The sequence below is a fragment of the Crotalus tigris genome, unplaced genomic scaffold (genome assembly GCF_016545835.1).
Source record: "Crotalus tigris isolate CLP2741 ecotype Arizona unplaced genomic scaffold, ASM1654583v1 scf7180000017701.1507938, whole genome shotgun sequence".
Taxonomy (NCBI): Eukaryota; Metazoa; Chordata; class Lepidosauria; order Squamata; family Viperidae; genus Crotalus; species Crotalus tigris.
Genome location: NW_024096577.1, coordinates 441,514 through 585,125, shown reverse-complemented (window position 1 = coordinate 585,125; position 143,612 = coordinate 441,514). Strand labels below are relative to the sequence as shown.

The 143,612-nt window shown below is 42.1% G+C and overlaps 4 protein-coding genes across 7 annotated transcripts in view; 2 read left to right on the top strand and 2 right to left on the bottom strand.

Moving 5' to 3' along the window:
- The window catches only part of IFI30 (IFI30 lysosomal thiol reductase), a 15,164-nt gene extending 6,490 nt beyond the window's left edge, over positions 1 to 8,674 (top strand). The window contains exons 4-7 of the mRNA XM_039338489.1: positions 888 to 977; positions 2,607 to 2,759; positions 5,813 to 5,881; positions 8,312 to 8,674. Coding sequence (XP_039194423.1) covers positions 888 to 977; positions 2,607 to 2,759; positions 5,813 to 5,881; positions 8,312 to 8,476 — 477 coding nt within the window. The 3' untranslated portion in view covers positions 8,477 to 8,674. The remainder of the gene's footprint in view (positions 1 to 887; positions 978 to 2,606; positions 2,760 to 5,812; positions 5,882 to 8,311) is intronic.
- Positions 8,675 to 41,816: 33,142 nt separating this feature from the next.
- On the top strand, positions 41,817 to 106,683 carry CPAMD8 (C3 and PZP like alpha-2-macroglobulin domain containing 8). Of its 4 annotated transcripts, none has more exons than XM_039338484.1 (43): positions 41,817 to 42,101; positions 45,236 to 45,387; positions 48,070 to 48,092; positions 50,395 to 50,560; positions 50,666 to 50,718; positions 51,853 to 51,870; positions 53,450 to 53,504; positions 53,690 to 53,803; positions 56,750 to 56,834; positions 58,128 to 58,236; positions 59,700 to 59,927; positions 62,633 to 62,803; positions 63,627 to 63,755; positions 64,946 to 65,105; positions 65,291 to 65,463; positions 65,576 to 65,725; positions 67,341 to 67,505; positions 70,365 to 70,507; positions 72,267 to 72,329; positions 76,445 to 76,673; positions 78,072 to 78,225; positions 79,366 to 79,508; positions 80,065 to 80,116; positions 82,736 to 83,034; positions 83,169 to 83,394; positions 85,863 to 86,039; positions 86,193 to 86,274; positions 86,891 to 87,047; positions 88,445 to 88,519; positions 90,903 to 91,068; positions 92,621 to 92,707; positions 93,299 to 93,435; positions 95,011 to 95,166; positions 95,255 to 95,317; positions 95,948 to 96,186; positions 97,801 to 97,888; positions 99,530 to 99,604; positions 100,387 to 100,492; positions 100,579 to 100,689; positions 101,347 to 101,559; positions 101,679 to 101,756; positions 104,981 to 105,147; positions 105,261 to 106,683. In XM_039338484.1, exons 1-42 carry the CDS (start codon positions 42,016 to 42,018, stop codon positions 105,142 to 105,144), a joined length of 5,520 nt encoding a protein of 1,839 aa, XP_039194418.1. In that variant the 5' UTR covers positions 41,817 to 42,015; the 3' UTR covers positions 105,145 to 105,147; positions 105,261 to 106,683. The 4 variants fall into 4 exon arrangements, with proteins under 4 accessions (XP_039194418.1, XP_039194420.1, XP_039194419.1 ...); XM_039338483.1 differs by having other exon boundaries at positions 41,818 to 42,101; positions 105,257 to 106,683; XM_039338486.1 differs by lacking the exon at positions 95,011 to 95,166 and having other exon boundaries at positions 105,257 to 106,683.
- A 191-nt stretch (positions 106,684 to 106,874) lies between these two features.
- F2RL3 (F2R like thrombin or trypsin receptor 3) lies at positions 106,875 to 111,187 on the bottom strand. The gene is made up of 2 exons (XM_039338487.1): positions 110,229 to 111,187; positions 106,875 to 108,287 (listed from the first exon to the last, which is right to left on the bottom strand). The coding sequence occupies exons 1-2, from the start codon at positions 110,377 to 110,379 to the stop codon at positions 107,215 to 107,217; spliced, it is 1,224 nt and encodes a 407-aa protein (XP_039194421.1). The 5' UTR covers positions 110,380 to 111,187; the 3' UTR covers positions 106,875 to 107,214.
- A 5,401-nt stretch (positions 111,188 to 116,588) lies between these two features.
- SIN3B (SIN3 transcription regulator family member B) lies at positions 116,589 to 141,680 on the bottom strand. The gene is made up of 19 exons (XM_039338482.1): positions 141,543 to 141,680; positions 138,600 to 138,706; positions 138,255 to 138,408; positions 136,953 to 137,219; positions 135,881 to 136,024; positions 135,075 to 135,197; positions 133,503 to 133,592; positions 133,146 to 133,264; positions 131,972 to 132,179; positions 131,720 to 131,836; positions 129,417 to 129,655; positions 128,874 to 129,057; positions 128,048 to 128,795; positions 124,312 to 124,481; positions 121,310 to 121,483; positions 120,864 to 120,956; positions 120,610 to 120,704; positions 118,562 to 118,766; positions 116,589 to 118,459 (listed from the first exon to the last, which is right to left on the bottom strand). Exons 1-19 carry the CDS (start codon positions 141,678 to 141,680, stop codon positions 118,229 to 118,231), a joined length of 3,606 nt encoding a protein of 1,201 aa, XP_039194416.1. The 3' UTR covers positions 116,589 to 118,228.
- Positions 141,681 to 143,612: the final 1,932 nt, after the last annotated feature.

Sequence of the window (143,612 nt, the reverse complement as noted above, 5' to 3'; positions counted from 1 at the left end):
TAAAATATAAGATGTTCCGAGTAGCACTGTTTTTTGTAACATTGGTGGAGTTATTGCAGGAAGCTGCAGTTTCTTGATGTATTTTGCAAAGCTTTTGGACATAGTTCCCAGTGCCCCGATGACAGTGGGTATCACTGTTACACGTTTCATCCATAATTGCGCAGATTCAATATTATTATTATTAGCATTAGCATTAGCATTATGAGCATTAACATTAACATTAGCATTGTTAGCATTATTAGCATTAGCATTAGCATTATTACTTGTTCAGTCCCGTTGTAACTTCAAACGGTCACTAAAAGAACTGTTGTAAGTTGAGGACTACCTGTACTTTATTTGCTCTAAGTGTGTTTCTCAACCTTAGCAACTTTCAGACGTTGGAATTCAACTCCCAGAATTCCCCAGCAACTTAGTTCTAGGAGTTGAAGTTCACACATCTTAAAGTTGTCCAGGTTGAGTTAACAGCATTGGGAGAGGCAATAAACAATGGGGGGGGGAGCAAAAGAGGACGTCATGTCTCATGTCTTACCTTTTCAGAATTATTAGCTTGTTCAAATGTTGGCTCCACCTGTTAACATTAATTAAGGTTTTGACAGTAGGATTTAGAACAGCCTAAACCTGTGGCACGGGCATTCTCCTCTGGATAGTTTTTTCTCCTTTCTGCACCCTGTTCCTCCTCTCTCCTTGTGCTCCACTGCAGGGGTGCTTGAAGGTATGGTCAAAAAAGTCAAGATGGCAACCATGGTGGTGCAATGGAAGCTCCACCCCTTTTATGCCTATTGCACAGACCATCTTGTTGTAGATGAGTGTTGTAGCTGTAAGCTTGACCTTCTGTCTATACTCTTGTGGACTACCCTGCCCTAACCCTTGTGCTCTACCTTCCCCAGACTTGTATTAGCCACCTGTATCCAGAGATGGATTTTATGCTCATCTTCTGCATGGAGTCAAGTAACGATGTCATCGGCAGCTTGCCACTGGTATGCCATGGTTCTTCCTGCAATTCTGATCTGATGAGTGATGACAGGGAGACATTGGAGGGAGGGATTGTAGAAATAAAGCTGAACGCTCGGTTTTAACTTGGCCAAGGGGCTGTGCCCTGCCAGGGCATTTGTTTTATCCATAAGGATGGCCATCACCTATTTAAAAGATCTGAAGCCAGGAATGCTGGGTTCTGTAAAGAGAATAAATAATAAAATTAAATAAATAAAATAAGTAAAAGCTGAATACGACTGAGAAAGCTGAAAAAATCCCAGGAAGCAGGGTGTCCACAGTGCATATGTGAACTCCACTAGGTAGACCAGTCCAGAAAAATCAATTCTGCTGGGAGACTAACACTAATTTTACAGAGATTGTCTATCATAATATAATCTTGCAAATCTTCCACCTCTCCCTGGTGAGAGAGGTAACTGCCTGAGCCTCTTCCAAATATCATCTCATGGCTCAGGACTTTAAAATATTTCATCTCTTTTAGCCTAGGAAATACACAAGATGCCTTGCAAATTTCTGTTGAGATCATCTTCCTTACTTTCTACAGCATGGTCAAAGAGGTTTAGATGGTGGCCATGATAGTACAATTGAAGCTCCCAGATTACAAAATTAACTTCTTTGGGAGCTATATTTCATCCTAGTCCCACTGTTAAGAAAGCTTTTCCGTCCCACTCTTTGAATTCTGCTAATAATCATTTAAATTTTAATTTACATTGGTCCTTGTTTAATGATCGTACAGAATTTGGAACAGAATTTCTGTTACTAAGTGATGCAGTCCTAAAGCATGATGTCATGTGACTATGCCACTTAGCAATGGCAGTCCCAACAGTCCCTGGTTACAGTCATTAAGTGAATCACTGTGGGATGTTAAGCGAGCACCTCCCCTGATTCTGACTTCCGCTTTCCTGCTGGCTTCCCCATTAACTTTGCTTGTGGGAAGCCGTCAAGAAAGGTTGCAGATTGCAAACACATGACCATGGGACGTTGTGAGAGCTGGAACCTTGAGGACTGGTTGTAAGTATCCCTTGCTCAGCACCTTTATAAGTTCAAACGGTTGCTGAAGAAGTGATCATTAACCAAGACCTACCTGAAATATGTTAGATGCAGTCCCCAACTTTTCCTGCTCCACAGACTGGCAGAGGGGATGGTTTCACGCTTGCCACCTAATTCCGTGTATGCGCAAATGGAGCTTCACACGCTCACCTGTCGCTTGCACAGCCTGGTTCCCAACGGGCCATGGACCTTAGTGGACTGTGGACTTGGGAGTTGGAGACCCCTGCCATAAGTGACCAGCGGGTTGAAATCAAACTGTACATTGTGCAAATATACTAATAATATATAATTTATTGTTAAATTTTTATCCTACCTTTTTTTTCCAGGAACTCATAAAGCACTTCTATTCCTTTTTTTTTTTTTTTTTTTTGCTCATTTCTGTAAGCTAGATGGGTCTGAGCGAGAGCCCATCAGCTTCTATTGCAGCAGGACTTACAAAGGCAATCAAATCCATCTTCATCTTTTAGTGGTTGGGATTAGAGGCTCCACAAATCAACAGAACTTGTTTAATAAAACTGCTCATTCTGGCTTCAAAGTAATAAGGATTGCCCATTCTGTTTCTGCAGTGCCTGAAACTGTATGCTCCTAACGCCTCTCTAGCAGATATCAAGGCGTGTGTGAATGGAGACGTAGGTAACAAGCTTATGCATAGGAACGCTGAACTCACCAGGGCTCTGAAACCGCGTCATGAGTATGTGCCATGGATTCTCATCAATGGGGTAAGTGTTAATGGAGGCAGGAGATAATGTGACCCCCTCACATCTTCTTGTATTAATCTTAGAAGAGAATAACTGTAACCCAGGATTGACTTTTGGGGTCCTTGGTGCTCTCGGAGGTTGGTGCTGCAGTGGTGATGTTACCTACCTTGGTAATGAAATGTCTACAAGAAAGCTCAGAGAGCACCAAGGACCCCACTGTGTTAATCTTCTAGAAAGATTATCTCAAGCTTTGCAAAAAAAAAAAGTTGCCACTAAACCATGATGTAAAAGGAGAGAACTACATCTTCTTTCAACATTTTTTTTCTTTTTACAACTTGGTAATCCCTTGATTCGGGGAGGAGTGGGGACGATTGAATGGCGTTTGTTGGACAGGTCCTCTTCCTGACTCCTATGCGGCGTTCACAGTAGATATTTTCTCTTTGCGCTCTGAAAAATATCGCTTCCTAGGCTTGAACTCTTAACCTTCCAAATGGGAGGCAAGCATCTTTATCTCTAGGACACCCTACCCCTCATTTTCTTTGACAAATGAAACTGGGCGCAAACGTTTTGGATGGAACAGTCTCTCCAGTTGTGGTGGCAGTTGATCAAAAGTCACTATGCAAAATTCCAGTACTTAAATTCCTTTCCGTAATAGATTGTCTATAGTAGGAAAAATGATAATGGAAATGATGGAGGGGACCACAAAGATAACAGTTGAGAGATTACAGGTTGTCCTTGTCTTGCAATCGTAATATAGGAGTTTGATTTTCTTTATTAAGATTCCGATGCAACAATGTCTGGGGTCCAGCCAAGGCAAACTAAGAGCCCTGAGCACAGGTCAGGGAAAATTATATAGAAACAGAAAGAAAAGGTGCAAATCAATAGTGCATTTTTAATTACATAGTACAGATAGTCCTCAGCTTATGACTACAATTGAGACCGGAACGTTCATCGTTAAAATAATGTGATTGTTAAGTAGTCAAACGATTGTACAACCTTTTTTGCCCTGGTCGTTAAGCGAATCACCTGCTCATTAAACAAATTTAGCTTTTCCCATAGACTTAGCTTTTTGTAAGCCCCTGGGAAAAATCACAAATGGTGATCACGTGATCTCATGATGCCGCAACTGTCATATACGCATGCTGGTTGCCAACTATCCTGCTCATGATCATGTGACCGTGAGGACAGTGTAACAGTTGGGCCAGGACTTGTTCTAAAGCCATTTTTTTCAGTACTGTTGTATCTTTGAACGGTTGCTAAGTGAATGGTTATAAGATGAGGACTGTCTATTTAGCAATAACACTTAGACGAATATATATCGCTCCATAGTTCTTTACAGACCTCTCTGAGCAATTTACAGAATCAGCACATTGCCCCCAACAATCAGAGTCCTTATTTTACCGAACTCAGAAGGATGGAAGGCTGAGTCAACCTTGAACTCGTCAGGATCGAACTCCTGGCAGTGAGCAGAGTCACCAGGACTCCTTTTAGACCAGGGGTAGGCAACCTTGGCTCTTTTATGGACTCGTGGACTTCAACTTCCAGAATTCCTGAGCCAGCCCTGCTGAGCCCGCCAAAAGTCCCATTCTGCAAACGGTGCTGCACCAGTTGAGTAGTCCTCGACTTACGACCAGTTGAGTAGTCCTCGACTTACGACCGGTTGGGGGGTCGCGGCATTAAAAAAGTTGAGAACCACTGGTTTAGAGGGCCCTGATTCACGCTCTGTCTCTTAATAGATTTTCTCTTCTTTTTACTTGTTTGCTTCAGTGTCAGCTGCGTTGAATTGTAACATCAGGAAGCATTCTGCGTTCCTTGCTTGTTATTTGGTTTACACGGGTGAAAATGCTACATTGATATAAAAACAGAAAGGATTACTTCCTTTTTTTTTTTCTTTACTGGGCTAAGAGACTAATGTTCTAAGTTCTAAACCCCCCACTCAAGTTCAAAGTGTCTTGAAATTGAAATAGGTTGATGTGACCATATTGGATCCGTGTTGATGCTACTTTGATCATTTCCAAATTGCCATGAGATTGAAAATACCCCTTATGCTCAAAATTGGACTCCTTTGAACTTGGAATGTGCTATGAATGACTGTTTTGAGCATTTGAACTCAATTCTTAAACATTTTGCACAGTGCTCATACAGGTAGTCCTCGATTTACGACAGTTCATTTTGTGACCGTTGAAAGTTACAGTGGCACTGAAAAAAGTGACCTATGAATGCTTTTCACACTTGCAACCATTGCCACATTCCCAGGGTCCTGTCGTGGGGATCAAAATTTGGACACTTGGCAACTGGTTCATATTTATGATGGTTGCCATGTCCTGGAGTCATGTGATCAACTTTTACAATCTTGTGACAAGCAAAGTCAACGGGGAAGTCAAACTCACTTAACAACTGTATTACTAGCTTAACAGCCCCAGCGATTCATATAACAACTGTGTCATGGTTTCAATCATTGTAACCCTTGAGATGGAACTCCAGACTTGGCTTAATGTCCTGGTTCCGATAGATGAGACCAGTAAAAGCAGAACTCCAAGGCAAGAGGTTTCCTTAAAGAACATATTTATTGGCGACAAAATATCAACACAGTCAAAAGTGAAACCAAGTCTGGAGTTCCCTCCCAAACATTACAATGTTACAAAGTTGAACTTCCCACTCCAGCACTATGTCATTATCCACATTCCTCAATAGAACACTTTAGGGGACTTTCTAACAGAAGGCTTAGCCTGCTAAGTCAGGCAGCAATGACCTTGGTTCCCACACGACAATTTATTCTTTAGTCTAACCTTAAAACCACTCATCCCCCATCCCAGTACTGTGGCAACCAAAAACGAAGCAAAAATGGCTTCAGCCAGGATCGTTGCAGTGGCAAGAAAGGTTGTAAAATGAGGCAAAACTTACTTAACAAATGTTTCACTTAGCAGCATACATTTTGGGCTCAATTGTGGTTGTAAGTCAAAGACACTACCTGTATTTAAGTCTCTCGATGAAATCTATTTGCAGAGTAACCAGACTCACTGGTCTACTGCCATGGTGAAAATGTCTCCCTCCACTTTGTTTATTTTTCTCAGGTCCACACTGAAAAACTTCAAACTCAAGCACAAGACTCTCTCTTCAATTTGGTGTGCAGCTTGTATAAGGCAAGTATCTCTTTCTTCTGAGAACTATTCCTGCTTGTTTCTCCATTCACCTTGAGTGGATAAAAAGAGGGCTGGGGAGATGTTAATCTAGGAGTTATTCTGGTTTTGCTTATATCACACTTAGTTGCTATTAGCATCGTATTATTACTTAATAAATAAAAAAATGAATGCATTTATTTATCTAAATTTATTGACTGCCCAACTCCAGTAGGCGCTGGGTGGCGAACAAAATTAGGGAAAATATAAAACAATCAAAAACATTAAATAGAGAGCCCATAGTAAAATTCAGCCATTTGTCTGAAATGATATAGGCCAGACATGTCAAACACAAGGCCAGGGGCTGGATGCTGCCCATGAAGTGGTTTCATTTGGCCCACAAAGCCATCGTGGAAACAGTGAGGGAACGGCCCCCGCTGCCTTGGCCCTGGCCCAGGCCGGGAGGGAGCCAATGTACAATTTTGTGGTGGCCATCTATGCCGAAACGAATTCAGTCTTAGCTCCACAAGGCTGTCTGGAAACAGTGAGGAACCAGCCCCAGCCGCGTTGGCCCCGCCCCCTGGGTGCATGCTGGGGAGGTGTCACCCTTTGTGAGGAATGAAGAAATGGACCATCGCTTGGAAGTGGCCAGCAAATGGCCCTCGCCTACTTCACCCATCTGGCTTGATGGTCTGCGGCGGAGGGGTTTCAGCAGGCAGTGAGGCTCCTCCAGTGGACCATGCCTTGGCACTTCCCCCAGTCCCACTCCTTTCTGTCAGAGACCCTCAGATCTGTCCCACTCCTGCCCAGGCCCCCACAGGCACCCTTGAGTTGAACAATGTAGAACTGGCCATGCCCACCCAAAAGGCCACACCCACTCCATCCACACCCACCCAGTAGGCCACACCCACCCTGGACCCCCCGCCCCGCCCGAGGGCAACCACAATGCTGATGCGGCCCTCAATGAAATTGAGTTTGACACCCCTGATATAGGCTCTCCTGCTTGAGCAGAAGGTTGGATTAGATCAGCGTTCTCCAACCTTTCCAGCTTTGCTGGGGGAGGGGGGAGGGAGAGGGAATGGTTAAGTATGAGCAGTGGGCAAACGTGCGCAGCTCTATTTGTGCGAGAGGTGGTCACATGCACCCGTCTCTCACACAAATGGAGCTGTGCCTGCGCACTCACCCACTGTTCGCGCAAGTGGAGCTGCGAGTGTTCACGTTCTCACCTGCCACTTCTGTGGTCCAATTCCAAACAGGCCAAGACCTGGTAGTGGGCTGCAGCCAGGGGATCCCTGGACTCTGCTATTCCATTCTATTCTAAAATAATCTAATAGAAAGCAAAAACCACAAAACAAAACAGGTGCCATTGGACAAATACTAAATGTATGAAACCTATTTTATTCTTTTGTCTGTTTCTTCTTTACCAGAAGAAGAAACGCCACAATTCCAAATGATAAAGACTCCAGCCAACCCTTGGTGTATTTTATGCCATATGGTCGAAAGTCACTCTTCTTCTGGGTGATATAGAAATCTAAAGATCTACTAGATTTAAACCCAGAATGCATGTGCCTATTTATTTAATACTAGTATTAAATAGACAATTTCATTCAGGGTTTAGATCTAACGCTAACTTTGGAGAAAGGGTTTTCTAATTTGCTAAAATGAAATTCTAAGAAGTATTTCAATAGGCAGGGTTTTGCCCCTTGCTTCTGTTTACTGTCTTCTTAAGTCTTTTGGAGGAAAAAAAAAATGAATACACCGTGCAATGAGAAGAAAATGGGAAAATCCCCCCAATCTTGTAGGCTAGATTTCCATAACAGGTTAAATTAGCTTAAAGTGAAGTTGGGCAGCTGGTGGTTGAGCCTTTTGGGAAACTTAAACAGCTTTCTGAGCATGCTGCGGTAAAAGCCACGCTTTGAGTTATGTATTTCTGCACAGATTGTTAAATGAATATTGCAATTTTGTGAACACGGATTTAAGGTATACAGCTTCTATTTTTTAATCCTACTTGCCTCGTAAGATAATTGTTTTGGGAATAAAATTAGACTAGATAATGGTATGTTTGTGTATGTATCTATGTATATGTATATATCTTTGAGCTCATGAATCAAAAATAAGTCTTTTATAATGGAAAATGGGGTAGCAAATGGAGCAGCAGGAAATATTTTTAAAAACTTGTTGCTACTCTTTGACCTGCTGAGGCCTTGAGCTGAAGGACTGCAACCTCCCTCTTGCGACATCTAACTTCTTTGTGCTTCCTGCAGTTAAATTAGAGCAGAAATTAGTCCAGAGTAGTAAATCAGGGGACATAAAAATCTTAGTTAAAAAAAAGAACATGCACATACATAGAGCCAATAACTAAGAGCTGTAATAACTAAGAGTCAGTATTATTTGGTTGAGATAATCCTTCTTTCTCCTTATAACTCTGATTTTTGCCTACTTTTGTGTTTGCAGGGAGATTTGCCAGCTGCCTGCAAAAGGCCAGAGGAACGTTCTTATCTTCCTTTTTCCCCAAATCACACTTTCCTGAGGAACTTCGCACCCAACTTGTCCGATCTTCTAGGGAGAGAGAAGACAGTTCATCAGTCTGCCCGAACAAAAGCAAAGGAAACCTTTTAGGATTTTAATCCTACATGTCACATTATCTGTTGAATTTTCCTGCTACAAGGTGGAGCTTAGGTCTGGAATGTGGTGAAGTCAAGGAACAATTTGCCTCTTTCAAAGAGGCAGAAGCAAAATCAGGGCCAGATGTTTTGGGAAGAAGAGTGGTATCTTGATTTTCTTAGTGCTACAAGAATAAACATTTGGAAAAGTAACTTCTGTCATTCTCTAGCAGGAATCACATATTTTAAGTTACTGGTTTTAACCTCATTCCTACTTCCTACTGATTGTACCCCCGAAATGGAAATGTTGTCTTTAGAGAGAGAGCAAAAAAAGCCTTCAGAAAGACAAAGTTGGTCTGTTCTTGCCAACATCCAATCCCGTTGGTGATCTGAGATATGGGAAGCTGCGTCCTAATTTGGGAAGGTGAGAGCAGCGTCTTCCTAAGGACCAACCTTGGCATCAGCTCTGTTAATATTCCCAAAGAGTCTGTTGGCTGAATAAAGGGGCATCAAGGCAGCCAACGTAATGTGGTTTTCCTTCCGCAAGGGAGCACAAAAACATAATTTGATAGCTGGTCTCTATTCCTGTCTTTGTAATGCGGCTGGTGAGTGGTGCTCTCACGATAGAGCAGTGAGGGCAAACCTTTTAGAGACCAAGTGCCCAAACTGCAACCCAAAACCCATTTATGCATCGTCGGGTGCTGGGTGGGTGTCGCCAGTTGACTGGGTGTGGCACATTGGGTAGTCGTGGCTACGGTGGTAACGGCAGACTGACTGGGACCAAAAAGTTCAATCAATCAATTCCAACTTTGCAAGATCTTTTTTTTTCCCCCGAAGAAGTTGAAATTGACTGATTGAACCTTTTTTTTTTTTTTTGCACATGGCGGCAGAGGCCTAAAACGAAAAGGTTTTATAAAACCCAGCTGAAGGCCTAGGACTGGGGCAACGGTGCGCGTGCCCACAGAGAGGCCTCTGAGTGCCGCCTCTGGCATCCGTGCCATAGGTTCGCCACCACTGATAGAGCGAGTTAAGGGGCAGAGGTTGAGTGATCTCCTGGTCGTGGGAAAAACATCCTTCAGATGCTCTCTCTGAAGCAGGTTAGGGATGGGGGAGGAGGTGAGTTTCAACAAAAGGCTGGAATGACAGGTATAGCCATCTGTTGAAACCTGATCTGCAAAGTGGGTGGAAAGTTTCCTGCTTTGCTTAGAAGCTCCCATTCCTTCTGTGGATAAACTTCGGACGATCCCTCTTGTTTGGTCTCTTATTCCAGTGCTGTCTTTTGCTTGCCTTTTTCAATGGTTCTCATCTTCTCTCTTGCTTTGATACAGGCAATTGCAATGCATGGGCTATTCTTTTAATATGGCTTTAATATGCCCTAAAACATAACGACAACAATTAAGCCCAAAATGTATACGAGACATTTGCTAAGTGAATTTTGCCCCATTTTATGATTTTTAGGACCTGCCACGATTGCTAAGTGAATCACTACACTTGTTAAGTTAGTAACATAGTTGTTAAGTGAATCTGGAATCAATGGTCTCCCCATTGACTTGGCTTGTCAGAATGTTGCAAAAGCTGATTACTGGATCCCAGGATACTGCAACCGTCATAATTATAAACCAGTAGCCAAGAATCCAAATTTTGATCACATGACTGGGGGGATGCTACAGTGGTCCCAAATGTGAAAATGGCCATAAGTAATTTTTGTCAGTGCCATTGTAACTTTGGATGGTCACTAAATGAACTGTTGTAAGTTAAGGAGTACCTGTGCTGTATTAATTGTTAAAATAATTCCAGACTAAAACTTCCAGCCAAAGAGGCAGCCTTGTTTTTATATCTATGTAATGAATAATGATGTTGTATTGTTCTCTCACATTCCCCTGCCTTACTGTCTCACGCTAATGTGTATGCTACCACTCTTGGATTCAGTTGTCTTTTTCACTTGATTGTCTTTCACACTTGTCAGTCACTCATATTCACTGATCTGTCTCTTGTAATAATAATAATAACATCATCATCATCATCATCATTGAGTTGGAAGGAGAACCTATACTATTTCAGACAAATGGTTATCTAGTCTCTTCTTAAAAACTTCCAGTGTTGAAGCATTCACAACTTCTTGAGGCAGATTATTCCACTGATTAATTGTTCTAACTGTCAGGAAATTTCTCCTTAGTTCTAGGTTGCTTCTCTCTTTGGTTAGTTTTCCTCCGTTGCTTCTTGTCCTGCCTTCAGGTGCTTTGGAGAGTAGCTTGACTCCCTCTTCTTTGTGGCAACCCCTGAGATATTGGAACACTGTTATCATGTCCCTCCTCGTCGTCCTCTTCATTAAACTAGACATACCAAATTCCAGCAACTGTTCTTTATATGTTTTAGCCTCCAGTCACCTAATCATCTTGGTTGCTCTTCTCTGTACTCTTTCTAGAGTCTCAACATCTTTTTTACATCGTGGTGACCAAAACTGGATGCAGTATTCCAAGTGGGCCCTTCCAAGGCATTGTAAAGTGGTATTAATACTTCACGTGATCTTGATTCTATCCCTCTGTTAAAGCAGCATGTTTTGCATGAAATCCGTAGAGTTCTATAAATAAAGCCACCACATGTGTTTTGCTGCACAGTCAAATTCCTGATGCCTAATCAAGCATAGTGCCCAAACCAGAATGCCCATTGAAGGAAATCAACAAGTGGAGGGGTTGTGTTGCACCTTCAGCTTATATTATAGACTTATACACTGCTTCATAGTACTTTACAGCCCTCTAAGCAGTTTACGGAGTCAGCCCCCAACAATCTGGGTCCACATTTTATCCAGCTCTGAAGGATGGAAGGCTGAGTCAACTTTGAGCTGATCAGACTGCTGAACTGCTGACAGTCGGCAGTCAGAATTAGCCTGCAGTACTGCATTCTAACCATTGTGCCACCATGGCTCTTTCAGAAGCATCTACAGGGGATGGCAATCAAAAAACAATGTCACACGTCTAGCCCTTTTTAGAGTTACACTTTCACATTGCACACACACCCTGAAGGGGCAGACCTTGCGTGCAGTGCTACAACGCTGCTGCTTTTGTTACATTGCATCTACATCCTGCAGATGCCCCTGGGTGGCTTAAGGAATGCGTAGTGATTCATTCGTTCTCTAAGGCCTACGCATTAAATCATAACGTTTACTTATATGTAATTTAATGCCATCACCTCCTATGATTCTAGGCAGCTCACTATAAAACTGGAAACAGCATCACATATTAAAACATTGCAACACATTCAATAAATTAAAAAAGACCATGTGGTCTCCCAAATAAATAAAATAATGCTCCCTGGCATAAGTGGCTTGTATAAATATGCTGTTGACTGTTTTCTGAAAAGATAAAGAGGGGAAGGGTCACTGGTTGGGGCACCAGACTTTTCCAAAGCAAAGATAATTCCTCTATGATCCATAAAATAATGCAGAGATAGTTGGTGTTTGGGTAACAAAGCTGTGATTGACATTTGGAGGGGGAGGGATGTGGGCTACTAGTGGGTGTGCCAATCAGTTCAAGTAGGAGGGACATGTCATGTCATGGAGTTGGGGCTGGGAACCAACCTTCCTTCCTTCCTTCCTTCCTGAATGGCTTTCAAACTGCCAAATCTAAAGCATTTCCTGGTAGCTTCCACATACTGTATGTTCTGTTTTTTCTCTATGTGCTATAGAGATTCCTGGACACCAAAAAGTTAGACAGGGTTTGGGAAAAAGAAACACGGGAGAATAAAAGGGGGGGGCAATGGGTACCTTGCCCCTTTTCTACTTGCATTGCACCTAAGCAAACTGCAGAGCTTTGATTGTGCAGTTATGACTTCTGTCTTGACTTTTTTGACCCCCACAAAGATGTCCCTGCTAGGTCTTCACTGTAAAATCTTGTGAGAGAAAATGGAGCATGTTACAAGCCTTTTGACTGCTGTTTAGCTTCTGGAAGCATATTTCTGGCCTGATTGATAAGGAGACTTGTAAGGTGCCAGAGATGTTTAATAATAATAATAATAATAATAAAACATTTCTACCAATCCATCAATGGAGAAACTGCAAGGAATCAGTCAGTACCTGACAAGGAAGAAACAGTGCAGTTCTGGAAGCAGATATGGGATAACCCAAAGAAATACAACAAGGATGCGGCTTGGTTAAAAGAGGTGGATGCAAATAAAACAGAAGTTGAAATGAAAGAACTATTAATAACAACAAAAATGGTAGAAAAAAGAGCAAAGAAAATCAAAAATTGGTCAGCACCAGGTGAAGATGAACTGCATGGGTTTTGGTTGAAACATCTAACTGTTATACACCCAATCATTGCCAAACAGTTCAACAATATACTACAAGGAGGAGAAATTGAAAAGTGGCTAACAACTGGGAAAACCTACCTAATAATGAAAAATCCAGCAAAAGGGGCAACACCAGGTAACTACAGGCCAATTACCTGCTTACCACCAACTTTCAAATTACTAACTGGTGTGGTAGCTGATGCAGTACAACAGCATCTAGTTGAAAACAATCTCTTTCCACCTGAGCAGAAAGGAAACCGCCCCAATAGCAGAGGAACAAAAGATCAACTCCTAATAGACAAAATGATCTTGGAAAACTGCAAGAGAAGGAAGACCAACCTGAATGTGGCATGGATTGACTACAAAAAGGCATTTGACTCTCTGCCACATGATTGGATAATAAATTGCCTAGAAATAACAGGAGTCAGTAGAAACATCAGAAAATTTGTGCAAAGATCGATGGCACAATGGAATACACAGTTGCAGATCAATGGTGAGAGGCTGGGAGAGGTTAATATCAAGAGAGGAATATTTCAAGGAGATTCATTATCACCATTACTATTTGTTATTGCACTGTTTCCTCTGTCAACAATACTGAATAACTCAGGACATGGCTATCAAACATCAAAACATCTGCCAGACTATCCCACCTCCTTTATATGGATGATCTGAAGCTGTATGGAAAAACATCATCTGAAAGAGAATCGCTGCTCAACACTGTCCGTATATATAGCCAAGATATTGTAATGGAGTTTGGCTTGGACAAATGTGCCACACTTACTATCAAACAAGGAAAAATAATGAAAACTGAAGGACTCAAGATGCCCCACGAAAATAACATTAAGAGTTTGGATGAGGAAGAGTACTACAAATACTTGGGTATCCTTCAAGCTGACAACATCAAGCACACTGAAGTCAAGAAAAAGATTAGAGGTGAATACATCAAGAGAGTGAAGAAGATCTTAAAGTCCAAACTCAATGTAGGAAATACCATAAAGGCAATCAACACCTGGGCAATCCCAGTCATTAGGTACACAGCTGGAATAGTGGACTGGACTCAAGCAGAACTAAAAGCAATGGATAGGCAGACCAGAAAATAATGACAATGAATCATGCCCTTCATCCACACAGTGACATTGATAGACTTTATCTACCAAGGCAAATAGGTGGGCGTGGAATGCTACAAGTACATCAGATTGTTGAAGAAGAAAAAGTGGCTTTGGAAGAATATCTGAAGAACAATGATGAAGATGCACTGAAATTAGTATATCAAGAAGGCTTACTAACTACTGAAGAGACCAAACTGGCCTACAAGAAAGACCAAATGAAGAACAGAATAGAGGCATGGGAAGACAAAGCACTACATGGCCAATACATTAAAAAAATAGCTGGGAAAGCAGATAATAATAAAACCTGGCAATGGCTAAGAGCAGGAAAATTGAAGAAGAGACCGAGGGACTAATTCTGGCTGCACAAGACCAAGCTTTAAGGACAAATGCATACAAAGTCAAAATTGAGAAGACAGCAACAGACAGTAAGTGCCGCCTATGCAAAGAAGCTGAAGAAACAGTGGACCACTTGGTAGGCTGTTGCAAGAAGATTGCACAGACTGATTACAAGCAGCGGCATGACAAAGTAGCAACAATGGTGCATTGGACGATCTGCAAAAAATATCATTTGCCTGTAAGCAAAAACTGGTGGGATCATAAAATAGAGAAAGTCATAGAAAATGATAAAATTAAACTGCTCTAGGACTTCAGAATTCAAACAGACAAGCACCTGCAACATAACACCCCAGACTTAACAATTGTCGATAAGAAAGACAAAAAAGTCTGGATAGTGGACGTGGCAGTGCCTGGAGACAGCAGAATAGAAGAGAAAGAACTGTAGAAGATAACAAAATACAAAGACCTACAAATAGAAATAGAAAGACTTTGGCAAAAGCAAGCAAGGGTAGTACCAATAGTCATAGGCTCCTTGGGTGCAATCCCAAAACAACTGGAGCACCACTTGAACACCATTGGCATTGACAAATTCGCTATTAGTCAATTGCAAAAGGCGGCCTTATTAGTAACTGCTTCCATCCTGCGACGATACCTGTAATACCATCAAACATCCACATCTGCCTATCCCAGGTCCTGGGTAAGGACTCGATAGGTAGACAAAATGCCAAATCCAGTCTGAACATCTGGCTGACTGTGCGATGATCAACAACAACAACAACAACAACAACAACAACAACAACAATAATAATAATAATATAAAGTTGGAAGGGACCTTGGAGGTCATCTAGTCCAACCCCCTGCTCAGGCAGGAAACCCTATATCATTTCAGGCAAATGGCTGTCCAATCTCTTCTTAAAAACTTCCAGTGTTGGAGCATTCACCGCTTCTGGAGGCAGATTGTTCCACTGGTTAATTGTTCTCACTGTCAGGAAGTTTCTCCTTAGTTCTAGGTTGCTTCTCTCCTTGATTAGTTTCTGTCCGTTGCTTCTTGTCCTGCCTTCAGGCGCTTTGGAAAATAGCTTGACTCCCTCTTCTTTGTGGCAGCCCCTGAGATATTGGAACACTGCTATCATGTCCCCCCTCGTCCTTCTCTTCGTTAAATTAGACATACCCAATTCCAGCAGCCGTCCCTTCTATGCTTTAGCCTCCAGTCCCCTAATCATCTTTGTTGCTCTTCTCTGTACTGGTGGAATGCTTTAATGTACCAAGGCCATTATTCTGTATCCTTACAGGTAGTCCTCATCTTACATCCATAACTGAGGCCAAAATTTCTGTTGCTAAGTGAGAACATTTGTTAAGCGAGTCTTGCCTCGTTTTACGACCTTTCTTGCCACAGTTGTTAAGTGAATGACTGCAGGTGTTAGTCACATGGTTGTTAAGTGAATCTGGCTTCCCCATTGGTGTTGCTTGTTGGAAGGTCACAAAAGGTGATCACATGACCCTGGGACACTGCCAGAGTCATAAATATGAGTCACTTGCCAATTGTTTGAATTTGATCACATGACCATAGGGATGCTGCAATGGATGTAAGTGTGAAAAACGGTCATAAGTCCCTTTTTTCAGTGCTGTTGCAACTTTGAACAGTCAGTATAAATGACTATCTGAGCACTATATGTATGAATCCTATGAATGGAACAAGGACTTTCATCTGGATTTTACTTTCTGAAATCAGGGACATTAACAAGAGTCCTGCCCAGGATCCTCTTTCTAAGACAAATGACAGGAAAAAATGCTAAAAGGGCACTGTTTTCTTTTTTTATTGCTTCAAAATAACAGAAGGGGAATGTACCAGACCGTACATCATGATCAATATGAAGCAAGGGCTAAACTTTGGAAAGAGATTTGTTAAGCCAGTTTCATTTTTAAACAATTTAAGACTGCAGTGCCACTGCTTCTAGATTTTGTGCTTGTGACAGAAAAAAAAAATTAAACTCTGACTTTGGAATTTGCTGACTACATATGTTTATTGTTACAGAAATGGCTAGTATATACTAAGAAAGCAAAAATAAAAAGTTGAGGCTGTGATATTATTACCTTTATTCGACTGTGCTGAAAAGAATTGGAAGTGAATCCCTTCCCCCCCCCTGCTTTTCCCTTTACCTCGCACAATTCTCTTCCCCTTTTCTCCCTTCCCCACCTTCCCACAATCTTTATTTGCACTTGTATTTTATATTTTGATAAGCTTAATAAAATTACATGTGTAAAAAAACCCTTTTCTTTCCATTTGCCTTATGCAGTTTCTTTGTGCTGCCAGAAAGCGGCGGTCGTGGAATGCTTTTGACAAATGAATCTGGCTTTCTGAAGCATTGAGAATTCCTGCAGGAGGAAAGGCAAAGGAGCCGTAGAGACTCTGGAAAGAGTGCAGAGAAGAACAACAAAGATGATTGGGGGATTGGAGGCTAAAACATAGGAAGAAGGGTTGCAGGAACTGGGTATGTCTAGTCCAGTGAAAAGAAGGTCTAGGGAAGACATGATAGCAGTGTTCCAATTCTCAGGGGTTGTCACAAAGAAGAAGGGGTCCATCTATTCTCCAAAGCACCCGAAGACAGGACAAGAAGCAATGGATGGAAACTAATAAAGAAGAGAAGCAACCTAGAAATAATGAGAAAATTCATAAGAGAACAATGAATCAGTGGAACGGCTTGCTTTCAGAAGTTGTGGATGCTCCATCACTGGAGGTTTTTAAGAAGAGATTGGACAGCCATTTGTCTGAAATGGTATTGAGCCAGGGGTTGGGCTTGAAGATCTCCAAGGTCCCTTCCATTATTCTATTAAATTTACTCCCTATCTCACTCACATTTTACAAAATGCAGAAAATCATTCCATTCCAAGGGGTTTTGAGGGCAGGTGTATGTGCCCTTTTCTTCTTTTTAATAAAACAATTAAACATTTAGATAAAAACTAACCCAACCTAATAACAATAATGAGGGGAAAAGAAAGAAAAATGAATCAACGAAAAAAAGAACAAAAAGCGCGAAAGAAAAAAAGGTAAGAAAAAAAGAGAAAAAAGTATAAAGAAGTGGCTTCCGATATTCTTCACAGCAGTTATAAGTACAAATATATTGTAATCTCTTTCTCTAAAGTTACATTTTATTGCTCTTCTTTGTATAAACTATCCTGTCTAATCATCAAAACCGTAAGTCACAAATTCTTTTTTCATTTACCTGCAGAATGTCCGTAAGAGTCTTCCAGGCAGCAAAAAGATATAGATAATATCTTTTCTCTACCCAAAGAAATTAGCTTATCCATTTCACCAAAATTTGTCAACTTCACCAAGTATTCCCCCACTATGGATCTTCCATCTCTGTGCAAGTGGGTAGGTGTAATAATAATAATAGTAGTAGTAGTAGTAGTAATAATAATAACAACAATAATAACAATAATAATAGAAATAGAAAGACTATGGCAAAAGCAAGCAAGGGTAGTACCAATAGTAATAGGTGCCTTGGGTGCAATCCCAAAACAACTGGAGCACCACTTGAACACCATTGGCATTGACAAATTCGCTATTAGTCAATTGCAAAAGGCAGCCTTACTAGGAACTGCTTCCATCCTGCGACGATATCTGTAATAACATCAAACATCCACATCTGCCTATCCCAGGTCCTGGGTAAGGACTCAATAGGTAGACAAAATGCCAAATCTAGTCTGAACATCTGGCTGATGATCCATAATAATGATAATGATGATGATGATGATGATGGTGATAATAATAATAATAATAATAATAATAATAATAATAATAATAATAATAATGTTTACATAGGAACATCAAAGTACTTTTAATGAATTTTAAAGAGTACAAATAACAGAAAAACAAAATTTGGAGGCAACAAAGTCTTTGGAAGCCAGATTTGAAACCATCAATACGATTACTATTAAAGCACAGGTAGTCCTCAACTTAAGAGTGGATTTAAGATTGGAATTCAATTACAATTGAAAATCATGATGGTCATTCAGTGGGTCACCATGTGAGCATGCCCAATTTTACAAGCTTAATAACAACAACAACAATAATAATAATAATAATAATAATAATAAAGTTGGAAGGGACCTTGGAGGTCATCTAGTCCAAACTCCTGCTCAGGCAGGAAAACCTACACCAGTGATGGCGAACCTTTTAGAAACCGAGTGCCCAAAAACTGGCCATGGCCCCAGTCCACCCTCCTGCCCTGCTCCTGCTCTGCCCCCCATCCCCTGCCCCCCTGCCCACAGGACCACTCACTGCCTCCATGGCCCGCCGCAGATCGCCCAGGCAGCCCAGCAGCGCTATGGCGGCCACACCCTCTGCCCGCGCCCTGCAGCATCAACTGCATGATGTGGTGTGAGGGCAGAGTCTTGTCAACGCTGCCTGGCTGCCATGTCCTTGGCTGCGCTGCTCCGTGTCGGCCACGCTCGAGGGCAAATCTCCTTCAGGGGGGCTGCTGGAGAGCAGGGGGTCATGGGGGGAGGCAAGGCTGGGACAATGGCACGTGTGCCCACAGAGAGGACTTCGAGTGCCTCCTCTGGCACCCGTGCCATAGGTTCGCCACCACTGCCCTACACCATTTCGGATAAATGGCTGTCCAGTCTCTACTTAAGAACTTCCAGTGTTGGAGCATTCACTGCTTTTGGAGGCAGGTTGTTCCATTGGTTAATTGTTCTAACTGTCAGGAAATTTCTCCTTAGTTCTAGGTTGCTTCCCTCCTTGATTAGTTTCCATTCGTTGCTTCTTGTCTTGCCTTCAAGCGCTTTGGAGAATAGCTTGACTTCCTCGTCTTTGTGGCAACCCCTGAGATTTTGGAACACTGCTATAATGTCCCCCCTTGTCCTTCTCTTTATTAGAGTAGACATACCAAATTCCAGCAACCTATCTTTATATGTTTTAGCCTCCAGTCGTCTAATCATCTTTGTTGCTCTTCTCTATACTCTTTCTAGACTAGAGTCTCAACATCTTTTTTACTTCGTGGTGATCAAAACTGGATGCAGTATTCCAAGTGTGGCCTTACCAAGGCCTTGTAAAGTGGTATTAATACTTCACGTGATCTTGATTCTATCCCTCTGTTAATGCAGCCTAGCACTGTGTTGGCTTTTTCGGCAGCTGCAGCACACTGCTGGCTCATATTCAAATGGTTGTCCACTAGGACTCTGAGATCCATCTCACAGTTGCTACCAGTGTGCATACCATGAGGTCTTATTTTATTGTGCATTATGACAATTTACTTTTACAGTATTATGAAACTGCCTTAAATAACAAGAAGTCATATGAATGAAATCAGTCCCAAAGCCAACCTTCTAGTTTGAAGGATCTAATCATAAACTATCCCAGTCCTAAATAGATTCCTATGAAAAACTAAAATGGCTAGTCATACTCACCAAAATGCAACCTAGAAGCAGGGTGTCTGCAGAAGGTGGACAACATCAAAAAAGTCAAGATCATATAATTATAGAACTGAAAGGGAACTTGGAGGTCTTCTAGTCCAACCCCTGTCTAGGGCAGGAATCCTCAGATCTTCCCAAATGAATGCCCATCCAACTTCTGCTTGAAAACTTCCAGGGATCTGGCATCCATGACTTCAGGAGGCAGGCTGTTTCACTATCTAATAATATTCACAGTAAGGAAATTCCCTTTTATGTTGAGTTTGGATTCCTCTCTATAAATTTTCCATCCATTATTTTTTTATCTTACCCTTGGGAGGTCTGGAGAATAAATTGTTCTCCCCTGGGGTAGTCCTTCATATTTTGGAAGGTCATCTCATGTCTCTCCTTAGACTTTTTCCCTTTAGGCTAAACGCCAAGTTCTTTCAACTGCCCTTCATAGGATTTATCTTCCAAGCCCCTCATCATCTTGGTTGCTCTGCTCTGCCCTCTTTCTAGTTCCTCAGCATCCTACTTTTATTGTGGCAGCCAGAGCTGGACATAGAACTTTAGGTGTGGTCTGACCAGTGAAATAGAGAGCAGTACTATCACTTTCTGTGACCTTGACATTATATCCCTGTGGATGCAGCCCACGTTTTTTTTTTGGACAGCTTCCAAAATGACATCACATTACACAATTAAAGTCCTGCCTCTTTCATCAACGGGAAATCTGAAAAAAAAAGTTGAGCTGCTTTAATAAATGTCAGAGAATTGCCAAACTGATGTGAACTACGGCACTTGTGTCCTGGTTCTCCTGAACTTCTCAACAGTCTACAATATGTTCAATCATCATCTTTGTTCCGGAATGGAGGTGGGAACCAGGTACCACCAATTCTATACCTGTGCATTTGATTTTTTCTTAGATTTTATCTAGGCAGGAAAAATCAAATGCACAGGTATAGAATAGATGGTGGTGCAGTGGGTAGAATGCAGTATTGGAAGCTGCCCACTACCAAGAGTTCGATCCTAACTGGGCTCAAGGTTGATTCAGCTTTCCAGACTTCTGAGGTCGGTAAAATAATAATAATAATAATAATAATAATAATAATAATAATAATAATAATAATAATAATAATGTTGGAAGGGACCTTGAAAGTCATCTATTCCAACCCCCTGCTCAGGCAGGAAACCCTATACCAGTGGTTCTCAACCTGTGGGTCGGGACCCCATTTGGGGTCGAACGACCATTTCACAGGGGTCGCCAAACAATGCAGTCCGCCATTTTTTTCCCCCTTTTCCTTAGCTGTGCTACTCCCTTTTATTCTATTGGCTTTTGAAAGCCAATAGAATAGACTCTCTTGAATAGAGTCTAATTCTATTGGCTTTCAAAAGCCAGTAGGAATTGTCCAGGCTGTCTCTGCCCTGCTGAGCCCACCAAAAGTCCCATTCGGCAAACGGTGCTGTACCAGTTGAGTAGTCCTCGACTTACGACCGGTTGAGTAGTCCTTGACTTACGACTGGTTGGGGGTCGCGGCATTAAAAAGGTTGAGAACCACTGCCCTGTACCATTTCTGACAAATGGCTGTCCAGTTTCTTCTTAAAAACTTCCAGTGTTGGAGCATTCACCGCTTCTGGAGGCAGGTTGTTCCACTGGTTAATTGTTCTAACTGTCAGGAAATTTCTCCTTAGTTCTAGGTTGCTTCTCTCTTTGGTTACTTTCCCTCCATTGTTTCTTGTCCTGCCTTCAGGCACTTTGGAAAACAGCTTGACTCCCTGTTCTTTGTGGCAACCCTGAGATATTGGAACACTGCTATCATGTCCCCCCTTGTCCTTCTCTTCGTTAAACTAGACATACCCAATTCCAGCAACCGTTCCTTATATGTTTTAGCCTCCAGTCCCTAATCATCTTTGTTGCTCTTCTCTGTACTCTTTCTAGAGTCTCAACATCTTTTTTACATCATGGTGACCAAAACTGGATGCAGTATTCCAAGTGTGGCCTTACCAAGGCATTGTAAAGTGGTATTAATATTTCACGTGATCTTGATTCTATCCCTCTGTTAATGCAGCCTAGCACTGTATTGGCTTTTTTGGCAGCTGCAGCACACTGCTGGCTCATATTTAAATGATTGTCCACTAGGACTCCGAGCTCCCTCTCACAGTTACTACTATTGAGCAAGGTACCCCCTATACTATACCTGTACATTTGGTTTTTCTTGCCTAAATGTAGAACCTTACTTTTCTCACCACTGAATTGCATTTTATTGTAGAGGTCCCAATCTTTTGGGCACCAGGGTCCAGCTCCGTGGAGAGAGGTTTTTCCGCAGACCAGAGGGTGCATAGTTTTGTGTGTTGCCTGCATCCAGTGTATGGGGCTTTGCTTGTTTGTGCGGCCCGGTTGTTGGCATGCTGCAGCCCAGTATTGGACCACGGACTGGGGGTTGGGGACCCCTGTTTTATTGGATAGGGCCCAGTGTTTAAGTCTATCTGGATATTGAACCTATCTTGTCATCTGCAAATTTGATGAGTTCCCCTTCATCTAAAACATGTATGAAGATGTTGAAGAGTATCTGACCTAAGATAGATCCTTCAGGTTTTGAACTAATGCCTTAACATTACACCAAACATTCTTAGCATAACTAGACTCTATTAGAATGGGACATCTGGTCAGTATGTTCATTTGTTTATGTCCCATGGTCTTAGAGTTAACATGAGCCAGTTTGATGTAGTGGTTAATCCCTCAGGTTAGATACTGAGAGATGGTGAGTCATCGTCCCTTGGGCAGAAAACCAGCTGGATGACCTTGAGCCAGTCACTCTCTCTGAGCCGTAGGAAAGAGGCAATGGCAAATCACTTCTAAAATCTTGTCAAGAAAATGACAGGGAGTAGCCCAGGCAATTACTAGAAGTCAAAAACAAATTCAGGGCCACGTTCACATAAAGAGTTATTGTCTACCTTAGCTGGAACAGATGGGACTATGCAGCATCCCCTAACTTCATGCAACTCAGTTCTGGTTGCTGCTTTGCTTCTCTCTGCTACAAATCTCTCCTTATTGCATGCCTGAGGACTTTTTCTCAGCTAAAGCCTCTGCAAAACTTACCCATCACACTAACCCCCCAATTCTGCATTTTTAAGCTAATGGGAGCTTATTGGATTACCTCAGCCTCCTTCCTTCCTAAGAGTAAATGCCACTTTTTTTTTAGAGATCTGGAAACTTACTCTAAAAATGGTAAACATACCTCCGGCTGAGTCGCAAGCGCCAGCCCATTAATGAGCCAGCTCAGCGGCAAAAGATCGAACAGCCCTGGTGAGCGTTAGTGCAATGAACCAATTAAAGGCATTTCGAGTCATTATGTGAACATTTCTGCTCCATTCACATAAATAATTTTCAGGTTGTTTATTCTGCCACATGTAAATATATTCTCCCTCTTACCACCCACCTCTTCTTTTTAATCGTATACTTAAAATGCAGAATGGTGAGTTGTAAAACTGTTCCAGAAATATGCTTGGTTTATTGTTTCAGCATTTCCTCTTCAAAATCAGTGCTCAGGGCATCTTACTTAACAAATTCCTGCTTTTGCAGTGCTTGAATTCTTAGGGAGCAACAAAAGTAGAAGTTCCTTGATTTTACCGGATCACTGCTAATTAACCTCAATATAAAAATTTATAGATTAAGTTTATCCCCTTAAAAAGTTATTTGGAAAGGTCAGACTGTTATCTAATTAGCTTTATTAATTAACATTCTTTTGCCAAAGGGAGCAAAATATTTAATTAAAGACAAACAATACTGGTAGAAACATTGCCTCATCTGAGAAAGGTTTGTACATTTTAGGTAACAAACCTTTAAAAGCAAATGATCCAAAAAATGCAATTTTTAAAGTAATAGGCTAGCACAATACCAATGAATACTACAATGTGCAAATCATTCTGGTTTGTGAAGTATGGTTAGTTCCTTAGGGTAGACTTGGATCTGACACTATGCTAGAAACAAACAATACTCTGGCTTAAACATGTGAACATGTTGCATTTATTTTCCTGTCTGGTTTTGTTTTCCTCAAAGTCACTTCCTAATATTGTTTCTTTCTCAACTGAAGTTTAGCTCTTCCAAAGCATTGAGGAGACCTAAAATAAATTTGGGTTACTTTTCAAATTGTTCTGTGACTAGGGAAAGGTCACCTACAAAGTCTGTGATTAAGGACTTCGGTTTCCCAAGTCAATCCTACTACTTCCCATTCACTTCACTTACAAATATGTGTTTGAATTCCCATTGGAATCAATGGGAACAACAACAAAAGAAATTTAATTAAAGGAAACAAGATATTCACTGAGGTCATGTCAAGCAGGGAGGGATTAAGAAATGTATAATCCATTGCCATGAAATGAATAAATCTTTCCCCAGATGAGGCAACATTTCTACCAATACTAACTTAGCAAAGTGAAAATAAATCCAGATAAAACATAAAAATTTTGGACAGCTGAAAGATCAAGAAAATAGGGATTCAGTCTTCCATTCTGGTCCTCTCAATGGCTTTAAATACCATTAGCCATAAATCTCATCTGAGAATCTTTTTGAGCAGGATGTACATTGAACAATTCTTGATCATGATTGATCGATTCCTTCTAGAACAATGTTTCTCAACTTTATCAACTTCAACCGCCTACCATACTAACTGGAGAATTTGCAGTTCCCTAGCTAGGCATTTGAAGTTCACACATTTTCAAGTTGCCAAGGTTGAAAAACACTGTTCCAGAAGATGGTGATGAGAAAAGTTAAAAAAGCAAAAGAAGTAAAAAGAACTTAATATTGTTTTTAGTGACTGCTTTTAGTATTTCCTTTTTATTTTCTTTTGATTAAAACATGTGCATTATGGATAACAATAACAGAAATAGCGCTTAGACTTATATACCGCTTCACAGTGCTTCACAGCCTTCTCTAAGCAGTTTACAGAGTCAACATATTGCCCCTCCCCCAACAATCTGGGTCCTCATTTTACCAACCTCAGAAGGATGGAAACCTGAGTCAACCTTGAGCTGGTGAGACTTGAACTGCCAAACTGCTGGCAGCCAGCAGTCACCAGAATTAGCCTGCAATACTGCATTCTAACCACTGCACCATCATAAACTATGGTGACCACAATATAAATATTACTATGCTAACTTCAGTCACTGAACAAATGGTTGTAAATTGAGGCTATGTGTATTTGTTTTTTTTTTAATCACTTGCAAAATGGCAGAGATGTTTTGTGCATGTGACAGTTATTCATCTTCAGCAAAAAAAAAACTGTGTTAAACTGGATAACATAGCACAGCTCTGGTCAAAATGGAAGCAAGTTGCACAGTTCTATAGGCAGCCTTGTCTCATTAGGATATCTGTAAGATTCAGCTGACCCCCAAGCTCGGGGGAATTTGGCAACTGTCATGTCTGTGAAGTCTACAAACTGTACAAATCTGGTGTGATGAGGCGCATTCTACCCAATTTCCTTCAAGGTCTCAGGTCAGCCTTCCAACCCCCAGCTCCACCTTCCACAGCTGCATTTACTAGCGACTAATTAAGCGTTTCCATTCCTTTGTAGCCCAACTAGCTGAATTAATCAGCTTTGCCTGCTCAAAGCCAACTTCCTGACTAGAATAACTATTCCACTGCGTTGCCGCTCTTGATTTTAAAGCAATATCATTTTATGAAGGGTGCATTTTCTCCTCTGCTTGTGAGATCTTATGAAAGAGTCTCCATATATTTCTGAAATTTGTATCTAGTTCCTGTTTGGTGTATCTAAAGCAGGGGTGTCCCACCTTGACAACTTTAAAACTTCTGGACTTCAACATCCAGATTTCCCCAACCAGTCAAGCCTCAAAATCACCAAGGTCGGACACCTCTCATCTACAGCCTGTTTACGTGTAATGGTTAAGGCACTGGAGTAGGAACTGGAAGATGATGAGTTCTAGTCCACTTTAGGCCGAAAGCCAGCTGGGTAACCTTGGTCCAGTCACTCTCCCTCAGCTCCAGGAAGGAGAAAATGGCAAAAGACTTCCAAAAAAACCTTCTACAAAACTGTAGATACCAATCCAAGCAATTGCCAGGAATCAACACTGATTTGAAGACACCAAAATCTAGCTCTGGTGGAGAAAATAAATTATCGGTCACCTACAAGGGCCAGCCCCAGAGACATCCATGGGGCAGGAGTGGTAAAATTTAGGATAGTGGCCTCCATCATTCATTTGAAATTCTCCATCTTTTTTACAAGCTTTGCAAGTAAACTCTTGATCTGCAAACACAAAACATTTCATACTGCTGTAAAAACCAAGCACACATTTAATGTGGCAGAAATTACTGTGGATTCAAGGTCCTTGTTTCATTTCAACAGTGCCAACTGCTCTTAGGATCTAGGATCTTAAGATCTAGTCTATGAAAAGCAGTGGAGAACCATCTAATCACGGAATAAGACCTGATCACTTCAAAACCAGTAGTCTAACCTAAGGCATCTCTCTGAAAATTCATGTTTTTCAGCTGAACTACCAGCCAATTTTCAGAAAAGGGATAACCAAGAAAATAATTTCAGGATCAGAACAGAGAAACCCACTCACTGACACAATAAAATGTTCTTTGGAGACCACTTTTTTTCCTGTGTCATCAAGAAACCACTGAATAGAAAAAGGCCAATTCAGCCCCATCATATAAAGATTATGAAAGCAAAGAAAATTGAAAAATAAAAAAGAAAGCTAAAAAAGGGAACAGTGGGGAGACCAGGAGGGTACTGAATCCTATTTGTGCATGAAAAAAAACTTTGAAGTTAGATATTAAAATAAAAGTAAAGCATATAAGGCTAAAGCATATAAGGAATGGCTGTTGCAATTGGGTATGTCTAGTTTAATGAAGATAAGGACGAGGGGGGACATGATAGCAGTGTTCCAATATCTCAGGGGTTGTCCCAAAGAAGAGCTATTCTCCAGAGCGCCTGAAGGCAGGACAAGAAGCAACGGATGGAAACTAATCAAGGAGAGAAGCAACCTAAAACTAAGAAGAAACTTCCTGACAGTTAGAACAATTAATCAGTGGAAAACCCTACCTCCAGAAGCGGTGAATGCTCCAACACCGGAGGTTTTTAAGAAGAGACTGGATAGCCATTTGTCCGAAATGATATAGGATTTCCTGCCTGAGCAGGGGGTTGGACTAGATGACCTCCAAGGTCCCTTTCAACTTTGTTGTTATTATTATTATTATTATTAAAAAAGTAGATTAAAAAAGAAAAAGGAACAAAAGAAGGAAGGAAGGAAGGAAGGAAGGAAGGAAGGAAGGAAGGAAGGAAGGAAGGAAGGAAGGAAGGAAGGAAGGAAGGAGGGAAAAAAGAGCAGGAACCTGAGAGTTAAGTAGGATAATTTACAAGCTCCCACGTTTGGTTTATTTTTTTTATAAATAGCTTATAAAATACAGAAACATAACAGTAACTGAGCATTGTACAACTAAATTAAAATATTTAAAGTATGTAGAATATTTTACAAAATTTTACATGTCTTTAAAATTAGAAATAATAAAACAATAAAAAAGAATGTCAACAGAATAGCATAAAACCCCCACAAGCAACATTAAAAAAAAAAAAGTTCTAAAGGAATGAAAAGTATTCTTAAAATGCTTGTGGGGCAGGGATGACTATAAAAAGGAGTCCCTTAATATCATATTTAGAGAAAGATTACTATTTCTCTATATATTCCTACAGCTAAATTGAGTGGATAAATAGTTATTTCTTTTACCAAGCAAAACAAATAGGGCTATAATAATTACAGAGTAAGGTGGCTATGGAGAAGACACTAGCAAAGTTTTGTGGTCCGAAGCAATTTTTTTTTTAAAGTAAAAATTCATTCTACAGAGAGTCCTCAATTTATGACCACAGTAGGGACCAGAATTTCTGTTGCTAATCAAGGCAGTTATTAAGTGAGACACACCATTTTAAAAACTTGTTCACTGTGTGTTAAGCAAATCACTCCAGTTGTTAAGTAAATAAGTGAATCCAGTTACCCCATTGATTTTGTTTGTCTGAAACCGTGTGGAAATGCCGCAAATGATGATCACATGACCCCAGGACAGTCGTAAATATGTTTTATTTATTTGTATTTATTTATCAAATTTAGAAATTGCTCATCTCCATCACAGAGGTACTCTATTTTTAACAAATAAAATATTAAAAACGTAAAAACTATCTATAGAAAGAACAGAGGCAAAGATAGTTAACATCTGCATAAAAATAAAATAAAAGATGAAAAGTTAATTAAAAATTTAAAAGGTCATAAATGTATGCCAATTGCCAAATGCCAAAATATTGATCACGTGACTGTGGGGAAGCTGTGATGGTTGTAAATGCAAGGACTGGATGCAAATCAATTTTTTCAGCTGTTGCAACTTCAGTCACTAAAGGAATGATTGTAAGTGGAGGATTAGCTGTTATACTTTTTCCTCGGACTTTCTGATATCTTTCATTTCTGCCTGCCTGTCCCTCTGTCTTTACCCACTTCAAACTTGAAGTTCCCGCCCTATTGCTGACCTCACAGAACATTACAGTGGTGTGATACAGTTACAGGAATTGGACATGTCTAGTGTAATGAAAAGAAGAACTAGGGGTGACATGATAGCAGTCTTCCAAAGAGGGGGTCAAGCTATTCTCCAAAGCACTGAAGGCAGGACAAGAAGCAATGGATGGAAACTAATCAAGGAGAGAAGCAGCCTAGAACTAAGGAGAAATTTCCTGACATTTAGAACAATTAACCAGTGGAATCAGTTGCCTTCAGAAGTTGTGAGTTGTCCGTCACTGGAGGTTTTTAAGAAGAGACTGGACAGCCATTTGTCCAAAATGGTATAGAATCTCCTGCTTGTGCAGGGGGTTGGACTAGAAGACCTCCAAGGTCCCTTCCAACTCTGTTATTCTGTTATTATTTTCGCTATGCTATAACTGAACTATCTCCTGCCTTGTTTTCAGGTCATTGTGCCCACCTAGCTTGAAGGGAAAGAGTGACCAGGCTAAACGTGAGAAGCATGCCCTTGGATGACATCAAAAAACAAAAGACTAAATAAAGACTCCTCTAATATCAATACAGTTAAGGATGGCTTAAATATGTGTTACTCATTAGCTGGGGCTGAGATGAAGGCAAATTCATGAGAACATCTTCCTATTCCTCCCTCACCCCCCCCCCAAAAAAGCCTATTAGGACATGTTATTACTGAAAGACATGAAACACGAGGTTAGAGACAGATTGTCATGGAGACTATTTACTTGTATGTGGTTGGTAAGAGTTGACAACTTGATGGCACATAAAAAAATCAATCACATCAGAGTGTGGAGTCCTTGGCACTCTCTGAGCTTGGTTGTTTTCTTGCAGACATTTCATTACCCAATTAGGTAACATCATCAGTGCTAGTTGGGTAATGAAACATTTTGAAAGAAACAACTAACCTTGGAGAGCACTGAGAACCTCCCCCCCCAGTTCAACCCTGAATACAAATATTCTCTTCTATTAGTATCAGATCAGGGTGTCAGCCCTCTATCTGTTAGAACAGATAGAAAACACAACTAGATGAGCTAATTCTACTTTATTGTAAGATTACAGTAGCAGAATCTTGCAACTTTAGAAGTACAAAACTCCCACTGTCTCCTTTACAGCCTGAGATGTTAGAGAGTCCCTTCTGAGCTTTTTCCTCTGTCCATTATGCAGCTGTGGACTCTGCCCTCTCTTATCTAACTGTTCCTTAGGAAGTAACTCTTTGCCTCGTTTCTCATGCACAGGGCATGTTTGTCTGGCAGCTGAGTAGACTACTGTATAACTACATAATTGTAGAGGACTTTGGAAATTAGAGTGAAAACCACAAATTCCCATGCCCTGGATTAAATTCACACCTTCTAGTGGAAAGGTGGATCATTTACCACCCTACAAGGTAATTTTCACTAGAAAGCAAAAAAAAAAAAAAGTTATTTTTAATTTTAAAAGATTCACGTATGTATTTAATTGCTGTTCTGATTGGGATAAATTGGTCAGGCATCATCATGGAGCTCCATCAGAAAAGTTCTCCTGAATAACCAGCTTACAGAATTAGAAATTAATTGTACTTAAAAAATAAAACCTCTAGCCATATCAGTGCAACATGTAGAGGAAAGAAAGGGAAAAGATTTTAAGAGTATAGTCAGAATTTGGGGGGAGACAAAGGAAAGACAACAAGTTCTGTCCTCTCCCACCCTTTCAAAGAAATTATTTCTATTTCATTAAGCAGAAGAATTGTGGTTTTGTCTGAGCAGGGAATCTGATGTCTGTTGTCAGCAAAGCTAGGCACAAAGGCATATTTCATGCCATGCATAAGAAAGTTATGGAATTTACCAAAACAAGATAACATTTTATTCATTGTTGGACCCTTTTCAGGATTCTGCATTCCCCAGGGACAAGCTTTTTCACTGGAACCATCTCATATATGGAAAACTTTTCTTGAAAAATCTCTGATGGTGGCCACTTGAATGGTTTTATGGCCCCCAATTAAAAGGCCACTTATTTGTGTGGAACTTCAAGCAAATTTAAAATGTCTTGTGGCATGGAATACTGAAGCCCTTTGGTGGTTTACAATAAAAATGTAAAACCAAAGTTAAAACCAAAGGCGCTATAACGAATCATCAACAGTTTAAAGGAGTGCTTTCAGTCCTTTAAAGCTGTTGAGAAACAGATCCATCTCTTCCATGGGGACATTTCAGGAAATTGACAGAGGAGAGCTCAGCAAATTGATGGTAATGAACAGGAAATTAACATCTTCAAATTATTTCAGTTAGATGTGGGAGAGCGGAGGTATCCGTGAAGGAGCTGTTCTCTCAAATAACTTGGACCCGAGCAGCAAATGGTTTTAAGGGCAAAAGCATTTTTCTTGGAAACAAATTAGCAGACAGAGTGTACTTTCAAGGCAGCATTTTCAGGAATGCTACACACCATAGTAGATTCACAGAATTCATCTGTTCCTGTCTTTTCTGTTTTGGAGGTGGCATTTTACTGCATGTACAGTTATTTTATGTTGCATACTACCCTGGTTGTTTAGCACTGAAAAGTAGGAGGCCTGTAAATGATTAGATTCAGGTCATGTGGTTAAATAGATACAATAGATAGGATGGATATTAAAACAGGCACACAAACACACATTTTATTATTTAACAGGTTTTTATATTACTTACTCTTCCATTTTTTTTTATGTTTGTTCTTTTTCCATAAATAGAGTTGAATTCCCAGATATTGTTCTCCACTGCCTGATTTAACATTTTTTTTCCATAAAGGAGAGTTTGCATTCTTATGAAGGAGTGATTGCAATTGTATATACAAGAAGGATGGACTCGGTAAAATGCTTTAATCTTGAAAGTATCATGTTTACCTCTTTAACTGATAGGTAGTCCTCGACTTACAATCATTTGTTTAGTGGCCCTTCAAGTTACAAAGGCAATGAAAAAAAGAAACTTATAACTGGTTGTTGCACTTGCAACCCGCACAACGTCTCCATGGTCATGCGATCAAATCATTTGGACACTTGGGAACCAGCATGTCCTTACGATGGTTGCAACATCTGGGGTCATGCGATCTCCACTTGTGACCTTCCTAGCTGGCTTGCAACAAACAGAGTCACTTGGATTCACTTAGCAACTTCATGATTCACTTAACAACAACATGATTCACTTAATAGCCATGGCAAAAAAAGGGTCATGCAATCAGGCACAACTCATTTAACAACCCTCTTACTTAGCAATGGAAATTCTGCTTGCGATGGTGGTCATAAATTGAGGAGAATCTGCATAATTTTTCTAGTTGCAATTTCCATAGGGGACAAATATCCTCTGTGAAGGGCCATGGAAAAGTTGATTCTGTAGTCTGTCTCCAACAGCAGGGTTTTCCTTCCTTCTTTTGCGATTCTGTTGTGGTTTTGGATTAACAGGATAACAGAGTTGGAAGGCACATTTGAGGTCTTCTAGTCCAACCTCATGCTCAGCAGGAAACCCTATGTCATTTCAGACAACTTGTTACCCAATCTCTTCATTAAAACCTCCAATGTTTTAAAGAAGAGATTGGACAACCTTTTGCTCAATTCTCGGGGTCCAGGAGCAACAGACAGCTTTTCTGGATTGAAGTCTCATGGTGGGGGGGAGAGATTGAAAACCCTGATTTATTGCAGAAGAAGCAGGGAGGTGTTCAAAGCACAAACATCCAGATGGGAAGGGGGTATTCCAGGTAGCTACCCCAAGCACAGTTGATTCAGATGTAACTAGGATGAGCTTTAGGGTTGAGCGCTCAGCTCCAAAGTATGAAATAGATCGTTGTGATGCCTTAAGAGACTTGCAATGTATTATAGCAATAAGAAATACAGTATATTCATTGTTAAGGTGCCATAAATTCTGTGTTGTTTTTGCAAAAACTAGTTTAATAAGCCTACCCTTTTGGAAACTTTTAAGCTGATGGTGTTGCAGAGCTGAATTTTATTTATTTTATTTTTATTTATTTTATTAATTTTATTTATTTCATTTAGCAAGGACAAGTTTTTTTAAAAAAGCATTTTGCTTCAAGGACAAAGATGACTTTATTATCTTTATGTGAATCTTATTATGCTTATTCTGTTCCCGGATCAGGGAGAGGTGAACCCATACATGTTTATATAAGAACATCAAAGTACTTTTAATGAATTTTAAAGAGTACAAATAACAGAAAAACAAAATCTGGAGGCAACAAAGTCTTTGGAAGCCAGATTTGAAACCATCGATATGGTTACTATTAAAACACAGGTAGTCCTCGACTTAAGACTGGAATTAAGATTGGAATTCAATTACAATTGAAAATCATGATGGTCATTCAGTGGGTTACCATGTGAGCATGCCCAATTTTACAAGCTTTCTTGCAGTGGTCATTAAGCAAACCTCGTGGTGGTTAAATGAATCCTATTTAAGCAATGGGTGGATTTTTTTTTTTTTTTGCTGGAAACTAGAAATAAATGTGAGTTTCCAGGACGCTGCAAATGGCTGTAAATGCAGAACACTTGCCAAAGGCTCCAAGATATGTTCACATGACCCTAGGGACATGTGGCCGTTGGAATTTTGAAAACAGGTTGTAAGTTGCCCTGGGGAGGCCTGTTGTAACTTTGACTAAGTAGCTGGTTTTAAGTCAAGAACAATTCATAGGAAATGGGGGGAAAAATTGGGAGCCCAGAAGGTCTACAAGCAGATTCCAAGGATGGGGGGAGGCAGTGTGAAAAATTAAGACAGTGTCCAGTACTGGAATGTACCCTTTTTTCACACAGGTGATGCTTTTGCTCCTATTGTAGGTCCCCTGTAGGGAGACTTTGTGGCAAGGAAGAACTGGTAATTCAGCTTCCTACAAACAAAATAGCAACATTCTCAGCTGGAATTTAAAGAGGGTTGTTCTAACCTTGGCAACTTTAAGGCCTATGGACTTCAACTCCCAGAATTCCTCAGCCAGCCATGGGAATTCTGGGAGTTGAAGTTCACAAGTCTTAAAGTTGCCAGGGTTGGACACCCCTGTGCTAAAAAAGAAAAGAAAAGAAAAGAACATAGGTTGTAGTATTGTGGATGGTGGGGAAGAATACCAGGTTTTACCCAGCCTGGGCAGAAATTGAAAAGGTGCCTCCTGGGAGATGTAAAGGTTGAACAGAGGAAAGTTCTTTGACTTAATTGGCCATCTTTGCAAGAAGATAATTTATAAACTAGCAGCTGCCAAGGAGCAAGGAAGAAAGTTGCCCCACACATGCTGAAGAGAGAGGTCACGCCAGGTATGAATGCAACACCTACTATCCCCTCTAAGATGCATTAGGCTGGAAACAACAGTTTTGAACTCAAGATGGCAAATATGGAGGCAGGGTGAATTTGCAATGGACTTGGAGTGGGAAGAGGATGGTCTATTCCTGCATTCAGGAAGATCTCGTACTCTTCTGATCAAAGTGGAAGTATGGATCTGCCCACTAGAATACAGGTAGTCCTTGAATTATGAACACAATTGGAACCAGAATTTCTGTTGCTAAGCAAGGTGGTTATTAAGTGAGTTCTGCCCATTTATAAGATCTTTATTGTCCTGACGGTTAAGAGTATCACTGCAGTTAAGGGTATCACATGGTCTATAAGCAAATGTGGCTTCCCCCATTGAGTTTGCTTGTTGGATGCTGTCTGGGAAGGTCACACATGGCAACCACATTATCTGGGGATGCTGCAACCTTCCTAAATTCATGCTGGTTGCTAAGAACCTGAATTCTATTAATGTGATAATAGGGATGCTGCAATGGTCATAAGTGTGAGGATTGGTGGTAAGTCACTTTTTTCAGTGCTTTGTAACTTTGAACAGTTCCTAAACAAACAGTTGTAAGTTGAGGACCTATCAGCAAGAATTAACCAAAAGCCACCTTTGATTTTCTGCTAACAAGGAAGAGAAGAAGATTATCTGGAAGCAGGAGTTAGAACCTTGCTGGCTTACTAATCAGGTAAGAGATGGTCTTACTTTAGACATTATATCTTAAATTCCAGAGAGAGGTGTGTGTGTACATGTGTAAACAGAATAACAGAGTGAAGGGACTTTGGAGGTCTTCTAGTCCAACCCCCTGCTCAAGCAGGAGATCCTATACAATTTCAGACAAGTGGCTGTCCAGTCTCTTCTTAAAAGCCTCCACAACTTCCGAAGGCAAGCCGTTTCACTGTAATTGTTCTCATTGTCAGAAAATTTCTCCTTAGTTCTAGGTTGGATCTCTCCTTGATAAGTTTCCATCCATTACTTCTTGTCCTGCCTTTGTGGCAGCCCCTCAAATATTGGAAGCCTGCTATCATGTCACCCCTCATCCTTCTCTTCATTAAACTAGACATACCCAATTCCTGCAACCGTTCTTCATATGTTCTAGCCTCCAGTCCTAATCATCTGTGTTGCTCTTCAACCATCAAGTTGGGCTTGAATCCTAGTGACATGGACAACTGCCCTTCATCTGGACTTGTCTTAGTAACAATCCACAAATCCGCTAAAGATACTGTAAAGATATTCTAGCTAGGGTAGCTAATTAAATAGATACACATAGAAAATGTTGGGTCTGGCAGCTGAATTTTGGTCCTTGTATTTGTATCAAAAAAAGAAAGTGGTTAGCTTCCTTCTTGATGGACCTTCATGGAAGATCCTGGGCCAAGATTAAGGCCGCCAAGGAATGCAATGTTCAAGAAACCTGTTGCATTCTGGGAAGGATCTCCACAGCAAATCTTTAACTTGAGCAAAGGGTGGGGTGCTCACTATAAACCTCCAAGGACTATGGGTGGAACAGAAAGCCATTTCCGTTTATATTTCAGGTTCTCGCTGGGTGTTTTAATTTACTGGGGTGTAGTTTGTGATTCTATATGAGAGCCATATGCTTCTCTTTCTTCTTTATTGCTGGGTGGGTAAAGTTACACACCAAACATCAGGTCATGCCTGTGAGGTCACCCCCATAAGACCAAGACCCAGAGCTGTTAGGGATATAGTAATGCGTTTTAAATATATACAAGTCCAGAAAGAACTAATTTTCTCTCAGAAAGGGGTGGGAGTCCCTACAGACCCATCCGTTTGTTTTTCCCTTTTCCTTTCAAAGTTTATTTTGTAGAATCTGTGAAAATATGAACTCAACCCTGAAAGAGGCAACCCCGTTTGCGTCATAGCTCTTTAGAATGGCAAGGTCCGTGAAGGCTGATCTTGAGCGATTGCCTCACTAAAACAGAGTGCAAATGAGCCCTGCGGCTTGCATCTATTTCTACCCCATACAAGGTTCAGCTATTAGCCCACAAAGTGTGCAAATTGAATCCAGGCCTTTGCATTTGAGGGGGGGGGGAGATAGAGATTCTGAGAATCTTTCTGAATTTGGCCTATTGCCATTTGGGAGAAGGGTGAATATCTTGTTTGCTACTTTCCTCAGTGAGCAGTATAAAAAATTATTTCTCCTCCTTCCATTCTTATGGGGCAAGCCTGTAATCAGTATAAGCTGGATCAGATGGGAATATAAATGGTTTAAATTGCTTTTATATGCAAACTTATCAGGATGTCATGCAAGGGGATGTCATAAAGACCAGAAGTTAAAAACATCAAGTCAAGGTGCTGCCCGTTTTTAATCATGCAAAAATGATGGTAGCCTTTTGCATTCTTCCTCTGGTGAATGCCCCTGAAACCTATATAATTTCATATTTTTAACCAATACATGAAGTGAAGTTGGATGATGGTGCATTCTCAGTTCTTTGATTTGCTGGCAATGTGTGGCTCTAAGGGAAAAACTAGAAAAATACATAATCATCATCATCATCATCATCATCATCTGATCCCTCTCATAGTTACTACTGTTGAGCAGTACTATACTATACTATATCTGTGCATTGGTTTTTCTTGCCTAAATGTAGAACCTTGCTTTTTTCACCACTGAATTTCATTTTGTTAGATAGCGCCCAGTGTTCAAGTCTGTCCAGATCCTCCTGTATCCTAAGCCTGTCTTCTGGAGTGTTGGCTATTCCTGCCAGCTTGGTTTCGTCTGCAAATTTGATGAGTTCCCCATCTATCCTCTCATCCAAGATCAAGTCAACAATGGAGCTATTTACCAACGGAGGTTGTGGGTTCTTCATTTCGGAAGATATCTGAGGAAATGGATAGTCTTTTGTGTTGGATGGTTTCCGTGATTTTCTTGCATGTGCCAGAGGGCTAGATTAGATCAATGCTTTTTCAAACTTGGCAGCTTTAAGATGTGTGGACTTCAACTCTCCGACCTTCCCAGCCAGCATGTTTGGTTTGAAAAATATTGGATTAAATTAACCTTCTATAGTTTATGATTCTGTGATCTCCCAGATAATTTTCTCAGCCAGACTGAGGAAAAATGCTAAGGAAGGAAACGGTATCTTTCTTGCGGTTGCCTAAGTGCTACTTATCACCATCAGTAGTTGTTCAGTGCAGATTTTTATTTGTTTTTTCCTTACCTAAGTCAAGTTAAGAGTAGCAAAGGAGTGTACTGTTTAGAGCAGAAAAAAAAACTTTGGCTAAGAGAGCGAGGGGCTGCCAAAAACTTGACAATCATTGAAGGTGTTGAAATATAGCTCTAGAGAATGATAGTGCCCTCTCTTTTAATTAAGCCCTGAAAAAAAAAGATAAAACAAGGGGAAAAACAGCAGGAATTTCCTCTAGCTTACATGTGAACCAGTTTCTTTCATGATTTGGATGAAATGCACTTGATTAACCCTAGAGGGCAAAGCCATCAAAACTTCCAAATTGTGCAGCGGAAACAAGATTCACTCGAATGTTATGCTCCCTTTTACTCAACCGTAGATCGTCCAACTCTGTTTTCTATGGGAAGATTTTTGTTGCCCATGAAAGCTTTTGCTAAATTTCTTTCTTTTTTGGCTATTTTTTTGTGATTAGAGAGTTATACAGCATGATGCCCATCATCCCCTGACATTCTGCCTCATCTTTTCTTTTAGGCTCTTTTAATAAAAGAAGTTAAATAGAAGCCTGACATGATGCAGAACAAAACTTCTCAGTTCTAGCATTTTTCTTATAAAAAAGTATTTATAAGAATATCTCTGATATTCTCTAAAAATCCTTAGAAAATGAAAGGGTTGGGTGGGGAGGGAAATGCTGCAGTCTTTTGGTAATTTTGGGGGAAAGGCTATATGTCCAGAAGAAAAAAATAAGGCTGATTGAGAAAATGTTGTGCAAGGTGACTGTTGAGTGGGGTAGGGGAAACCTCTGGGAAATGTTTTTTTTTTTGAGAATGTCCGTAACATACATCATAGCCAGTTTGTGAACAGAGAAGCCATTTTGTGCAAGTGCCCACAACTTGTTCCAAGAGTTCTAGAAGTGCCTACAAGATCTAAAATGTTGTCTGACTCTGACTTAAGTTAGATATTTATTTATTTTATTTATTTATTTGTATTCCACTTGTATTATTTTTACATAGAACTCAAGGCGGTAAACTTATTCAGCACATCCTCTTTCTCCTATTTTCCCCACAACAACAACAACCCTGTGAGGAGGGTCTGGCTAAAAGAAGGTGACTGGCCCAAAGTCACCCAGCTGGCTTTCATGTCTAAGTAGGACTAGAACTCACGGTCTCCCATTTTGTAGCCTGGTGCCTTAACCACTAAACCAAACTGGATCTATCTGTGCAAGATAGCAATAGCAATAAGACTTATATACCACTTCCCAGCACTTTACAGCCCTCTGTAAGCGGTTTACAAAGTCAGCATATTGCCCCCCCTCAACAGTCTCATTTTACTGACCTCAAAAGGATGGAAGGCTGAGTCAACCTTGAGCTGGTCAGGATCGAACCCCTGGATATGGGCAGAGTTTACCTGCAATGCTGCATTCTAACCACTACACTGCCACGGAGTGAAACAATTGTCCTTTAGCCTGTCACCAATGTTTGTAAAAAGGCCTCAGAAGGATGGAAAATGGCCTTTGGTACATTTCGTGTACAAGTGGTTCCTGACTTACAACCACAGTTGAGCCCAAAATGTCCACTGTTGTAAGACACTTGTGAATTTTGCCCCATTTTGTGACTTTTCTTACCATAGTTGTTAAATGAATCATTGCAGTTATTAGCTTATTAACACAATTGTTGAGTGAATCTGGCTTCCCCATTGACTTTGCTCATCAGAGGATTCAAAAGGGGACCCTGGGACACTGCAACTGCCACAAATACAAGCCAGTTGCCAAGCGTTTAAATTTTGATCACATGACCATGGGGAGGCTGCAATCATGATGTGAAAAATGGTCATGCCACTTTTTTCAGTGCTGTTTAACTTCAAACGGTCACAAAATGAATAGCTGTAAGTCGAGGACTACCTGTATAGGGACCATTTATCCTTTATTACAGAAAGCTGCCCTCTACATTTATTTTAGTTGTTTATCTTCTTGGTTTTGCTCTGACTTTCCTTTCTAAAGCAAAGTTATAAACATTTTTTTTATTCTTATGAATCTTTTTCAGATTTGCCCCTTTCAAGGTTGTCTTTAATTTTCAGGTTTGTTCTTTAAAAAAAGTTTACAAATTACTGATACCTCAATGTTTATTGATTTATATTGCAGTTTACATCCCCCAGCCAAGTCAAATGATTCTGAGCAGGTTACAAATTAAAATTAAAAATGTGACAATAAAAGAAATGAAAGTTTTAAAAATAAGTGCAAAGGTAAATCCTTGGTAGTCAATAAAACTTAGCTAGAGTTGAAAGTCTGGTGAAACTGTCTTTAAAAATCTTTGAAAAATCATGAGGGAGGGAACTTTAAGGAGTTGCAAAATGTGGGAGCTATCACAGAGGCCTATCATCCTGGCCAGGTACGGCTCTCTTTACATAGAGGTGGGTTCTCAACAGGTCTTCTTGAGATGTTCTCATCCACAAGAAATTTCACTTCTAGCACATGAATACCAGTATTTTCTGGATCAAAGTAGGTCTCTATACATCAATAATCAAGAGTCAGCTTCTCAACTTAGCCAAACACTGGGGTTCCACACATCTTAGTAGTACCTAGCCAACCTCAGTTGACTTCAAAAATTCAGTTAATAATTGGAGGGGACACCATCAGGTAATCCCAGGACTGGAGGCCAAGTAAGTAGTTGGCAAAACAAATAAAAAGCAGACTTAGAAAAAGATAGTGATAAATCAGTTCAACATCGCTGTTAAAAATTTATTTTATTTTTTGTTTTTACATACAGTCATGCACACAATAATGCAAATGACCCAGGTTCAGATATTATCCCAAGACTGCAAGATAGGGAAGAATGGTTAGCTGCCAATATTTAATACCCAGAAACCGTAGCAGCCTCTCCAAACATGGGCCAGGCACTCCATTTCCAGAACGGTTTTCAGGTTGTGCCCATTTCTGGTTTGCACAATCTCAGTGAAGGAGAACAAACTATCACATTACAACCTCCCACAGAGGAAGGGATTATGTGCAAGTATTGTCCACTTCCCTACCCCTACGGAGAGAAAGCGAAGCCTACGCACTTGCAGTCTATCAGGTGACGCTACTCATTCACTCTTCTCCCTTACAACCGCCTCCTGTGTACTCCACTCCATGGATTGTGCATTCCTGCTGCAGCTAATTGCTCATTCTTCTGTGTCTCCTTTTGATCATCACAGTCGGATTTCTAAGCAAGCCAGCCAACAGGGGCACCTAGAATTCTATATTGCGCAGCAAGAATATTCCTATTAGGTGCTGATCACTTTTATTACAAGAATCTTGTCAGGCTGGCTGAATTCTCTTGGGAACTAGTTGATAAAGCTTCACTAGTATGGTCTATGTTTCCTCCCATGGAGAACTCTATGTTGCCACACCTCTTTACTTCTCCCTCTCTAAACCGGGGTCCTCAACCCTCAGGCCATGGCCCTCTGCTGGACCACAGCCTATTTGGAACCAGGCTGCACAAGTGGTGGGTGAGCACGTATGTACATGCAGCCCCTCACATAAAGTTGTGTGCATGCGCACCCCATCCCTCACGCCAAACCATGTGTCAAGTTCGAAGCACGTTTTTGCTGGTGTGACAAATATTGCTTTTCAGCTTGCCAATGAACTTGGGGGGAGGGGGAGGAGAGAGGTTTGGAATGCAGACTTCAAAGATTAAGAAGCCAGAGCATGAGACTCAAGGACATTATACCAGGTGTCTGGCCAAACATAGAGATACTTTCTCATAACAATATTTTTCCACTTGATTGGGCAACGTGACCTGATCATGAGGGAGGAAGGAGAATTCAATGGTTTTACTATATGGCTTTAGGAGGGTCTTGTCAGAGGTGGCTAGGCAGGGCCAAGTCTCTGCACTTCTTCTGATCTTGCACTACTTTTTTGTGGTTTTCCTATGATCTGGCTGGTGTCAGCTTTGATGGTATCCAGCCACCATTTCCTTTGACAGCCTGGTTTCCTTTTACCATTAACTCTTTCAAACATAATTTCTTTCTCCAGTGAATTCCTCCACATGACATGGCCAAAGTGAGATGCAGTTCTGTGATTTTGCCTTCCAATGAACACGTTTGATGTTATGTGCTCCAGTATTTGCTTGTTAGCCATCTTTACTGTCCAAGGAGATTCCACAATTCCCATGGAATAGGTTTTGGAGGGGCTATCTTGCAATCCCCAGACTAGAAGGAATGGTTGAAGCTGGAGGCTCCATCAGATTAGAGACCTCCCATTTTACTGTCAATCCTCTCATTCCTGGTAACTGATCCCCAGCTTGAGAGAGAAAGCAGATGGAGATAACCATTTCCTTAAAAGCTCCCCCATTTTTTAAAAAAAATCACATTCACATGGTGACCATCTTGACTTTTTTTATCATACTGTACAAACAACCCAGGATCAACTGATCCATGACTGGAGGTCTGGAAGACCTGGCTGCCAAGAATTTGTGCAAACCTTGTAGTCACACAAAAATAAATTTCTTCATAAACCAGGATTTTATTGGCATAACATATGGAGATGAGACCACCAGATTCATTGGGGTTGCACATTAAGCAGTCTAGCAAGATCCTGCCTCTTTGGAGGTGACTTGCCTATACAACCATTTGTCTCTATAAAACAGTGGTGGCAAACCTATGGCACACGTGCCAGAGTGGCAGTCGGAGCCCTCTCTGTGGGCAGGTGTGCAGTTGCCCCACCAGAGTTTTCCAGAGTAGCAAGCACATGGTGTTTGAACCAACATGGTAGGAAGTGAGCGAGCAAGCAGCATTGCCCCCCCCCATGCACCAGAGATGGCGAGGGACTGGACCCTGCTGCCCTATCCCCCTGCCATACTCACCCAGTCTGCTGTGACCACTGCAGCCACGCCCACTCAGTAGGCCACCCCCCACCCCCTGAGGGCACCACAATGCTGATGCAGCCCTGGCATTTTGCAATAAATAAGTGGGTTTGGGGTTGTAGTTTGGGCACTTGGTCTCTAAAAGGTTCGCCATCACTGGTATAGGGCTTGCTTGAGCAGGAGGTCTGGCTAGAAGACCTCCAAGATCCCTTCCAAGTCTGTTATTCGGTTATTCCTGCCTCTAAGCATCAGCCAACCCTCGCAGTTCCCAGCAAACCTCGGCCAGGATCCGGAGTGGCGATCCTCGCCCGCCTCCTCTCTGCCCGCTCCGCTCCCAAGTCAAAGAAAGCCGAGGGGCGCGGGTCGAGTGGGCGGGCGGAGGAGGGGCCGGGGGCGGGCCGGCGGCGGTCTTAGGCAGGGCCCCCGGATCGAGGCGGGGCTGCAGAAGAAGCAAGGCACCGGCGGAGCTGAGGGGCCGAGCCGCCAGAGCGAGAGGCTGAGTTAGTCGCTGGGAGCGCTCTCTGCTGCTCCTGCGGGGAAGAAGCCCGGCGCTGCTCGAACGGGGCGGCTATTGGTTGCCGCGCTCGGCACCCTTTCCGCTCCATCTCTTCCTCCGGCCGCCCCGAGGGAACAAAGGGCGCCCGGACCCAGCGCGCCATGCCCGGCGGCCGCGTCTGCTGGATTCTTCTGCTCCTGCCCTTGTGCAGCTTCGGCGAGATCGGCGCCCCGAACCCGCCCAGGCAGTGAGTAGCTACGCGCAGCCCTCGGGATGCCGTTCCCTGAACAAAGCGCACCGAGCAAACGCTCCGCTCGGCAGCGCCTTCCGACTCGCTTCCTTCTCCGCATGTCTTTCCTTGCAACGCGAGCCTCCCGCGCGAGGAAGAGTATTTCTGAGTAGGACTCTGCTTGCTGGGGTGGTCGTGAGCATACGCAGAGAGCTCCTTGGCCGCCTTCCTTTCTGGAAATCTCCAGGCTGCAAAGGACTGGGCATCCCAAGTGGAAGGTTATATTTGTGCAATGCGCGCGCGTTCACACGCACACACACACACACACGTTTTTAGCGAGCAGGTTTTACGCAAATATTTGAACCGCCTTCCCCCCCCCCCCAGTCTTATGCGAGATGAGTTGTGGTCCATAGAAAGTTTCATGCTGTTTGCTTTTATTCAAAACCGTGTTTTTCCTGTCCTTAACAATACAGTTTATCAGTTTAACAAATGTAAAATATGTTCCCAGGGTTAGAATTGGGATGGGTTTGATGTTTCTTCCTCCTACTGTTTGGAACCAAACAATCCGATTGGGAGGGGGGGTCTAATTCAGTGACTGGATTTAGAAACGTTAATCTGGCCTAATTCTGCCCTTGCCTTCTGATGGATAGCATCGAAAAGCAAGCAAGGGGAGCCGGAGAGGGGAGGGTTTATCATCACATCACTTTCTGGAGTGAACTGTAGAAAATTTGAAAGCGCTTCTTGTAGCCTGTCACCAATTGTGTTGGATTCTCCAGGCTGCCTTGTTTCAAAACGGTCTGGCTGCTTTGCTAACAGAAGCCTGGATATATAGCTAAACTGAGAGTCAGTTCAGATGAACTTTTCATTGGCTAGCTAGAAGGAGAGACACTTCTGGGAGAAGATGCAGAAAGTGTAACTTGTGAAATGCAATATTTCTTTGGTGGCTAGCAAGTACTTTTGTTTTCCTGAGGTAAGTTATGCAAAAATCATTGCCTGTGATAAATTACACAGAAGTCATTGCATGCTATTCCCCCCCCCCCTCCACTTTTCTATAACCAAGTTTGTCACACCAGGCTACCTGGTTGTAACTCCTCCAGGTTAAATATTAACCAGCCTTTGACACTTCCTTTGTGAAGAACACATGACAATTTTCAAACTTGCTTTTAAGCTGAGTATGTAAGGTTTAGATTCTGATACTTTGTACATTTTCTTGTTCCTGGCAACAGATCTTTTCTTCACAAGCTGGGGCACTGGTGAATATTGCCTAATTCTCAAGTCAGTTTCCAAAGCTAGGTTAATAAACTTTGCTTTGTTTTATGATGTAGTAAAGGCACATCAAGCTGGTACGATGTATAGTTAGGTTCAAAAGATACCTTGGCAATTCCTTCTCAGTGACTAAATGCTTCAGCATGTACAGATTCCAAAGGCAATACATTTCCTTTTAAGAACTGTCAAAATAGCAAGTCAGATGCTGTCCTAGCATTTGTGACTACATTTCTGTGCAATGTGCATTCTTGATGTGACTCTTTCTAAGCCGTACCAAAAAATGTCAGAAATGCTCGGCTTATGGAAAGATTAACAGTGATGACAGTTTTTAAGTGCAGTGACTTTTAGGAGCAGAACAATGGCATTTGCAAAACAATGACAGCATATTGGAAGAAGAATTTTAAACTACATGTGTTCTGCATATGGGATCATCACCCACAGTGGATGTGGCCATTCACAGATGTTTGCCTAATAGAAGCAGATGTATTTTTTATTTTGCTCTCCATCCCACCCCCTCCTGATACAGAAAACATGGGCCAAAGATTTACAATTAGAAAATAAAATAAAATATATGTATTTTTAGCCTGGTAATTTGAGGAAAACATGCTATATCCTACCCTCCCTGGTTCTTAGCATGCCCAACACAATCTGCATGATGCACACCCAGGAGATCTGAACTTTTGCAGAGTTGTAATGGGATCTCCATGGCAATGCATCCTGCTGAGGAAGAAACACAAGACTTGGAATTTGAAAAAAGACAGGGTTGGGAGCTATAAAATAGCATGACCCTCAACCCCTGGGGTGCCTATTAATCTCCAGTTAGAGAGACCCAAGGGCTGGGCCAAAATGAAACAACGAGCTAAAATATGTTTTAAAGCGTGTGACGTGATGAGGAGCTGTCTTGCACGAAGAGCCTTTGGAGAGCTGGATGCGGTAAAGTGGGTGAGGGAAGTTGAGGAATATCATGGTGTCACGAGGGGGGGGGCATAAATAATTCTGCAAGAACCTGAGAATATTGTTCAGACTTTTGTGAAGCTCTAAAGAGCACTATGAGTAGTTAATACATATTGCCTTAGCCATGTAACAAAAGATAGAGACTGCTTCTGGCCTTATGCCAGAAGAATGAAACAATAGACAAATGCTTGATAAGTATGACTATACCCAGGAGATCCAACAGGACAATTTAAATAGCAACAGGAGACCTTTAAGATTTCTCCCATAAATACAAAATTATTTTTTACTCAGAGGAAAAAAAAATAAGATCAAGGGGGATGCAATACTTCTTGAGCATCCATGCAGGTTTCCTTCACCCTTTAATGCAATCATGTACTTCTTCTCAAATTCCAGCCTCCTTCATGGAATATGTTTCAGAGTCCCTGTCTATCACCTAATGGTCTTTAGAAGGTTCTTTTACAAATCTTTTGTACATCCTGGACTCTGTGTGTATTTATGTGTATGTTTGAGAGAGAGGCAGGGAAAGAAATTAAGAAAAGCAGCCATGTCTGTTTTGGGGATCATTGATCAGTTTTTAATCATTTCTTGCCTTTCCTCGCTGTAGCAAATGAAAATTTTTTAACACTGCTTCCCATCTGTGTTACTGTATAAATCCTTGGGAAAATGGATGGTTATTGCAACCTCTGCTTCATTTTTGCCAATTTTTCTCTTTCCAGATTACAGGTATGGGATAATCCTGAAGACTGTACAGTAGCTTCCAAGATAACCACAACTTTTCCTTGCTGTGAAATCTCTCCTATTTTTCCCCTCATCCCTCTCTTCTTCTGCATGTCTCTACTGACCGGGAGGAGCTGTTTTATGAAATACACGTTGTAAATGATGCTCTTTTCATAGTGATAACTTTTGATTATTATTTTTTTTCCTTTTCCCAGGGGCTACTTGATTGCAGTGCCTTCTGTTTTCCGATCAGGTGTGGGAGAATCTATTAGTGTGACTATTTTTAATCCAGTCAGGGAGACAACGGTCCAGATCCAACTAGTAGTCAAAGGAGAGATGGTGGCTCATGCCCATGGAGCAATTCTAGGTAGGCTGCTATTTGTGTAGATAGTCCTCAACTTACAACAATTCTTTTAGTGACTGTTCAAAGTTACAATGACACTGAAAAATGTGATTTATGACTGTTTTTCACAGTTATGATCATGTGATCAAAATTCAGCTGCTCGGCAACTGGTTCATATTTATGACTGTTGCTGTGTCCCAAGGTCACGTGATCACCTTTTGCGACCTGACAAGCAAAGTTAATAGGGAAGCCAGATTCACTTAACAACCGGGTTATAGACTTATCAGCTGCAGTGATTCACTTAACGACTGTGACCAGAAAAGTCATAAAAGGGGGCAAAACACAACATGTGTCTCACTTAAAAACAGAAATTTTGGGCTCAATTGTGATCGTAAGTCAAGGACTACCTGTATACAGTATATAATTGAACATTAGTAGAGAAAAGCTGTTTGGATTCATCAAGGAAAAATCATTGAATTTGCTAAGGACATAGAAGCACAGTTTTGTGGAATACTTTATTGCAGTGTTTCTCAGCCTTGGTCCCTTGAAGATCGATGGACTTCAACTCCCAGAATAATCCAGCCAATGTGAAGTGTTAATACCACTTTACAATGCCTTGGTAAGGCCACACTTGCAATACTGCATCCAGTTTTGGTCACCACAATGTAAAAAAGATGTTGAGACACTAGAAAGAGTACAGAGAAGAGCAACAAAGATGATTAGAGGTCTGGAGGCTAAAACATATAAGGAATGGTTGCTGGAATTGGGTATGTCTAGTTTAATGAAGAGAAGGATGAGGGGGGACATAATAGCAGTGTTCCAATATCTCAGGGGCTGCCACAAAGAAGAGGGAGTCAAGCTATTTTTCCAAAGCACCTGAGGGCAGGACAAGAAGCAACGGATGGAAACTAATCAAGGAGAGAAGCAACCTAGAACTGAGGGGAAACTTCCTGACAGTTAGAACAATTAACCAGTGGAACAACCTGCCTCCAGAAGCGGTGAATGCTCCAACACTGGAAGTTTTTAAGAAGAGATTGGACAATCATTTGTCTGAAATGGTATAGGGTTTCCTGCCTGAGCAGGGGATTGGACTAGATGACCTCCAAGGTCCCTTTCAACTTTATTATTATTATGATGATTATGATTATTTTTATTGTTTTTATTAGATATCTAGATACCCAATTTGTTGTGCTCATAACCTCAATTCATCCTTTGTCTGAATACTTCTGCTTTTTACTGCAAGTCCATCACCATAATAACAACAGCACATAGTTACAAAACACTAAGCATTTCATTTAGCCATAGAAATATGTATCATCAGCATTTCATTTAGCCATAGAAATATGTATCATCTAGGTTTAAATGTGAATTTTCCTGATTGTAAAGCACTAGGGTTTTAGATGTTTTTAGAGCCACTTGTACTATTTTGTCAGTTTTACATTTCTTCTAATGTCCTTAATACAAATTTAGAAGTAGGTAGCAATATTCAGACAATCAAATATTAGCAATGTCATTTTCATAAAGAAGTGTGACTTTACTGTATAATTATGATTGTCAAGGGTATAGTTCTGCAACAAAAGCCTAACTGAGCATTGCGGGAAGTGGGTAAATTATTTTGCAAAAAAAGGAAGCAAAAAAAATCTTGTGCTTATTTTTTTCAAAAATAAGTCCTACTGTTTTCAATGGGACTTACTTTCAGAAAAGCTGGCATGGGATTATAGCCTAAAATGTTAAACGCTACTCCCAGATACTGTACAGTATGTCTCCTTCACTTAATTACTTTTTAAAAAGAATTTGCTATAATTTATTTTCTGTAAGGATCTTGTGGTCCTGAAATCAGTCTTCCAGTTCTGGGAAAGAAGATGCCATTAATTTTTTTTTTTTTTTTGCAACTTATACAGTAATTCAAAAAGTGGAGATTACAAACAAATCTACTACATTTTTGCAGGCCAACATTCCTGCAATTAAAACCGGAAAGCCACGGAGCATCTTTCTTTGGCTGCTTGTATGTCAATTATTTAAAAATACCCTTGAAATGTACCATTCCAGTGAATCATGTACTTTATAAGTAATTCTATTATCTAAGTGTCATATGCCAACAGAAGTTTTCACAACCGCATGAGAACTGAAGAAGCTTTTAATTGTAGCTCATTCTTCCAAAAGGCTTTGTTGATAGCAGCTGTTTTCTGTTCTCATCTTTGCCGCAAACAGCTGCTTTTGACTCTTGTTTTGTCCCACAAAAGATGCTTGCATGTCCATTTCTCTTCCAACGATTTCAAATGTAGCATTTATGGGCAAGTTTGAAGCTGCAGCACAGGCCACTTGGGTTTGACATTCATGCTATTGGGAGCTTAGCTCAGGAATATCACCATGATCTTTCTCTCCCTCTCTCCAAGATGGGGTGCTTGGTACATGTGGCTGAGCCCTCACCCTGTCCTTCTGGGATTCACAGTTGAGAGGTGATGCTCATGCCAAGGGTAACCATGGATCTTGGGTTTTTTGCCAAGGCTTGTTGACTTTCTGGCATCTTGTAACTGAACTGGCAATTATAGCCAGAACAAACACGTTTATATTTTTTCTGAATATCCATGCTAGATTTGCTGTCCGTTTGTACTAAAATAGGAAAATAGTCAAAATGTTTAGCTTTATGGGAGTTCAGTGGGAGAAAAAATAATGATTCTTAACCCCTTTTCCTTTATCTTGCAGGTAAAGGCACAATCAAGCTTAAGGTAAGTCCTTATGATTTATTTGCAACTATCAAGTACTTACAACTTAATAGAAGCCTTTTTACTTTTAGGGTACAGCAGACAAAATTGTATGCCAGGATTGTACCCATAAAGAAATTTTCCCTTGTCATTTAAACCAGTGTTTCCCAAACTTGACAATTTTAAGGCATGTGGACTTCAACTCCCATAATTCCACAGCCAGCGTTGCTGGCTGTGGAATTCTGGGAGTTGAAGTCCTCATGCCTTAAAATTGTCAAGTTTGGGAAACACTGATTTAAACCCTCAGTTTCACAGGACACCTTTTGGAATGTGGCTGGATTGTTCCAACATTTCTCCATTGTACCCTTCCAGGCTTTTGTGCTTCATCTTAGTACTCTTCTAATACTGCTTGCACAAGTGAAATATATGCCAGTTCCATTAACTTTTGCTGCTCAAGGAATGGGGTTTACTCTGAACTTGGTCTGGAACCTGGCAACAGCAACTGCAGCATTTCTTCAGTGGCTGCAACTAAGACCACACATTCCTTGGCAGCATCTCTGAATGCTAGTTCTTTCAAAGCAGCACATACCAACTCCTTCAGCCATTGCCAAGAGGTCAGATGGTGGACCTATCATTGACCATCTCTGCTCTGGTCCAGTCTCACCCTAGCCTCTGCAGTGAAATACTGCTGCTGTTTGAAGTTGTAGCAGAGTTTGCGGTTGCTGGAACACCTTGAAAATGACTGTTGATCTGCTTCTGATATGTGGACTAAGCTGCTCTGTTTTGCTTAAACAGATAGTCCACTTCTGGGTCCTTCAGAAGCCAAATTTGAACTGAATACCACGCTCTGAATATGTCAGCATTAGGCCATGTTTATATACTGCATTTGCTTTGATTGTTGGAATTAGAATCTCACTAGAATCTTGCAGAGTAGGTTATGTTGGATATCTAATTTGGTAGGGAATCTGAACTTTTATAATTGTTGACAGATCTTAACTTCCTCTCAGATTACACCCTTAGAATTGTGCTGAAATCTATACAAATATCTAGACTAGCATTTGTAAAGAAACAGCATCTACAATATAATGGATGTGTATTCATTTTTTCTTGCTTTCTTTCTGCTTTATAATGAACACTTTTTTAAAGAACAAATTTCTATCCACCCAAATAAAGTATACATTCATTCCAAGAATGCTGTCCATTTACTCATGCATGATATTGGTGTGAAAAGCTCATTACTCTTTTTTTATAATTCAGTTAATTCAACCGTTTCTGCACCTTCTCTGAGCCATTGGTCTTCAGGTATTTTGGAGTATACCTTCCATGTTTCTTATTCCTAGGCTTGTAGGAATTCCAGTCAAAATTATGGAAGAGTGACAGGTTGGAGAAAGCTTCTCTAAGCTTTACAAGCCAAGCGTTTTATTTATGACATCTTTTGAGAACCAGTAACAAACTAGGAATGAGCTACCAATAGCTCTATGAGTATAGGTAACCTTTAGGTTAATTTAAAACACCCTATCCAAGCAATCATGTTAGACATATGGCAAGAACTACCGTTCCCTTTTGCTGAGAAAGAAGATATTAGAAAAAAGAGGATGTGTGCTTCTGTCCACTTTGAATTCTAGTCTCTGCTTGTTTTAGGTTCTTCGCCCAGCCTTGAACCACAACAGATCTTTCTTGAGGAAATGGAGTTCTGTATTCCTGATTTAAAATGATGTCATAGAGTTGTATCTGTATATAGAAAGCTCAGATGGTCCCCAAATTCAGCATTTCTCTGTCTGTGGTCTTTTTCCTTTTCTCTATGTAGTGATTAGCACCTTCTTTCTCTCTTTCCTTTAAGGACAGGCGTCTTCTTTAAAATCCTCTTTGAAAAATGAAGGGAAAGGAAAGAAAATAAAATATGTTGCCTATAATAAGAAAATAGGAAGAATATGGAAAGAATATGGTGGAGTGAAAGTTTGGAAAAGCAATAGTGGTGGAGAAATCAAGAAGCAAGAGGTCTGGATTGACTGTGAAAACCATTTGCCAGATCTTCAAGTTTGTATTCCTATTGATATGAACTAATGTTTCTCTAAACCTTAGCAAATTTAGGATGGATGGACCTCAACTCCCAGAAAATTCCCCAGCTAATCTTGTTGTCTGGGGAATTCTGGGAGTTGAAGTCCATTTAAAGTTGCCAAGGTTGAAAAACACTGATCTAAGTTGTTAAAAAGGATAGGGAAATATTCAGAGTTAACATTTTTAGATTCTATGGTAGAATTAGTTCTGCCCAAGACTTGTAACTAAGAGTCATAAATCCAAGTTCTGTCCTGGATTTGTCTCCTAGGTTCCCTCAGGACTTCGGGGCCAGGCTCAGGTAAAAGTGTGGGGCAATCATCATTTGGCCGAGGAGGGCTACATCTTCCACAACTATACTACAGTGACTATTGATAGCAAAGGCGCTTCCGTCTTCATTCAGACAGATAAGCCAGTGTACAGACCAAAGCAGAAAGGTAAGAGCATTGCATGGGATTGTTGATTGAGTCAGCAGGAGCCTGAAGTTTTATTCTGGAGCCATTTTGATTCTCCCTGATTATGGTTTTCTTTTCTTTTTTTAGTGCTGATCAACTTATTTACCGTTAATCCAGATTTGCGGCCAATCAACGAGAAGGTAAAGATTGCCCTAAGCTTGAGACTTAAGAATCCATATTTCATGCAAATAGGCTAGATCAGTTCTTCTGGCTGGAGAATTCTGGGAATTGAAGTTTGCACATCTTATGAGGTTGAGAAGCACTGGACTAAATTCATTTCATTTGAGAAGAATCTTAGCTAACAACCAATGGAGAAAATTAGTCTTTACTTAAGACCTGAGAGATTGCTCTTGGAGTAGAGAAGAATACAAGTAGACCTCACTTAACGATTATCCTGTTTAGTGACCATTCAAAGTTACAATGGCACTGAAAAAGTAACTTTGTGAGCCATCCTTGCATTTATGACTATAGCAGCATCCCCACCATCATGCAATCAACATTTGGGTGCTTTGCAGTAAAATGTCAGATTGAGGGCATGCAATTTGCTTAACAACCTGCAGTGATTTGCTTAAAAACTACAGTTGAAGTGATGATGTAAGTACATCAGAGTCAGGTGATATCTTGTTCAAAGACAGAGTCACTTAGCAGTGGAGTTGCTGGCTCCAGTTGTTGTTAAAGAAGACTATCTGTATACCAGATAAAATAAAGCAGTTTGTTTAAGAAAGCTATGTTGGTGCTTTCCCATAACAAATACATTTTTTTCTAATTTTGGTAAATGAAAGGAAAGCAATCCAAGGAGTTGAGATGGACCTCTACAAAGGGGAGAGAGTTTTTTTTTTTGTGTAGGCACCCCATTTATGGAATTATCTCATCAGAAAGGTTTGACTGGTGCCCACATTAACCTCATTTAATTTGATTTTAATTTCATTTCAGTAAATTAAATAAACAAACAAATACATTTTCATGCCAGGTGAAGACATCTTTATTTTCCCAGCTTTTTTATCCTGGTTTTAATTGTATTTTAATGTATATTACTTTAGATTTTGAGTTACCGATTTGCAGCTGCCTACTTCGTGTGTTTTTTTTATTTTGCTGTATATGCTTTTATTTAAATTATATTTTTGGAAGTGTTTTAGTAGGAACTGCCCAAAGAGCTTTGGCTGTTGAATAGTTTTTTAAAAAAAAAAACTAATTAAATAACCTTGTGTTTAGTGCCACAAGTGGAATCCACTAGTGGAATAAAGTTATTTAATTTTTTCTTTGTTTTCTTTCAGATTGAAGCTTATGTGCTGGTGAGTATCTGTCAGGACCCAAAGGCCATTACAGTATTTTCTTCGGGGGTGTCTATACAGGCATTGATAAAATAAGATGGAAGAAACCCCGCCCCCCTTCTAGAGCGTTGTATACGCAATGCCCATAAAAAAAGGATGAGGTTTTAATGGCAAGATGCCATGTTGACTTTTTTGACCCATAGTGGATGCCTTGATTTCTCCTCCCCCCCCCATGCAATATTCAAAATTCTATAAAGATTTTGCTTGAGGAATTAAGTTTTCCCTCTAAAAAGTTAAGAAACATAACAGCCCTATTACCTTCACTGTCATTTCCAAGGAATTGCTTGGCATAGGCCAGTGATGGTGAAACCTTTGGGCTCGTTGTGTCAGATATTTGGAAAATGCCTGACTTTATTCTGCTAGCGTGTCCCCCCCCCCCTGTACAAAAGAGTAACAATTTTCTATCACCCCCTCCACCCCATTTAGACCATCCTAACAGTGGCACTTGGCAGCATTGAGACTTGACCTGAAGTAAATAGAGGCCTGGTTGTTGACTTCAGCCCTAGCCCCATCACTGCCATTCAAAAAGGCCACCTCACATCATCCCCCAAAGTGTGCCATTTATCTTCAGATGATGTTCTTCTGTTGACTGGTTCCTGTGGCCTACAAGAGGCTGCTCCAGATCACATGAGGCCTTTGTTTTTGAAGTGGCTTCGGAGAAGGCTCTTCCATGGCCTCTGTGGCCTCTGAAAATTGAGTGAAAGCATGCCCCATTCTCAAGTGATTTTTCAGAGGGTCCAGAGGCTGCACAAGAGCACACCCTATTCTTACGCAGTCTCTGAAAATCACATGAGAATGGGCATGCTTTCAAGAACAGTTTAATGTTGTGAGCTGCCCAGAATCACTTTGTGGCAAGATGAGTAGCAAACAAATTTAATAAATAAATAAAATGGTTGTTGTTGAATGCCTTCAGAAGTTGTGAATGCTCCATCACTGGAGATTTTTAAGAAGAGACTGGACAGCCATTTGTCTGGAATGTTATAGGGCAGGGGTGTTAAACTGCTGGCCCGCAGGCTGGATGCATCAGATGAAACCATGCTCACTCCATTGCCGGGACTGGGGAAAAAGTTCTAATACGTGACGTGACATCGCGAGTTTGACATGTCTGATATAGGGTCTCCTGCTTGAGCAGGGGATTGGACTAGAAGACCTCTGAGGTCCCTTGCAACTCTGTTATAATGTTATTCTGCTGGTGAATGCTGCCATGTAACCGAAAACATTGTGGTGTGTCACTTTTGACACATGTGTCATTGATTTGCCCTTGGCCCTCACTGGAATAGGCCATAACTCATTCAGCAAAAGAAAGAAACTTGTGCACATATGATAAATTTATATGTAATAAAATATTAGAGTAACTATAAACCTGGTTTACGTTTTAACTCTGTGCACCAAAGTTTTCTTAATTATGGTTCATTGAAAAAGCGACTATTGTCTGCTCATATATGCTGTGCCGTGACTTATAAATGATAGTGGCTAGATAAGAAAAATACGCAGATATTGTTAACTAAGACCAATATAAGAAATACGTCTCTTTTCCTAGGATCCTCGAGGATCTCGGATGGTAGAATGGAAAAACCTCAAGCCAATTTGTTGTGGTGAGTTTTAGACTGTCACAACTGAGCATCCCATTGCCCAGAGCTTCAAAGAGAAAGGGTGAGATGCAAATTGATTAAAGAAATAAGGACGAATCATTTGGCTCTTCTATTTTCTGGTTGAGCTCGGTAAGGAAATTGGGCCACCAATTTAGCTTATCTTCTCTGATCTTCCTTTTCTCTGGCAGGCATCCTCAACATGAGTTTTCCTTTGTCGGATCAACCAGTGTTTGGAGAATGGTTTATATTTGTAGAAATGCAAGAATACACATACAACAAATCGTTTGAAGTTCAAAAATATGGTAAGTGAATAGTAGAGCTGCTAGAACTTGTTTTGAAAACACACTATTTTTGAGATGTCATAATCATGTTTGAATGAGTCCAGAGATTAGGAGTGTCACTGGAGTAGGGTCAAAACAATCAAGATGGCAACTGGGGCCATGCAGTTGAAGCCCCCTCTATAGATGCCCCTATATAAATAGTTTCTTAAAAAAAGTTATTGTGTTGGTGGTGCTCAAGGTATTATTATTGCACTTAATCATGATTGTCAGTAATATTTATATTTCTATTCATTCAAACTTAGTATGATGGACAAATGAGGAATAATTAAAGCTATCAAAACATTTAAAAAGTGAAATGGTTACTCCAAATCTTTGTCAAAAAGTCAAATGACTACTCTAAATCTGGACAGCCTAGATGTTAATGGACAAATCAATTATCTGTTTTGCTAGGTTTAATGTCACCATCCTGATCTGTCCTCTAGACTTTAATAAACTTTCATGTTAGAAAGGTTTGTTTTGGAAATCAAAAGTCTTTGGGAAAGTGCTAAAAATAACCTCAGGAAGTTTTATCAGATTTTTAAATCCATTTATTTTTTTGATAAATAATTAATAATATCTAGTTATTAAATTCCCTTCTATTATTGTTTTATCATTTCCAAATGGAGAATATAATAATTCAGTTTCCTCTGTATTTTTTCCATATCATTTCCTTATTTCATTCAAAAATCTATTTCTGAAACTAATTTAGTTTCTCAGCATGCAGGCTTTAGGAGAACCATTCAAAACTTGCTTTTAAGGCCTAATAGAGAATTTATATGATTTAGAACCTTAATGTATACTTGAGTTTTCTGTCTCAGTGGCCATATTTTTTATAGTAACTTTTGTTATTATTTTGTACTGTATAAGATTTTAGAATTTCAATCCTTTTATTTTAAAATAACGTGCACGTCATTTGAAGTAGCTCTGCTGAATTGAAATATCAAATAAACGGAGGGAGGGAGGGAGGGAGGGAGGGAGGGAGGGAGGAAGGAAGGAAGGAAGGAAGGAAGGAAGGAAGGAAGGAAGGAAGGAAGGAAGGAAGGAAGGAAGGAAGGAAATCTCATGAAGTGTCCTAGCCCTGCCTGAGGAACATGAATAGTGCAAACTTAATAGCAGCATAGTATTTATTTCAGCAAGCTGGAAATACAGGTAGTCATCGACTTACGACCACAATTGAGCCCAAAATTTCTATTGTTAGGTGGGATATGTTGAGTTTTGTCCCATTTTACGACCTTTCTTGCCACAGTTGTTAAGTGAATCACTGCAGTCGATAAGTTAGTAACCCGGATTTTAAGTGAATCTGGCTTCCCCGTTGACTTTGCTTGTCAGAAGGTCTCAAAAGGGATCACATGACCTTGGGACCCAGCTGTGATCATAAATATGCACCAGTTACCAAGCATCTGAATTTTGATCTCATGATCATGGGAATACTGCAAAGGTCATAACTGTGAAAAATGGTCATTCATCACATTTTTCAGTGCCGTTGTAACTTTGAATGGTCACTAAATGAACTGTTGTAAGTCGAGGACTATCTGTATTATCTGGAACACTTCATCTCCTTACTAAAGTTAAAATCAGAAGGGGAATGGAAACATCTTTCAAGGTAATACATTTTATTAAAATGCAGAAGCTTCCATGAATTACACCTTGCTTTCTTTGTTGCACAGAGTGGCTACTAGATTCCTCCTGATTGTTGGCTAACGTAGATTAATGCGACTCTCCTCCCACACTGTTTATTACTAAATGAAGGCTCATTTTTCATGAGTGACCAGATGTTTAGTCCAAGACCTTTTCAGATTATGTTTGGTGGATTCCACAAGAACTTGATGTGGAGGAGGAGGGTGATTGGGGAAAAAAAGTTCACTTAAACACAGCCAATTTTCTATCATTAGAGCTTTGCCTCTTGATCTGGTGTTCTGGGAGCCTTTTCTTTAATTAAATTTTTAACTGAATGTTTAAATTTAATTCAGTCTTGAAATCTGAAAACGTTTGAAGATCCCTGGTCTACCAGTGTTTTCAAACTTGGCAACTTTAAGGTGTGTACTTCAACTCCTAGAATTTTCCAGCCAGCATGGGAGTTGAAATCCATACACCTTAAAGTTGCCAAAGTCCAAAAAAGGAAGAATACCTGCATTAGGCTAAGCATCATTTGCAGCTTCTTGAGAAAAAAAAAGCCCAAATAGTTGTATTTAACATAACTTTAAAAAGTAAACCAGGACACATTTGAAATTATTCCATGGGAATTTGGCAGCAATAAGCCTCCTAACCATATGACATTTTTAGTCTTTCTTCCCCCACCAAAATAAGAAATCAAATAGTTATGCCAACTGGAAAAAAAGAGGCCTGATCCATTTTGGAGGGGGAGAGGAAGGCATTGTAATTAGTTGTTGCGAAAAATAAGTGACCCAGCCAGAAGTTATAAACAGTTGAAAAAAGTTAACCTTTAGCTGAATTATTGTAATGTTACAGCTCAATTATTTCTTTTAGTTGTGAAACATTATTTTAAAAGCAAAACAGTTCAAAAAGGAATAAAAGAGCTGGATTTTGTGTATAGTGGACAACGTGTGATTCTTTTAGTAACCATTACATTTTGTGGAATTTTTTTTTTCAATGAATCTTTTTAGATTTTTTTTTTCAGCTATCAAACTGGATTACCCAAATAGTTGATTGCTAGGGATATATTATGTTTGCTGTACAGACATTGGCCAGTTTTTCCCTTTTGGGTAAGATTTCCAGCAGTTCCATGTCTATTATAGATCTCTTTATATTATAGATCTCTCCACCCTTTTTTCAGTCCATGTTTCCCATTTCTCAGCTCAACTGCTTTCTTACCTCTAGGTTAAGATTTCTTGATAGCCTCACTCATGCTGTTTCTAATCACAATCAGATTCCCAAATTGTTCTCACTCCCTTTTTCTCTTCCTTTTAGTTTTACCCAGGTTTGAGCTGCGCATTGATCCACCATGCTACATTCGGGACCTTGGAGTTTGTGAAAAGGGAACTGTCCATGCCAAGTAAGAGCAATCGTCCCTGGTTCCTTCTGCTCACTTGAGTGGCTTCCTGCAGTTTCTCTTATCATCCCTGTGATTCTTCTGAACTGTTTAGTTTGAAAAAGATTTACGGAATGGGCAATCATTGATAATACTTGTGTCTCTGAACTTGGGATAGAGAACTTTAAAGTGCCATCTTCCCTCAGAGGTAATCTGTTGGGGTCATGTGGGTTGTGCTGAAGCAAACAACAGATGTAGGTAATGACAGAAATAAGTAAGAGCAGCCCTTTTCTGACACATTCTTGTTTTTCTTTTGGACACAAGCAGTAGACTATGGAAACGGGAAAATAACATAACCCTTGGGATTTTTTCTTGGTGTCCTTCTCAGTACTGGATGGGCTGCCTTTAATCTTTGATTTCTGTAGTTTTCTAACAGTACTGCTTAGCTTGTTGCTGTCAAAACCCAACTGCTAGGCAAATTGGGTACATGACTCCCACTTGTGGCTCCCTTTAATTTCTGCAAGGAGGGTTTGTGAGCCTTGCTCTGAATCCAAAGGTTTTCAGCTTTTTCTGGAAAGTATCTTGGCAACAAATCTGGAGTCCTTCTGGAGCAGGGATGTCAAACTCAATTTCATTGAGGGCCGCATCAGCACTGCAGTTGCCCTCGGGGGGGGGGGAATGGGGGTGTGTGGCCAGGGTAGGTGCGGCCTACTGGGTGGGCGTGGATGGAGTGGGTGTGACCTACTGGGTGGGCATGGCCAGCTCTACATCGTTCATGTCAAGGGTGCCTCTGGGGGCCTGGGCAGGAGTGAGACAGATCTGAGGATCTCTGGCAGAAGGGGGTGGGACCAGGGCAAGCGCCAAGGCATGGTCCATTTCTTCATTCCTCACAAAGGGTGACACCTCCCCAGCATGCACCCAGGGGGCGGGGCTGACACGGCAGGGGCTGGTTCCTCGCTGTTTCCAGACGGCCTTGTGGAGCTAAGACTGAATGTGTTTCAGCATAGATGGCCACCGCAAAATTGTACATTGGCTCCTGGCCGGCCTGGGCCAGGGCCAAGGCAGTGGGGGCCGTTCCCTCACTGTTTCCAGGATGGCTTCGCGGGCCACATGAAACCACTTTGCCGGCCGCATCCAGCCCCCGGGCCTTGTGTTTGACATGTCTGTTCTGGAGGAACATAGCAAATTAAAAGAGTCTGTTAAACTCAGCAACTCAAACTATCTGACAGGGTGTTAGAAAGCTTTGCATGCATGTAATTAAGCTTGGCAATGAAAGAGCAACAGCTAAAAATAATAATTGTTGAGCTTCTGTTCCAGGTACACATTTGGGAAGCCAGTGACAGGGAAGCTGACTGTCAACATGACAGTAAATGGAGTGGGGTACTACAGACATGAATCAGGGCATCCTGTCCTTAAAACCACTGAAGTGAGTAAGGGGGGTTAAGTGACAAGGGGGGGTACATTTTTGATGACTGCAGAATAATATTTAACAGTTTTAAAGAGGATTAGAACTCCACTGGATCACATGGTCATATAACATGGGTGAAACCAAGCCAAGCCAAGCCACATCCATGGATTAGACTTGGATTCACTGTTTTCCGCCCTTTTCTTTTTTGAATGGGTTTTTAGGTATATTTAAACTATGTTGAGCCTACTTTAGAATATAAACCAGGGGTGTTAAACTGGCGGCCCACTGCGGGCCAGACACATCACGTGGAAGCCACGCCCACCCCATGGCCAGCAATGGCAAAACTGTCCTGATACATTGCGCGACATCATGTGATGTTGCGAGTTTGACATGTCTGATATAAACAGTCTTTTTTTTTTCTTAAAGGGATAGGAAATGACACTTCGGGTTTTTGGCATTTGCAGTGTAAATTTTAGAGAGGGTCCCAAAGAAGTGCAAAAAAGGGCTACAAAGTCACATGTGGTTCTAGGACAGGGGTCTTCAACCTTGGCCACTTTAAGACTTGTGGACTTCAACTTCCAGAATTCCTCAGCCAGCTTTGCTGGCTGAGGAATTCTGGGAGTTGAAGTCCACAAGTCTTAAAGTGGCCACGGTTGAGGACCTCTGTTCTAGGACCAGGGATCATGCTCTTCTGGCATAGAAAAGTTCTTCTAAAGGGAGTCTCCATTCCAATCTGATACAGTCCCCAATATCCTAGTCCGTGCCATGCCAAGAATAGATGGTCTAAAGTTTGTCTAGAGTAGGGATAAACAGATGTAATTTTTGGAATCTTTAAATTCCAACATTTGGAGCTTCGTAATTCTAAAGTCTGATATAAAGTCTATAGTCAGAAAATATGTTAAGAGCACAGAGCAGTGCATATTCAGTTTAGAAATGTATTTCTAATAGCTAAACTGTTTGTCTGTGCATACTTCTGGTTCTCTTCACTACCAGGAATTCTGGGATGTCCATGAGGAGGGGTCAAAAATTCAAGATAGCAAATGGGGTGGGGTTTCAATTATAGGGTCACAAGTGCTTCTTGACTTTCCGGACACTCCCCACCCCTCCACAGATGCCCCTCCTAGCATCTATTATCAATTGGTAGTTTATCCATCAACATGCTTATTTAAAGGGAAATAAATTATTGTTTTGCTGGCATTAGCATAAAGTTGGGTTTTAGTATAAGCTATCCAAAGAGAAGGACTTGAACAAGTCAGCCAAATGTCAGATCCTAAGTAGGTTTGTTCTTGTTTCCTGGCAGCATTTTCACCATCCTCCAAAGAAAATAGGAGGACTGAAGATCTTGGTTTTCCTGATTTGAGTTGTTGGCATCTGGGACAAATGATGTCCCTTCTATTCCTAGTAGTTATCTGTCCCCTGTCATTACCGCGAGCATATATAGCCTCTTTAATTGTTACCTTTTTTCATGATATTTCTGGCAGATTGATGGTTCTGCAGATTTTGACATATGTGTAAAAGACATGATGCCTGCAGACATCCCTGAGCATTTCAGGGGCACTGTGAACATTTGGGCCACAGTAACTAGCACCGATGGGAGCAGGCAGGTCACCTTCGATGACTCAACCCCTGTCCAGAAGCAGCTTGTTGACATAAAATATTCCAGAGATACTCGGAAGCAGTTCAAATCTGGTTTGCCATTTAAAGGGAAGGTGAGTAGGAAATTGCAATGGGAAGATTGTAGCATCATAGAGTAGGCTTTTCATTAAGAGGACAGAAGAGATACTGTTTGGGGACATAATAATCACCTGGTTAAAGGTATGGAATGTGCTGTAAGATGACAAAATTGTAGCTCTCTCCAGGCTCATTCCCCTTTCCTGATTATGACTGACTATGTTCCATCAAGTTGGTATTGACTTTTACTGGCCACAGAGACACCTTCTTTAACATGATTTGGGCCCAAATTGTCCCTTCTGGTCTCCCAGTGGTGCATTCATTGCCACTGCAGTCAACAACTACCTTGCTGCTTGCTGGTCACCCTCTTTCTCTCTTTCCTTCCACTCTTCTCAGCTTGGTGGATTTCTCAAGGGAACCTTCCTAGTTAAAATATCCTAGAGGTGCCCTAGTATCTATTTGCTGAGGATGTATCCTCACAGTGGAGCTTCTGTTTGTCACCAGACCACTAAAGAAGTAGGTTGAAATGGGGCCAAGTTGTCGTGATTCCGTGCCAGCCTGTGTTCCCAATAGCTGAGTCCGGGGAATCTGAGGAAGAGGTGGAGGAGACATTTGAAGGGCCATCAGGGTCAGAGGGAGGCTCTGATGAATTACAAGACTCACAGTTTGATGAAGAGCCTGGGCCCTCCAGTCGTGTTCCTGATGGAGCTCAGCTGTGTGGGGAGAATGAGTTAGGCTCGGAGGATTCACACCTGATGGACATGATGATTGATGCTCGTAGATGGCAGTTAGCGAGAGCAGATCAGCAGCAGTCAATACGACAACTCCAGGGGAGGAGGAGAAGGCACTGAGAGGCAACGCCTTGGGACTGCTGTATAAAAAGGGAAGGTGTGGGTGGTACTGGTTGTTGAAGGCAACCGTTGCAAAGTTATTTCATGGGATCATGTTCTGTTAGTCTTGCCGGTGACTACTTCTCTGCTTTGTATGGTTTCATGTGGACAATTTCCTCCCTTTGGATTGTGTTTGCTGCTTTTGTTTCTGGACTATTTGGCAGGTTGGTTACCCATATTAAAAGGGGTTTGTTTTCTTTTGAGTCTCCAGCCTATTTTCTCAAAAGGGGTTTTGTCCTTGTGCCTTTAACAAGGACAGCCATAGGCTGGGATAGAACACAAGTGTTCCAGCATGAATTTAGTGTTTTCTATCCTATGCCGGTAGAACAGGGGTCTCCAACCTTTCCAGCTTTGCAGACTGGCGGGGGGGGGGGAGAGAGGAGATGGTTCCATGTGAGTGGGAGGCAAGTGTGCATGCATGCGCAGCTTCATTTGTACAAGAAGCAAGCATATATGCCTGCTGCTTGCAAAAATAGAGCTGTGCGCAAGCACTCGCCCACCCACCTGCTGCATGCACAAGTGGAATGGCACGCACGCATGTGCTTCCCCGCCGCTTCCATGGCCCGGTTTTGAATGGGCCACAGGCCCGGTAGTGGGCCACAGCCTGACGGTTGGGGATCCCTGCAGCAGAAGATCTTCTATGAAGATTTTGTAGCTCATATAGAAGAGGAGCCTCAGAGACTAGAGATTTGCTGGGCCCCAGTTGGCTGCCACAGGACCTTTCCCTCCCAACCAGGCTTTTCCGGAGCCAGTTTTTCTGTGTCTGCCTGTGGGACTGGCACCTCATCTGCACAGCCTCTTCTTCTTCCTCTTCTTTTTTGTTAGGGGTTTCCATGAGGCTGATATTGCCATTGGGAGAAAACAAATTATCAACTCTATAGGATTTGCCTGGCAGCCCTCTCACTTTTCATTATGCACAAGTGTGCTAACCTGATTCCTTCTCCTGACCCAATCTCTTGAGTTTACAAGATAACCTAGAACAGTGATAGTGAACCTTTTAGAGACCGAGTGCCCAAACTGCAACCCAAAACCCACTTATTTATCGCAAAGTGCCAGGGCTGCATCAGCATTGTGGTGCTCTCGGATTGGGGGGGCGTGGCTCACTGGGTGGGCATGGCTGCAGTGGTCACCGCAGACTGGGTGAACGTGGCCGGGGCTGGGGCGGTGGGGGCCAGTCCCTCACCATCTCCAGGGCATCCCGCGGGGCCAACGCCGCTTGCTCACTTCCTGCCCTGTCGCTTCCAAACACCACGTGCTTGCTACTCTGGCGACTCTCCTGGGGCAATGGCGCGTGTGCCCACAGAGAGGGCTCTGAGTGCCGCCTCTGGCACGTGTGCCATAGGTTCGCCACCACTGACCTAGAATGACACATTTCATTTTTGGAGATGTTACACATTGTCCTTGCAGGCAAGGTGGGATGGGGATTGATGCCTCTTGATTTGCGTGATGTTGAGGATTGCAGTCCTCCTCCTCCTCAACAGGACTTAAAGCAGCAAGCTGGACAACAGTTCCAGGGGATTAAAATTGCTTAACTTCTAGGGCTTAACAAAGAACAACCTGGAGTACAATTTATTACATCTTTGGCCACCTTTCCTCCTAGCTTTGGGAATGCCCTGGGGGTAATGGACATTCCTGTCCTGAATGTGCTAGGAACTGTAGTGGCTTATCATCTCTTACACATGCACAGGCCAGTTATTTCCCCAAGTCTGCCTTCTTAGCAGCAGCCCATCCTGTGTTTGATGGCTTGTTTTCCTGCTAGTAGGTGATACTGTGTGGAGGGGGGAGGACAACCCATCTCTACCCTGAGGAAAACCGTTCCATACATTATGTTAACTTTTCTTCTGATTCTTTAGGTTGAAGTCACTTATCCTGATGGGAGTCCGGCTGATAGAGTGACTGTCCGGGTAAAAGCGGAACTCACTCCAAAGGACAACATTTACACAAGCGAGTTAGTGTCCAGAGGCGGTGTGGTGGAATTTGAAATCCCCTCCATCCCCCCTGCTGTCCAGTACGTCTGGCTGGAGGTGGGTGAAAGCCCTTGATAGGATTAGTGGGCTGGAATTGCCATTAATCTCATCAAAGGCACACTTTGTCAATGGGGCCAATGGATTGAGAACATGGGGGCAACTTTGTTTAAGAACGTTAATTGGAGGATTTCCTAATCCTTAAATCTCTTAATTTCCTTGTGGATGTGTGGTTTCTGGGGGATTTTTGAACTGAATGGGAAGGAACCCACAGAACACGGGGCAGGGTACAGTGAGAGGAGGATGTCTGCTTGGTATTTAGGACATCCCAGATTCAGTTTATGGCAATTTCAGGTAAATGGAGAAGGTGATAAAGGATGGAAAAGTGTGTTTTCTAGCTGAGTTCCAAGGAGCCAGGTTCTGTCAACGGAAGCCATATCAGACCACATAAGCTCTTTCTCATGGGTGGGTTCAAAATGGAGGCAAATGTTCAAAATGATCAGGTGGGTTAATATTTTTCATTCCAGACAGGAAAAAAAAAATCTGTGAAAAGAAACACTTCATTATTTTGAGACTCCCCATAGATTCCCACTTATTGAAACCATATTCTATCCATTAATTAGAAAATAATGGAGAAACAATGATATTGATACAGGGTGCAGCGAGGAGGAGAAGGGAATTATAGAGACCTTTTTTTGTTGTTTTCACTGGATGTCAGTCTCCAAACAGCCCCGATCTGGCAAGGTTGCATCCTCTTCTGTTAACCACAGTGCAGAGTTAAATCTGGGGGAAGATTAGATCGGCCTGGTCAAAATCTGCAAGATGTGTTGGGAGTTCAGAAGTTGCGCTTGACAATGACTTTCTACTTTCCACCTTTCTCAAGACCAAAGTCACAGCCCTGGATGGGAAGCCTGTTGGAGATCAGTATCTACCCAACTACCTGTCGATCAGCAGCTGGTATTCACCTAGCAAGTGCCACATCCAGCTTCAGATGCCAGACAGGCCTTTTCTGGTAAGATGCAAGGCAACTGTCTGCATCTTGTTTTCAGAGTTTTCAAGATGCATCTGATGGGTTGCTCTGCTGTTCTCAGCCTAGTACACTTGGAATGACTAATATCCCTGTTGAGGAAGCTGGGCTGCAGCCAACATGCCTGCTTTGGCTGGGTGTTCCACTTTGGCTGGCTTTCAGAATTGATCTTGCTCCAGGGAAACACTCAATCGCCAGAACTCTTTGGCTGCCTTTTCTTAACAATGAGACTGCTCTGCATCTTTGCATCCTGAGCTGTGCTCTGTTTTGCTTTGCCCTGAGTATGGCGTGGATTTGGAAGATGTGCCAGGTTCCAAAATACTTAAGGGAAATGTGGTCTATTGTTTCAGAAGGCGTTTCCTTCAGCAGTGATGCTGGAATTCAGTCTTTGTTCCATGGCACCTTTTGAATCAAACCCCCTTTCCTCAAATCCATGTCCTCCAGATATGCCAAACTACACCACCAATCATAGCAACAGCAATATCACTCAGGCTTATATAAGTATTCTACAGCCCTCTCTAAGCAGTTTACAGAGTCAGCCTATTGCCCCCAACAATCTGGATCCTCATTTTACCAACCTCGGAAGGATGAAAGGATGAATCCACCTTGAGCCCGTCATGCCAACCAGATTAGCTTTTCTTTCAGAAAAGTCACTTGGGAAAGAGATATTTGTTGTTGTTAATTGTTGTTAGTTGCGAAGTCGTGTCCGACCCATCGCGACCCCATGGACAACGTTCCTCCAGGTCTTCCTGTCCTCTACCATCTTCTGGAGTCCATTTAAGCTCACGCCTATCTCTTCAGTGACTCCATCCAGCCACCTCATTCTCTGTCATCCCTTTCTTCTATTGCCCTCAATCTTTCCCAGCATGAGGCTCTTCTCCAGTGAGTCCTTCTTTCTCATTAGGTGGCCAAAGTATTTGAGTTTCAACTTCAGAATCTGGCCGTCTAAAGAGCAGCCAGGGTTGATCTCCTCTAGGACTGACCCGTTTGATTGCCTTGAAGTCCAGGGGACTCGGCAGGAGCACCATAGTTCAAAGGCCTCAATTCTTTTGTCGCTCAGCCTTTCTTATGGTCCAACTTTCACATCCATACATTGCAACTGGGGAAACCATGGCCTTGACTTGAGATATTAGCAAACCTTTATATGGCTGCAGTTGCCCCCTTTCTCTTTCCAGGTGGGAGAGGAGGCATGTATTGCTGTGAAGTCCACTTGCCCGTGTAATTTCATACTCCACTACGAAGTTGTATCACGGGGGAACATTGTTCTTTCAGGACTGCTGCCTCGAAACAAGACTTGGGAGGGGAGCAAAAGAACCGCCACTGCTGCCTCTTCTGGTAAGAACATTTACATTACTTACTTCTCAGCCTGTTGGAGGCAGGGTCAGAAAGGAGTAGCTTTCTACCTTGAGTGGCCAGTCACTGGCTCCCGTGGGTGGATATGAACAAACAGCTGACCCCGCCTCCTGAAAAGCCAGGGCTTTATTAACACAAATGTATTTTCCACACTGTTTCTTTTTTAGACTTGACCAACTCTTCTGCTCCAGAACTGAGTACCTGCATGACTTCTATCTGTTTCTCAGTCATCCCAAACATGGCTCCCCTGGGCCGTCTTCTTGCATACTATGTGCGGGAGAATGGAGAAGGGGTTGCAGATAATATGCAGTTTGCCGTCAAGCCTTTCTTTGAGAATCAGGTATCCAGTATAGAACGGCTAGTCGTGCACCTGGGTTGTTTGGCAAAGGATCCCGGATGATGGTGGTTCTTCCCTTTCTTCTCTTCCTCCTCCTCTTAATGTTCAATGCCAGGTTTCGGTGGCATTTTCAACAAATGAGACCAGGCCAGGTGACTCCATATCTGTTAGAGTGCGAGCTGCAAAGGGAAGTTGTGTTTGTTTGGCCACAGTGGACAAAAGCATTTACCTTTTCAAGCCTGGCTTCCAGCTGACCACTGACCAGGTGAGCAGCATCCACTTGGGAGGGGGGAGTGTTTGGTGCTATCAGACCGCTGAGTCTAAGAAGGAAGTGATGAGATTTTAGAAAGAACGTAAACATCGCTCCAGTGTAGGGATGGGCAAACATAGGAAAGCCTGGAGCCACACTTCAATTTTCTGGAGGAACTAAGGCCACAGTAGGCTTGGACATCATTTCATCTGGGCAGGAGTGAGATTTTTTTTCCCCCTAGGTATTTTAGGAGCATTTGGAAGCTTTCTCTTTTTATAAGCATTAAGATGGCAGGAAACTGTTCTTTCAGTTCTCAGACTGGATCAGAAGCAGCTCCTAACTAGCAGAGAAGGGCTTCAAGTTGCCTGTAACTTTAATAGATTGGACCAAGACAAATAAATATTTTCTTACACAGGCAGCCAGTGCCTCTCAGAAAGCTACAAGCAAAATTATGGATAGACATCTTTTCACACCATTATCCTTTGCAAAATCATATTCATTGCTTTAAAATTAGGATCATTGCGGCATTTTATGCCAGTGTAGATTAACTACCTGTGGTGTGAAAAAAAAATGCTATGATCTCTCTTAAAACTCTTATTACTTAGATACACTGGAAGACCATACCATATATGCTACCAATGGTGAAAAAAGCAAGGTTCTACATTTAGGCAAGAAAAACCAAATTCACAGGTAGTATCGGGAGTACCTTGCTCAATAGTAGTAACTGTGAGAGGAACCTCGTATAGGACTCCGAGGTTCCTCTCACAGTTACTACTATTGAGCAAGGTACTCCCTATACTATACCTGTAGACAATAACCTAAATATGAGCCAGCAGTATGCTGCAGCTGCCAAAAAGGCCAACACAGTGCTGGGCTGCATTAACGGGGATAGAATCAAGATCATGTGAAGTATTAATACCACTTTACAATGCCTTGGTAAGGCCACACTTGAAATACTGCATCCAGTTTTGGTCACCGCGATGTAAAAAAGATGTTGAGACTCTAGAAAGAGTACAGAGAAGAGCAACAAAGATGATTAGGGGACTGGAGGCTAAAGCATATAAGGAACGGCTGTTGGAATTTGGTATGTCTAGTTTAATGAAGAGAAGGACGAGGGGGACATGATAGCAGTGTTCCAATATCTCGGGCTGCCACAAAGAAGAGGGAGTCAAGCTATTTTCCAAAGCGCCTGAAGACAGGACAAGAAGCAACGGGTGGAAACTAATCAAGGAGAGAAGCAACCTAGAACTAAGGAGAAACTTCCTGACAGTTAGAACAATTAATCAGTGGAACAACCTGCCTCCAGCAGCGGTGAATGTTCCAACATTGGAAGTTTTTGAGAAGAGACTGGACAGCCATTTGTCCGAAATGGTTTAGGGTTTCCTGCCTGAGCAGGAGGTTGGACTAGATGATCTCCAAGGTCCCTTCCAACTTTACTACTACTGCTGCTACTACTACTACTATTATTATTATTATTTTATATAATCTGAAGACCTTGCAGTTATATTTCACACTTCAGAGTTGGATTTTGTTGATCACTTCTGAAAAGTAGAGCCTGTGAGTAATCCAGCAAGATAGTTATTAATCCCTGACATGCTCATGGACAAATGTTATGTTATCTCTTGTGCAGATCTTCCAGGAACTTGCAGATTATGATGTGTCTGATGCTTTTGGAACTTCAAAAGAAGAAGGGCACTTCTGGTGGCCAGGCTCAACACTACACAAGCGTCGCCGTCGTTCTTCTATTTTTCCCTGGCACTGGGACATTGCCAAAGATGCCCGCTGTGCGTTTACGGTGAGGTCTTCCCTTCTTGCATAAATGTGGCATCTGCATGATGTCTTTTGCAGTAGTTGTAAAATTGCCAGCAGACTGAGAGCATAGTCAAGCAGAACAACTCAACAGAACAGATTAAACCCACTTTAGCACACGGTATGGAGCAAATTCAATCTTGTCTTGCTTTTCCTACCATAGGAATTTACCAATCTATAACAATCCCTTTCTCTGAAACTACCGTTTTTTTGTTCAGTGACTTTTAATGGGTGATGCAGAGATCACTATATAATAATAATAGGCTGCATATCCTATTTTTGCACCATAATGTTTTATATATGTTGTTAGAATCTGTACTAATCTGGAGTAACAAACTTGCAAAATGCCATATTTAGAGCTTATATGACTTTAATTAAATATTCACTATTTGGGGGCTTACTGTTTATCTGTTGATCTTGGCTGTATGATTTGTGATTAATTATCCCCTTAATTGTTTAAACTTAAATTGCTCCAGCATTACTTTCTCTTTCCAAGAAAAGGAACTTTCATTTCTGGTTTGGTTTTTTTTTTTTTTCCCCATTCTTTTGTCTGTTTTCAATAGAGGGTGTTATTTAGCAAATAAAAAGAATGAAACATCTAATTAAAGTTGTTTCTCAACATTTCTGTAACTCTTAAAACATAAATTAACACTGCATAGTTTTAGAGAGCTATTCTAAGGGAAATTACAGTAGCGGGAAATTCAGCACTAACTCAGCATTGATCAAGAAGTAAGCAATTCAGTACTTCTTAATCAATGTTACCGTTAGTAAACTACAGAAGGCTCTTGAGCACAACATTGGATGTTGCAATGCTATAAGAAATTCTATTTTAATCAATGTAATTCTGAGAAAACAATTCTTGGTACTAAAGAATTCTAAGGTAGAAATAACATCTTGCCAGCACTGAATCTTGCAACTTTAAAGTAAAAGAAATATACAAATAAAGAATATTTGTAAAACAGAAATATGTTGGAATTTGGCAGGTTAAGGTAGGTTTTTCAGTAAACTGTGTCTCTGGGCCTGGTCTCACATAGTAACTGGTGCTAGGAAGATCCTGAAGTTCTAGATCAAGGGTAGGCAACCTTGGCTCTTTTATGACTCGTGGACTTCAACTCCCAGAATTCCTGGGAATTGAAGTCCACGAGTCTTAAAAGAGCCAAGGTTGCCTGCCCCTGTTCTAGATACCACAAACTATGGCAGGAAGAACAGTGGAGTTAAAATACTGCAAACAAGATATAACCAGTTACCCAGAGCAGATTTCATATGAGAATTTTGCAATCTTGAAAAAGAATTGGAAGCCTTTTTGGAGAACGTGGCTGATACATTCGGGTGTTGTTGTTTTTTTGAGGGGCACCCAGAACCTGGCAGCCATTCTGTGCATTTGGGGTGCTAGTTCTTTTCATGCTTAGAACCCATTCTGCAGGCTGTATCCTTCCACAATCAAACCCAAATATGTTCTGAAAATGCCTCTAGTTCCCTCATCTTTGTATCCTTATTACGGAGATATTTTTTTCCCCCTGTTCCGAGAACTCTAAATTTGTGGCTGTTGGAAAGGCTTTTCTTTGGTGAGGAAGGAGGTGGCGTGAGAGGTTAGTTTCTAAGTACATCTTGTGCTCAGATTCTTTGAGAAGGAGTCCTTGGCATTCAGAGCAAAATCCTGTTTTCTGCTTTCTCTAAACAGGCCACTTTCCCCAAAGAGGGCTGTCAACCGAGATAGCATAGGTGAAAACGTTATTGGCTCCTACGTGCTTGGCAAAAGGGACACAGCTTCTTCTGTTCCCAGGGCGAAATGATTTCATTTTGATCAGAGGGGAAAAGAAAAGCTTGTTAACAAACAAGTCAGATCATTTTAAATTGGGGGGGGGGAGAGGGAGAATTTGCAGTCAAAAATAAACTGGCAGCCTCTGAGGGAGCCATAGGAAGCATTCCTTCTAAAGAAGACAAGCTTGTCTGTTTTGGGAGGAAACAGAAAACTGATCCCCTAGTAAGGATGAGTTTTTCTACTCTCTTCCTTTTAGTAGCCAGTTTTTACCCAAGGAAGTGTTCAAAGAAAGTGAATTCCTATCGGATAAAAATATTAACTGAGATTAAAAATGTTCTATCAGAACTGCAAATACCAAGATGACTGCTAGGTAGAAGTGTGTTGGTTAGTCCTGCCATCTAACGATTATTTGGATTTTTGCAGACCAAATTTGGCATTCTTAAGAGAAGTACATCTCCTAACCAAAATAGAGTAATATCTCAGGGAGTTTTGAGGGTTCCTTTTCAAACTCAGAATTATGCAAAGATTCCTAATGAAGACTTATTTAATGTTTGGGGAATTATTGCATCATAAATTATATGCTGTTGGTGGGGAGGGCAGCATTTTTAATTGGCAAGTCAGGATAGATTGGTCTGGAATGCCATCTGTAATCTGGATTAAGGAATGCAGTCTCATCTGAGGAGGGTCTGCAGTAGCTCCAGAAGAAGAAGAAATTTCCCACTTGTCTCCTGAAAGTGGAGGTGATTCTCACAAAGTCCACTTTATTTTATTTTTGCTCGCCATTGCCTGGAAATTCCACTTAGACAATCTGAAAACTGCTAAGCCAGTTTTCCTCAAAGCACCTGGTCTTTCTGGAGAAGAGTCACAAAGGATGTGGAAATCACTGCAGTGTCTAAATATTTTCCTGGTAACAGCCATTTGTGCTGGCTGGTTTGATACAGCTTCCCAGTGTTTCAGTGATCTTTCCTTCCATGGATATTTGGAGGTGTGTGTGTGTGGGGGTCATTACTCTTTAATGGGACAAACCGAATCAGTTTTTTAACAGACATGGCCTTTTTGTTGTTGTTGTTTCCTGTTGCCTAGGAAACCGGTTTAGTTGTAATGACTGATCTCGTCAGCTTAAACCATAGACAGCGTGGCAGTCTATATACGGAGGAGGTTGTGCCTGCCTTCCAACCTCACACCGGGATGCTGGTGGCTTCTACACATTCCAAAGCTCAGCCCAGGTAGAACAAATGTTGCTTTTGTTGATAATCTATTTGTCCCAAAGATGTGTTGTGCCGCCTTTCAACTTGGGGTTTTTGTGTTGAAGATGGCTTCGGGCTTGGCTCCACGGAATAAGGATTTAGGAGCCAGTTTGGCCTGTCTGCTACTTGGATGAGCCAAAGAAGCTTGCCAATGGGAAGTAACAGGCAGCTACAATCCCAACGACGTAACCCAAGTGGCATTGTTGTTCTGGGCATGGTGGCAGACACCTGCTCTTTTGCTCAGCAGGCAGTAAGGGTTGATAAGAAGAGGCCAGATGGCACTTGTGATGGAATCAATGTGTATGCGTGCATGTTGTGGTAGCTGATAATATAACTCTGTTTTGTCCCCTTTGTCTGGGAATGGAAATGTTTAATCACACAGCTTTTGTTCCATGGGAGATCTGGAGGCGTTTGTTTCTTGCTTCCTGCCAACTGGTTGTGGAAGCCTGAGACTGGCATGAGAAGCAAGGAATGAGGTGCTTACTAGGTCAGGGTTTCCTTTAGCTGGCCTTTTCTAGGAAGGCAACTTAATTTATTCTAATAAATTGTTTTTTGTTGGGCAGAATTCTTTATGCAATGATAAGTCTCTACATCATTGATAACAATGATAAATGTGGTAAAATAGAAACATAGTACAGTATAGTGATATTATAGGAATAAAAATAAAACAAACACTTAGATTCAAAACCACAGATGCCTGGTAGAAAAGGAAATATTTTGAACTGGTGCCAGGAAGACACTAATATGGGCAGTAGACAGGTTTCCCTGGGAAGAACAATCCTATGTTGGGTCTTCTTCTATGTGGCCACTTGGCCAACTGGATTGGGAGGAATACTTGGAAAAAGAACTTTGTAGCTAGGCTAGAGTTCCTGGGCAAATACATGTATGAGGAGGAATTATTTGGGATAACCTAGACTCCTGCTCTATGGAGTAGAGAGTTGGTCTCTGACAGAAGGCCACCTGAAGAGACTAGAAGAATTTGAAATGTGGATTTACAGGCGGCTGTTACGTATAAGCTGAGTTGACAAGATCAGAAATGAGGAGGTGATAAGCCGCCTGGGAAAGCCAAGGGAAATCATCAAAACAATTAAAAAACGAAAATTAGAGTATTTCAGACATGTGGTGCGACACCCAGAAAAATACGGCATACTCCATTTAATCCTCCAGGGAAAGATTGAAGGCAAACGAGGTCCAGGCAGAAGAAGAACATCGTGGCTTCAAAATCTAGGGGATTGGTTTTGGACAAAACTCAGCAGCACTTTTTCGTGCGGCTGCTGATAAAAACAGGATCGCTAACATGATCACCAACGCCCGATAACGGATATGGCACAAGAAGAAGAAGAAGAACCTAGACTCTAGCTGTCCCAAAGGTGATTTTCCAAAAGGCAACTGGACTTTCTTGTTTTTTTCCTTGAAAACTTTTCGCTTCTCATCCAAGAAGCTTCTCAGTTCAGAACTAAACTGAAATCAAGAAAGTCCAGTTGCCCTTTGGAAAAGCACCTTTGAGACAACCATGACCTGGATGATTGAGAATCTCCATAGACATCTAGCCTCCAGATGTTGAGAGTTTTAAATACTAGTATGAGTTTGAACATTGGTTGGTAGGCCCTGCAACTGATCAAGGGCTGAAATCAGATGATTGTATTACCACAAGAAGTAGGGTTTCATGGAGTTTCTGCTTTTGAAGGAGAAAATTGCTCAGTTCTCTCAGCATAGATAAATCTCTTGCCTTCCACAGAGCAGACAAGAAGAAAAGAACATTCTTCCCAGAGACTTGGATCTGGCGGTGCTTCAATGTCAGGTAATTTCTCCTCAATATGGATCCATCTTCTATCGTCTATAGAGGCCTGTCCTGCTTGGTGAATGAAGCACAATTTTGTTTTTCTCTCTGTGAGAAACATGGAGTTATTGAGGTTTGTTAGATCAGGAAAAAAAAATAGGAAAGATTCCTTCAAACTGGGAATAAGGGTTAAAAATTTAAGTGTGCCTTTTTATAAGCCAGTGTAAAGTGATGCATGATGAAGAAAAATTAAAACCATAATTGTACAAATATACTGATAATGTCAAAGACTTGATGAAACCAATGTGAAGTTGCTATAAAATTAGAAAATAATATAAAGGTAGTCCTCAGATTATGGCCACTCATTCAAGAACAATTGACAATTACAGTGACACTTAATGAGGGAGACTTACAAGTGTCAATGAAGTTGCAACTGTTGCAGCATTTGATCTGCTTTGAAAGAAGTTGAAGAGACGCTTAGACTGTAAAGAGCTATTAATTAATTGATTTGATTGATCATGTGCCATCAAGTTAATGCTGACTCTTAGTGAACACGTGGATTTTTCTCCATTACTGTCCTTCGCTTGGTCCTTCAGGTGTTCCAGCATTGTACTCATCACCCCTGTAACTGAGTCCATGCAATCTGCTGCTGGTCATCCTCTTCTTTTTTCCTTCCATCTTTCCCAGCATTAGAGCTGTCCCCCAAACAACTAGGTCTTCACATAGTTTGAGCCTGTTATCTGGCTTGATTTGTTCAATGATCCATTTGTTTTTTTCCTTAGCTGCAAACAGTATTTTCAGAAGCCTTCTTCAACATCAAAGTTCCAAACATCAATACTCTTTATATCCTGTTTCTTCAAAATCTAACTTTTGCTTCCATAGAGTGTCACAGGGAATATTATTTCTTCCATTATTTTGATCTTTGTAGGTATAGAATATATCTTCCAAGGACTTTATGGCTGCTCTACCAAGTATTAATCTGTGTTGTATTTCTTGACTGCTTGTTCCTTTACTCTTAATAGTTGATCCTAAAAAGTAGAAGCTATCCACCACTTAAATCTTCATTGTTGGTTCTAAGAATAGTTGTTGAACTGGTTGTGTCTAATGGGACTTCCTTGTATTTAATTTTAGTCTCATTTTTACACTCTGCTCCTACTTTTATTACTAAATCTTTTGCATTTTCAGCTATCAGAGTAGTGTCATCAGCGTAACACACTTTTTTTCCTCCAGTTTTAAAACAACTGTCACTCTTTTTCCAATTCAGCTTCCATTAATATATATTTGGCACATATATTGAATAAATAAAGGGAGAGCATACAGCCTTATTGCATTCCTTTGCCATCCTGGAGTCAATCAGTTTCACTATGTTTGGTCCATACTGTGGCGTGATCTATATATAAGTTTCACATGAGGATAATAAGATGTTCTAGGATTCCCATTTTTGTGAGCACATTCCAGAACTTGACGTGAATGACACCACTATTATTACGGTCCTTATATTTTATTTGTTCATTTAGATACACAATATTTCTCCATATCAGTTGCTGGCAGACTTAAGCAAGAGGTGCCACTGCTTTCATGTTACATTTACAGGTTCACTGTAGTGTTTCAGAAACTTAGTATTGGACTAGATAAGGAGAGAGCAACTTATTTTCACCTGAAAGCTGTATCAGCTTTTCTTCCATTCTATGTCAAGGAGTATGATGATATCACAACCCTGTTTTGGAGCTGGGGATGGCAGAGTTTAAAGGGAAGAATAGTGCATTTTGCTTGCATCTCATCTGAATTCTTTTAATATTTTTTTAAACAAACAGTCTGCTGCCAAAACATCAGTCTTCAGGTTTTGACTACATGACTTAAGATGTTGTAGAAGTCACAGATCACTGCTGGGAGCCATAGATTGTCCATCCCTGGACTAGATAATTTTTTGGCTTTTGAACACAGCTGTGAGGCATTCGGTCCAAGATTTGTCTAATCCAGGAATATGGACCCTATTTGTTTGATCTTAAGACATGTATTAGGTAAAGCTTTATACTAAACGTAAGGATTCCTGTAATTTTGAATAGGAGAAGAAATAATGTTTTTTTCCCATTTGGCTTCAATGGAAAAACTGTAAATCTGCTCAAATGATAATTGGCCATGGGGCACTTTCTCTCCAGAATTATAAGTTACTCTTGGTGAAAGAGGAAGCAAAAGGTTTCTACAGATATCAGGGATTGTCTCTTAGAAGGTCTTGGGCCTTGTCAGAGAGCCAAATAGTTGTGTCTGTGTTTGCACTCAGGTACCTGCTTTGGCAGAGAATGAATGCCAATGTGGTATGCAGACATTCTTGTTACTGGTTATCATCCTAGCTGAGAGAATAGTGCCCATGGCTCATTGTTTCATTACATGGTTTAGAGTGCAACTGGAAACTACTTTTATCTGAAAAGAATCTGCCTTTGCCAATTCATCCTTGTGGGAAACTATAGCCAATTTTCTTCCTCTCCTATCCTCTTATCATCTGATCAATAGGGGTCATTCTGTTGTAATTTAAGCCTTTTTTTTTTTTTACATCCACTGATTTACATTTAAAGCATGGTAAGACAAGGAACAGCACAGTAGATAAAATGACAGACATTCAGCATCCATTTTCTTTACTTAAATGTTAAATGGGGAATGTTCTGATGTTTCCTTAAGTTAGCAAACAGAATTTCTTGCACAAAAAATGATCGGGAAGCATCTTGATTTGGTTAGTACTGAGAAGGAAATACCTGAACACAGGTTTTTTTTTTTTACGTCTAAACAAACACTGCAACTTTTTAAAAAATCTTTCTTCTATCTATTAAAATTCCTTTCTATTTACAGGAATGTTGGCAATCATACTATCTTATCATTTTGCAAATACGTACCTGGTGCTACATGGATAATGGCTTTTCATTTAGCACTTGTCATGCTCTTAAATGCTTGTCAGATTTGGAAATCCACTACCATAGAAAAAGACATTAATTTGTTAGAAAAACAACTTTGCATACACAAGACCCCAGGTTTAACACAGTTAATAGGGTCTAATTTTTTTCTGACATCATGAGTCAGAGTTGATGATAAGCCATGATTTGTTAACTAAGGTACCATTGCTTGAGTTTACTTATTGTATGAAGCCTTTAACCATAGTTTATAAATTATAGTGACTGGGTTCATGCAAGACTATGATGTAGTATACAGTATATAGATGTTGGATAAAGGCTAAGAAAACCTGATTCAAGAACATGTTCAACTATAGAACCTCATTGATAGACTGGAGCAGTCACTGAGCCTTACCAGACAAGGAAACATTGCACTTAAAATGCTGGAATTTTCCTTTGCCTGATGTAATATTCACTGCAAGTTATAGCTTGCTTGTTGTAAAAAGAAAAAAAAAAAGCTTGGCATCCAGACAATCCTGAAGAAAGATATGGATAGATGACAAGCACCTTTTTGTGTCTCCCATTGTTTGTTGAAGAAAGAAGAAAGCATTGCTTTCCATGGCCCTTGGCTATGGTTTGGGGATTGGACCTGGGACAAAAAGGCAACTGAACAGGGGAAGAGGGCAAGGGCAAGAGAATTAAATAAGGGGAATGCAAGGGCCAAAAAGTCTCCCTTATATGGCTGCTGCCATAGAATGTTGCCTGGATATGGGAAATTTGCAGAGAATATCTGCACGCTATAGTTGTCTCTGCAAGGAATATGCAGGCTTGCATATGTTAGAAATCTCATCATGATCCTTCCATTGGAGGCAATGTGGAGAGATGGGACAATGTGACAACAAGCTGTCCATGACTTACAGATTCCCTCATTTGTTTCATGGAGCATAGAAAGCTTCACATGTAGACAACACCCTGTGCTAGAGCCATTTGAAATACATAGAGAGGAAGGTTAAACTGAGGGCTCAAGCACATGTGGCTTAATGTCAGATTTACACAGAGCTTACTATCTCCATCCAACTTTTCAGCAGGAGAATGCTATGAAAAATTTTTTGAAAGGAAAGGTGACATGTTCATTGCTGCTTCTTGTGTTCAGAATACATGATGCATTTCTTTTTGAAGCCTTTGATGTATCTTGCCCTGGTGCTGGTTCCCAGTGACTCTTCTTTTCTCCTCCCTTTCCCATTTTTTTAACAGTGATGTTTCAGGAGAAGCTCAGCTACGTGTTGAAGTTCCAGACTCCATCACCACATGGGTGATGGAGGCTGTTGGACTTTCTGAGAGAGGGCTAGGCTTGGCGAGACAGACTGAACTCAAGACCTTCAAGCCATTCTTCATTGAGTTCACCCTTCCATACCACATAATCCGTGGGGAACAGGCAAAGATTCCTCTGACAGTCCATAATTACTTACCCATGTGTTTGGAGGTGAGATTATTAATTGACTGATTTAAAAGACTTAACAAGCCTTTAGTCATCTTGTATGCTAAACTCAGGATGGCTCACACCAACAGTAATAAAAATGTAAAAGAAACAATAAAAACCAGCATGGTTCCCAATGCCTTCAAACAATACTCCCTAGAACATAAACATCAGAATCACTGGGCTCCAGTCTCATCCTATCCCATGATTGGGGGGAAAGCCAATTTTTAAGGCCTTCTGGAAAGTTAGAAAGGCAGGGATCTGTCAGAACTCGTGGATGGTGCTTTACAGAGCAGACACTGCTAATTCTTAGGTCCTGCCAGATGACAATCTTTAAGAGAAGATTCCTGGAGCACAGCTACTCCATCTGACTTGATGGAACGAGCATGTATCTTCAGGAGAGGCTGTCTCCCACAGATAATCTGGCCCCATGCCAGCACCGTGAATTACACCTAAAAGGAAACAAAATCAGTACGCTCAAAGTCAGTGAGCAAAATAAGGGGTGCCTGAATCTGCATACACCATTGTATTCTGGACCAGTGGTGATTTCCTCATGGTCTTCAAGGGCATCCCCATATAGGGTGCACAGCAGTCATCCAGTTGTGAAGTGACCAAGCTCTAAGTGACTTGTGAGCTAGTTCTCCCAGCCCAGTAATGTGTGCAAATAGCCAAGGTCCCCTGGATTTCCCAAATTGTGCATCAGCTTTGCAGAAGAATGCTACTCCTCCTATGACCAATACTGACTGCAGCTGGTCACAGAGGAAAGAGGAGAACACTGCAAAAAAGTACCCTCTGGTCCCAATTCCCAAATCTGGCCCAGAAGGATACCATTGTGGAATTGTGTTTATGTTGTTTGGAGAAACCCTGCAGAAAGCTATACATCCATGATTTAGAAACCACATAGACCAATTCCCATAATATCCATAAGAAGTGTGGTGTGGGTCAGACTGAATATAACAGTGAGTGAAGAACCTGCTAACTGTTCGGTTGCTCAGATAAAAAAAAAACAGCAGCAAATCATTAAAAAATGGAAATAAATTTCAAATTATATATTTAAATAGTACAATATGCCATTATTAAGGCAATTTCAGGGTATCATAGTGTACACAACCCACTTTACTTAGAAGAAAAAAATATATTGCCAGGGATACTAATTAGATCTTTGCTGTCACTGACCTCTTCCCTACAATTCAAGGCACTAAAAGATAACCTTAGCTGGTGCTAAGGTTATCTTTTTTAGTGTCTCGACTTGTAGGGAAGACTTCTACACATATGCCAGCCTGCATATTCCTGGTGCTAAGCTTATGTGATCTGCTATTACTACTCCAACATTCTTTAGTTTGACCCTGGTGACTAGCTGGACTGACCCATCATAATCATTGTTCATTCCTTATAATCTTGCAGGTTCACGTGAAAATCTTGGTGGCCAAAGGCATTAAGTTTGTGGGACATCCTGGAAAGCAACATTTGACAAGGAAAAAGTGCGTAGCCCCTGGCAAAGCCAAGCCTACCTCTATCGTGCTATCTTTTGGAGAACTGGGGCAAAACAACATCACAGGTAACAAATTTGAATGGTGAATCTTATTTTGGTATTCCTTTCAAAAAATTGAAAGCTGTTACACGTGGTTGCCGCCACTCAATGGATTTTGCCTATCTGCAGAAGGTATAGATTCTATATTATGGACACTATATCTATAGACATCTATGGAATCTATATTCTCTATAGAAAAAACTATAGACACTTTTCATAAAAAGGTGAAGCATCTTATCCACAGTCTGCTAAAGGGAGAGAGTGTTACACTCCTCCTGAATATAATCATTCTTAGTACATTCTCACTTGAAGAGATAGGAACCTTTTGTGCAAGAATCCACAACCTACCTTTGCCAATGGCATCTCTAGAATTAGGTCCTCTCACAAATGCTGCCATGCAGGAAATTACCTGCAAAGCTCTTTCAGAGTGTTTTCTACCATCTCAGTGTCCCTTTGCCATTATTTTTTAAAAGATGAACATACCAGCCATGCATTGCATTATAGCTCCCTGCCCATCAAGAAAAGTTGTGAGCCTATAGAGCAGTGGTGGCAAACCTATGGCACAAGTACCAGAGGCGGCACTCGGAGCCCTCTCTGTGGGCATACGTGCCATTGCCCCAGCCCTGCCTCCCCCCGTGGCCCCCTCCACACCAGCAGCTCCCCTGGAGGAGAGTCGCCCCCAGGCATGGCCTGCCTGGAGCAGCGCAACTAAGGATATGGCAGCCGGGCAATGGGGACAAGACTCCGCCCTTGTGCCCCATCACAAACAGATGATGCTGGGGGCACGGGTGGAGGGCATGGCTGCCATGGCGCTGCTGGGCCGCCTGGGCAATCTGGGGAGGGCTGTGGAGGTGGTGGGTGGTCCTGTGAGTGGGTGGGGGCGGAGTAGGGGTGGTGCGGGGGTGAAGCAGTTTTTGGGCACTCGGTCTCTAAAAGGTTCACCATCACTGCCATAGAGTGACCTAGAGCCTTGCATCTTGAAAAATAGCAGCTGCTTGCTTATGTATGTATGTATTTATTTATTTATTTATTTATTACTAAATAATCTAGAAAAGGCAGAGAGTATGCCAACTGACAAGAAAAATATCCGTGGCCATGTTAGATTATGCCAAGTTCCAATCGAGGACCAAGTTATTGAGAATTTATATTTCTTTGTGTCATTTTTAGCAAAAGCCTTTGCTTATAGTGGAAGCAGCTGCTGTCAAGACAATATTCAACTCATGAAGAATGGCAAACATTCTGAGGATGCCCACATAGACAAGAGGATTCCTGTTGGTGTTGACTATGTACGGAGGAGTGTTATTATTGAGGTAAGCAAGCAAATGGCCTTTTCAGAGAGATAGTTGCAGCTGGGAAGAGGGAGAAATGACCATTAGATTCAAGATCCAGAAGCTAGAAGAGATGCTAATATTTTCTAAATAGATGGATAGTAGAATGTAGGATTTGGGATTTAAGAATCAAGGCCCACGGATCTCCACATGGGTGCGCTTGGCAAGTCATATATGTTAAAAAGAAATTTTTCCACTAATATTTTTTCTTTCTGAGGTGGGCTAGTACTCCTAGAGAAAGGGGAATTATTTCTAAAGGTTCCATAATTGCAAAATTCTGTTTCCAAGAATATTTATATGCTTTCTTTTAGGCATCAAACCAAATTTTTGGTCAAACTTTTAATCATTCATTTTTGTGTCATTGATTTCTTAAAATCTTTATGTATGTATGCTAGATTTATATTTTTTGCTTTGCTTTGTTTTGGGTTGGGCGTTAAGTAAACTAAATTTGACGTTTTTCTTGAGATACTTTTTGTTAAAGATAAAGCCACTGAATTTTGGTGTAGGTATTTCAGAAAAAAATGCCATTCTTTTGCAGCCAGAGGGACTGACCAGAGAATATACCTACAGTGTTTTCTTCTGTCCTAACGGTGAGAGAATTTCAGTAGCAGTTTCAGCAAAATTTCAGCACCAGTTTTCCTCTCTGGCTCATTATTAAGCACTGATAGCTGCGTTTAACAATTATGTCCTGACAATATTCTCCTCTCCTCCCCACTGTCTCATTGAGGAAGTAGCCTTTGTTTGCCTTTAGCTTTTCAAGTTAAAGAGTTATATTATCCCTCTTATCCCAAGAAAAGTCTTGCTGTATGAATAATCTACGTTGTCTCGCTAACAATCTCCTGGTTGCAGTTGGAGACTGCTGTGAGTATGCCATCTCTTCCAGTCACTGGCTATTGCCTTCTGGCCATTTTGGCTTGAGCTGATGGAGAAGTGAGACATCTGATGCCACATAGGGATCTGCTTGGGTAATATCTAATCAATGTCTAACCGTACTTTGCAAAGCACCATTTGTATATCAAGCAGACCCTTACATTCATGACTGAAGCACTCTTCCCAACAATCACTAGATTTCTTTTTCCTGTATAGGTATTTAGTGGTCTTACGATAGACCGCTAGACCTGTGGACAGAGTGGTAGTAAGGACGTCAAACTGGAAAAAGAGCCAGGTTCCGACAGCTATATACTGCCAATTCTTTTATGCAAGTAAAAAGTGTAGGCCAGGGCTTTTCAACCTTTTCACCCATTGTACCACTTTTAGGATATGGCAATATCCGAGTACCACCAGTTGCCTAGCAAGGTGTCAAAAACTTGATGACCAAAAAAAAAGGAAAAAAGTGATAAAGTACAGGTAGTCCTCGACTTACAACAGTTCACTTAGTGACTGTTTGAAGTTACAATGGCACTGAAAAAAATGCCCCCCAAGCCACAGCCGAGCAAGACACCTGCCTGCTCACCCGGCAGCGCTCTTCCTCCTGTCCAAGGTTTTCATTGTTTTGAGCATTTCTGTTGAGGATTGGCAGCGAGGGTGGGGTGGGAGTGTTTGATTTTTATTCCCCCATCTGCTGGGTGGTTGCAGCAGGTTTTGGTCACTTCACATGACCCTAGGACACTGTGACCGTCATAAATATGAATCAGTTGCCAAGCATCTGAATGTAAATCACAAGACCCTGGAGATGCTGCAACATTCCAGCTGATCGGTACTTCTTCTGGACTCAGCAGAAGCACCAGGATTAGCGCCGAGCTCCAGCTGGAGCCTGGCGTTGATCCTGGCGCTTCCACTGAGCCCTGACAACCCTGCAGCTCCAGCCATTTCTTGCTCAGGCTTGTGCAGTGCTGCCACCGGTTCAGTTCATTTCCCTCCCCCGCTACCACTTTTCTAAGATGGTCGCATACCACCTGCCAGGTGCCAATGTACCACAGATGGTACCCGTACCACTGGTTTAAAAGCCCTGGTGTAGGCAAAGTGAAAGTGAGATCACCTAAAATTCTTCCAAACCCCACCCTTCCAAGCCCCATCCTACTAATATTTCCTCTTTCTGAGGTGGGCTAGTACTCTTAGAGAAAGAGGAAGAAGCCTTCTACAAAAACATCAAATCCATGTCTCAAAATAATTTGGATGACAAGTGGAATAGAAGTGGCCATGGAAGAAAGTAGACCTAACACCAAATAGACCACTGGGTTATTTTGGGACACATTTATGCTCTTTCAGAAATAGTGTGAGTAGCAGGTCATGGCAAAATAGCTTTCACACAGGCAATCTGTTGTTTGGGCAGCATGGAAGTTAACTAAAGCCTCTGTCTCAAGTACCTATTCACAGTTGCCCGCACAAAGTATAAAGTTGGTGATTAGTGGCTAAGTTTCCCCCATTGTATGTGGTGCTAGTTGCGAGGGAAAACCCAGCCTAGGGAATTTACCAGTTGCTATCTTTAAATTGACCCAGATTAAACTGTAAGGACAGTACAGTGGTATCTTGGTATTCAGCTGCTTTGAAACTCAACAAATTTGGTAATTAACGCATTTTGATGCAAAAATTTTGTCTGGATTAATCATCGTTTCTTTGGCACTCAGTGAACAAGCTAGAACTTGCCTTGTGACTCACTGCATTATTCCTTATGGGAAAAAATTGTTTGGTACTCATCATTTTTGATACTCATTGTGCCTTCTGGAACCAATTAACGATGAGTACTGAGGTACCACTGTACCATTTCCCTCCAGCATCATTCTTGACGCTAATTAAAGCTCAACTGTTGGGACAGCACAACTCATAGGGCTACCACGAAGGGATCTAGTGTTGCATGCACTCCAAAGGCTATAAAATAAGAAGCCAATGCTCCTTAACGAGTGCAATTCTAGAAATATAGTCATTTTGTTGGGATGATCCCTGACCACTGAATCTTCTGTATTCTCTGGGAAAACATTATTTAAAGGCGTTCCATTACAATTAATCTCCAATCAAAACATGTAGATAACTTTGCCTTCTTGCTGAGGTGTGAGTGTGGTCTTTGGAAAGGTGACTTGAAGGATATACTCCATGAAACCCTGACTTGAGCATATGGAATTTGAGTTATGTGCTGTGGCCTTGTTGCTGCTAAAACTATTTTACATAAAGAGAGATTAGTTTAAAAGAGGCCCGTGAAGATGTGTCTTTGGAGGTGCATTGCTGTGAATGGGACTGAACACTGACAGTGTTTTTGGTTTATTTTTGACTAGAGAAAATTCACATTTCCACTCCTAATAAGTATGAGTACCAGTATGTGCAGAAACCTGCCCACATGATGCGCTTTGATGTTGCCATCAAGGCCCACAATAATGCCCACATCGCTTTGTCCTCTGCCCCCCATGACATGGCGGAGATGACTGAAATTGTCATTGGTGGGCACCAGAACTCCAAAACTTGGGTCTCTACTAGCAAGATGGGCGAGCCAGTGGCCAGCACAGAGACTGTAGGCATCCTTTCGTGGGACGAGTTTCGAAGCTTTTGGATCAGCTGGGCCCATGGAGTCATCCAGGTAGGGGTTTTTGTTTGTTTGTTTCTTCTCATTTTTTTATTAATTAGTTAAAGCATTCAGTAGTACTCCTTAAGCAGCTCATGATAATATGCATCTCCTGCCTGGATTTTGGTGTGTTATTTTTCTCTGTACAGGTGGGCCACGGCCCCTTCATTCTCAATGAGTCCATCATTGTGACTTGGTCCACCTCCAAGCAGCCGGAGGTGAAGTATATCGGCTTCTCCACAGGTTGGGGTTCTGCAGGCGAATTCAAAATCTGGAGGAAAGAGGAGACGGATGAGAATCACAATGAAGCATTCACACTGGGTGTTCCTCACAATGTGATTCCAGGCTCAGAGAGAGCTACTGCCTCTATTATTGGTATGAACACTGGGAACAATTAAAGTCAGCTCTGTTGTGAGAAACTCATGGTAGGAGTTCATAACCGAATCGACATAACAGTAAGCTGTCTGTATTGGACAAAGAAGGAATTATTCAGTGCGTTAATTGGTATCTCTCAAGCAGAGCACAAAAATTAAATTCTTGTCTGCTTATTTCCCTAGAACTAGATTCTGACATGCATTTTTTCTGGATTGGGGTACTTCGTTTTTAATTTTCTTTAATAACAATTGCAGCATTTTGGAATTTGTGACTCATTCCACAATACATTCCAAACAGAAAACTGTTTGTAACTACTCACCCTAACTAAGTGAGGAGGAACAGCCAGAACAGCTGATACATAATACAGTAGTATGCTGTCTTGGAACACAGAGGCTTTATTTAGCTAGAGTGGCTAATGTATGTAAATATATCTAATCTTTTTATCAAAATACTCTAAGATTACACTTAGAGTACCAGGGAAAAGAATCTTCCCTTCAGAGCACAGTCTCTTTGTTTCTGGGAAATATAATGTGGCAAGCAATATTTGGTTATATGTCATAGGATACTGTTGACATAAATTAATTTAATTTTAGTCTAGATTTTTTTCTTAGATTTTCAGGAAACTGCTTCTACTCTCAGATGTCTTACCCATTTGACTATTTAAGGGAGAAGAACCTAGATCAGAGGGTAAGATCTGAGTTGGCATCAGATCTGTGATTGGTTTTTCTTTTTAATCTGGGATTCTGAAGGTACATGAATGTTTCCTAAATTTAAAAACAAGAGCACACACTTAGAAATATTGTCTGTTAAGATCTGGTGTTCAATTATTTCAATAGTTTCCTTAAGACTCTTAGGAGCTTTTATTGTAAGAATATTAGCAATTCCTAGGTTATTAGGCATCTCCATAGGATTAACTGGATTTCTCATATATAATATAAAATTAAATATAAATAGGTACCTTTATTGTGATAGAGAACTCCCATTGTGAATTACATATAAATGAGAAATCAATAACTAGAAATATTAAATTCAGTATAGGAGAGGGTATGTTGAGGCCTCAGGTCTATATGAAGTCTTTGAAAATCTTTGTGTGTGTGTGGTCTGCCTAAGTGAATAGAACCAGGAATGCTGAATACTGACAGCAAAATTCTTGATCGCAAAACACGATTCTAGGCCCTATCGTAGGTTTAATAGTTTTTAAAAATACCTTCCTGTGCTGACTTTGCATCTCATCCTCCCTGTTCCCTTCTCCAAAGTATTAACTGTGACTCAGACTCTAAAAAGTACTGCTTGAGTGCAATTGTTTGTCTTTCAGATAAGCCTGAAGGATTCAGCTGAAATACCTTTGAAGTTTTTGACATATTTGACTTTTTTTTTTTGCAAAAGGTCCCCAAATTCTAGTACCTCTCAGTACCTTTGCTTTGATTTAGTGACTGATATAGATAGTCTTTCCTTGGTTAAGTGGGAAGGATTTATGCAACACACTAAGCCAGAAAAGATAAAGTTTCAGCAACTATATATTAAGCATATTTATCTACACAATTGAGCCCAAAATTTATGTTGCTAAGTGAGACAGTTATTAAATGACTTTTGCCTGTTTTACAACCTTTCTTGCTACAATTGTTAAGTGAATCAGTGCAATTAAGTTAGTAACACGGTTTTTAAGTGAATCTGGCTTCCCCATTGACTTTGCTTGTCAGAAGGTCACAAAAGGTGATCACATGACCCCCGGACACTGCAGCCATCATAAATATGAGTCAGTCGCCAAGCCTCTGAATTTTGGTCATAGGGTATCATAGACCATAGGGATGCTGCAACAATCATTAATGTGAAAAATAGCCATGTCACTTTTTTCAGTGCTACTGTATCTTCAGATGGCCACTAAACAAACTGTTGTAAGTTGAGGACTATATATTAAGCAAATTAAACACAATTATCTCTAAATACAACTCTTCTCAAAATACTCATTTGAGAACTGCCCCAATATATTTTTTTTCTCTCAGCATCCTATAATAATGGTACTTTTTCATTCCATTTTTTGTTGCTGGTGGTGTTGGATTATTGAATTTGGTTGCCTGGAAAATTGGAAAAACGTGAGATCACCTAAAATATTGAAATAGGAAGATCATGAAGATCTTGATTTTACTGCCTTGAATGAAAATAATGGATTCCTTTAATTCTTTTAAATTCCGAGTCGTATTTTGCATTAGGGCCTCTCCAGGTGTGGGCTTGGGCAATTGGTTCCAGTGTACTCTGTAAAAAAGACTTTAGACCAGCATCCCCCACGGTGACTAGGGAATTCTGGGAGTTGAAGTTCAAGCATATTCAACTTGCCAAGATGTGAGAATCTCTCTTAGATTGATAGCGAACTTATGGACTCTGTTTTGTGCTCGCTCCCACCTGGGAGAATCAGATCTGACCTTAGAAGGCAAGTTTTTTCTGATACTATGCTTTTCTTTTGGTACCAGGAGATGTGATGGGGCCAACGCTGAACAATCTGGACAACCTCCTTCAACTGCCCTTTGGTTGCGGAGAGCAGAATATGATTCATTTTGCTCCCAACATCTTTGTCCTCAAATATCTTCAGAAGACCAAACAACTTAGCCCGGAGGTAGAGAGCGAAGCCACCGATTACCTAGTGCAAGGTACTGACCCTTGAAAGGCTGCAGGGATATTTTCTAAGAGGAGATTCAGAAAGCAATTGCTTCTGGCCCCAACATGCAAAACGTTTCACTTCGGTAAATAAAGTTTGACCTATATGTGCAGGTTCTATGTGCTGTCTTATGGGTTCTTTCCAGGATACCAGCGCCAATTGACCTACAGGAGGCAAGATGGTTCCTACAGTGCCTTTGGGGAAAGGGATTCCTCAGGAAGCATGTGGTATGTTGCAAATTAATGGGTAGGAAGATAACATTATACTATCTCACCGTGTTCAGAGTAGTCGCACATCTGGTATTTGTCCTGCCCTGCAGTTGATACTGACATGGATTTCTGCAGCTAAATCAAAATATTTCTGTCTTAGTTGAGGTACAGAAGCAAATACTGAGATAACAGTTCTATTGCACAGACACTAGGACCACAATTTGGGTGGTTTGTTGTTGGAAGGAAAGCTTGCCTCCCTAGCTCTGTTGCTTCTTTTCCATTGAAGTCCACTTCATTTCATTGTGCTTCTTTGGAACTGAGCAGTTCTCTACTCATGCTAAAACCAACATTCATCATGGATTGTGGATTTTTGAGTGCAAAAACAGATGCAGCAAAACAGGGACAAAGTTGACGGGAAAAACAACCTGAGTCCATTTTATAAGCTAGAAGAATGCTTGTCAGTTCATACAGAAAACAGCAGTTAGGAGGAGGATACTTATGAGGCAGTATGAAAATGTTCTTCAGGGTTGGAGGTACGGAGTCAGTGGCTGGCTAGATAACAGCCTCACATAGTAGTAAGCAGCCAGTGTGGTGGCAATCATCCTCAGGCACTTTATGACCTTTGTATTTCCAGGCTAACAGCCTTTGTTCTGAAATCTTTTGCTCAATCCCGGGAATTCATTTTCATTGACCCCAAAGAACTTTTAGCTGCCAAGGATTGGATCATCCAGCATCAGAAGGAAGATGGCTCATTTCCAGCCCTGGGCAGAATACTCAATAAGGACATCCAGGTACCAAAAGTGGGTGGGTGGATTAGATTTGCAAATATATCCTGACAAGCTTTTAGATCAGTGTTTTTAAACTTGGATTTGATAAATAAGTCTAATCTGAAGGGGACCTTGTTGCTCTCTGTGCTTGATTGTCTTCTTGCAGATGTTTGATTGCTGAATCTAAGTAACATCATCAGTGCTAGTAAGGAACGGGGCTACTCTCAGTTTATATTCTAGTGGCTTGCCTTGTGGTCTTAGAGGTTCTTTGGTTGGGTTGTTTACTGTTGGCTTGTTTGGCAGCTCCTTGATTGGGGTGTTGTTGACTTGATTGTTGATCTGATGTTAATCTTGGAGTTAATCTATGCTCATCTGGGTGCTGATTGCTGGTGGGGAGGTATTTTGAATATTTTGTTCCTTTTTTTGGCTGGTATATTGTCTCTTTTGCATGGTATATAGATATTATTTATATCTATGTGCCTATTGATGGTTAATTTGTCAGCGTGCCAGGCTTCTAGAAATGCCCTAATGTTTTTGGACTTGGCTCGGTCTGGGATGATCGCACTTTCCCAATTGAAACTATGGTTACGTCTGTTCATATGTTGTGAAATTAAAGAGTTTTCATCATGTCTTCTGACTGCTAGTTGGTATTCATGGATGCATTCTGTCAGTCTTCTACTTGTTTGTCCTGTGTAATGACTGTCCTACGTAGCCATTACACTGAATGGCATAGATTATTCCAGTTTTTTTCTTCTGGGACTGCTGGGTATTTTGCTTTTTTGTAAGATCACGATATTTACAAAAAGCAAAAGAATTACTAGAAGACAAAGAGACTTACATCCCAGTGAACACTAATGCAATACAAAAACTAGAGAACCGGATCAAGAGAATTCTCAGTGTTCTTACTAAAAAAGGCCAAATCACCAAAGAGGAGCAGTGGTGGATGAGAGCAGCAGACCCATCCTTCCATGCTTCTATGGTTTTGAAAAGTCTACGAGTTTCACCTGTTTGGTTGAAAAAGGCACATGTTTCCTGCTATTGCTATATCAAGAATGCATAGTTGCTATCTTGACTAGGGATAAGTTTCACCTATTTTTCTAGTTTTCAACAAAAGAATGTTTCAGGGTGAAAGTTATAAGATTTCTGTTCAGTCTTTGATCCATAAATTAAATAATTTCTTCCCAATTAGGGAATTGATAGTTGTTAAACATTCTCTAAAGATTCAGTCATTCATATAAATATACATTTCCAATCCAGAGAGGCAAAGTGATGTTGTTAGACTTTGTTCCACTGCTTTCTTCATGCATTCAGAATCTCTTGAGGAATATTGAAAATGTGAAAAGAGAGGATTGGACCCAAGTGCAGATCTTTTATTCATAAACGTTTCTTAGTCTAATCCTTTTATTTCTTTTTTATTTTAGGGTGGAGTTCATGGGAAGATTTCTGTAACAGCATATGTAGTAGCAGCTCTGCTGGAAACAGGGGTAACTTCTGAGGTAAAGGATAAATGTGTCATTCCCCATTTTGCCCAATATTTATGAATGAAAGCTAATCAGAGACTAAAAACCAAAGAGCCAATAACCAATCAATTTCCCTCATTAAAGCTTAAAGGGTGGGAGCTGGAACATGCCCAGTCAAGTTGACCTGAATACACAGGTTAGAAACATGGAGACAGGTGGGGTCTCTCAAATAACCAGGTCCTATGCCATGCAGAGCTTTATCGGTACCTTGAAATTCCCTTGAAAGCCAACTGGCAACCAGTGCAGCATACTGGCGATGGCTTATTGATAATACTGGACACCAAATCAATGGATGATCTCCACTGGAGGTTTCATGTAGAAGTCAAACCAAAGTGTCGCCTTGCACCATGAGACGATCAGCATATAAATTTAATAAATAAACAAATAAATAATAAACAAATAAAAAATAAAAGCAGAGAGAGTTAAGCCCAACAGCATCTCCCAAATGAAGGCTTGTGGGCATGACCTCTCACCCCCTGTCAACATCAACTAGAAATGACCACTGAAGAAGAAGGCAACACATTGCTCCCATTCCTAACCCCCACAGTCAGTCCAGAAGATTACAGAGGGTCGAAGTATCAAAGAGATCAAGGAGCATTAACGTGGACTCATTACCCCAATTCTGGCTTCTCATAGATCATTGACAAACATGACCGATGCCGTGTCTGTATTGAATCCCTGTCTAAACCCAAACAAAATTGGTTTGGCTAAACTATTTCCTTCAGGGTTCTCTGAAGCTGAAGCCTAAATAACCTCTCCACCTCTTTTCCCAAAAAATGGAGGTTGAAGACTAGAAAACCGTTTCCTGGATGGTTGGTTCTAGTGATGTCTTCTTAGGAAGTAGGCTTTCTATGGGACGTATGTTGTCTGGCAGCCAGGTGAAATAGCAGGTCTATTTCAAAACAGGAGGAAGCCAGAGAGTCCTAGGCTGCATTAATAGAGGGATAACATCAAGATCACATGAAGTATTAATAACACTTTATAATGCCTTGGTAAGACCACACTTGAAATATTGTATCCAGTTTTGGCACCATGATATAAAAAAGATGTTGATATTCTAGAAAGAATGCAGAGAAGTGCAACAAATATGATTAGGGGACTGAAGGCTAAAACATATGAAGAATGGTTGCAGGAACTGGGTATGTCTAGTCCAGTGAAAAGAAGATCTAGGGAAGACATGGGGTGACATGATAGCAGTGTTCCAATATCTAAGGGGCTGCCACAAAGAAGAAGGGGTCAATCTATTCTCCAAAACACCTGAGGGCAGAACAAGGATGGAAAGTAATCAAGGAGAGAAGCAGCTAAGGAGAAATTTCCTGATAGATAGAAAAATTAATTAGTGGAACGAGTTGCCTGTAGAAGTCGTGCATGCTCCAACACTGGAGGTTTTTAAGAAGAGATTGGACAACCATTTGTCTGAAGTGGTATAGGGTTTCCTGCTTGAGCACGGCGTTGGACTAGAAGACCTCCAAGGTCCCTTTTGACTCTTATTATTCTGTTATTCAGAAGAAGCTGAGAGCCTCACCACATGCAGGGCTTTGCTCTGCTTGCATAAACAAAATGTTATTTTCCTGTTTGACTGTGGTGTGATGCAAATAGAATTACTAGGAAGAAGGTTTTGCAGTATGCTTGCTGATGCGGCTTGTCAGGAACTGAGAGGAACTATCACTTCACTGGATGGAACTTTCCCAATGAGATAAGGCTACTGAAATACCACGCTCTTATTTTTTGCCTGTCTTTTAAATTTAACATAGGTGTGGCTTGATAGTTCCGTTTTGCAGCAATCACTTGAGTTGTTTTTAAAAAAAAAACAGGCAGAACATGAAGTAATGACATGGATTGGGAGGTAGATTTGGTGTGAACTGGATGCTGATTCTGCACTCTCTTCTTATTCAACTGGAGTAAGCATGGATGCTGTGCTCGCTCTTGTTGGGATGCGTTTGTTGTGGTTACAGGGCAGTTTAGACCATCTAGCAGGTTAGGGAATGAAAACTGTAGCAGAGCAGAAGTGCCCTGAGCTTAATACATTTCCAGGATTGATCAAAGTCACATTCTTAGAGGATGAACTTACTGGACAACGTTAACCAAGTCCTTTTGTTGTCTTTGGGATGTTTCTGGGTCCTCCTGTGTAAGGAATACTCTTCTTACATACCTCCGTACAGGCTTTTGAATCTCCCACTCGAGTTGTTGGGGGATGGGATAGGGCTGCCTGCTCCCTGACTAACATAACAATTCCATCATGTCTGAGAGAGGAGGACACACATTTCCTACTGATCATTCAAGGCTTCGATTGATGTGGCTGTTGTAGCAAGTTGAACCTGCAGCCATTGACTCTCCTTCTTCCTGTCTTCTGGCTTAGGAAGAAAAAGGAGCCGTTACCAAAGCACAGCACTTCTTAGAATCCAACACGTACTCAGTGGAAGACCCTTACACCATTGTCCTGACTACCTACGCACTCACACTTCTGCGCAGCCCTTCAGCATCAGCAGCTCTTCGGAAGATGAATGGCATAGCCATTACGCAAGGTAAAGATGCCACAGCTGTAACCTCTGTCTTAGGGTACTTCCACTTGGCACTAGGTCAATGCCTTTGGATTGTCCCAGAGCCCTGTGATTCTATAGCAGTGGTGGCGAACGTATGGCACGCGTGCCAGAGGCGGCACTTAGAGCCCTCTGGGCATGTGTGCTGTCGCCCCAGCCTTGCCTCCCCCTGTGGCCCCCTCCTCATCAGCAGCCCCTTAGGAAAGAGAGTTGCCCCTGGGCATGGAGCAGTGCAGCCAAGCACACGGCAGCTGGGCAGCAGGGACAACTCCACCCTCACGCCCCGTCGTGCCCAGATGATGCTGTGGGGCGCGGATGGAGGACGTGTCCACCATGGCACTGCAGGGCCATCTGAGCAATTTGTGGCAGGCCATGGAGACCGTGGGTGGCCCAGCAGGTGGGGCAGGGGTGGAACGGGCTGGGCAGTGCGATGGGGACGGGGCGGTTTTGGGGCACTCGGTCTCTAAAAGGTTCACCATCACTGTTCTATAGCCTTGGCATCATTAGGCAATTGGGCCTGTTACTATCCAGCTTACCTTTCAGCTCAAGCAGAAAGAAACTCATAGAGAAAATCTGTGCGGTTACTAGGAGTTAAAAGGAGCTGAAGGGAGAAAATGAGATGCTTTCCCATCAGTGGGAATTCTTAGCTCAGGGGAAAGAAATGATTTAAAACCAGTGCAATCCTGTCTGTCTGTCTGTCTGTCAGTGTAATAACTCTCCAAAAGCAGAACTCAGTGGGGAAAAAATTTGGTGTGGAGAGAGAAGGGAGCATAAGAAAGATAAAAAAGTGAACTGGATCCAGCCAGGTACTGGGGAAAACAAAAAAAAAAAACCTTGGGAAATTCCCCTAGTGCAGGGGTAGGCAACCTTGGCTCTTTTATGACTGGTGGACTTCAACTCCCAGAATTCCTGAGCCAGCATGGCTCAGCATGGAAACGTCTCCCTTTCTCCTCAGCATGGCTGGCTCAGGAATTCTGGGAGTTGAAGTCCATGAGTCAAAAAAAAAAGAGCCAAGGTTGCCTACCCCTGCCCTACTGCATCTAAGGGAGAAGCAGTTGGCTAGTGGGTTGGAATAGTAGTGACTGCCCAGTTCTGAGCAGTCCTTGTTCTGTCCGGGTTATGCAACCCTGGGTTGAGTATAGTGCCCACCCTATATTTCCTGGTGCCAGTGCTCACACACGCAACATGAAGGGCGAGCAAGCAGGCACATATATATGCATACACACAAGTGAGACTCAACATAGTTCTTCTTTACACAGAAGAAAATTGTAAGTGCTTCCTATGGCCACTGTTGGTAAAATGGTTAGAAAACAATGCTGTGCATGTTTTACTGATCTTATGTTCTCTTCCTCTTTCTCTCTCTCTCCTGCTCCCTCTCTCCCTCCCCTTCCTCCTCTTTTCTTCTCCCTCTCTTCCTCTTCCCCTTCCCTTCCCTCCTCCTCCCTCTCCCAACATCTGACTCCTTCTAGATATCCACTAGGCTTCTTAAGTGTTTGGCTGCGGAGTCTGCTGCTATGTGTCTCCTTTTCTCTTTCAGATGGCTTCACGCACTGGAATATAATGGGAACTCTTGCTACTGGTGAAGATACATTCATGGGATTCAGTGATGGCCTCTCCCAATCAGGTAATTTATTTTTTTATTTTTATGTTATCTTATTGTAAAATGTATTGGCTGCCGATCATAGCACGGGGTTACCTTAACTTTGGAACTGCAGCCAGGAGTGAGGGGAAAACAGCAGTTCGTCTAGGGCAGGGGTAGGCAACCTTGGCTCTTTTATGACTCGTGGACTTCAACTCCCAGAATTCCTGAGCCAGCCATGCTGAGGGGAAAGGGAGAGGTTTCCAAGCTGAGCCATGCTGGCTCAGGAATTCTGGACTTGAAGTCCACGAGTCATAAAAGAGCCAAGGTTGCCTACCCCTGGTCTAGGGAATTATAAGAATTATAGAAATCCCGAGGAAGGGTTTTTTCCTACCATAACTGAACTCAAAGACAGTGACTGACGTATTCTTTGAGAAGAGGGAGCTCACCTATATTACTCCTGTGCTGCTGGATTGAAAACCCATATGGGAAACTTGAGAGGAGACGGTGGCTGACCCGGAAGAAGAGGATCTGAAAGGAGAGCTGTTTTGTCTGGCAAAAGTAAGGAATGCCAACAGCTCCTTCTGTTCCTGAGCTGTGAAATGCCCCATTCTGCCACCCCTCTCTCTCTTCCAGTCATATCTGCTGAAGTTGAAATGACAGCCTATGCCCTGCTGACGTATACTGTGCTGGGGGATGTTGCATCTGCACTGCCTGTGGTCAAGTGGCTGTCTCAGCAGCGGAATGCCCTGGGTGGCTTCTCGTCTACCCAGGTGAGTCTTCAGCAGGGCAGGTAGCTCTGCCTCTAACCAGAAAATGCTTTAGTGAGCCAAGAAGAAATGAAACATTCCAGGACCCATTACCTCCCCGATTTTCATTTCCTTAGAGACTAGAGAAGACTTCTTGGCATTTTACGTTGTTTGCGTTTTCTTTACAAAGGGATTATAACATGTATTTTCTCCCATCATCTCTCCAGAGATATTGCTAGCAGCCCAGAATGCTTATTCATTTGATCTGAATCCTAAAATTCTCCGAGTCCTGATTACATTAACCCTCTCTTTTAAAAATACTAAGTCTCCACTATTAAATCTATATCAGGGGTCTTCAAACTTGGCCCTTTTATGACTTGTGGACTTCAACTCCCAGAATTCCTCAGCCAGCGTTGGCTGAGGAGTTGAAGTCCACAAGTCATAGAAGGGCCAAGTTTGAAGACCCCTGATCTATGTCAGACATGACAAACTTGTCACGCCGCGCAACGTATCGGAGCTTTTTCCCCATTGCCGGCAATGGAGTGGGCACGGTTTCCTCATGACGCGTCCGGCCCTTGGGCTGGCAGTTTGACACCCCTGAGTTGTGGGTTTAGACTCAGGCAATTGTGTTAGTGGTTTAGTTAAAATTCTGTTTTGTTGTATCTACGAAAAGACCAAGCATAAATTTTTTACATTGTATCTGATGAGTAGCAGTTTATGTACAGCTTCTTGCTCTGTTTTTCATGTTTGAGAAGGGCTGTAAGGTAGTATATCTTTTATAGATGCAACCAGCTTTCTATAGAGGAGCTTCATTGTATTATATCTTTGTAGCTTATATAATGAAGAGTATTGTGATATTTAAGGGCTAACAAATATTGGTCTAGAGCCATGGTATTAACCCATGAGTGTGCACAGTCTTCATCTTTGGCATCTACCAGACTTCCATTTCAACATAAATTATTTTTTTTACATAAGTAGAAAACTGGCTTGATGGAAAGTATAGTGTTGTTTTTGTCATTTTTATTTGCAGGAACACCTCTGAGTCCAGCATGTCTGACAGAAAATAGAAAATAAATATCCTAGGCATCTGTAGTCAGTGCTTTGTTCGGAAAGTGTTTTTACTTGCCCAGAAATAAAGAAAACCAAACATAGGCTGGGACGGTCAAGAACATTGGCCAGGGCAGTGGGAGCATTAGAATAATACGGAACAATCCCACCAGTTTGTCTTTTGATAAATGACTTGGGATAAGTTATGTATCCAGTAGCAGCTCTTTGCTGAGTAAACCATCTGTCCTCAGAACAACTAGGCCTGCTTTCAAAATGCCAGATATGCCCATTAGCTGAAAAAATATTGCCTATCTTGGCATAAACACCACAAGACTTGGGGATTCTGGGACTTGGAGTCCACACATCTTAAATTTGCCAAGATTGAAAATCCCTCTCTGAGGACTGTAGTCCAAATAGATACCTGTCCATGTACAGCAGACAGGAGGATGGGAGTGGTAGAGAGGAAAGTGCAAAGCAGCTGCATGTGACATTGATTTGGGATAGCTTCTTAGCTTTTTTTTTCTCTCTCTCTTCCATTCTTCTGAATGGCAGGATACTTGTGTGGCCCTCCAAGCTCTGGCTGAATATGCTATCCTGTCCTACATTGGGGGTGTCAACCTCACCATTTCACTGGCATCTACCAACCTGGACTACCAAGAGACCTTTGAGTTAAACAAAGCCAACAAAAAGCTCCTTCAGACTGCTGTGGTAAAAGGACCTCACCTTTTTTTGTTTCATCCCCAGAATCTTCTACGTATGCTTTTTACATTCAAATTAAACCCAATTTTCTCTACAGATCCCCTCCATTCCCACAGGGTTATTTGTGAGTGCCAAGGGGGAAGGCTGCTGCCTCCTGCAGGTGAGAAACCTTAGATGCTTGTCCCATTCCTGAACAATCAATCCATTTTCTTCTTTCTTTCTTTCTTTCTTTCTTTCTTTCTTTCTTTCTTTCTTTCTTTCTTTCTTTCTTTCTTTCTTCCTTCCTTCCTTCCTTCCTTCCTTCCTTCCTTCCTTCCTTCCTTCCTTCTTTTTCTTTCTTTTCTTTCTTTCCTTCCTTCTTTTTCTTTCTTTCCTTTCCTTCCTTCCTTCCTTCCCTTCCTTCTTTTTCTTTTCTTTTCTTTCTTTCTTTCTTTTTTCTTTCTTTCTTTATTTATTTCTTCCCTTCCTTTCATCCATCCTTATCTTTCTTTCTTTCCTTCCTTCCTTCCTTCCCTCCCTTCTCTTTCTTTCTTTCTTTCTTTCTTTCTTTCTTTCTTTCTTTCTTTCTTTCTTTCTTTCTTTTTCTTAACTGCCCATCTTCCTTTGGGGAGGGATTCAATATAATCAGTAAAATTAAGCCTTAAAATCAGAATAATTTAGGATGAAAAGTTTTTAAATTATAAAAACAGCATTTGAAATATGTAATAATATAATAAAACATGTATACTTTCCGACTGCCTGTTTCTCATGGGAAGATGCAGACGCAGTGCTTTCTTCTTATATTGGCCAGATTGATGTCTCCTACAATATCCCTGATCCCGTGACTAAGCCAGCTTTCCAGCTTCTGGTGAACCTACAAGAGCCCAAGCTGAAGAGGCACCGCCGAGCCCCACGCCTACCTAAGCTGGTCTCTTCAGAGGAAAACCGTTCAGGGGCCCCACGTCGGGACCGGGTTCTGGGTGATGACGACGATCCTGCCTCCGATCAGGACCATCAGGAATATAAAGTGATGGTGGAGGTTTGCATGAGGTGAGTCTCACCAAATCAGTAGTCCTATACCAAGGGGTAGGCAACCTTGGCTCTTTTATGACTCGTGGACTTCAACTCCTAGAATTCCTGAGCCAGCATGGCTCAGCTTGGAAACCTCTCCCTTTCCCCTCAGCATGGTTGGCTCAGGAATTCTGGGAGTTGAAGTCCACGAGTCCTAAAAGAGCCAAGGTTGCCCACCCCTGTCCTATACCAATGGCCCCAAGGCCCAGCCTCACAAGGGAACAGAACAATTGTTACGTTCTTCTTTTGAGACCAAAGAAGTCAAATGAGAAGAAAGGATCCAGCTGGCTTTTCTTGCCACTACCACCACCACCTCTGCTTTCATTCTCATTTCTTTGTGCCTATGGTGCAAGCTGCCTAAAACATGAGGCGATCAGAAAACAGGATATTATCTTGTTTTGTATATGTTCCTACCGGTAGTACAGTCTTTAAAGAGAACAACTTGTGTTCATAGAACATACTTTATTTAAGTAGTAAATTATAGCTATTTTCCTGGTTTGCACAACACAAAAAACCATAAACTCATTAGATGGGTTGGGTTTGGACACGATATCAGACCAGAGCTCAACCAACTCAAGGGTAAACTAACAAACGTAGCATGTATCATGAATACAGTTACTAGAGCTGGCTTGCTTCAACATATTATCTGTATTGAGTGGCTTTGAAGGGGGACTCCAGAAAAACTTCAGCAAAGGAAGGAGTTAGGAAGGTAGGTTACCTATCCCAACCTTCTTAGAGTGGGGATGTCCCTGTTCACTGATCTGCCTCCAGTGAGATCAACCTCATGCTTGCCGGCTTCCTTTGTCCTTCGAAGAATATAAATGTTTGTGAACTGGACCATCCATCCTCTTTTTCCATTAATGATGCTAATAGTTTTAAGGAAATTTGGGAAGCAGCCTTTTGGCCCCATTCCCTCAGTTCTGGCTGTGGGTATTGAGCTCCTTCTTGCTGGAAATCTTTCATCTCCAGTCTGGGATTCTTCTGTACTAATAGCTCCTACCTGAAAAAAAACCAGGTGGCAGCTCTGTCTGGGAAAGCCTTCACACAGGTGCATCTTGTGCACCAGTTACATTCTTTCCTGGACCAGGGGATCCTTCTTTCATTCACTCATGCCTTGGTCACTTCATGAAAGGATTCTTGCAATGTGCCCTGCATGAAGTATCTTGAAAACCATTCAGAAGCTACAGCTGGTCCAGTCATGGGCAGTCTGTTCCATACGATCACCCTGCTCTGTGAGTTGCACTGGTTACCAGTTGGTTTCTGAGTGCAATTCAAGGTGCTGGTGGCCCCCTTTAAAACCTTGCATGCCATAGGGCCTACTTAATGAGAGATAGTCAGTATCCCATGGTTGCTCCCCATCGGTAAGATCTGACCGAGTTGGCTTCCTCCTGGTCTTCTCAAATAATGTCATCTACCAGACTTCTGCTGTTGCAGCACTTGTCCTCTGGATTAGCATCTCTCCAGAGATACACTGTACATGACCCTTCTCCCCTGCCATCCAAATAGTTAGAAGGACTAATTTGTTAATTATTTGTTAATAACTTGTTAATTATTTCTCTGTTCCCTCTCCTTCTGGTTTGTTGTCCTGAGAAGGTGGCTTCACTCTGGCTCCTCCAACATGGCAGTCCTGGAGGTACCTTTGTTCTCAGGTTTTCAAGCTGACATTGAAAGCCTAGAAAAGGTGAGTCTCTTGGCCCTTTCCACCAATCTTCCATCTTTGTCTTTTAAAGGCAATGGATGTCCCACGCTGTCATGCCTTTTTAGAGTTTTGTATGATGCTAAAGAATAGATTTGATTAGACTTGAGTTCCTTCTGGTATGAAGGATTTGGGTTCCACTTTAACAAAAGCAAAGGTAGAAAGGATGTTGATAAACACAAAATGGGAAGGCAGGTGAAGTCAGACAGAAGGATCTTTTCCTTTCAGTGGAATTATATAAGAGGTGCCCAATCTGAGGTTCCAGTGTTGTGTGGCGTAGTACTGGAGAGCTTCATAAATTGTTAAGTTTTAATGGGACAGAAAATTGGAGGATTATGGTTTTCTACTAGTTAGAGTGCATTTTAATTAAATATAAATGAGTTGAAATCAGATTTTGTTTCTGTTTTGTCCTGGTCACACCCACTACCTTCTGGGGTATAGCGTCCAATATGTCATAGTAGGCTAATGTGATCCACAGCCCAGAAAAACTTGAACATCACTAGATAGGAGCCTCAGATAAATTCATTGGGCGATTTGCTCCCTTCTCTTTTATTCAATAAAACGATTAGAATAAAATGCTCTGGATGCCCATAGACCACTTTGGTGGCTTGATGGATGAAACCTGATCTTCCTGTGCATGCAAACACTTGCTCTAATCTTACTGGCTCTTATCATTTTTGCAACATGTTTTTTTCATTCCTTTTTTTTATAAAAATGTTCTTATTTCACGTTATTCAAAATATATATAACAATTTCAAAAATGTGCAAGTTCTTAGTTTGCCAGCTTGATTGCTATGCTTGCTATATCCAATTTCAATCTGATGAGTGGGGATGCACCCAATGTTTTTATCTTTCAGAAATATGACTATTTGGTAGAAGTCTTGGGCTCAATTAACATATTTGGCAAAGGAAATCCGTGTATAAATTGTTTATACATCTGCTACATTGGACTTTCTAAGGCTACTGTTCAGATTGTTTTGATTTTAAATCCTTTAAAGCAATATCCTACTGCACAGTTTACTTTAGTCAAATAAGGTGGATAATACAGTGTAGCTGGGGCAAAATACCTGTAATTCTTGGGATGTATGTGATCTTTAGATGAATTTTGTGCAGCCTTTGGCTAAATTTCAAACTTTCATCTAAGGGACATTTCATACCTTTGCTGAAAGCTGTCTGTCCCTTCTGGACAGGCAACTTGGAGATGGGAGAGATAGAGAGACAAGAGGGGAAAAAAGAGTAAAATAGGATATTTCAAAGACAGAGGGGTAAAGTTGCCAACATTTTGCTGGGCCCCTATTTCCTGCTTTCTCCCTTGTGGCATCCAATAAATTATTCCTGAGGAAATATAACCCCTCACGAAGAAAGCAAGATGTGAAGTCTATCCAGAAAAGAGTGTGTCTAACTGGGGTGTCCATAGGGAAGGGATAAAAAGAAAACCTGAAAATGGCAGCAACAATCATCTACTCAAAGGTTTTTAGGTGCAAAGCAGAGCTTGTAGCCACCATTTTGACTTTCCTGAGCTGCCTGCGGACACCCTGATGTTTCCTGTGCTTTAGAGAAATGAGGAAGATTCAAATGAACATTCTGAATGAAAATGTTAAGCCAAGTCTTGTATTTTCTTTCCAGCTACTCACAAACAAACAGATTGGTCTGAAGAGATATGAGGTGGATGGCAGGAAGGTCCTTTTCTATTTTGATGAGGTAAGACTCCATTTATCACAGTGCTCACAAAACGTGCTGTAGTTGATCCTTTCCTGCTCATCTGAAGCAAGCATTAAACTACAGATCTCTCCTTTACCCATGAATGGAAAAATGAAAAGGCTGACAATCCTTTTTCCTAAGAGCTGAGGTGTTATGATTCTTGATCCATTCTTTTCCTGTCCCTTCCCTTGGCTTCAGCTTAGTGTATGAAGACCCAAGGAGTGTTAGAATGATAGAACTGGCTGTCTAGGATATACCAGATTTAGTCCCCAGTGACCCTTTGCTTATTGATAACTTAAAGAACCCCTTATCCATCTCATGAAAAATATTTGAACAATGGCTTATCCCTGACTCCAAACAAGGAGCTCGTTTGCTCACAAAATCTAAAGTAGTAGTAGTAGTAGTAGTAGTAGTAGTAGTAGTAGTACTAGTAGTAGTAGTAGTAGTAATAATAATAATAGTAAAGTTGGAAGGGACCTTGGAGGTCATCTAGTCCAACCCCCTGCTCAGGCAGGAAACCCTACACCATTTTGGACAAATGGCTGTCCAGTCTCTTCTTAAAAACCGCCAGTGTTGGAGCATTTACTGCTTCTGGAGGCAGGTTGTACCTCCTTACAATTCACCCTTCATCTCCCTTTCTGAATTAGAAATGTTCTTAAGATCAGTAGTCCCTTCTATTGCTTTCCCTTAAATGGTGCTGTTATTGGGCGGTGGGTGGGGATGGGAGGGAGCTCCCCAACCCTCTTAACTCAAGACCTCACAGAGTTAAATCGCACCTGCAGATTCCAAGCCAGTGTATGACCTGTGTCAAGTTTATGGCCTTCCGTGAATACATTGTGGGGAAGACGGCTCCCTTGCCCATCAAAGTGTATGACTACTATGAGCCAGGTGGGTATGTGCCTACACAGCCACGCCTTGAGCCTGGGTATCCAAGCCTCATGTGACAACCTGCCTTTCCTCATCCTGCTCTGCAGCTTTTGAAGCCACCCGTTTCTACAATGTCAGCGAATCCAGTCCTCTGTCCCGTGAGCTCTGTGACGGTCCCATGTGCAACGAGGTGGAGAGCATGGCCAGCCACTGGGTTGGTGAGTCTTGCAGCTAATGAGAAAGAGAATGGCTACACGTCATTTGTTTTCCTTCTCTATGCCATCCTTCTTTCTTTGTTCCTACAACACCAAGATGAGTTTGGGTGGCTTCAACCCATACCAGTCTGGGAATCTGTCCCCAAGAGGGTGAAGCAGCTTTTAAGGCAGCAAATACAGGTAGTCCTCAACTTACGACCAAAAGTGAGCCCAAAGTTCATGTTGCTAGGTGAGAAATTTGTGAAGTGACTTTTGCCTCGTTTTACGACTTTCCTTGCCACATTTGTTAAGTGAATCGCTGCAGTTGTTAAATTAGAAACACGGTTGTTAAGTGAATCTGGCTTCTCCATTGACTTTGCTTGTCAGAAGGTCGCAAAAGAGGATCCCAGGACACTGCAACTGTCCCAAATGTGAGTCACGCAAATCAGGTGACCATGGCGATGCTGCATAAGTGTGGAAAAATGTCATAAGTCACTTTTTTCAGTGCCGTTGTAACTTCGAGTAGTCACTAAAGCAAATTGTCGTAAGTCGAGGGCTACCTGTAATTAGCTGCGGGAGCTCATGATACTTATTCTGCCTCTTACACAGGAAACAATACAAGCCCCCGAGAGTTTTGCAGTCTCCCCAGTGCACCTCTAACCATTCCTGGCTATTCTGCAGGTTTTGTACATACTGGTCCTTGCAACAGCGTCTCTGGTTGCTTAGAGGATGGCTATTTTGAGCAGTGCATGTGTTCACGTGACTGTGGCTACGATGGGGAGCTGGTGTGTGGCTCGGATGGTCTTATCTATCAGAACCACTGTCAAATGGAGGTGGCTGCCTGCAGAAACAGCACCCAGATCGAACAGGTCCTCATGGCACAATGTGTGGTGGGTAAGTTTTGCATGGCTACAGAATCTGGGGAAGAATGTGGAGGAAACAATGGTCCTCCTGCAGGAGCTGCCCAAGAGGCATTGCTACACTGCAGCCATCATTTTGCTCATTTTCTGCAGCTAAGAACCCTCCAGAAGAGAAAGAAAAATATTTTCACAGCCTCACATTTCCTGACAGGAAACAGCAGACACCATCAGGTGAAGATTAGCACCAAGTATTACTCTTTATGCAATGGAGCTCTAGCTATGACTTTTTTTCCAATTGTCCCATCCTTTCCTGATTTTATGTGGTTAGCAAGCACTTCATAGGGGGGAGGGATTGCTCCAGAGTATCCTTTCTCTAGGCCTTACTTCAAAAGTGAATTAAAAGTCTGCCCTTCCTTGAATCTGCAGGAAACTCTAGTGGCATGAATATTTTTGGCACGATTGCTCTTCCCTCTTCTGACTATATTGCATAATTTCCAAGCTTAAGCAGAATGGTGTTATGTTGTTGATGAATTTAAAGCATATGATAGTGGGGGAAATGGGAATATCTGTCAATCATGGGATGCAGGAATCAGATACATCTAGTTCCAGTACATGCAGTACAATGCAGTGAGACATCTGCAGATCTCTACATTGGGGAAACAAAACAACCATAAAAGCATGGCACAACATAGGAGAACAAATCCATCAGGACAAGATTCAGCAGCCCACCTGCATTTAAAAGACAAAGGCCACTCTTTTGAAGACAGCAAAGTCTACCTTTTGGACAGAGAGGACTGCTGGTTTGAAAGAGGGGTCAAAGAAGCCATCTATGTCAAAATTGAAGAACCCTATCAACAGAAGGGAAGGGATACAACATCCTCTAGCTCCAGTCTACAGCAGTCTTCGGCAATTCCAAGAAAGCTCCACAGCCATTTGCACCACTCAGGTGACCTTGAGGACACACACAAGCCTCCAATTGGCCTCAACAACTCTCTAAAAGAATGCAAATGACCAGCTGTCTGCAAGGAATATAAATCCTTCCATTCCCCACCATCCAGTCAGAGCTGAAGAAGCTTCTTGTATGAGAAGCGAAATGTCTTTAAAAAAACAACAACAAGAAAGTCCACTTGCCTCTTAAAAAAGCACCTTTGGGACAACCATGACCGAGAATCTCTATAGATACTCTGGCAACCTCTTGGCTCTGTTATATTGTCCCTGATTTAGGTCCTCCTACTTTACTGAGCAGCTCCAAACCGCCCTGAAACATCTGGTTAGGGGACTGGAGGCTAAAACATATAAGGAACGGTTGCTAGAATTGGGTATGTCTAGTTTAATGAAGAGAAGGACAAGGGGGGGACATGATAGCAGTATTCCAATATCTCAGGGGCTGCCATAAAAAAGAGGGAATTAAGCTATTCTCCAAAGCACCTGAAGGCAGGACAAGAAGCAACAGGTGGAAACTAATCAAGGAGAGAAGCAACCTAGAACTAAGGAGAAACTTCCTGACAGTTAGAACAATTAATCAGTTGAACAATCTGCCTCCAGAAGCAGTAAATGCTCCAACACTGGAAGTTTTTAAGAAGAGACTGGACAGCCATTTGTCCGAAATGGTGTAGGGTTTCCTGCCTGAGCAGGGGGTTGGACTAGATGACCTCCAAGGTCCCTTCCAACTTTACTAGTATTACTATTACTATCTGCCAGACAGCTGAGCGATAGGATGGAGTTGCTACCCAGTAGTGGAAGAGTTTCTCCTGCTTTTTGCCGACCCCCATCTCCATGTTAGATGTCTTGTAAGTTTGGAGAAGATACCACGTTTTGATAGCTAGCTAAACGGAGGGCTCTAGCCATCCGCAAAACATCTCCCAGTCACACAGTGATGTGTTGGGTGGATTGTTTGTGCCAATTAGAGAGGCTCAGATAGCTTTACCCAAACAGTATATCATGCCTATACTTCTAAAATCTGGACGCCACTTCCGATAACAAGCTTGGCAACATACGGCTTGTCAGTGGGCATAGCAGGTATATAGTCTTTTGCAGCTCAAGGGTAGTGGACAGCAACTTAACCGATCAGTGGGGAAAGATCTGCGTACATCTTCTCTTTATAGACTCCAGCTTGTCGTCACATAAGTTGAAAGAAAAGTAAACATCATGAACAAAAATAAATTGTTGACAGCGATTCTTGGGGGAAAGCTCAAGGAAACCCTTTTATCAATAGAAGAGAATATTTGTAGTTCAGGATTGAAATGAGAGCTCCTTGGTGCTCTCTGAGCTTGGTTTCTTGCAGATGTTTCATTCACCCAACAAGGTAATATTATTGGCCAGCACTGATCATGTTACCTAGTTTGGTAATGAAACATCTACAAGAATATCGCCAAGCTCAGAGAGCAGCACGGACCCCACAAACCCTTTTATTTAGGATTTCTCTTTCTATGTTGATCCTATATTATACAGGATTTCTCTTTCTGTTTTGACAAAAACTGCCAACTTGTGGGTTCCTTCGTGTTAGTGTTTCAGAGGAATAAAAACTATGATGCTTTTTCAAATCCTAGCAAGATTATATGTCAAATTATTATATCTGATATTGTATCCAGTCTTTAGGGAACCAAGGATGGTAAAAGCAATGTTCGGGGGGGGGGGTAAATAGGGGCCATGTCCACATTATTCTGAAACCCACAATAGACACTTCTCTGATCCTTTCCACAATTGGCCCCTCGGCTGCCTCAGCGTTGGGGGTGGCAAAGCAGAACAGATTTTACCCACCTGGAAGCTATCACTACAAATAGTCCTCGGCTTACAATAATTTGTTTAGTGACCGTTCAAAGTTACAGTGGTGCTGAAAAAAGCCATTTACGACCATTTTTCACATTTACGACCGTTGCAGCATCCCCACGGTCATGCGATTAAAATTCAGGCACTTGGCAACTGGTTCATATTTATGACCATTGCAGTGTCCCAGGCTCTCGGGATCCCTTTGGCCGACCTTCTGGTGAGAAAAGTCAGTGGGGGAGCCAGATTCACTTAATGACCACGTGACTAACTGAACAGCTGCGGGGATTCAATCAACAACTGTGTCAAGAAAGGTCGTAAAATGAGGCAAAACTCACTTAACAACTGTGGTCGTAAGTCGAGGACTACCTATACATGGTGTTGGAACAAGGTGGGAGGCCTTACTTTAACACTGGTTTGGATAGGGATGCTGAGCCGACCTTATTCTTGGGCTGAGGCAAGACAAAGTCAACCTCCAGAGTCAAGGAGCAAAGGCTCCGTGATCAAGAAAAGCTTGCGTTGTAATACGCAAGTGAGAAAAGTCCCCCAGTCTTCAGTTTCCTGCGGTTTAGGGGTGTCTTTTAATGATACAAAGAAATTGAGGACTGACTAGAATTAGAACCTGCCCCCCCTAAACTTAATCTAATGTCCCCCCATTTTCTTGAACCTCCTTTTAATGTACCTCACAGATGAAAGTCCCACCCTTCAGTTGGACTTCTCCTACTACTCCTATGAGTACGAGGCAGACCCCTACACTTCTGAAGGGGACGCTTTTGAACTGACAACGGCAAGTGGCACAGAGGCACAAGATAACGGCAGATATCAGGGAGCTGCGGTGATCCCCCGGAAGTGAATGGTGAGAGGTTCAGTGTGGCCTTGGGGTATGAGGCTTGGTAATTCTCTGCTCCCTCTCCACCTCACCATGTTCTCTCTTCCCTGCTTTCCTGTTTCCTATTTCTCCGTAGAAAGCTCCTTCCTTTCAGCCTTAACAGAACCAACTCCACAAGGGATCCAGGCCATTTTATTGTTCTGTGTCTTGCTGTCAAAGGAAGATGGAACTTTGTCTTGCCCTTCCCATGACTCTCACAGCAGCCTCCTTGCCACTTTCCCACTTGTGTCGTGCAAGCTATGTAGGGCAAGCTGGAATCCAGGCCCTCTTTTGGAGTTGCTCGTCCATCATACAAGTTGCCTTCCAACTAACTCTGCCCTAGTTGTGAGTGGAGAAAGGATGGCACCATTGATTTCCATGACCCAGGCAATTCTATCGCAACCAAAGCACAAGAGCTCCAGGTCATTTGTTTTGTGCCTCATATTACTGCACCTCTTTCTCTCTCCCCCTCCTTCCCTCCCTCCCTCCCTCCCTCCCTCCCTCTCCCTCTCCCCTCCCCCCCCCTCTCTCTCTCTCTCTCACACACACACACACACACACACACACATCCTTAGCCCAGAGGGTGGAAGAAGGGCTTGGACAGAACAAGTTTTGTCTGTTCAAGGGTTGGTGCTGGTGGGGTAGGAGTTGGCTTCCCAGTCTCACCTTATCTTCCCCCTCCAGATTATCCTTCCTCCATTGTTGTGCAAAGATAAGCATGCGTGTCCACCTCATATTTTCCAGAGCACTGGAGCTGGTCCACTTCTACCTTCTTCCCCCTCTAAGCTTCTAAACCATGGACGGTAAACATGTACCATTCTAGATATTGCTAATTACAAACCCTGCACTCCCAGCCAATTTGGCTACAACTGACAAACTCTTAGGATTTGTAGTTTGCAAACATCTGGGGCTACAGCTTCCCCTCCTGTTTTACGTCATCCATGAGTGATGGCAAAATAAGCTATTTATAAATCTGATGGGAAGTCAGAGAATATTTCCTAAGGGGATTGAAGTTTGAGAACTACTACTACCCAGCCTTGGTTCTTCTGCAATGCAGATATGCCAGCCTTGATATGCTGTACCCAATATTTATTGTAAAACAAACATTTTTATTTACCCCAAATTATCATCCAATGGAATCAGATTGACATGGTGACCCCAATCTTGACATATTTTTATCTCTGCTCATTGGGCTCATCTGTTCTTGCCCACTGTACATCTAGGCCAGGGGTAGGCAACCTTGGCTCTTTTATGACTCGTGGACTTCAACTCCCAGAATTCCTGAGCCAGCATGGCTCAGCTTGGAAACCTCTCCCTTTCCCTTCAGCATGGCTGGCTCAGGAATTCTGGGAGTTGAAGTCCACCAGTCATAAAAGAGCCAAGGTTGCCTACCCCTGGTCTAGGCAGAGACGTGCTTGTTCATTCCAGGTGCTCAGTAGACCAGCCTGCTCCCCACTTGCTTAGGCATTGCAGGGGTACAGTTTGCTTTTATGGTTCAGCACAATCCTTTAGTGAATTGGAGCATTCGGGGGTTGGGTGGGATGGGAGAAGAAGTTTGATTTAGATATTGATAAAATATTTTATTAAAAATTGATTTTTAAAACAGTTGTGACTCCTTTTGGTTTCTTCCTGAGATGATAATTTACGAGTAAGGGTCTGAGGCAGATCCAGAAACAAAAAGGATGAGGTTAATGAAGACTCAATCAGCAACAAACTTATTTTTGGAAGTTTTCTTGGTATCCATTTATTAGAGAGTCCTTGGACTTTTCCAAATCCATACAGTTAAGCCACAAAATAAGGGGAAGAATTATCTACTACGCAAGACTTTATAATTAATGAGTAGTATGATTAGGCTTCTTGGAAGTTGGAATGGAGCTGAGACTGGGCAGGTTTTATCCAGCTATATTGTTTTAAGAACTCCAAGAAGAAATTGATCATTAGCTGCTTCCTCAAAAAAAAAGTCTTGGTAAGACCATGAAAAACCCCAGCCAGTCCCTTTTCTGTTTTCCTTTCCTTCACAGTACAGCGAAAAGAGTCTCTCCTTCACCCCAGAGACTAGGAGGGATGGAAGTTTTTTGAGGGCAGCGTTTCTTTTAAGGTCTTCCCAGACACAGCAGAATCCTTCCGGTGGCCAAAGAGTCTCTTCTTCACATTTGACCTGAATTCTTCCGAGACATAATAGTAAATGAAGGGGTCGACGCAGCTATTACAGGTGCTCAAGGCTAGGCTGGCCATGTAGGCCACGTAGACTGTCCCATCGTTCTCGCAGGAGTGGGAGTAGTGGAGGAGCAACAGGATATGGCTTGGACTATAAAAGGTCACGACTGAGACAAGCATGATGGCTGTCAGCTTGGCAGCCAAAACATACTTTTCACCGCTGCCCAACAAGACCCGGAGTGTAACCCCACAGCTGAACACCATGATGAGGAGAGGAGTCAGGAAGCCACAGGCAACGAGGATAATGAAGTAATAGTAGTAATATTCAACTTCCTCCTTCCATGGCAGGGCATCATGACATAGAGTCTGCTTGGTCCTATAGAGTGGGAAGGACTGGCGGAAGAGAGTCAGAGGCAGGGTGAAGAGGACAGCCACCACCCAAACTACAGCACAGGTGCCCATGGCGAAGGCAGAGCTGCGGAAGGAGCGGGCGAAGAACGGGTGGGCTACAGCAAGGTAGCGGTCCATGCTGATGCAGGCAAGCAAAATAATGGAACAGTACATGTTGCCGTAGAAGGCTGTAGTGGTAAAGCGGCACATAGCCTCTCCAAAGGGCCAGTGGTTGCCCAGGAAGTAGTAAGAGATCTTCAGAGGAAGCAGCAGGCATAATAAGAGATCAGCAGTTGCTAAATTTATCAGGAATATAGTGGAGGGCAGTTTCTCCACCCGTGTGGCGAGCACCCAGAGGGCCAGAGCATTGGCAGGGAGTCCAATGAGGAAAATAAGGGTGTAAAAAGATGGGAGGACGACGACGGTGAGCGTGCCAGCAAGCAAACCACGCGAATCTTTCGAGATACGCAGGAATGTACTGTTGTTTTCAGTGATCATCTGTGCTGGGATGGTGCGAGGGCACGGGCCCGGGCCCCTGTGTCGCATGGGTTGATTCTCATCGGTTCCATTGGAACTATAGTCTAACGATAGAAGGAATCTAGTCAGTGATTCTAATTATGAGTCCCCAGTCCACCTCCAGCCTTCACTGCATCTAGTTTTAAAAAGCAAGCACCTCCCTTCCTCCCTCTATTTTGGGGCTGTGTGAACCTGTTTCAGTTTTTGATTCCTGAGACTGCCTAGACTGCAGTTTTCTTGGCAAGAGTTTCAGAATTGGTTTGCCCGTGCCTGCTTCCTAGGGCTCAGACAGCAGATCACTGAGTTAATCTCCTTGTTTCTAGTCTCGTGCCTTAACCACTACACCAAACTGTCCATCTCCTCTCCTTTGAATCGCAGAATTGATTGGAAGGATCTTGCAATTAAAGCATTCCTGAGAGCATTCCAGATTCTGCTTGAACTTGCTCTATGAAGTATGAGGTGTTCAGATTGCTACTGTCCAGTTGTTTATACTACTAGGATGTTTCTCGTACTATTCGGCTGACATTTGCTTCTTTGGCAGCCTTTCAAATGTTCAAAGATAGTTATCGTATTGCTTTAATTTGTTTTTCAGATCTAAAAATATGCAGTTTTTTAAACACTTTTTTCCTGAGGATTATTTTCCATCCTGACTAAGGTGCCAGTCACATTCCAGATAGTCTTTAAAATGTGGCATTATTCCAAGCACATTTGTTAAACAATCCTATCACATTGCTGGCTCATACTAAGTTTTTTGATAAATTTAAGAGATCTTAATTCTTTTCACATCACCTTTCCAAAACTAGGAATTATTTCTCCATCTTATCGCTATTCTTTTTGGTTCCAAAGACTTCCTATTTATTTATGTCTGTTTCTATCCTGCCAATTTTGACTGCAGATTATCACCCTTTGTTTTTCTACACAACATTTGGCTCCCCATCTTAGCTTCATGAAATTTGCAGAAGTAATTTATAATAATGTTGAACTCCATAGAGCTAACAGTGTCTTGATGCTCTCTATGCAAGTTCTTCCCCATTGGACCCATGAAAGCAACAGGAAATGGCTATTCAAGCAGCTGTGTATATTTTATTAACCAACTGTGTTTTGTATATCAGAGCTAGAGAAGACGCTGACGCCATCAACATGAGCTTGCAAATAACCAAAGCAAGAATTTTCCTCTCCTAAACTTTTCTTTGAATTGTGGTGGCACTTGACTGCAATAATTGTGACAATTTCTTTTCTGTCTAAGGGACACGCTTTTTATTTTTTACTATTCCTTCCAAGAGATGTGGAAGGAATAGCCAATGATGTGATGACACCAACACAGCAAGCAAGATAAACCAATTTGCTTTCACATTTTAGAGAGTTACAGTGCCTTAGCATACATTTTCAGGATGATATTTGAAAAAAAAATAGTGTCACAATCCTGGAGGGCTTTGGTGGCTGCAAATTTGGAACTGTCTGCCCCACTGTCAAAGAAGCAGGAAATCTCTGCCCCATTCAGTGTTCCTGAGCTGCAGTAGCTACACTGTTGCAAAATCTACAAGACCTTAGCTCTTGTCTTAGGCTTTTAATCAAGGGTTTCCAGGCTTTCAGGCCATACAATATGCTAGTTTTTTTTTTTTTTTTAAGCATCCTTGGAAGCCCTCATGAGGAAGTAAAGCTCTAAGTGACAGATAATATGCTTTGTTTAAGCATTTCATGGAATCCTATAGAGATCTCACAGAACTCTTAGGATTCTGGACTTCGAAAAGTCCTCCTATAAACAATGCAATTTCTTAAGGAGGAAAAAAAAACCCTGGCCATCTATTTTTCACTTGAGGCATCTTAAAGAGTGCTATGGAAAGCATCTTTAACTCTGGAGGGGACCTTAATGGAAATGCTAAAACCCTGAAAGAGAGTCAAATCCCCACACCCGCCCCCCACGACTTCTTGGTTCCTCAGGCCAGTTGGTCCTGCTCCTGGGGTTCTGTCTTGCTAAATGGGGTTAGGGAGGTTTGACTTCTTACCATCATAATCAGTAAATCCCGAAATTGACACCTTCCAGCAGCACACCAGCAGTAGGGGCAAGAGGTATCGCCTCGTCCCAGTGTCGCCCAGTGACATCCTGTGCACTGTCAGCAAAAGTGGTTCACTGTGCTGTGAGGACTCTGGCAACATCCCATTTCCTGCCTTGACAGGCTCTTAACCTCAGAAAACATCATATTCCTGCTACCCGCCTCTTCTGGGAGTGGCTTGGAGGGGGAGCTGTTTTTACAGCAAGATATGTGGGAAAGGAAGTACATGTCTCAGTGACATAATCCTGTTCCTGACAGAGAGGGGGGAAGTCCCGAACCAGGATTGGTCTGGTATGCCTCAAGGGGCTGCCCCACAACACAGATGACCCACTGCATCTAACTCCTTTAGCCATAAAAGCAAAAAGTGACCATCAGGCCTGGTTGGCAGTCCAGGGAAGCCCTTTGATTTCTCCAGAGATTCTGCTCTGTTATCTGCAGATACCTTCACTCTACCTCCTTTCTCATCAAGGCTGAATATGCTTCAGGCCTGTCGGACCTCAAAATAAATATAGAGGACCAGATATGACTTGAGTTTTCCAAACCAAAACTGAACCTTTGCTGAAAAGAGAGTGGACTTGTTAATCTTTGAAATTAGGCTTCCCCACCAACCTGACCTTTTGCCTCCACAGCCTCCCCACTGTGTAATCAAGGTCACTTAAGATGTCTTTGACAAATATACAAACATTCTGGTGGCCTCTGCAATATCCTCTGCTCCTCCTGATAAGGGTCAGGAAATAACGTCATGGTGGGGCGAAGGAGGAGGGCAACACAGGATATTGCTGTTCAGATAGGGCCTGTTTCAGCTCCATCCATCTGCAAATGGCACAGCTACACAAACATGGCTAAGGGGGAGGAGAAGTGCGATGTAAGCATGGAACTTCCTGCTTGTGGGATTAGAGCATAGAATAACAGAGCTGGAAGGGACCTTGGAGGTCTTCTAGTCCAACTCCCCACTCAAGCAGGAGTCCCCATAGCATTCCAGACAAATGGCTGTCCCGTGTCTTCTTGAAACCTCCAGTGTTGGAGCCCCCACAACTTCTGGAGGCAAGCTGTTTCATTTAATTGTTCTGTCAGGAAATTTCTCATTAGTTCTAAGTTGGATCTCTCTTTAATGATCTTCCACCCATTACTTCTTGTCCTGCCCTGAGGACCTCACAAAGAGGGAGTCAAATTATTCCCTCCAAAGCATCTGCCCCCATAAGTTCACTTCCTCTTTGTAACAGTCCCTAAAATACTGGAAGACTTCTAATATATCATCCCTAGTTCTTCTCTGCATTAACAGAGGGATAGAATCAAGATCACGTGAAGTATTAATACCACTTTACAATGCCTTGGTAAGGCCCCACTTGGAATACTGCATCCAGTTTTGGTCACCATGATGTAAAAAAGATGTTGAGACTCTAGAAAGAGTACCGATAAGAGCAACAAAGATAATTAGGGGACTGGAGGCTAAAGCATATAAGGAACGGCTGTTGGAATTGGGTATGTCTAGTTTAATGAAGAGAAGGACGAGGGGGACATGATAGCAGTCTTCCAATATCTCGGGCTGCCACAAAGAAGAGGGAGTCAAGCTATTCTCCAAAGCACCTGAGGGCAGGATAAGAAACAAGGGATGGAAACTAATCAAGGAGAGAAGCAACCTAGAACTAAGGAGAAACTTCCTGACAGAACAATTAACCAGTGGAACAACCTGCCTCCAGAAGCGGTGAATGCTCCAACACTGGAAGTTTTTAAAAAGAGACTGGACAGCCATTTGTCCGAAATGGTATAGGGTTTCCTGCCTGAGCAGGGGGTTGGACTAGATGACCTCCAACTTTATTATTATTATTGTTATTATTATTATTAATTAGACTTGATATAACTAGTTCCGTCAATCATTCATCATATGGTTTAGCTTCCAGATCCCTCATTATCTTTGTTACTCTCTGCACACTTTCTAGGATGCTATGAAGCTCTCTGCACTCTTTCTAGGGTGTCATCAGGGCAGCATGAAACAGTACTATCATTTCATGTGATTTTGAAACTATCCCTTTTTTTTTAATGCAACTTAGGACCACATTAGCCTTTTTGGCAGCTGCAGAGGCCTCGATACTGCCAGGGGCAGGCACCCTTGCAGACGTGACAGATGCCCCAAAGAGAAATAACAAAGGCACAGCTGCTTTGAAAATGGCCAACGTCTTATGAGACTTCACTTAGATCTTAAGATTTGACTCCTGAAATTTTTGCAATTTAATTTTGGTAGTCAATGGAAGCTACAGATAACTACACAGATACATACCAATTTTGAGTTAAACAGATTTAAGAAGTAAGAGAGTAGTACTAAATACTATGCCAATGAAATTAAAGGTCTGAAACTAGCCTTCATCAACACTATTCAGTATTTTTCTGTATTTCCTTTTTATCCTTGCTAACCATCTTTTTTTCATCACATCATTTAAATTTCTTAACTCTGCCTTTCTGTGGAACTCATCAACAGTATCCAGCCACAACTTTCTCAATCTTCTCTTTAGCCTGCTTACTTTTTCTTTGTTTAGTTTTTTTGGAATTTGATATATCCAACTTCCACTTGCATTGAAATGGGGAGCAATACACTTGTATACATCACTTTTTGCTTCAATCAATCATTATTCCTTACAACAGATTAACCACCACTTTTCTACCATTTTGTACATATGAAACTATCCCTACCCATTTTCTCTTTTGTAAACATCCTACCACAAATTCACATACTTTTCTTCCCCATTTATAAATAGCTTGCAATTATTCTGTTAAATCCAACTATGTTTACCTTTCGTACATTTTCACATCTACATTTCTTGTTACACCGTACTTTTTAAACCTTTGTTCCTTCAGTTCTTGTGCTTTGACTGTTCCGATAAAAGAGAATATATGTAGCTCAGAGTTGAACTGTGGAGTCCTTGGTGGTCTGTGAGATCAGTTAGCCTGCCAAGGTTGGGGGGGGGGTGAGCTTTTCTCCCTGGTAGCTGCTTGATTAGGATATTGTTTGCCTGGTGTGAATCCCTGCTTATCTGGATGTTGGCCGCTGGAGGGGATGCGTTCTGGTCGTTTTGTTTTGTTTTTAACTTTTAAATTGTGTATTTTGAATGGTGTGTAAATATGGTTTATCTCTGTGTGTCTATTGCTGGCTGATTTGCCTGAATGCCAAGTTTCCAGGAATTTTTTTTTAGAGTTTTTGAATTTAACTTGGTGTAGGATGCTCAGTTTCTCAGTTGAAACTATGGTTGAATCTGTCCAAGTGTTGTGAGATGGCAATTTCATTGTGTCTTCTGATGCTATTTGCTGTTCATGGATGCACTCTGCTAGTCTTCTGTATGTGTTGTAGACTCGTTTTTTCTTCTTCTTGGTCTGTCGGGTCTTTTGGTTTACTTAAGATGTTTTGGAGGGCTTTAGCTGTTCTGTATGCTATGGGCTGCTCTGTGGTTGTAATAGTCTGTTGGTTGTTTCTGAGATGTTTTTGGTGTATGGTGACGCTATCTTTTCATAGCTTGTATTGCTTGTGCTGTGCGTGGTCAAACATTTTTTGTTAAAATTGCGTAGATTTCCATTTTGTTGGAAGATGTTGTATAGGTACTTATTTCCTTTTTCTTGTATTTCTGAATTGCTCTGTGCACTTGTACTCGTCTGAATACAAATATTTTTGTCTGAATACAAATATTCAAACATGTTGCAGCAGCTTAAAGAGGGAGTAAACCCCATACTAGCACTGATGAGGTTACCAAGTCAAGTAATGAAATGCTACAAATAATCATGTTCAAAGAGCATCAAGAACTTCACAGCTTCAAATATTGTTTTCTACCGTTTTCATCATACTAAAACATTACATTATAAAGCATTTGTAATGTTAATCTCTGGAAACCTCATTTAGCTATGTTAAAATAAAAACTAGTTTTCAAACCATAAAACTATTGATCTACATGACTTCTTTACAATGAACTGCAAAACTAACTAAGCACTCCATTTCTTGGCTGCAACAGCACACCTTGCAACTTGTCCTCTAACAAAATTATTTTCACCTATCACCTTGAATTTAAGTTCCATCGTGGAATGAAGGCGAGATAAATCAATCTCGTATCCTTTCCCCAAAATCAAATAATTTGAAATATCTTTAGTTGTTGCATGATACTGCTGTCCTGAAGTGGGCCTTGCAAGCCTTCCAATAGCATAATGCTGCTGGTGTAACTGGGCCCATCCAACGTGCCGCTGGTCATCCTCTTTTTCTCTTTCCTTTTTGACTTTTCCAGCATTATAAGCCTCTCAAGGAGGCTGGCCCTTCATATAGTGCAGTGTTTCTCAACCGTGACAATTTTAAGATATGTGGACTTCAACTCCCAGAATTCCACAGCCAGCAATGCTGGCTGTGGAATTCTGGGAGTTGAAGTCCACATGCCTTAAAATTGTCAAGGTTGAGAAACACTGATATAGTGAAATGTTTCCAAAATGTAATTTGAACCTGGCTGCAAGGAAGAAATGTGTTTAGTTCTACTGGTTTAATTTATAAGGCTACCAGACTCGGTGGTGACTCTAGATCAGGGGTTCACAACTTTGGCAACTTTAAATAAAAATAAATAAATAAATAAATAAACAAACAAACAAACTTTAAGACTTGACTTCAACTCCTAGAATTCCTCAGCCTGTTTTAATGGCTGAGGAATTCTAGGAGTTGAAGTCCACAAGTCTTAAAGTTGCCAAGGTTGAGGACCCCTGCTCTAGATGGCAAAATCCTAGAAACAGCATGGAAAGAATATACTAAAGAAGACAGAACAATGACATTTGGACAGAACGATGAAACACACTTATTCCCATAAGAGGCCTATCACCCACCCCATAGCCCAAGGCCTTGGGAAATGCCAGATTTTAAGGAACGTTTGAAGAAAGTGAGGAAACTGTTCCAGAAGGCAGTCACTGTGATGAGAAAGCAATTTCTGAGTCCCATTGGTACTGGGGTTTTTTTGTCAATCCCAGAATCATAATTGCAAATCTGTTTTATTTATGCACATAATGAAGAGAAGGACGAGGGGTGACACGATAGCAGTGTTCCAATATCTCAGGGGCTGCCACAAAGAAGAGGGAGTCAAGCTATTTTCCAAAGCACCTGAGGGCAGAACAAGAAGCAAAGGATGGAAATTAATCAAGGAGGGAAGCAACCTAGAACTAAGGGGAAACTTCCTGACAGTTAGAACAATTAGCCAGCGGAACAACCTGCCTCCAGAAGTTGTGAATGCTCCAATACTGGAAGTTTTTAAGAAGAAACTGGACAACCATTTGTCTGGAACGATATAGAGTTTCCTGCCTGAGCAGGGGTTGGACTAGATGACCTCCAAGGTCCCCTCCAACTCTATTATTGTTGTTGTTGTTGAACAAATGGATGCTATGGTATTGTAAAGCAAAATGACAAAATTTAGAAACAACTTTGCCTCTGTGAGTTGCTCAGGATACATGAAATTTCAAGCAAACAAAAAATAGGGCATGGTTACAATTTAATACTTTCTTAGAAATCTCTCCACTTGGCCAGAAAAACAGATAATAAATACCCTAGTTTTTTCATATGGCCATCCATTAATTTTATTTAAAACTCAAGCCTAATTCATTTAAGTTGCTCAGATTTCTTTTAGAAAGTACACTATTTCACCTCTAAAAGAACCCTTGGTTACTTGATTTATATCTCTTTATTCTAGCAAGACAGCTAATATAAAATAAAAGCAAAAACAATATATAAAAAATAAGAAATACAAATTAAAATTAATTTGGTGAAATAAATCAAATCCTGATGAAAGAGAAATCTGCACCCCACCCCACCCTTCATTTAGAGCACATTTAGAGCACTCAGCAACTGGCCTGCATTTATGGCTATTTGCAATGTTCCACAGTCACATGACTGTGATTTATGACATTTTTGCTGGGAAAGCAGTATTTACTTCTGCTTTCCAACAAAAAACATTGCACAGTGAACAATGGGTTTGCTTAACAACTATGGCATTCGCTTTAGAACAGTTGCAAAAAAAGGCCATAAAATCACATTGTTATGACTTACAACCATAACTGCAGGCTCAATTATGGTCATAAGTAGTAATCTCATTGAGAAGGTTACATCTAAGTCCCAGATTTGTTATGTCTCGTCTGTAAGGGAGAATCCTCCGTTTCACAAATAAACTGTTTCTCCCTGAACATTCAAACAGGTTTTATCCCAGCCAGAAACATTTGTTTCTAGTTTTTCAAATGCTCTGAAGAGCTGCTCCCAGGGGCTTTGTCAAATATTCTGAAGGCACCCAAGAATCGAGAAACAAGGGAATCTTTGCATTTTAAAATCAATATTTTATTTTACTTGATGTGCAAATAAATATTTTTTTTAAAAACTACATTTAAAGAATTGCAAAGCAAATACAAGCCAAAACCAATTTAAAAAAAAAAGCAAGAGATCCTTCAGAAAAACCGAAGAATTATTTTCGTGTCTTCTCTTCCGACTATTGACAGGTCTCTGTGGGTTTCATGTAGCCCTTGCTAACACCACATTGCGCGATGAGAAGGATACAAAGGAGAGAGTCTTGCTTTGTCCACTCAGATTATAAATTAATTGATTTATAAAAGGATGTGTAAAGATGGCCTTGAAAAAGTTTGAGGAAAAAGAGGGGAGGAAGGAGGGTGGTCTAGAAGGGGATAGAATTCTCAAACTTCACGATGCCCCCCCCAATCAAACACACATTAAGCCACAAGCTACCATTTAGTAGTAGTTTCGTAACAGAATTTGGCACAGGCAGTCATCTCTGCTCAGGTACAAGAGAAGACACAATTGAAGATCTGGGAGAAGAAGCTGCTGGAGACAAAGCTGGTAGAGCTGGGACTTCCGAATGCTGCTCAAGGCAAAATGGCCTCCCCTCCCTTGGCAACAAGGGAATTAGAGAAGAGAGGGGGAATACAACCGTCTATTTCACAAGTCAAAGAAAACCCCTAGGCACCAAGGACTTTCTGGAAACAGGGAGGGCAGTGACCCCTAATGGGAGACCCAGAGCTTCAGCACAAAACCCCCTAACCCTGCATCAGGGGATCTTTCCACTGAAAAGTCCAGCATCTCTGGACGTGCACCTCGTATCCAGAGATGGGACCTGCAAATCTTGTTGCCGTAAGAGGCACACGGATGAGAATGGCATAGGATGGCATACTTAAGTGAAGACAGCAGAGCCCGTGTGGGAGGGAAGACACCTTGAATCTTATCCAGGCCAAGTTTTAGATTAGACTTTTAAAAAAGGTTTTGAAGATGGGTGGAGAGAGAATACAAATCCCAACCTCTTATTCTTTGCAGGAAAACATGGACCGGTGGTTCTTGAAGAAATCTTGGGTGCTCCTTTTTTTAAAGGGGTGAAAGCCCTAGTTGTCCAGGGTGCAGCATCCACTTGGATAATTCTCTAAGTAAGAAGGTGCCAAGGTATACTGGCGACTCAGCCGTGCCACCCATAGAATTAGAACATAGGGGGAAAGTGAGCTAGAAAAGTCAAGGTTTCCACATTTGGTATGTTGTTTGCTGCTCAATGATACAAACAGGTCGCTGTTGTAGGTTCTTGAAGATCTCATCCCCAATTGGTAACAATTTTGGAACTTCTTGAAGAGCAATGGCCTGTCTCGTCTAATCCACTGACCTCTTCCCTCCTAGAGTTCAATCTCTCTCCTGGCCTACGCTGAAAGCCCCCACTTTAAATGAGAGCGAGAGCGACAGAAGCTGCCTCCATTCTGCTAGGGGTCCATTCTTTCTTGGACAAGCACACCCATGCTGCATGGGGTAGGGTAGGATGGGGAAGAAAATCATCACAGCCCCGAGTGGGACCCCAAATGATAAAAGCTGGTTGGATAAATACCAGTGATACATACATTGTCTTCCCAGTCCATGAGGGCCACTGGAATTTGGGGGTGGGCGGGCGGGCGGGCGGGCGGACTGGAAGTCAGGGCGAGGAAGGCTGGCGGCTGTACTGCACGTGATAGCGGTTGACAGGCACCCCATGTACATTGACAGTCTCACAAGTTGTCTTGCAGGGCAGCAGGTCCTCATCCTCATCGCCCATCAGCCAGTCCTGGACCATCTCGGCTGCTTCTCGGTTGACGTGCCTTGCAAGCCAGCGCTGGTGCCACTCTTCAAAGCGCTGGTGATGCCGCAGCAAGACTCGAGGGGCCGCCTGCAAGAGAGACGGGGGAAAAGGGGTGGGATCACAAGTGATCTGGGAGCTTAAGTCTCTCTAGCAGGCCGCTGCCCAAATGGCCCGCTCCAGAAGGCACACCTGTTTGGCTCGAGACAGCGCTCCCCGACGATACATGTAGTCTTCAGCGTTCATGATGAAGAGCATCTTGTGTGTGTTCAACTTGAACTTGCAGTCCACATTGCAGGCACTCTCCACACCGATCAGCTGCTTCCAGGAGCTTTTCGCTTTGTCACGCATGGCCTGGATCTGCTGGCACTGCCATCGCCGGAATTTGTCAAGGTTCCTGAGAGGGGAAAAGAGGACAGACCTCAACCTGGGTTACTTTGGGGGAAGGAGGCAGCAGGGGAAAAGGGGGTGCCCCAATCACTCTTCTTCAAAGCTCTTCGAAACAGATAGTCTTTGATTACGACTGATGGCTTAGGACAGGGGTCTTCAAACTTGGCCCTTTTATGACTTGTGGACTTCAATTCCCAGAATTCCTCAGCCAACGTGCCTGCCTGAGGAATTCTGGGAGTTGAAGTCCACAAGTCATAAAAGGGCCAAGTCTGAAGACCCCTGGCTTAGGATCATTTGAAGTTACAATAGACCTCCTAAAAGGTGCTTATGCCTCTCCCAGGTCACACAATCGCATTTTGGGTGCTTGGGATTTGTGGCTGTTTGCAGCATCCTGCATTTACATGACTGTGATTCATGATGTTTTTGCCAAAAAACAGGGCTTACTTCCAAATTTTGGCAAAAATGCCCTATAGCAAACAATGGGTTTGCTTAGGGATTACCACAAAAAACAGTATCAGTCACTTGATGACACATTTTACGACTTTCTCAACTTATGACTATAATGGGCAGGCCCCATTGCAATTATAAGTACAGGGGAATTCTGATCACCTTTCAGCCAAAATGCAAGCCATATTTTCAAGGAGCAAGGCAGAAAATACTGTTAGGTCTGAAACTATGTCCACACAGACTTATCCTTCTATTCATTTCTAGAGTAAGCAATGTTATGCAAAAAATGGAAAGGAAATTAAAGGTTTGAGATCAGAAAAATATAGCTAAACTAGCTTACACCAAAATAATAAATTGTACCTCTTTGGTCTTTGGAGTGGAGTGGAGTGGAGTGGAATGGAATGGAATGGAATAGAATAGAATAGAATAATAACTTTATTGTCACTTTGAATGTACACTAATCGGCATAAAATAAAATGAATTTTTTTTGCATACAGCTCTCAAATGGTCACCACCTCCAATATACACCACATAAATATGACAAAAATAAATACAAAATTATGCATATACCCACATATATTACACAGAGAAACAACACAGTCTAGTTCGGATTATGTATACATGTGCATGGCGAGAAAAATGAATCTTGCAAGTTTACCAGACGGACGGCATAGGGAACAAAGCTATTACAGAATCTGGTAGTCCTGCTAGAAATACTTTGAAACCTCCTCCCAGAGGGGAGCAACAGAAACAGACCGTAAAGTGGGTGTGTGGGGTCTCTAACAATGCCAGGCACACCTTTTCAAGGTCCCATTCCCACTGCATTCTGTTTCTTTTGACACTCTCAACATCCACTTCCCTATAACGAAGTGAGCAGAACCATGCTCTTATACAAAGTTGTTTTCAATTTCTGAAACATACATTCACTCCTGTCATCAGAGTACAAATTACCCACTACAAAGTGTGTGAATTCTTTAGAGGTGTCTGTAATCCTGTAGTAGTATGAGAGTCAATGTGATCAAAACTTCGTCTAAGTCAGTGTTTCCCAAACTTGACAACGCTGGCTGTGGAATTCTAGGAGTTGAAGTCCTCATGCCTTAAAATTGTCAAGTTTGGGAAACACTGGTCTAAGTCTTATTAATCAACAATTTCAAGCAGATTCACTTTATAATGCTTTCCCTAAACCAATTTCCCAAACTTGACTGGCTGGCTGGGAAATTCGGGGATCTGAAGTCCACTCCTACATTTTTGCAGCAATCACTCACTTAGATATTGTTTTCCTCACTTGTAGTATTTTTCACTTCATCATTCCATCAAGGGTCATTTTTCATATTTCTGGTTAGCACATCTAACTAACAGCAGAATGACAGAGGATGGAAAACAATGGAAAAAGAGCCACTCACCTCTGCAGAAAGACCGGCTTTAAGAGGAAGCCTTCATTCTGACTGCTCGGGGTCCCTTCCACTCCCACATACTGCTCCACATAATTAGTCAAATGCTGGAGGAGACAAGACAGCCAGTTGCTTTCTTCTCCGATACAGGAAATCTGAAGTAAATTATCCCTTTCTGCCCTCCTGGGAATGTTTTGTTCCATGCATTCTCCAAGGAACATGAGGTCACGTTCATCTTCGAAGGAGGGGAACAAGGTTAGAATTACCTGGACTTCTGTGGGGTCTTCAGCTTGAGTCTCTTCTGTATCCAAAAGTTCAATGGTCATGATCACTTGGTCCTTCCTTTGAAGGAACATCACCTGTGAAAAAGAGGCAGCATGCAAAACAGAGGCCCAAAAGAAGCTGTCCTCACCCGTAGGCACAAAGGTGAGACATCTCCCCCAAATGCTAATTCCCATACATTCCCACCCCCAAATGCTAATTCCCATTCTCATTAAGTGGGTAATAAAAATAGGCTACCTTTAAAAGTTCAACAGAGGAGAGAAGATATTGTCAATGTTGGAATCAACCCTCCCCAACTTGGTAACTTTCAGATTTACTGGCTTTCAGTTTTGATCATATCAATTGGAAACTGAAGTCCAACCTATCTATCCATCCACAGCTGTGGGAAGGCAAAGTGTGGAAGCTTGTTTTGGGAAAGGGGCTGCTGTACCTTGAAGCAGTTCTCATCGGCCATGCAACGTTCCGCCTTCCACTGGTAGCTGGTCTCCTTTGCGGCTCGTACACATTGCGAAGACAGATTGCCACCAGCCGCGCCGTGCTTTCGCTCGCTCAGATACAGCTCCACAACTTTCAGACAGACATCATCACTCACCAAGTGATGCAGCTGTTGTCCCAGAACAAGCAGATGTGGAGGAGAGAGAGAAGCAGAAAATACCAACATCAAGTAGGGCACAAAGGCCACAAAATGGTCCAGCACCTGCAACCTCATTTAGGACAGCTTAACCAGAAACACATTAATCTAACTTATTGCTAAACAGTTCAACATAGAGGTAGACCTTGAGTTATAATCATAGTTATAGCCATCAGTGACTGAAGTTACCATGGTGCTGAACAAAGAAACTGACTGATCTCAAAGTTCCCCCATCATCATGTAAATAAAATTTGGTCACATGACTACCATTTTCCACCTTCCCTATTGGCTTCCCACAAGCAAAATCAATGGAGAATATAGTAGTAAGGATGCAAATCACTCAGATAAGTCTAACCTCACTGTCCTTTCTTCACTCACATACATTCTGCCTCCCTCCCTCCACTCATCGCATGCACCGCATCCTCCTTGCTCCCTTTGCATTCAGCCTAAAAGCCTTCCCTCCCCCTTCGCTTGCACACATGCCTTCAGCTCCGGCCTTCGCAGGTCATTCCTGTGCTCACGCACACGCATGTGCCATCCTTCTCTGGCCTTCCTACACTGACATGCATCCTTGCACCATCCTTCCCCAGTCTTCCTGAGCTTACACCATGCACACATTGCAACACTCCCTGCCTGATCTTGTGCAGCCTGCGCAGGGTCTCCCACATCAACCCACCACTATGCCCCACATTCCATATCTGGGGCTCTCTACGTTTGTCATGTAATGACCCACAGATCTTGGGGTTAAAATGAGGGGAAAAAATATTGGATTCCTTGCTGATTTTGTATGTTTGCCCACTGGCAAAGAAATGATCAGTCTATCATTTTAATGGTAGGTTTATTTTAACAGTGAGAGACAGAATAACAACAAAAAAATCCAGAAAAACGCATTTCAAAATGTTATAAATTGATTTTCATTTTAATGAATGAAATAAGTATTTGATCCTCTATTAACCAGCAAGATTTCTGGCTTCCAGGTGTCTTTTATACAGGTAATGAGCTGAGATTAGGAGCACTCTCTTAAAAAGAGTGCTCCTAATCTAAGCTTGTTATCTGTATAAAAGACACCTGTCCACAGAAGCAATCAATCAATCAGATTCCAAACACTCCACCATGGCCAAACCTTGGCTCAGGAATTCTGGGAGTTGAAGTCCACGAGTCATAAAAGAGCCAAGGTTGCCTACCCCTGGCCAAGATCAAAAAGCTGTCCAAGGATGTCAGGGACAAGATTGTAGACCTACACAAGGCTGGAATGCCAAGCAGCTTGGTGAGAAAGTGACAACAGTCAGTGCGATTATTCGCAAATGGAAGAAACACAAAATAACTGTCAATCTCCCTTGGTCTGGGACTCATGGAGTTTCAATGATCATGAAAACGGTGAGGAATCAGCCCAGAACTACACGGGAGGATCTCGTCAATGATCTCAAGGCAGCTGGGACCATAGTCACCAAGAAAACAATAGGTAACACACTATGTCACGAAGGACTGAAATTCTGCAGCACCTGCAGGGTCCCCCTGCTCAAGAAAGCACATGTACAGGTCCGTCTGAAGTTTGCCAATGAACATCTGAATGATTCAGAGGAGAACTGGGTGAAAGTGTTGTGGTCAGATGAGACTAAAACCGAGCTCTTTGGCATCAGCTCAACTCGCATGTTAGGAGGAGGAGGAATGCTACCTGTGACCCCAACACCATCCCCACCGTCAAACATGGAGATGGAAACATTACGCTTTGGAGGTGTTTTTCTGCTAAGGGGACAAGACAACTTCACTGCATCAAAGGGAAGATGGATGGGGCCATGTACCCTCAAATCTTGGGTGAGAACCTCCTTCCCTCAGCCAGGGCATTGAACATGAGTCAAGGATGGGTATTCCAGCATGACAATGACCCAAAACACACGGCCAAGGCAACAAAGGAGTGGCTCAAGAAGAAGCACATTAAGGTCCTAGAGTGGCCTAACCAGTCTCAAACCTTAATCCCATAGAAAATCTGTGGAAAGAGTTGAAGGTTTGAGCTGCCAAATATCAGCCTCAAAATCTTAATGACTTGGAGAAGATCTGCAAAGAGGAGTGGGACAAAATCCCTCCTGAGATGTGTGCAAACCTGTTGGCCAATTAAAAGAAACGTCTGACCTCTATGATTGCCAACAAGGGTTTTGCCGCCAAGTATTAAATCATGTTTTGCGAAGGGGTCAAATACTTATTTCACTCATTAAAATGCAAATCAATTTATAACTTTTTTGAAATGTGTTTTTCTGGATTTTTTTGTTATTATCCTGTCTCTCACTGTTAAAATAAACCTACCATTAAAATTACAGACTGATCATTTCTTTGTCAGTGGGCAAATGTACAAAATCAGCAGGGGATCGAATAATTTTTTTCCCTCACTGTACATTGACAACTGGGACTGCCTAGATTGCCATCACTAAGCAATGTGGCCATGTGACTTTATCACTGCACTGCGTAGTAATGGCAATCCTGGTCCCAACTGCTGTCATAACCCAAGGACTATTGGTAATGCCAAATGGAGCAGCATTTCTGAATGGCCTCAACTGGACATAGGTAACAATTTTAGTTTTTCCCTCATGGACAAAGTTCTCAAATTGTACCATGAAATCCTGAATACCTCAGAGCAGGCCCAGCCTTACAAACTAATAACAGAGCTCACCACAAACAAAGGGGCTGTCTGGGATGTTATTTCTGCACAAGAGGTTCAGTAGGGGCCAAATTATAACAGGCCCAAAGCAGATACCAAAACAGTCTCTCATAGATCTTCCCCACACCCTGGACAAGGATGCAGTTACCTGTCGGACAATGTTTTGTACAAGCTTGTCCATGGTAAAACCAATGTAGGCATGGATGGTGAACATCTCTCTCAAGGTGTCCTCATATTGAGTGGGGTCAATGTTGCCATCCAGCAAATTCCTCACCAAGTCTAGGAAAGCTGGGTAATATTCCTCCAGCTCCACTTCACCTGGGGGAAGAACAGGAATCAGACACCCCGTGGAAAAAAGAGAACTGCTTGAACGTCTCTGCAGGAAAGTGTGGGGCGCTCAGACAGATGCCAAACCAGTTTCCATGCTTATCTGTGCGCCAGTGATTTGAGCGATTTTATGTAAGGGACACCAAGTGTTTAAAGGATAGCCTATCACAAGGATTCGATATGCCACATTCTGTAAGTGAATGATAGGACTTGCTCTAAGGCAGTGTTTCTCAGCCTTGACAATTTTAAGGCATGTGGATTTCAACTCCCAGAATTCCACAGCCAGCATTGCTGGCTGTGGAGTTCTGGGAGTTGAAGTCCACATCCTTAAAATTGTCAAGGTTGAGAAACACTGCTCTAAGGCCCTTGCCAAGCTGCTCTTCTCTGCTGTTGGACAACTTGATTAGAGAACCGTTATACAACATAGTGACCTCTAGTGGCCAAAAGATGTATTGGAGGTGTATTGAAGAATGACAGGGATACCTGGAGCTGGAATGGACGTTTTGGTGTTTTCCAGATATTCTGGATTTCAACTGCAATATACTATGTCAGTGCCAATATCCAGCACATTGAAGGGCTCCAGATTGCCTCCTCCTGTCTTACAAAAACAAACCCTTCCATTCCAACCATGATTCAGCTTCTTAATCTTTTCCTGATTTCAAATAACACAAAAGCCTTTTTCTCCAAAAGGGGACCTCATGATTCGCAAACATTTAAAAATATAGTGAAACCCAACTGAGATCAGAAAGGATGTCTATTCTTTCCAATGTCCATTAAACCATCAAATACGCAAATGACATATATCGATGTGAACGTTCATTTAAAATTCTTTAAAATCTTTCTTAAGTGCCAGACTACTTTGGAGACAACAGAAATCCTAAGGGGCGATTATCCAGATGGTAATTTTGCCCACTGCATCTGAAGTCCGCTAAACAGAGATTTAGAAAATAAAAATGTCTCTAAAATAAATGTAATATAGGCAACCAATCCATCAAAACTATTAAGGCAAAATCAGATACAATGCAAGCAAACTCAAAGACCAGGTGAAACGCGAAACTTTCCAGGGGAAAACCCTGCAAACTTTTAGGGAAAGGAAAGCTTCTACTACTGGAAAAGGCTACCCATCTTTTTTATCTGAACCAGGCATATAAAGAACTAAATTCCATTTACCAATAAAGTCTAGTTTCCTACTTATTCTTTTATAAAGCATTCAAAAATCTGCAGCTTGGAATTGAGTTGCTGTCCATAAATTGGGGAAAGACGAGATGAGAATAGCTGCTGCCTTTAGGCCTCAAAAGATTTCTAATCTGGAAATGCCTCAAAAGCCACCGAGGTTTCTCAGATGCACCCTAATCACAAGGCAAAAAAAATATATCTGCAATTCAACCCACAACAATTCAGTAATCACACCAGGAAAACAGAGTAGAAGTTTTGAAAAAATAATTTGCAGGAGAGCTAAATTTTCAGAGGAGTCTCTGCCCATTGGTGAGGATTAGTGGAGTGCAGTGATGGTGAACCAACGACATGTGTGTCAAAGGTGGTATGCCACGACGTTTTGGGTGACAAACTAGCATTCGCCAACACCCAGTAACTATTCTCAAAAGCATGCTCCATGTTCTCACACAGCCTCCACTAGAGGGCTGTTTTCTCTCTCTCTCTCTCTCTCTCTCTCTCTCTCTCTCTCTCTCTCTCTCTCTCTCTCTCTCTCTTTCTCTCTCATTCTCTCTCTTTTTCTCTCTTTGTAGGGGGTGTCTCTGGAGCCTAAGAAAGCCACATCAAAATGGAGCATTCTTTTGCACAGTTTTCAGAGGCTGCAGCCACGGGACAGTCTTCTCTGAAGCTGCTCCAAGAACAAAGACTTCATGCGACCCAGAACAGCCTCGGTAGACTGCGGGGGCCTTTCACCCCCTGAAAATAAGCAGCGTGTGGGGATCCTGAGGAGTGCTGGGCCACAGAAGCAATTGCTCTGTCCCCCCAGGTTTATGCACCTTGGGGAACGGCGTGAGACAGCCTGTCCGAAGGGAAGCAGAGGTTGCCAGGGCTGAAGTTCCTTTTGTTCATGTGTGTGAAACACTGGCAGGCATTTTCTGAATTTTTGACCCGTTGAGCTCAAAATGTTTGCCATCACTGACTTAATTTCGATAGAAAAGAATATCTGTAGCTCAGGATTGTAGTGTGGGGCCCCCTTGGTTCTCTCTGAGCTTGGTTGTGTTCTTGCAGACGTTTCATTACCCAGACTAGGTAATAGCTTCCGTTTTTGGTTTAATCTGTTTTGTATGAAACTGTCTATGCAGCAAATAGGAGAAAAAAAATCCATGCTCCTCCAGTGATAAAAACTATAATTTCCCCTAGAAAATGAAGAGTCATTTCAGTTTCTCAGATGCAATTTGCATCCAATAGGGTTCTGAAAAAAAATGCCAGCCTTACAACCCCTCATCATTCTATTTTTATGTATTATTTTTTTAAAAAAAAAAACACATCCCTATCTAATTCACACATACATCCTTCGGAAGTTTGTGTAACTGTTGGGAAACTACCAGCTAGGCTGGAATGAGGGATCAAGTGAGGGGTCTACGGCAATTTGCCACGGCCAACTCGTCGCAGTCAACTTGCTGCAGGACAAGAGTTACATGAATATCGAAAAAAATAGTGGAATAGAATCACTGAAGAAAGGATGCCAAAGGAGGGACAGAATGAAATGTGAATGGCCAAAATTAAAATATTTTTTTATTTATTTTAAATAAATAGAATTGTTAAATTGTCCCGCAGCAAGTTGTCCCACAGTATGAGTTGGCCATAGCGAGTTCTCCTGTAGCGAATTGGCCGTGGCAAGCTGGCCCATTCCATCAAGTGAGGCCTAGAGCAGTGGTGGCGAACCTCTGGCACGGGTGCCAGAGGCGGCACTCAGAGCCCTCTCTGTGGGCACACGTGCCGTTGCCCCAGCCTTGCCTCCCCCCACGACCCCCTCCTCTCCAGCAGCCCCCCTGAAGGAGAGTCGCCCCCGAGCATGGCCCACACGGAGTAGTGCAGGCAAGGACATGGCAGCCAAGCAGCGTAGACAAGACTCTGCCCTCACACCCCATCATGCAGTTGATGCTGCAGGGTGCGGGTAGAGGGTGTGGTTGCCATAGCACTACTGGGCTGCCTGGGCGATCTGTGGAGGGCCCTGGAGGTGGTGAATGGTCCTGTGGACAAGCGGGGTGGGGGATGGGGGGAAGAGTGGGGGCGGGGCAGGGGTTGGAGCGGGGGCAGGGCCAGTTTTTGGGCACTCGGTCTCTAAAAGCTTCGCCATCACTGGCCTAGAGTCCTTCTGCAGCTGCCAGAGGCATCACCTTGACCTCCTCCAAGATCTATGAAACCATATCTGGTTGTTCCAGGGGAAGGCAAGCAGCCTCGGGAGATTTTTGTAACTTAGACAGAAAACAATGAAGCCGCTTCCTTTATCTATTTGCAAAGGGCTCTCCCCACTTGTGCCTGAGAGCAACCAATGTTCACGGGTTCTCCCCTCTTCCCTCCACCCAAACTCTTTCGAGATGCTACCGGCGAGGCCGACTTACTCGGTTGCTTCAGCCTCAGCTCCATGGCAGGGTCATTGGCCCGCTCCTTCCGGCCTTCGCACAATAGCTTCTCTCTCTCTTTTTCTGTCCGATACTCCAGCAGCTGCTTCTGTGCCTGACGGTAAATCTTGAGGAGCCGCGAGCAAAGAGTCTGATGAAGGCGAAGGAAGAAGTACCAGTTGTTATTGGCAAAGAAGAGGGTATAGACGTTGTCCAGGGTAAGGTGGGAACGAGCGGAAGGCACAATGCTTTCCAGACTCCCTTTGTCCTTTGCAGGGCTGGCAGGAGGTGCTGGGGGGTTTCTTTTGCGCAGTTCGTGGCCCTCCAAGGCAGATGGCTTCTCCTCCATAGGGCTCGCAGGCAGGCCGGGGGGATTCCTCTTTCTCAGCTCATGGGCTTCCACCAGGGTCGATCCCTTATCCTCCATAGGGGTCGTCTGTGAGCCAGGCGCATGCCTTTTCCGTAGATCGCGTGTCTCCACCGGGTGAGCCTTGGGGCTCCCCTTTTCCTCGCTGGGCAACTCTTCAGGAACTGGGTGCTCAGGCATCTGGGAGAAAAACAGGTCCGGGATGAAGTGATGGACAATCTGTCGAATAGTAGCCTGGTCCTCCTTTTGGATGGTGGGTTGCCGTTTCACATAGTAGCTGACTAAGGCAGCTGCGTCATCCAGGATCTGCTTGTCTTCATAGACAAAGATGAGATGCGGCTCGTTAGTGGCTCCCCTCCCCTCCGAGTGTTGCTCCTGGTGCTGGAAATACACATAGGAGAGATCAGTGAGAGAATCAGGGCTCCCTGTTCCACCCCTAAGAGAAGCCCCGATGCTTACCTCATCGTAGACGCTCTCAATCTCATTCAGCAGGCTCTTGGAGCGCAAGGCTTTCGTGTCGTTCTGCTTGAAGTTTGCAGCCTGGTGGTCAAGAGACTTCAGGTAGGCCTTCTCATACTGCTCTCTCCAGATCTTGTTGAAGCCCTGCTGAGCTTCTCGCCACTCTTCTTCCTTGGCCTTCAGCCTGGAACAGAGCAGATGGCGCTGAACTTGGAAACCAAGCATAAATACAAGACTCCAAAGAAATGCTGCTTCCAGGCCCAGCAACCAGAGAATTTTACATAGGAAGTGTCATGCACGCTGTTATATTACGGCAAGCATTTCAAATATAATCTCCAGGGAGAGCAAAAGGACGGGAACTATTTCAGTAAGTTACTGTACCTCCCCCCCCCCCAAGGCTAGAATCTTTTAGATGTGTTGGAATCCCAACTTGCAGAATCCTCAGCCAGCCACGCCACAAAATAGGCTGGTTAGGAATTCTGGGTGTGGCAGTCAGGTTGGGGGTAAATTGAATAGATTGAAAAGGAAGTGTGCAGTGGTCACCTCTTCAGAATAACAGGGAGGGCAGTGATAGGGTTCTTCTTGAGGCTCTCAATGATCTCTGGGGCTTTGTCACCGTAGATACGGTAGATGGCCCGGCGCTGGATCACTTCTGACGTGCCACCAAGGCAGTCGTCCAACCGGAACTTCTCTTGATCCTCCTGCGACATGCGGGTCAGTTTTTTCTGCACACTTTCTAAGACACGGATGGTCGCCAAGTTGGTCTCTAAGACAACATCCAGCTGCAAAAAGAAAGCCAAGAAACAGAAAAGAAACAAAAGGAGGGAATCTCCTTTATCATGAACAATTCTTTGCAGGAAATTAAGACAATCCAGCCCAAACACCCACGAGACAGTCACAGCAGACAATTAAGCCATTCCCACCCAAACCACCAAAATAGCCTGCCAGCTATTATTACAATTATTTATTAGTCTTGTTACAGCTGCTCCACTCCAAAAGAGTCATTGTGCCACAATGCCTAACAATCCCAACCAAACATGGCATGAACCAATGTACTTTAACAACATCTGGGCGCCCATATGGTGAACCCCCGTGCTAAAATGTAATAGTGACATATAAACTAGTTCATTTGATGTATGAACCATTATCTCGAATTAATAATATATTTATCTATACCTTTGAAAGAGAAAAAATTTTTATAAACAGTGAACTCAAGAAATTGTTAACAATGACTGTTATCAAAAAGATACTGGGGGATAATGCAGATTTTTTTTTACTAAAGAGTCAAATAATACACACAGAATGATTTTTTTTAAAAAAAATCCTTGTTCTTATTCAAGGATTGTGAGTTATGACAGAACAAGATTTGTTAAGCTCCACTGTTTGAGTAGGTCCATGCAAAGGTCAATAATGCTACACCAGAAGTTAAAATGTTCCTGAAATGTGAATAGTATATTTCCCACTGGAAAATCAGTAGATAATTCTCAGCACTGCAGATTAAATGAAGGTTCTGTTATGTTAACTGATACTATTAATTGCCAGAATGGATCTGGATCCAGAACTAGCATCTCAGGCCACTATAGAACTTGATCATGATTGGATCTTGGTTCATGACTGCTCTTGCTAGTAAATAACTATTTTGATACACTTGTAATCCAAGGTATGTTATGCTCCAAGTAGACTAGATATCATTTATAATGCAACTGGTTTCAATTGAAAACAGTATACAGGTCGTCCTCACAAAAATTAATTTAGTGACTATTCAAAGTTACAACAGCATTGAAGAAAGTGACTTATGACCAGTGTGCATATAGCTGCAGCATCCTCAGGGTCATGTGATCAAAATTTGGGTGCTTGGCAACTGGCATGTATTTGTGACAGTTGCGCTTCCGACAAGCAAAATCAATGGGGGAAGCCAGATTCATTTAATATCTGTGTGATTCACTTAATTGCAGTGATTTGCTTAACAACTATGGCAAAAAGGTCATAAAGTGGGGCAAAAGTCATTTAACAACTGCCTTGCTTAATAACGGAAATTTTGAGCTCAATTCTGGTCATAAATAAAGGACTACTTGTATAACAATTAACTTCCTTGAGTGGAAAGGGAGGGGTGCTATGGTACTTTCCATCCAAGTAACCAACTTTGTGGATGTATTCGCTTTACTAAGTTGATACTGTAATCTGCGAAATGGTAAGAAATGACAAATCTTTTAGAGTCTTTCAGTTAAGTAGGAGATGGCAACCCTATAAAGCTAATTCTCAAGCAGAGCTTCCTTCCACAGAACATGCTAGGAAAACATAGAAGAGGACATTGACTAAAAATGTCTCTTCTGGTCCACTAAAAATGTCTCTTCCGGTCCATAGATAAAAAAGAAAAATAGAAATACAGTATTTAAACTCTGATTACCGTTAATCAGTCTTACATCCATTCCCAGCTTTCGGACCGAAAACTTAGCAAGGTTCACCTATTACAGAATCATAGGGTTGGAAGGGACCTTGGGGGTCTTTTAGTCCAACTCCCGTACCCAAGGCAGGAGATTTGGTATGGTTCTGACTGAGAATGAAGTATGAACTACTGGTAGATGTTAGATTCTGGTTTATCACTTGCTGCAAAGCCTGAGCTGATCCAGTTATGTTTTACTGCACAAACCACAATTAACAGAATCATAGCTTGGTATGAACCCAGTCACTGGCAGCTCCTACCAGCAGTAGCATTCCAAGATCCCAGGCAGAGAGGCCTTTTCTGCTTTTGCTACCTGTAGAAGCTGGGGATCAGATGTGGGACTTTCTATGCTCAGTTTCTGACCAAAAGGACAGTTAACAACTATCAGATGAAGGAGACACACCTCGAAGCGTTCATCTTCACATCGATGTAGCTGCTCCTCATAAGGAGTTTTCTTTGAGCTGACAAAGGTTGAGTCTTCAGACCAAGATGGGAAGGAGACCCAGGTGTCATTTAGCACCTGTAGAATTTAAAGCACACACTAAATCAGCCGGATCTTTTGAGCATCTTCCTACGGGGTCCTGTTCTCCAGTGTCTGATGAATCCCCTTTGCCTTCTACTCCCCATTCTACAAGAGATTGTAAGCACTACCTACCTCCTTGCAAATAGCTGTCCTGCCACTGCATTTGGGTTGCTGGTAAGTCTTGGGGAGGGCTCTGTAGCTGGAACCAATACGCTTGCAGGAAGCATAGTCAATTTCCCGGCACATCCCATCCCCGGAGCGATCACTCATTGGGGAGGCAAAAGAGAGCTCCTTCACTCCCAGGAATGACTTGAATTGAGCAAAGAGTTCAGGGAATTTCCTTCAAACACACAAACAAGCAAACATAGGCTAGAAACTGACAGGTTTAAAGAGGTAATAGAATCTTTTTTTGAGGAAGAGCACACTGAAAAGTAACAGCCTGCCTTTCAGCACTAATCACGACTAGAAGAAGAAGATAAACAGCAGATATCATTTCTCTAAGATGAGCGCAGACAACCATCTTTCTTCAGGAGATAATTTACTTTATCATCATCGTCAATTTTTCTTTGAATGGACTGTAATATCACTGAAAAGGGCATGGTTGAATGTTTATCTCCTTAACGATTTTATCTTGTCCTTAAAATATAAAAAAAAAAAGGTCACTGAAATTTCAACTCGGCTGCCTTGGGGTTTTCTAGGAGGAATGGAAATATGGAGCTAAGTGGTTCATGCTCTAAAACTGCCCATTTTTCCTAGATCTGTTAAAACAAGAGAAAGCTGTAACCATGAAGCACTTCACGTAACCGCTTTATACAACTGTGGCAACTGTGTGCAATTTCTTGAGTTGCCTGCACTTTGGTGGCAAAATCTGTAAAATGATTACTGCATTCTCAAAGTTACATAACAATTGCAATGATGCAGCTGTCAACGGCACAATATACTGCTTTATTATTTAAAAATCATGGGATCCACTGAGTTCATAACTATTTATTCCAGTGAATTAACTGCAGCAATTCTCAGTGTGAGACTGTCGTCTCATGCATATTAATAATTTGACAAAAATATTCCTCCATGCTGTCAGGAAGAGATTATTTGGGAGACACACTCTCTCTCTCTCTCAACAGCCTAAAAGCAGGGCTGGGCAACTAGGGCAACTTTATGACTGGTGGACTTCAACTCCCAGAATTCCTGAGCCGGCATGGGAACTGAGTTCGGGAGCTGAAGTCCACAGGTCATAAAGTTGCCATAGTTGTCCAGCCCTAGTCTAAAGAAACAAAGCTCCAAATTGAACATTAGTCTTTCTTACCCCAAAAAGGGTGTGATCAGCTGAAGCAACTCAGAGCCAGAGACCAGCTCTTGGTTGAAGAGAGCAATGCAGCGGAGGAAGTTCTCATAGACTTCTTGGCTCTTGAGGACTCGGCGTACCTAGCAAAACAGTCATGAGAGGGAAATGGCACCTTCTGTTTGCCAGGCACCAGCTGACAACAGACCCACTGAAACGGCAGATTATAATCTGGCAGTACAATCTGGGGAACTGCTTTAATCGAGCTAGTGCAGTTTGCTATGAGTTTTAGGGGGGGCTCTTCCCAGGACTCCTTTTGCATTTCAAGGGTAAGTCTTGGTTCGTGAAGTACAGCTCTGTTCCCACCAGAAATAAACAGACCTTGTCAAAGAAAGAAAACTCCTGCAAAGTGCCGTATTTGCCCACGGTCGCGACGGACAGGTCCTTGGTCCCACGCAGCTTCATCTTTTTCTGTTGGGAGCATTTTACAAGTAGGAGCAGCTTAGAAGCTTAGCACTTAGAAGCAGCTCTTTACCTGTTTTCACTTTTCTTGACATTAAGACCCCAAAGGAAATACAGGTAGTCCTCAACTTATGCCCGCAACAAATTTCTGCCGTTAAGTGAGACATTTGCTAAATGCGTTTTGCCCCATTTTACGACCTTCCTTGCCACAGTCGTTAAGTGAATCACTGCAGCTGTTAAGTTGGTAACAAGGCTGTTAAGGGAATCTGGGTTCCTCGTTGATTTTGCTTGTCAAACGGTTGCAGAAGGGGATCACGGGACGCTGCAACTGCCATAAATGGGAACCAGTTGCCAAGCATCTGAATTTTGATCATGTGACTCTGGGGATGCTGTCTTAAGTGTGACAAATGGTCATAAGTCACTATTTTCAGTGCCATTGTAACTTTGAATGGTCACTAAACAAAGTTGTAAGTGTTGTAAGTCAAGGACTCCCTGTTCTTAGCAACTGGTTAACATTTGCATTCCCTAAAAAGCAAAAGGGTAACACTGTCCATCATAGGCTTCTGCTACTCCACCCAGTCACACTTACATAAAAATAGAACTGGTAAAAATGGATTTAGACCAGTGTTTCTCAACCTTGACAATTTTAAGGCATGTGGACTTCAACTCCCAGAATTCTACAGCCAGCATTGCTGGCTGTGGAATTCTGGGAGTTGAAGTCCACATGCCTTAAAATTGTCAAGGTTGAGAAACACTGATTTAGACCAATGTTTCCCAACAACTTCTGCAGCTTTAAGATGTGTGGACTTCCAGCTGCCAGAATTCCCCACCCAGTAAGCTGGTGACTTAGGTGTAGACATGTTAAAAGTACTGAGGTTGAGAAAGTTTTTCAGTTCATAATTATCTTTCCTCCTACGAGATTATTTTTCTGTAAAGCTCAGAAATGTAGCTGAAAAGTACATTTTGTCGAATTATAGAGAACCTACTGCCGGTAATAAAAGATATTTATAACTGTGATAGTACCGTTTATAGAAAACTCCTAATGTAGGACAGATTTATTGGGGTGAAAAGTTTGGGGGGCTGGAGGCTCTCTCCTAACTCCTCTTTCAAATTAAATATGTCAGAACAGCTTTTGTGAGAAACAACCTGCCCGTCTTTAAACAATGCTACAGCTGATGGGCCCTGGGCGCTCTAGGATTGGTTGTTTTCTTGCAGACGCTTCATTACCCAAACTAGATAACACCATCAGTGTTTGTATTAGTAAATATTCTCCTTTATTAATTCTACAGATGGCTGGTTTTAGCTTAACAGGCCAGCATAGCTAAATATGTGGAACATTTCATGAGTTCAGCCATTTTTTGATGGAAATACCCCCTTTTCTTCTCAAGGACAGAACTAATCAGCCAGTTTCAGCTAGATGGGTCACCTAAACTCCACAGCCTTCAAAATCACTCCTGCCCTTTCCCCCAGTTCTGCATTTGGTTCAGATACCTTGGCTGGGCTGGGCCCAGGACGGAGCAACAGAGACCTGGACCGTTTCTTACTGTTTTCTAGATGTTTCTCATGATCCATTTTGGGGATACTGTTGGCGTCACATGGCCCATTCCCTGTAAACTAAACCAAAAGGGAAAGATGTTGGTTACTGTTTGCTTACTGGTCTTTGTTGGTTAATGTTTATTATTCAGTTTGCACTGTTTTTAAAGTTTGCTAGCTGTCCAGAGTTGTGTTTGACTAGTGGGGGGGCTATATAAATTAAGATAATAATAAATGAATGGGCAGGAAGGAAGATGGCTCCCTTTAACAAACTGTTGAAAGGCATCTCAAGCCAGAATTGGGGAACGGGCTGCTATGAATCGCTTGCCCCCACTCAGGGAAGGGACTGTTCTTATTCTTGTCCAAGGTAGGGACTAGCTGCCAAACAAATGGCATTTTCTCTGTGGGGTGGCTGGGGGCCATTTGACTCTCCAGAGCAATGTTTCTCAACCTTGACAATTTTAAGGCATGTGGACTTCAACTCCCAAAATTCCACAGCCAGCAATGCTGGCTGTGGAATTCTGGGAGTTGAAGTCCACATGCCTTAAAATTGTCAAGGTTGAGAAACACTGCTCCAGAGGTTTGAGGCTGCATCCATCTGCTAATGAATGATACATGCTGCCCTTCAGTCTGTACAGGAAATAAGCCAGAATCTTCCACCCAACCAAGAAAGCAGCTCTTCTTTGCACCCCTCCCGCTCAGCCTCCACATTTGACAGCCCACCTCCTCACAATGGCCACATCAGAGATTTAGCAAAGACATACCAAAGACCTCTTTGCCTCCGGAAGGAACTGTCCAAACTCAGACAGAAGATCTTCCTGGCCCCGGAAAAGATTTGCCACTTCAGTGAAGACCTCCTCTTCCGACATGCCTCGAAAAGGGCGGCCTTTTGTGCTTAGCTGCTCCTTCTGCAAGTTAACAAAATGTTTTTATTCATTAGATTTATATGCCACTTTTATTTTGTATAACTCAAGGCCACATACATAACACTTCCTCCTATTTCCCCCCAACAACGATGACCCTGTAAGGTAGACTGGCCCTGTGAGAGAAAATGACCGGCTTTAAGATCACTCAGCAATTTACAAGCCTAAGGGAGGACTAGTTTTTAGCCCAGAAAGCAATATCAAACTCTTTCTGTTGTGAAATGTTATGCTAGTTGTACCTGTTTGAAGCAAAACCAGCATCAATCTAGGATAGCATCAATCTCTTGTCTGGGCTAACTTATGCTCATTCCTAATAATAATAAACCCTTTATTATCAAAGTTTAACATGTATACAGTGAAATTGGCTGAGCCTCCCTCTGTGCCCCCCCCCCACAAACTCACGGTGACTACAAACCCCCAACTTATTTCACCCTGTGAACTAATTGCACATCACGCTGGCCTCACGAGTCTATCATGCTAAAGTTATAAAGTTATGTCCCATTCAGAAGCCTGACAGCCCATGGATAAAAGCTGTTCTTCAGCCTGTTGGTACGCCTGGCTATGTTTCTGTATCTCCTACCCGATGGTAGGAGAGTAAAGAGGTACCAACCAGGGTGTGAGTCATCCCTGAGAATTTTCCTCACTCTAGCCAAGGCAACGGGCCCTGGCGATGTCATCCAGTGGAGTCAGGGAACAGGTTAACAAAGGACAAATTTCCTCTCTTCCCATCACATATGCCGAAACAACAAACATTATAATGGTTTCTACACAATACACTTAGGACAGTGGCTAGGTTCCCAGAAAAGTACTCTATCTGATTTTACCCTAGTCAGGTGCAATAAGAACTCAGACAGACCCCACCCACTATCCACTACTGCTTTCTGGACTCATGGGGGGGCCCATCCTCCTTTACCTGATATGTGTGAAGGATCTCCAAGAAGGAACGATAGATTTCAGGGTGGTCAAGAAACCGGGTCTTGATTTTATTCACATAACTTATGGCATTGTTGAACTCCACTGAATCGGATTCCAGAGGCATCTGAACTTTATCATCCTTGCAGGGCTGTTGCTGCTGGCGGAAATCCTCTGGGCAGTCGCCATGGTTGTGGGTGTTCTCCTGGCAGTAATGCAGCATCAGACTGCTGCCAGAGAGAGGGTTCTGAACTGGCTCCAGGGATATCTGGGGAAATGCAAGTCACTGTGTGAGGAATTAATCCAGAATAAATTCTAAGAGTCATTCCCTTGGTAAATATAGACGTGAGGCCTACAAGTGCCCCTACCCGTTGTCCCGCAACACTGTTGTCTCAGTATCTGACTCATAGCAGGGAGTCAATAGGAAGCAAATGCTTGAATTGCTTGGATTCACAAAGCAAGAAACTATCTTTCCAGAGATAACAATAATGTTGGAATTTACCGACCATGGCTAGCTTGGATGATGTAGGATGAAATCCAAGGAAGGTCCCTGGGTTCACTGCAATTAACCTCATATTAGAATGAGCAATTACATTATTTTTAGAGGCTTTCCAGCAACATAAGAAGAGAAAGGCCCACCTCCCAAGTTCCTTTTAAATAGAAACATTTCCAACCTGGGTAAGCAAAACAGATGCTCTGCCCATTACAGTTAGATACAGACCTACTTTGGATGGCGATACTTGAGTGATCCTTTAGCATAAATGTCTATGGAGAGTCTCAGTCATCCAGGTCTTGAAAAAGGTGTTTTTTCAAAAGGCAACTGGACTTTGTTTTTCCTTGAAGACGTTTCGCTTCCCATCCAAGAAGCTTCTTGGATGAGAAGTGAAACGTCTTCAAGGAAAAACACAGAAATTCCAGTTGCCTTTTGAAAAACACCCAATATCGCCCTCACCTCTCCAAAGAAAGAGCAACTGCAATACTTGGACCTCTAATGCCTGTTCTTCTTTTTGGTTCTCTCGTGCTACTTGTATTCTTTTCAAGGAAAGCTGGACTGCTACTGTGCTCTCCTGCAAAGTCTCCTGGACCTAAGCAAGTAGCTCTGCTGGGAAGAGGAAGGGTTTCGCTGTTTGTGGGTGCTCTTGTGGTCCCAGGGAGAGGCGGAATCAAAGCAGCACTGTCACAATGGTCCAAGGATCAAAAACAAAGGCTGGGAAAGCTAAGCGAGAGAAGATCCATCTGCCTTCAACTGTCAGCTGCCGATACCAGGATAGGAATACTTAAAACATAATAAAGCTCTTTGTACCTGGCCAGTGAGAGGTGACTGGACATTCAGCTTCCCATTCTTTGGAATCTCTATTCGGTAACCCAGGGGCAAGAAAGCGTTGAAGCCGATGATGAGGTCAGGGTGTTCATGGAACAGCTGAGAAACACGTCTGATGACACCTGGAGTGTCAATGCTGGACCCAAAACAAGACATGAAGAACAAAAGTAGATGCTTAAATCTGGCAATGGAGAATGGATTTAGGAGAGATGGTGTTTGCTCCTTCTCCTTCCTAAAATCTCCCACAAGGCTCAGTGAGGGTTTCATGCTTAGTCAAATCAATCAAAGGAGGGAAGCAGGGAATGGATTCTCTTCGGTTCATGTTACCTCTGGCTCTTAAACTCCTTCATGATTTCCAAGAAACCGTTATATGTGGCGGGGTCACTACCAAAACGGATCTTCACTTGATCCAGGTAAGAGAGGGCATCTTCTACCTGCAAGAAATCGTAAGAGATATTGAAAGATCTCTCTCTCACACACACACACACAAATACCCAAAAAGGGAAGAAATGTAATGAACAGCAGGTAATTTTATTTTCTAAACTAGTTCCAATCCGAGCTGAGAGACATGAAAAAAGCAAAACAATGCCACCAGTTTTCAGGCCCTAGAAACATCCAAAATTTATAGCCAGAAAAATCTCCATTTTGCATTCAAAATGGATTTGAAAGGATTTAGATTTCCTTGCCAGTACTAAAGGCCAGAGAAATTGTATTTAGCTTGTGATGGGGCATGCTGGAAAAAAACACTGCACGAGGCAATTTTTGTGCAGCAATGGACTTTGTGGATGAGGCACCGTATCACGAATGATTGGCTTATTTAACAAAATGGGCATGGGTCACCAAGTGCACTGTCACATGGAATTGGTTTGCCTTATGGGCAATGCCAAAAGATTATTTTTTCTTGGCTATCAGACAATATATCAAACAATTATTCTTATATTTCCAGATGGCCTATTGCTCTGCCTCAATATCCCCTACCATTAACCAGTCTTTTATTTATTACCACAAAGAGAGCCAGTTCTGCTGCCAAATACTTTTGTTTTATAAGACAGGAGACAAGTAGAAGCCAATTCATAAATGTACAGGTGCCCATGTATATGGTCTAAAGCAGTGGTTCTCAACCTGTGGGTCGGGACCCCATTTGGGGTCAATCGACCATTTCACGGGGGTTGCCAAACAAGGCTGTCCGCCATTTTTTTCCCCTTTTCTTTGGCCACGCCCCTGGCACCCGGTGATGTATAAGTGGTTGGGGGTCACCACAACATGGGGAACTGTATTATGGGGTCGCGGCATTAGAAAGGTTGAGAACCACTGGTCTAAAGTCACTCCCAGAGAAGATGGGCTCAACATAAAAAATCTTGGGACTCAAAACTGGCTCAATAAGCACCCTTTCGGAGTGGTGATACAAATTTTGGTGCTCTCCAGATGCATGAGATGGTAACTATCCTAATCCTTTGACACTCACTATAGTTGATTCTTTTCATACAAGTGCTCGGTATTCTCCAGTGTACATTAGGGAAGGGACTCACCAGTTTAAATTTTTAAACCATACCTCAGAGTGCCTGTTCTCTTTCTAACCAGAAGGACAGATTCTGCAATCGCTGTGGTACAACATTTTGCTATTGTGGCCGGGAATAGGTGGCGTACATCAAATTTTGCCCCTTTTATGATGTAATGAGAAAAATATTGTACCAGATTGATAATTGCACAGGCCCTGAAGAGGAACATGCACTTTTTTTTTCTCCTATTGGAAGTATTCTATCATGATAACACTCAAATCGTTATATTTATCCTGCTTCCCTTTACAGTTAAAAAAGAAATATTTATTCAACCTTCTGGATTTTTGGCTAGGTTGTAAGTTTAAGGTAAACTTACACTTTTTAATCATATTAGTGTTGTGACTTTAGACAAATACTGAGGATAGTTATAATTGTTTTTACATTTAATCAATTGGGATATTTACGCTGTGTGAATGCTTTATGAATTATGCCAGTGTTATAACCGATGTTACAATGATAAGAAAATCTGAGTGTGCCTGAGAGCAGAAGTGCTAAACATCTGAACAGCACTGAGCTGTCTAGCACTGCTATGGGGATGGGAGGGGAATCTCAGCCATTTTTCCTCAACAAAACTGTGAAGAGAGGAGTTGTTTTAAAAGACAGAAAATGTCACAAGACTATTCTCATGGAAAGTGGAAGCTGCTGTGTAGTTCTATGTGCCTGGTGTGAAAATAGGGAAAGGTGTGCAGAGATAATCTCTTGTACCCCTATTCTATGAGATGCTAAGATACAGCATTAGCCGCAACAGAATTGATGGAGCAATCTATGTTTTGGAAAGGCAAACGGATGCATCAAGTCTCACAAACCAGCCTCAGTTTAGGTAATCAGAAGCGGGATAAACACAACGTTTATCCTGACTGCTCTGCAATTCAAGACTATTTTTCACTTACGACAAGAACGTTAAATTGGCCATTGTCATTTTTTGGTGCATTCAGAAAGAGATTATAGAAATTAATCAGCATCCGCACATAAGATTTTACTGCCCAAGAATGTTTTGGAGAAAAACAGATTATTTGTCAATTTCCATTATTTAGCCACGCTTTTTGCTTCTGCAGCTGCAATTTTGCAATCTGCATTTTTATATGAACATTCAATTGCAGTTCTGATGCTTTATTTAGTGTTTGGTTTGGATTCTGTGCAAAATCAGCTTTTTCACCAAGGAGCTTCCAGTATGGGTTTACAGTGACAAAAAAACACATTGTTCACATCAGTAGGAAACAGAACCCCAACCCTGTTAAAATAAAAAGGAAGCAAACTATTGTAGTACACTGCCCGTTCAAATACAGCAACCTATTAAAAATTAAATAAAAATGAAAACCATCAAAACACGTGGCACTTAGCCATTTTAAATTAAAGGTGCCAGCCCACTTTTTTAAAAACTTTTTTTTTTACTTGACAGCTCACAAAGTAAGGAAAATACTCCTTGAAAGAAATAAAAAAGGAAGGCGATGCAAGGAGGCAGCGGGGCTTCAATGCATCTTGCCTTTCACATTGACAATGCAAAGAGAAGTGGGGTCGGGGCTGCGAGAAAGAAGGTCCTCTAACCTTATGCAACGGGGCTCAATGTTTGCATGCAGCCCATCCCACCAGCACCTACTGGGAAAAGAGCAGAGGGGAGGGGGAACCCCAAGTTCTGGCAGGTGAGGCAGAGATAAAAGGTCAATCCATGGGGAGGCGCCCCCTTTCTCTCCCCCGCCCCCTTCAGACTTACGTGGACTGGAAGCTTTTCGGAAGCAGGCGCCGCTACTGCGCCCCCTCCTCCTCCTCCTCCGGTCCCCCCAGTCCTGCCCCCCATCTTCGCTCCGCTGCTGCTCCCCCGGCCGCCTCCTCCCCCTCCCCCCGCCGCCATGTTGGGGCTCCCGCGGCGGCAGCAGCGGCGGCGGCGACTCTTCCGCCCCCTTCCGTCAGCCGCAGCGGCGCGCCCGAAGCAGGCTGCGCCTTGCGTCAGTGCGCACGTCCCCCGAACTCTAGGAGGAAGCGCCCGGAACCTTCGGGACGGGGGTCGAGGGAGGCGGCCGGAAAGGAAAGAGAAAGATCTCAGCGGAAAGGTGCTGAGAATAAGAGGAAAACCATAGAGAATGGAGAGAGAGAGAGAGATGGGTGGCTTAAGAATAAACGTTGCTAATTTGCCGAAAGCGCTCATGGTTCATAGTTCTTATTTTATAGAAAGGCATTTGGGAAGCGAGGGAGATAATAAGTCGGAAACTGAAAATTATCGATAGTAACCTTTGACATTAACGTTTTTCTCAAGAGACCAACGTTTCTTAGCACAGCACAGACCGTAAATGAGTCGCCAAAGTAATAACATCTAGCAACAAGACAAACATTCTCTATATGCAGAGAATTGGATCCTGGGAAAGTGAGAAAGGAAAAATGGGAAGGAGTTAAGATCAAGGAGAAATGAAAGAAAGGCTACAGTGACACACCCAAAGGAGCGAGGGCGTGGACGGTGGACCTCTTAAACAATGAATACCAATTGCTCACTATATTTATTAGCTGCAGGGATTGGGACATAAAGCCCTCGGGCTCAGCTGCATTTCAGCACGCAAAGAGCTAACATTGCAGAATTGGCATTCGTCGCCCAGGGTCATTTAAAGTACTATCCGCCCATTTTTAAACCGCAGAAAATGGACACTGCCTAAAATTGCCCGCACGATTGCTGCGCCCTATCCTGCCGCAGGCACGATGCCATCCAATGGCGGTGCTTTTGTTGACTGCAAGAAAAACAAGGGAATGGTGGATTCTCTCAGCATGATTTCCCTCCACTGTTGTTTGTCAAAATCAGCTGGTGGGTCTAACTATAGGAGAGGGAAAGCAAGGTTAAGAAGGACGAACTTGCCCCAGGATTTGAATGACTGTTTTGCATGAGTGGATCGGAAGCACCCTAACAATTAACAGCTGGGTGGAAATGGTTCAAGGGAAGGGGGTGGGGAAGGTGGAGGTCACATGACTTAAAGCAGCTTTGCGTCTCAAATTCTGCCCCTTTGTACCTTATATTGTGACTTTCCACTTACATTAAAAAAGGGACGGCAGTTGTTTTATCATGGCATGATGCTGCTTCTATAATAATCTATATAATTGTTTTTCAACCTTGGCAGTTTTAAAGATGCGTGGACTTCAACTCCCAGAATTGCAGGCTGGGGAATTCTGGGAATTGAAGCCAACATATCTTAAAGATGCTGGGATTGAGCAACGTTATATATAATTAGATGATTGCAGTTGTGTTCTAAAAGCAGAGTAGGTTCTGCTTTACACTTGTGCATTTATGTACATTTTTACAGCATATTATTAAAATAAATTATTTAAGGGAAAGAATGAACCTTTATTATTAAAGTATAACATGTATACAGTGAGATTGGCTGAGCCTCCCTCTGTGCCCCCCCCCACAACTCACAATGACTACAAATTCTCAACTTATTACACCCTGTGAGCTGATTGCACAGCACACCGGCCTCATGAGTCTGTCATGCATGAAATTATGTCCCATTCAAGAGCCTGACAGCCCATGGATAAAAGCTGTTCTTCAGCCTGTTGGTATGGCTGGCTTTGTTTCTGTATCTCCTACCCGATGGTAGGAGAGTAAAGAGGTACCAACCAGAGTGTGAGTCATCCCTGAGAATTTTCCTCACTCTACCAAGGCAATGGGCCCTGGCGAGTTGTAGGATGTAAACTAGCTCTGTAGCTTGAAATGCAGGGCTTCCAGACTAGAAGAGATGTACAGATTGTCCATATTCATCCCATCCCTACCAAGACTGGCTTAACATTAGGGATAGATTCAGGA

What these genes read in the sequence shown, in the direction of transcription:
- CPAMD8 (XM_039338484.1), top strand. Translation starts at nt 42,016, where the DNA reads ATGCCCGGCGGCCGCGTCTGCTGGATTCTTCTGCTCCTGCCCTTGTGC. An exon ending in TCCAGCTGACCACTGACCAG is followed by an intron (nt 65,726 to 67,340) that starts GTGAGCAGCATC and finishes TCTCTTGTGCAG; the next exon opens with ATCTTCCAGGAACTTGCAGA. An exon ending in AGCTACTGCCTCTATTATTG is followed by an intron (nt 83,395 to 85,862) that starts GTATGAACACTG and finishes TTTTGGTACCAG; the next exon opens with GAGATGTGATGGGGCCAACG.
- F2RL3 (XM_039338487.1), bottom strand. Translation starts at nt 110,379, where the DNA reads ATGTTGCCAGAGTCCTCACAGCACAGTGAACCACTTTTGCTGACAGTG. An exon ending in GGGATTTACTGATTATGATG is followed by an intron (nt 108,288 to 110,228) that starts GTAAGAAGTCAA and finishes TTCTATCGTTAG; the next exon opens with ACTATAGTTCCAATGGAACC.
- SIN3B (XM_039338482.1), bottom strand. Translation starts at nt 141,680, where the DNA reads ATGGCGGCGGGGGGAGGGGGAGGAGGCGGCCGGGGGAGCAGCAGCGGA. An exon ending in CCGAAAAGCTTCCAGTCCAC is followed by an intron (nt 138,707 to 141,542) that starts GTAAGTCTGAAG and finishes GATTTCTTGCAG; the next exon opens with GTAGAAGATGCCCTCTCTTA. An exon ending in CGGAGGCAAAGAGGTCTTTG is followed by an intron (nt 135,198 to 135,880) that starts GTATGTCTTTGC and finishes CTTTTGGTTTAG; the next exon opens with TTTACAGGGAATGGGCCATG.